The sequence below is a fragment of the Equus przewalskii genome, chromosome 8 (assembly GCF_037783145.1).
Source record: "Equus przewalskii isolate Varuska chromosome 8, EquPr2, whole genome shotgun sequence".
Lineage (NCBI taxonomy): Eukaryota > Metazoa > Chordata > Mammalia > Perissodactyla > Equidae > Equus > Equus przewalskii.
This window is the reverse complement of record NC_091838.1, coordinates 83,837,714-83,954,330: the sequence shown is the minus strand read 5'-3', so window position 1 is coordinate 83,954,330 and position 116,617 is coordinate 83,837,714. Positions and strand designations below refer to the sequence as shown.

The 116,617-nt window shown below is 54.5% G+C and overlaps 8 protein-coding genes and 2 long non-coding RNA genes across 35 annotated transcripts; 6 read left to right on the top strand and 4 right to left on the bottom strand.

Moving 5' to 3' along the window:
* Positions 1-1,143: 1,143 nt before the first annotated feature.
* On the bottom strand, positions 1,144-9,792 carry IQANK1 (IQ motif and ankyrin repeat containing 1). Of its 2 annotated transcripts, XM_070632260.1 has the most exons (4): positions 9,654-9,792; positions 7,620-7,708; positions 3,100-3,261; positions 1,144-2,172 (listed from the first exon to the last, which is right to left on the bottom strand). In XM_070632260.1, exons 1-3 carry the CDS (start codon positions 9,662-9,664, stop codon positions 3,122-3,124), a joined length of 240 nt encoding a protein of 79 aa, XP_070488361.1. In that variant the 5' UTR covers positions 9,665-9,792; the 3' UTR covers positions 1,144-2,172; positions 3,100-3,121. The 2 variants fall into 2 exon arrangements, 1 of the variants encoding a protein (XP_070488361.1); XR_011543563.1 differs by lacking the exon at positions 1,144-2,172 and having other exon boundaries at positions 2,997-3,261; positions 9,645-9,752.
* On the top strand, positions 5,450-19,923 carry FAM83H (family with sequence similarity 83 member H). Of its 4 annotated transcripts, none has more exons than XM_070632224.1 (6): positions 10,000-10,137; positions 12,854-12,925; positions 13,823-14,284; positions 15,143-15,307; positions 15,384-15,508; positions 15,704-19,923. In XM_070632224.1, exons 3-6 carry the CDS (start codon positions 13,838-13,840, stop codon positions 18,507-18,509), a joined length of 3,543 nt encoding a protein of 1,180 aa, XP_070488325.1. In that variant the 5' UTR covers positions 10,000-10,137; positions 12,854-12,925; positions 13,823-13,837; the 3' UTR covers positions 18,510-19,923. The 4 variants fall into 4 exon arrangements, with proteins under 4 accessions (XP_070488323.1, XP_070488325.1, XP_070488324.1 ...); XM_070632225.1 differs by lacking the exon at positions 10,000-10,137 and adding an exon at positions 11,741-11,876; XM_070632222.1 differs by lacking the exons at positions 10,000-10,137; positions 12,854-12,925 and adding an exon at positions 5,450-6,172.
* Positions 19,924-21,990: 2,067 nt separating this feature from the next.
* On the bottom strand, positions 21,991-28,233 carry MAPK15 (mitogen-activated protein kinase 15). 17 transcript variants are annotated; one of them, XR_011543562.1, is made up of 14 exons: positions 28,059-28,216; positions 26,716-26,814; positions 26,428-26,457; positions 26,229-26,319; positions 25,517-25,647; positions 25,250-25,413; positions 24,912-25,051; positions 24,047-24,104; positions 23,520-23,657; positions 23,254-23,359; positions 22,961-23,138; positions 22,716-22,849; positions 22,476-22,630; positions 21,991-22,332 (listed from the first exon to the last, which is right to left on the bottom strand). XR_011543562.1 is itself a non-coding variant. In XM_070632244.1 (14 exons), the coding sequence occupies exons 1-14, from the start codon at positions 28,125-28,127 to the stop codon at positions 22,156-22,158; spliced, it is 1,644 nt and encodes a 547-aa protein (XP_070488345.1). In that variant the 5' UTR covers positions 28,128-28,233; the 3' UTR covers positions 21,991-22,155. The 17 variants fall into 17 exon arrangements, 16 of the variants coding, with proteins under 16 accessions (XP_070488345.1, XP_070488347.1, XP_070488353.1 ...); XM_070632244.1 differs by having other exon boundaries at positions 22,476-22,604; positions 28,059-28,233; XM_070632246.1 differs by having other exon boundaries at positions 22,476-22,598.
* A 14,243-nt stretch (positions 28,234-42,476) lies between these two features.
* CCDC166 (coiled-coil domain containing 166) lies at positions 42,477-44,192 on the top strand. Its single transcript, XM_070632165.1, has 3 exons — positions 42,477-42,567; positions 42,741-43,197; positions 43,298-44,192. The coding sequence occupies exons 2-3, from the start codon at positions 42,757-42,759 to the stop codon at positions 44,051-44,053; spliced, it is 1,197 nt and encodes a 398-aa protein (XP_070488266.1). The 5' UTR covers positions 42,477-42,567; positions 42,741-42,756; the 3' UTR covers positions 44,054-44,192.
* Positions 44,193-45,415: 1,223 nt separating this feature from the next.
* LOC103561580 (uncharacterized) lies at positions 45,416-47,537 on the top strand. Its single transcript, XR_547476.2, has 2 exons — positions 45,416-45,783; positions 46,537-47,537. It is a non-coding gene; the product is annotated as an uncharacterized lncRNA (long non-coding RNA).
* An 8,180-nt stretch (positions 47,538-55,717) lies between these two features.
* Positions 55,718-66,674, bottom strand: ZNF707 (zinc finger protein 707). Of its 3 annotated transcripts, none has more exons than XM_008536263.2 (6): positions 66,579-66,674; positions 61,593-61,680; positions 60,739-60,865; positions 60,197-60,328; positions 59,631-59,759; positions 56,386-59,166 (listed from the first exon to the last, which is right to left on the bottom strand). In XM_008536263.2, the coding sequence occupies exons 2-6, from the start codon at positions 61,605-61,607 to the stop codon at positions 58,337-58,339; spliced, it is 1,233 nt and encodes a 410-aa protein (XP_008534485.2). In that variant the 5' UTR covers positions 61,608-61,680; positions 66,579-66,674; the 3' UTR covers positions 56,386-58,336. The 3 variants fall into 3 exon arrangements, with proteins under 3 accessions (XP_008534487.2, XP_008534485.2, XP_070488265.1); XM_070632164.1 differs by lacking the exon at positions 66,579-66,674 and adding an exon at positions 66,256-66,400; XM_008536265.2 differs by lacking the exon at positions 60,197-60,328 and having other exon boundaries at positions 55,718-59,166.
* Positions 66,179-81,567, top strand: LOC139085296 (uncharacterized). The gene is made up of 2 exons (XR_011543561.1): positions 66,179-66,491; positions 79,921-81,567. It is a non-coding gene; the product is annotated as an uncharacterized lncRNA (long non-coding RNA).
* ZNF623 (zinc finger protein 623) lies at positions 74,845-86,954 on the bottom strand. Its single transcript, XM_008536266.2, has 2 exons — positions 86,826-86,954; positions 74,845-79,047 (listed from the first exon to the last, which is right to left on the bottom strand). Exon 2 carries the CDS (start codon positions 78,948-78,950, stop codon positions 77,460-77,462), a length of 1,491 nt encoding a protein of 496 aa, XP_008534488.1. The 5' UTR covers positions 78,951-79,047; positions 86,826-86,954; the 3' UTR covers positions 74,845-77,459.
* A 4,723-nt stretch (positions 86,955-91,677) lies between these two features.
* Positions 91,678-100,087, top strand: LOC103561583 (zinc finger protein 251-like). Of its 2 annotated transcripts, none has more exons than XM_008536267.2 (4): positions 91,678-92,060; positions 92,474-92,600; positions 93,027-93,140; positions 98,258-100,087. In XM_008536267.2, the coding sequence occupies exons 1-4, from the start codon at positions 92,028-92,030 to the stop codon at positions 99,010-99,012; spliced, it is 1,029 nt and encodes a 342-aa protein (XP_008534489.1). In that variant the 5' UTR covers positions 91,678-92,027; the 3' UTR covers positions 99,013-100,087. The 2 variants fall into 2 exon arrangements, with proteins under 2 accessions (XP_008534489.1, XP_008534490.1); XM_008536268.2 differs by having other exon boundaries at positions 91,680-92,060; positions 93,030-93,140.
* A 10,468-nt stretch (positions 100,088-110,555) lies between these two features.
* GFUS (GDP-L-fucose synthase) lies at positions 110,556-116,386 on the top strand. Of its 3 annotated transcripts, none has more exons than XM_008536270.2 (11): positions 110,556-111,144; positions 112,095-112,251; positions 112,592-112,706; positions 113,917-114,045; positions 114,126-114,199; positions 114,410-114,543; positions 114,673-114,737; positions 115,115-115,181; positions 115,339-115,418; positions 115,630-115,729; positions 116,012-116,386. In XM_008536270.2, exons 2-11 carry the CDS (start codon positions 112,106-112,108, stop codon positions 116,065-116,067), a joined length of 966 nt encoding a protein of 321 aa, XP_008534492.2. In that variant the 5' UTR covers positions 110,556-111,144; positions 112,095-112,105; the 3' UTR covers positions 116,068-116,386. The 3 variants fall into 3 exon arrangements, with proteins under 3 accessions (XP_008534492.2, XP_008534491.2, XP_008534493.2); XM_008536269.2 differs by having other exon boundaries at positions 110,608-111,160; XM_008536271.2 differs by having other exon boundaries at positions 111,115-111,253.
* The last annotated feature ends 231 nt before the right edge of the window (positions 116,387-116,617 follow it).

The window sequence follows — 116,617 nt, the reverse complement described above, 5'->3', positions numbered from 1 at the left end:
GCGGGAGGCTGTGCATGTGTGCGTCAGGGCATATGGGAAAATCTCTGTACCTTCCCCTCAGTTTTGCTGTGAGCCTAAAACTGCTCTAAAATATAAAGCCTTAAACAAAAAGACTTCAGGAAAGCAGGAGTGGTAATCCCCACGACCTCTCCATTACATCCACCTGTCTGGCCTTTGCGGAAAACAAATTAATAGTGGTGGAAGGTGACAAGACTATAGAAATCTTAAACAGTGGCATAACCAATCAGAGCTGCCGTGCTGGAAGGGGTGTCTGCACCGGAGCAGGTCAGCACAGCCTCTGGCACTTTGCTATGTAACTACTGACTTGGCAAGTGCTTTCTTCTCGATACCCACCATGGGGGGATCAGAGCAGCTCACCCTCACACGGCAAAGACAGCGTTACACCTTCCTGTCTTATCTCAGGACAATGGTTCCTCTCTGGCTTTCTGTCATAATGTTGGGCACAGGGACTGTGGTTGGCAGAAAATGACCCCGAAAGATGTCCATGTCCTGTTCCCTGGAACCTGTGAATATGTTGTTACCTGGCAAAAGGGAAGTAAGACCGAGATGGAAGGGGCCGGCCCTGTGGCCGAGTGGTTAAGTTTGTGCGCTCTGCTTTGGCAGCCCAGGGTTTCCCAGATTCAGATCCTGGGTGCAGACATGGCACCGCTCATTAGGCCATGTTGAGGTGGCGTCCCACATGCCACAACTACAAGGACCCACAACTAAAATATACAACTATGTATGGGGGGATTTGGGGAGAAAAAAGAGGGGGAAAAAAAAAGACTGAGATGGAAGTAGAGTTGCTAATGAGCTGACCTTGAAATGGGGAGATCATCCTGGGTGATCTGGGTAGGTCCAATGTAATCACAAGGGTCCTTCAGAGCGGAAGAGGGAGGCAGGAGACTCAGAGAGAGCTGTGAATTTGGAAGCAGGTCAGAGAGATGCTGACTTTGAAGATGGAGGAAGGGGCCATGAGCCAAGGAATGTGGGTGGCCTCTAGAAGCTGGAAAAGGCCAAGGAAACAGATGCTCCTCTAGAGCTTCCAGAAGGATCGCAGGCTTGCTGAGTCCTTGACGTAAGCCACTGAGGCCTGTGTCCTCCTGCTAACCTACGTTACTGCGAGAGAATAAATTTGCATTGTTTTAAGACACTAAATGTGTATTAATTGTTCCGGCAGCTACAGGAAACTAATACAGGAATCTAGACCATCTTGACATCTCCCTGATCCGGGGAGTTCCAGAAGTTGGAAGAGAAAACCATCCTGATGAAGTTTTAGGGTTCACAGATCTGGGATATGCTAGGACATCCGAAGGCAAGAGATAAATTGTTGAGCCTTGTGCCTCCTTCCATCAGCAAACAGGCCCAGTGCTCGGCCGGTCTCAGGACTGGAGAGCAGCACATCCGGTCCTTGGGACTACCACTCCACCCCGCTTCCTGAGAGGCCCTGAAGGCTAATGGCTCCAGCAGGGCCCAGACGTTCTGGCTGAGGCGGGCACCGTCATGCTGCCGGGACCCCATGATCAGCAGGTCTGGGGTGCTGAAGATCCTTGCAGGCAGGAAGGATGCTGTGTGGAGCCTCTGCGCAGAGCCGCAGCAGACCCTGGGTTACAGAGCAAGGCCGTACCTTCTGTGGCAGAACACTCTTCTTGGTTTGGAGAAGAGCTCCTGGCGTGTGATCGGGCTCTGTGGAGACGGGGAGTCCAACTCGGGCACCAGAGAACATGCAGCCTGAGCTACTCACCAGGGGCGGGGGCCTCACCCGGGACTCAGGGCCTCGGTGGACAGAGCAGCAATCCACCAGCCCATAGAAATGGGACACACAGAGGCACGAGTACATTCCCTGGCCCAACCATGTCACATTCTCCTCTATTATCGTCTTGATGCCAATTCTCAACCCACACCCATGGGTTCCTGGGAGGGGAGCCGATGGAGGAGGGAAGGACTCGGCCTTGCAGTACAGACAGCCATGTCCACATGGTGGCACTGACTCAAACTGACCACTGCCACATGACAGCTCTTCTCTCCGGAGGTCCTGAAGGACAGCAGTGGAGGGAGATCCCCCAGGGGCACCTGGTAATTCACTTCCTAGGGATGGGAAGAATGGCCTGCAGTGTGCCGATAAACTGACTCCAGGATATTGGAGAAAGGCTTGGCTGGTGCATCAGGAGCCTGAAATGAACAAGACTGGAACAATGGTGACAGGCAGGCTGGGAAAGGACACGCGAGGACCTGCGGTGGGGGCAGGCTCAGGACCATCAAGCACATGGGGCCAGCTCTGCGTCTCACAGAGACATCCAGAGAGTCCACTGCAGAGGAGGCATTGGACACCCAGGTAGACATCACAACTGCCCTATGGACGTTGGCCAGCCTCTCTCCTCAGCCACTCAGTGCTTATGCACAGGCCTGTGAACAGAGTGGCTGTGGTACACGTCCTCAACCTCCGGGTGCCCAGCCCCGAGCAGAGCAGTCCTATTTGACACCTTCCATTGTGAAGTGGACACTGTTTATTCTGGCTGAAATCGAGGTTCCTGCCGGGTTGGCTGCTCATGCCTGCTCATTGGCCTGTGCCGCCATCTGCACAGAACTGCGGACCCCGTGTGCACAGGCCTGGCCTCTGGGCTGGGGACCCACCTCATACAGAAAGAGGTGATGCAGCAGGGCCCAGCTCGTCTTAGTCCACGTCCCACAGAGCAGCTGGCCTTAGAGAAGACGGGACTGGCCTGCTGAAGCCTCCGGACTCCTACCTGGTAAGGTCAGGTGCTGCTCTGGAGAATTCCGTGGGAGCCCACTTCACACAACGGGGGAAGAAGGGGGGCAGACACCCCCCCCCCCCCGCTCCCTGACAATGAGAGCACCTCCAGTGACAGAAGGGACATCCTAGCCAGGCTTTTTCTGGGTCTGACATTGCCTGTGTCCTCTGCTTTCTCTCATTTCTGCCGCTTTCCAAGGCAGATCTCCAGCTACTGGATATCCTTCCAATACTTTCCATCTGCTTAAATTGCATAAAATTTGTTTTTATTGTGCATAATCCAAAACCCTGATAATACATTGGGCATATAGGACTTGTATAAAATCGATAGTCAAGACTTTACAAACCTTCTGTGACCCACCCCTGTCCTCAGGGCTCCTTATCCTGGCCCTTGGGGGGCGCAGGTACAAAGGTGGTAGTGGGAGTATCTCCTGGGGGTAAGGCCAGCACCACCACGCAGGATAAAGTGTGCATGCGAGACTCGAGACTGCTGCTCCGTGGAGAATAGACTAGAAGCAAAATGGGAGGTGAGAGGTGGGTACAGTCAGGAGGCAAGAAGTCGTGGGACCAGGGCAGAAGGGAGGGGGAGAGAGAGAAGCAGAGAGCTGAATGTGGGGGTGGGACTTGGGCTCAGGGTGAGCGGGAGCAGTCGCAGCGTCGTCAGGGCACTGGAGGAGAAGGGGATGAGGGGTTCCCATTTCTAGGCGCTCTTGAATTTGAGGACCCCCAGAAGAGGGCTGGGTTGCAGCTGAATATGGGTTTGGGGTGCAGGAGAAAGGTTTGGGTAAAGATACAATTCTGGAGACCAGTGCCGAGACCACAATGGAGGCTGCGCACCCTGAGAGGGCAAGGAAGGAGCCCAAGAGCCACGGGGGGACACTGAGGCGATGACACGCCCTCCTGTCCCCGGGACGCCCGCGGGGTAACCCCGCCTGCCCGTCCCGAGGTTGGTTCCTGCCACAGGAGGGCGACAGCATGCAGAGCGGAGACACGGTGGACCCGGCGGGAGGAGGGCGGCCCCCAACTACCGCGGCGAGCTAGAGGCCTGAGGGAGAGGGACTCCGGAGAGGCCGTGGCCCTGGAGGCGGGCACGGTGCCGCCCCGTCCACTGGGAAAATGCAGGGCGGGGGCGCTGCGAGCAGGGAGGGCCGGCTCGCTCCGCCCGCTCCCAGGAGGACACGCTGCTCCGTGCGTGCTGCAGGCCCGCTCCGCGAGCACACGCGCGCAGCCACGCACACGCACGTGCTCTCGTGCATGCACACGCGCATCCACGCCCTTCGCCTGCTGGCCGGTCCTCCTCTGCGGCAGGCGGCTCTCTCCTGCCTTCCCTGGGGCAGGGGGCACTCAGCGCGGTTGGGGCGTGGACCCCCCATCAGCCTCAGGAGGCGTTCACAGGCCACCAGAGGGGCTTCTGCGTCCCGGCTGTTCGGGAGCGCCCCCGCGGGGAAGCTGTAACGAGCAGTCGGCCGGCCGGTCCTCTACAGCGGACGCAGCCTCCCCACGGGGCGCCGCAGGGGGCGCCGGTGAGCGGTCGCGGCAGGACCGCCCTGCGCCGGCTCCGGAGCTCCGCGCTGGGAAGCCCAGGCGCCTGAAGCTCTGGTCGCAGCGCAGCCTGCCCGCCGGACCCCAGCCCTAACACTGCCCTCACCCGGCGCCCCTTCCTCGCCACGGCCGGTCTCCCTCTCTGTGTGTCCACCCGCGATGCCCAGGTGGTGACCGGCTGTCTACCTCCCTCTGTGGCCTGTGGGGCAAGAGCTGAGCGGGAGGAGGTGCGCTGGCAGGGCTGGGCCAGGCAAACCAGTCGGGCCAGTGTGGCAGAGCTGGCTGGGACGGGGCCCTGGGCGTGGGTGTGAGTCAGCGGCCCCAGGCTGGGGAAACGCTGGGGAGGAGCCCCCTCCCCCTGGAGCCTCCCTCCCAACAGGAAGCCCAGGGGACGCCGGCACTCAGGCTCGGCAGCATCCCCTCCCAGGGATCCCTGAGAGCCCAAAGGCTGGCCCGGCCGGGGCTCCTCACACCTCCATTTCTGTGGGCAGGGCAGCCGGCCCCCCAACCAGGACAGGCTGACCACTTCCTTGCCCAGTCTCTCCCACCAGCTCCAAGCGCAGCCTGGCCCCAGCAGGAGGCCACGCGGCTGGGACGAGTGCGTCCACCCTCTCCACAGAGCACCACGCAAGCTCCGGCCCCTGCGCGGCTCCTCTGAGCGCACCAGCTGGGGGGCTGGGGTCTCCCATGTTAGTTGGGTTGGGACCGTCTGTGACCAGTGAGTCTTGTCAGGATGGTCCGTGCGGCTGGGGATGCAGCTCCTGGCCCTGTGGGCTGGAGTTCGAGTTCCCCGAGCCCAGGGTGGGACGGGGGTGCCGGGGTTGGAAGGGGGTGGGGGCACCAGTGCCCGCCCAGGGCAGGACCAGACTCGTGCTACTCGCAGCCGGCAGTCTGGCTGCCGGAGCACCTCCTCCGGCTTCTCTCAGTCTCCCTCCCAGTCTGGCCAGCGAGGCCTGTGGCCGTAAAGTCCCGCGCCCTGTGTCAGCACGTTAGTCAGCCCTCGCGCCTGGGTGAGCCACCGCGCCGCCGAGTCCCTATAAACTTCCTGGCTTGGCCCGGCCCGCCGAGGGGGGCCCGTGAGGTCCAAAGGCAGAGCCGAGGCCCGGAGCGGCAGCGCCACGGGCACCAGCCAAGGGGCAGGGCAGGCACGAGGGGGCCGCAGGAGCAGAGGGCCCACTGTGGCCTCCCAGGGATGCCCTCTGAGCCCGCCTGACCGAGGCCAGCCAGCTGATGAGCCAGGGCCCCTGGGGAGCAGACACCTGGTGAAAGAGGCGCCGGATCAGGGCCATGTCTGGGAAGCGAAGTCGAGCTCGAAAACCCCGAGCCAGGAGGGCAGGCAGGGCACAGCAGGCCACGGGGCGGCAGGGCCCTGAGGCTGAGCCCCCGCCCCCCGCCGCAGGGGGCCTTCAGGATGAGGTGGGGGTGGCTCCTTCGGAGCACGTGACCAGCAGCAAGCCAGCTCCCCAGGGACACCCCAAGGTGACAAGGCCAGAGCAGCCACAGGCGGCCAAGAGGCCAGTGCAGGCTGCCGCTCTGGGGTCCGAGATGGTGCTAGTCCCCGCTTCGGACATGGAAGGCTGCGGTGCAGGGGACCTCATGCCAGGCCTGGGCCCAGAACTGCTGAGGCTCCATGAAGTCCAGCTGTGCCTGGCCCAGGAGCAGCTGCTGCTGGAGGACCGGCGGCGGCAGGTCCAGCTGCAGATGCAGCTGTGGCAGGAGGAGCAGCTGTGGCAGGAGCAGCTGTGGCAAGAGGAGCAGCTGTGGCTGCAGCAGCTGCAGGAGGAGCAGGCCTGGGTGCGCGTGGAGGGGCTGGAGCTGGCCATGGCCCTGGAGCAACTCCGGAGCGAGGGTCTTGAGGTGCTGCAGACCCAAGGCCAGGTAAGCCCGGGGCGACATGGACGGGGGCAGTCTCTGGACAATCTGTGGGGCTGTGGTGGCTATGTGAGCAACCTACTGGTACCTGCAGAGGACCAGAAGCCTGGCAGACTGCGCGCTGTGGCCAGGCTGGCTGCAGGACATCTGTGGGACCATTTTCACATTTGCAAAGTGAGGCTGGTGCCCACCATACAGGGCACTGCAAAGACCATGCGACAGCCGGCCGTCTCAGGCTGGCCCAATGCTTGGCAGGTAGAGGGTGCCCAAGGAGGGAGCTTGTTCAGGGAAACTGAGGCAGAGGTTTTCCTGTAGAGGACCCAGGCATCCTGGCCAGGTGGGCCAGGGCAGGCCGCTGCGGGAGCTGTCCAGGCAGTGTTTGGGGTGTACGGGATGAGGGCTGGGGCGAAGACCTAGGTGGACAGTCAGCAGGTACAGAACTGAAGAACAGTCCCCCCACACACAGAGTCCGCCAGCTTCCTGGCCGGCGTCCCGGTCCACCTGCCCCGCCCCCTGTTTACTGCAGTGTGTGTTCCCAGGGCTTGAGACTGCGGAAGCAGCACGCGGCACCTGAGCCCATCATCCTCATTCCAGGAGAGCTGCCGCCTCAGACGCGGCTGGGGCTATTTTGGGGAACTCAGGTCTGACCCCGGCTTGGCATGGAAGAGCAGGCACCACCATCTCTCCAGATCCTCTGATCTGGGAGCCCTTGGAGGTCTGGAGGCTGGGGCAGGCCCACTGCAAGCAGAGGGGCCATATGTGGGAACAGGGTGCACTGCCCTCTTAGCAAGCAGCCCCAGTGCAGGCCTGGGAGCTGGAGGGACCCAGAGCCACGGCCTGGAAGGTGTTGGCAGCTTAGCAGAGAACTTGGATGAGCGCCATGACAGAGAAGAAGTGGGACTCAGAGAAGAGGAGTGACAACAGGTGGAGGAGGGCATGGGAGGAGGTGCCCTTCCTGACCCACAGCAGGACTCGGCCGAGGGCAAGCTGTCACCATTCAGCCTGGAAGTGACTATGGAGAGGGTGGCCTGAGGGAGGAGCAGTGGCAGGGAGAAGCTTGGGATGGCCCAGGTGGAACAGAGGGTCAGAATGGACCACATACTTAACCTGAGAATCCCCAACGTGGCTTTAAGCCCTGCTCTGTCTCAGAACCGGTACTCAGTTCACTCAGGTTCTTCCTGTCTCCATGTGTCCTAAAGTTGTGCTCCTCTGAACACTGCCCCCAGCCCTGACCCCAGGCCGGAGGCACAAGACTCAGGGTCAGGGTCTGGAATGGACGTCTGGTCTCTGAATCCTCAGTCTACACACCCATCCCCAACCCAGAGATGCCCTGAAGGCCGCTGGCAAAGGGAAGGGTCTTCTCAGAGGGAGTGTCCCTGAGTGGCTGTGAAAAGGGTCTCACAGGTCAGTGTTGGAGCGGGGCACCATGGAGCTCGGGGGCACATTCACTCACCAGCCGCAGCTCTCGGCTTGGCTCCAGGGAGGGACGTCTGCCACTTTCCTGTTGCAGCTTTGGGCCTCCACTTCTTACTGCTCATTCTCCTGGGGGGAGGGGAGGAAAGGTCGGGGGGGTGCACTCAGAGTGGCAGAGGCAGCGGGGGACAGCACTGCACACTGCCTTGGGCCTGCGTGGACAGAGGGTCGGCAGGTGCCGAACTGGGGAACTCAGGATCACGAGCACCCCCCACACACAGCTGCCCTCCACATTCCTAGCCCCCTGCACGCCCCTGGTTATTGGCATGTGTGCCCAGAATGCTCAGCAAGAACATCTGGCCACAGCTTGTCCCCTCCGCCCCTCCGTCCTCTGGTCCCAGGCCTTGACCACAACCCCCAAGGTCGGGTGTCAGGTACCCACCTCCCTGCTCTAAACCATGGGCAGCCAGCTGGACAAGCTTTGTCCTCGGGCACAAACCTGAGCCCAGCCTGCTATGCTGCAGCCTCTGTGCCTCACACGACCCCCAGCCCCCCCGAGGCATCAACCCCTCCGTGCCCCCAACCCTCTCTTGTCCTGGCCTCGGAAGCAACACCCCTCTCTCTGGTCCAGGTGGCTGATCCCAAAGTTCATTTCCCCTGGGAGGCCTCCCCTGCCTAGGCTGGGTCAGGGTCCCCACCCCTCCCCCCACCCCACTGCACAGGTAATGCATGGCAGCACCCTTACCCAGGCACTGGTCTGACCCCACACCCATGTTCCCATGTGGGCACCGGTGGGGTATTGCTGAGTGTTTGGGGAAGGAACTAATGAAACTGGAAGTGACCCTGAAAATCGAGAAAATAGGATCACATGGCAAGAAGGACAAGGAGGGTGACTGGAGACGGGCAGAAGGAGGGTGACTGGAGACGGGCAGAAAGAGGGTTCAGGCATTGCGACAGGGAAGGGAGTACTGAGGGGAGCAGCAGGGGTGGGGGACATAGCTTGGACAGACAGTTGAGCACAGGGCAGGGCCTAAGTGGGGAGAGGGGCCCTGAGGGAGGGCCTGATGGGGAACTGGGGTTCTGAGCAGTGATCTGAGGTGTTTGGGGGGACACTGAGGCCATGGAGGCACCTGGGGCAGCGAAGGGTTTCTGTGGGGGGAGGGGTCGACGTGTGTGTGCAGGGAGCACATCAGTGTGGGTGGCTCGGTGTGCATGCTGGGTCCCCTCTCATGTGAGAGTTGGTACTTTTGGGGTCCTCAGTGTGTAGAGGACTCTGTGTTCGTGTAGGGTCCCATGTGTGTGCGGGAGCCTGTGGGGGAGGGTCCCTGTGCTTGCAGTCAGTATGGGGGGGGGGGGGTTCAGTGAATGTGGAGTCCTCTGCTTGTGTGTGGGGTCAGTGCTCGAGGGATCCCTGTGTGCATGCGGGCTCTCCTGTATGTGTGATGCTGGTGTGTGCCTGGGTGATCAGCATGTGTGGGACCTGGTGTGCATGTAGGGTCCCATATGTGTGTGGGGCTTCCATGTGTGTGGGGGTCCCTGTGTGCCTATGGAGTCCCATCTATGTGGGCGGAGGGTTGGTGTGTGCAGGGTCCTCTATATGTGTGGGCACTGTTGTGTGTGGGGTCAGTGTGTCTGGCATCCCTTGTGTGTGCGGGTCCCCATGTGCCTGTGGAGTCCCCTGTCCATGCAGGGTGGGTGTGTGCAGAGTACCCTGTATGTGCAGGTACCCTACACATGTGGGAGTGGGTGTGTCTATGGGGTCCAATGTGGTGGGATTCAGGCGATGGGGGTTGTTCTGGGAGGGGACTGGTGTGTGTGTGGGGTCCACAGGTGTGGCCAGGTCCCCTGTGTGCGTGGCTCCCCTATGCTTGTGGGCATCGGTGTGTATGTGGTCGCTGCGGGGATCTGTGTCCGCGGGGTCCGTGTGCCCGTGGGGTCCCAGGTGCTCATGTGTGCGAGCGGGGTCCTCTGTGCGGGGGTCGGGTGGGGGTGTCCGGGGGTCGTGGGGGTCCCCTGTGCTGGCGGAGGCCCCGCCCGGGCCTCGGCGCCGCCCCGGCAGCCTCACCTGCCTCACCTGCCCCCCATCTCACCGGCGAGGCCAGAAGCCCCGCCCCTCGCGTCGGGCAGGCCCGTTTCCTAGCGACGGAGCCGGAACTTCCGAGTCACCTCGACTTCCGGGGCGAGGGTCAGGGGTCAGGCTCGGGGCCCTCGAGCCCTCGGTGGACCGCCGGGCGCCGGGGGTCGCGGGGCCGTGGGGGCCGGGGCCCGCGGGGTCCCGGGGGCGGCGGGCCGGGGTCGGGGCGCGCGGCCGGCGGCGGCGGGGCGCGGGCGCGGCGGAATGCGGGCGCGGCGGGGTGGGGCCGCCCCGCCCCCAGGTGCTGCCCGGGCAGGCCGGCGCGGGCGCGGGCGCGGCGGGCGGGGCGGGGGCGGGCGCGTGAATCAGGCCGCGGCGGGCGGGCCGCGGCGGGGAGTGGCCGCCGGACCGACCGGACCGCGAGGCCGCTGGGCGGCGGTCGGCTCCTGCTGCCCTTGTCCCGAGACCCCGCGCACCTGGCCAGGTAGGGCCCCCTCCCGCGGCTCGGGCGGGGCGGGGCGCGCCGGAGGGGAGGCCGCGCGGGGCCGGCGGGTGGGGCGGGGTCGGCGCCGGCGCCCCCCGGCGCGGCTTCCCCTGGGCGGCCCTCCCGCCGCACCTGGGCCGGGGCTGCGGGACCCGGGGCGGGGCGGGGGGGTGCGAGCGCGGCCGCGTGCGCGGGGCCGTGTCTGGCCGGACCGCGGGGGCCGGTGTGGACGCGAGCGCCCTCGCACGACGCCGGTCCGGGAGGAGCTGGGTGGGAAGGGGTCCGGGGCGAGCCTGCCCGGGCCTTTCGGACTCGCTCCCGCCCTCGCGGCCTACTTGGAGACTGAAGAAGGTGCTGAGCCCGGCCGGGACCCTTCCCTGGGGGCTCCCCGCCCAGGCCGCCGTGGGTGGGGTGGCCGGCGCTCGCTCTGGTTCTCTGCGGGGAAGCCGAAGGCCCGTTCCCTCGCGCCCAAGACGCCTGGACTGGGGTGGGTGGATGGGTACCCCGGCCCAGGCGGCCGCTAACTTTCTGGGGTTCACTAACCCCTTAGGCCCTGCGATGCGCCCCCGAAAACTACAACTCACCGACTTCCAGTCCGTGAGCCCCTTGCGCCCAAGTCGCCGACACCTCCCCGCTGCCTAACGGCTCCAGTCCTTGCTGCGGGGAGCCCCCTCTGCCCTCGTCGCACTTGTCAGGGTCACGTCGCCCTGTGCAGTAGCCCCAGATCCTTCCTTAGGATCCTCTTTCCAGTCACTTAGAAACCTCACCTTCTGCCTAGTGGGAAGGATCCGTGGGCTGCAAGTCCCTGGTTAGGGAGCCCACCAGAGCCCTGAGGGCCCTGGAGGCTTTGTCTGTCCTGTCGGAGGTCAGAGGTCAGCGGCAGAGGAGCCGATTCCTGCTGAGTCATTGGCCCGGGTGGGATAAGCGCCCCTCCCTCCCTTAGGGCAGGCGGTTGGTAGGTAAATGTGGGGAGGCCCGCTGTCCGGCTTCCCCATTGTGGGCTGGGGAGTGGCCCCTGCCTGGTCCACAGTTCAGGGGTGTGCAGACCGCGAGAGGAAACAGGCAAAGGATAGGGTCATTGAGCTCATGGGTATTGCTTTGTGAGGCCAAGCAGGGCCACCTCGGTGGTCACTCAGGACTGGTGTCCTTCCTCACCAATCCTGTCTGATGAGAAAGCCTCTTGCCCACTATGGGATCACCCCATCCCCCACCGCGTGCCACCTGGACAGTTAGTGTTGATTCCCTCCCCAGTGAAGTCGGTGGGGACTGTCCCTTCTAGAGTGTCTGCCCTGACTTGGGAGGTACCCCCATCAAATGCAGTCAGCAGGGTAGTGCCTCCACGCCCTGCGTGGTCAGACACTGACCCCGTACAGCCAGATACCACAGTGCCCCATCAGATACAGTGTGAGAGACACTTGCCATTGGGGTCAGATATGGTGTGAGACACCCCACACTGTGGTCAGATACGGTGTGAGACACCCCACTCTGAGGTCAGCTACGGTGTGAGACACCCTTCCCTGTGGTCAGATATGGTGTGACACACCTCACACTGTGGTCAGATACCGTGTGAGACCCCAGTACAGATAAGCCCGCACCTCATACCCTCATGTGGTCAGTTTCAATCTGGTGCATGTACCGTGAGGACAATATGGCTACTCTGTGTGTAACTGGAGGCAGTCAGAAGACAGTGCCCCCACAAGAGAAGGTCAGAAGAGTTTTTCTTCAGACAGTTAGACCAGGTAGTACCTCTGCCTCATGTTTCCTGAATGGCACACATGGGTCCCCCACCCCCTAGCTCCACATCACGTTCGCTTAGCCTGTCACCCCCCCAATCCGGCCCTCCCCCCAGGAAGGCAGAAAGGAAAGGTTCCCCAGGTCATCATACACGACAGAGTCCTGACCCCCACCACGTCCTCAGGCAATGCCTCCAGCCGCTAGTGACCCCATCCCGTAGGCATCGCCCAGCTGCGCCTGGGGGGGGTGCACTCTGGGTGGTCTGGCAGAACCACTTTCCCCAGCCAGGACCAACATCCAGGAACCTGCACACTGGGCAGGCCCAGAGTCCCGCCCCGTCCCCACCCCAAGGAGCAGCAGGGGTGGGGTGAGCAGTACCTGGGGCTCTCCTTCCAGGGGAGGAGGGCAGGGATCCAGGTGGTTCAGGGATCGGGTGTAGCTGGGCCCTGGGAGCCAGATAGAGGCCCCCACCTGGCTAGCGACGGCTTTCCCGGGGCCAGGCCCCCACGCAGGCCCTTGGGAGGGAGGTGGGCTGGAGTGGAGCCAGTGGGGCGTGGGTGACGGTGTGAAGCTGGGCGAGTGGTGAGGGTGGAGAGGTACATTCGGAACCCAGGACGAGCCCGAGGGCCACCGCAAAGGGCCCTGACTTCATCCAAATGCAGCGAGGAACAGGGCGGTGACCAGAGACTTGGGAAGATCACCGCTGCCTCACGGGGCTGCGCTTGACGGGGCCGGGACTCCGAGCTCTGGGGAGGAGGGAGGCTGCCGCCAGCTCTACAGGGTGTGAACTACAGCAGCTGGGAGGGCCGTGCCAGGGGTTGCCGCGCAGGGAGGGAGTCTTTTGTTTTTTTTGTGTGAGGAAGACTGGCCCTGAGCTAACATCTGTTGCCAATCTTCCTCTTTTTTGTTTGAGGAAGATCGTTGCTGAGCTAACATCTGTGACCATCTTCCTCTATTTCTTATATGTGGGATGCTGCTGCAGTGTGGCTTGACAAGCAGTGTGTAGGTCTGTGCCCGGGATCCGAACCTGTGGACTCTTGGCCGCTGAAGCAGAGTGCGTGAACTCAACCGCTATGCCACCAGGCCAGGCCCAGGAAGTTTTATCTAATATGGGAAAGTGGCCAGAGAGGTGGAGGGGTGGACAGGGACAAAGGGCAGGGGTCAGGGTTCATATGGCTACAAGGTCAGTGAATGGTTATGGGGCTCAGAGTGTGAGACCCTGTGGGCTGGGTGCTGGTGTGGCCAGGGGCTGTGGGGGGGGGGGGGGTGCCCTAATGCTGCAGTGCCGAGCTCCAGGTAAGCTCACCTGGGCAGGTGCGTATCAGCAACCTTGACAGCTGCATTTTACAGTGGAGGAAACAAGCCAGGGAGGCATGGCAAGCTGGTCCCCCAGCACCAGAGGAGACACAGGCAGTGGACCACCCAGCCTGACCAGGATGCACAGTGCCAGGGGCCCACGAAAATGCGTTCATGTTATAAAATCAGAAGAAAAGTGAATATAATAATAAAGATTCCAGTCTGCATTATATTTTCTTTATGCCAGAAGTCATAAAACATCATTACTGATAGGTTTTTATGGAGGAAGGGGCCCACAAAGCAGCTGTACCTGGGCCACAGAGGCCATAAAGTGACCTGAGTGGGGGTTGTGTGGAGCCAGAACCCACCGTCCCCAGAAGCGGGGACACAAGGCCCTCACTGGGTCCTGGTGAGAGCAGGGGCCCCGCCAGCACAGCCAGGGCACCCAGAGACAAGGCTGGAGTACCTGTGCTGGGCATGCTGCTGCTTTCCTCCTGCTGGGGGCATCCTAGCATCTGGGGTGCTCTGGAAGGCTTCCAGGCACGTGCTGAACTCCGCAGCCCACCCAGGTCACTGACAACCCCTTCTACAGTGTGTGTGCACACATGAGCCCATGCCCCTGCCCCAGTAATGTGTCTCCCTGCCCTTCCCCCAGGCCCCTGGCCCCAACATGGCCCGCCGCTCCCAGAGCTCCTCGCAGGGGGACAACCCACTGGCACCCGGGTACCTGCCACCTCACTACAAGGAGTACTACCGCCTGGCGGTTGATGCACTAGCTGAGGGCGGTCCTGAGGCCTACAACCGCTTCCTGGCATCCGAGGGGGCACCTGCCTTCCTGTGCCCTGAGGAGCTGGAGCACGTGAGCCGCCACCTGCGGCCCCCACAGCATGTTGCCATCGAGCCCCCCGAAGGCAGCCCTCCCAATGTGGACATGGATGGCTCCTCGGGCACCTACTGGCCCGTGAACTCAGACCAGGCAGTGCCTGAGCTCGACCTGGGCTGGCCCTTGACTTTCGGCTTCCAGGGCACTGAGGTCACCACGCTGGTGCAGCCACCGCCACCTGACAGCCCCAGCATCAAGGATGAGGCTCGGAGGATGGTCCGCTCTGCCCAGCAGGTGCCTGTCAGGGGCTCGCAGGCGGTGGGGAGGCAGCCTGAGCTGGACTTTGAAGCATGAGCAGGGCTGTGAGGGTGGAGGAGAAATATGAGCATGCCCAGCTTAGGGGGCGAGGGTGAGGCCAGGGCTAGCCGGCCAGCTGCTCTGGCCTTCGGGCTGCTGTTCGAGCTCGGACAGACTTCTTCCAGGGTCACCAAGAGTTTGGTTATTGCAGGCACAGGTTTGCTTACCGGTGGTCATGGCCAGTGCCCAGAAACTCGGGCTCTGGGATGGTTGGGCCCCTCCTGGCCTGGATTATTGTTAAGAGAGAATTCTCTCTAATCCTGCCCTTGACCCAGCCGAGGGCCTCTTACCCTCCACCAGGCAGTTGGCAAACATCAAAGGGAGCTTGTTAAACCATGGAGATTGAGGCTGCAGGTCCAGACACTGAAGACCCTGCCTCTGCCCTCTGTCCCTGGAGCAGCAACCCCCTCCCAGGGGCAGAACTGGAGCCTGGGGCCCAGCCCTGATCCCTGCCCTGATATCGGTAGGGCAGGGGCTTCACTTGCTTGGTCCTCTAGCCCCCAGCTGAAGGACAGTACTCCCCCAACAGGATGTAGGCTCTGTGCTGCCTTGGGCTCCGTCGTGGGCCCCTCCCACCCACACCCTGGGGCCAGCAGCCCCACACCCCCGGTGACAGACCCCTTCCTCCTGACCCCCATTCCCTGACAGGGCCCCAATCTCCCCTGAGGCAGACCTGTGGCTATTTTGCAGTGTTTGTGGGTGATCCAGAGGCCCTCCCAAGACCGTGGAGGTTTGGCTAGGGAATGGTGGGGACAGTGGAGGGGTCTGCCTCCGTCTCTGACACGACCCCCGCAGGTGGTGGCCGTGGTGATGGACATGTTCACCGATGTGGACCTGCTCAGTGAGGTGCTGGAGGCTGCCGCGCGCCGCGTCCCGGTCTACATCCTCCTGGATGAGATGAACGCGCAGCACTTCCTAGACATGGCCGAGAAGTGCCGCGTCAACCTGCACCACGTGGATGTGAGTGCTTGGGAGGGGGCGTGTAGGGAAGGGGAGACCACCGCTGGGCAGAGACCTAACGCTTTTCTCCCTCCAGTTCCTGCGCGTGCGCACTGTGGCAGGCCCCACCTACTACTGCCGCACCGGGAAGTCTTTCCAGGGCCACGTGAAGGAGAAGTTCCTCCTAGTGGACTGTGCCGTGGTGATGAGTGGGAGCTACAGGTGCGCCCAGCCCCGGTGTCCCGCAACCCCAGCGCCTCCCCACCCCAGGGCCTCCTCTCGAGAAGCCCTCCTCCTGTAGCCTCTGAGCCCTTGCAGACTTGACTCGACACTGCCAAGCACAGGCCCGGCTCTGCGCCCCGCGCTGCTGCTCAGCCCTGCCCCCTCCCTCTGACTCTGGCCCTGCTCCCCCTGCAGCTTCATGTGGTCCTTCGAGAAGATCCACCGCAGCCTGGCGCACGTGTTCCAGGGCGAGCTGGTCTCCAGCTTCGATGAGGAGTTCCGCATCCTCTTCGCACAGTCGGAGCCGCTGGTGCCCTCGGCCGGGGCGCTGGCCCGAATGGACGCCTACGCCCTGGCTCCATACGCTGGGGGCGGGCCCCTCATGGGCGGCCAGGTGGCTGGGATGCCGACCCCTTTCTCCTTCCCCAAACGAGCGCACCTCCTGTTTCCACCGCCTCGGGAAGAGGGCCTGGGCTTCCCCTCCTTCCTCGACCCCGACCGCCACTTCCTGTCGGCCTTCCGCCGGGAGGAGCTGCCGCGGATGCCCGGGGGCGCCCTGGAGCCTCACGCGGGGCTGCGGCCCCTGTCGCGGCGGCTGGACGCCGAGGCCGGGCCAGGCGGGGAGCTCGCGGGCCCGCGGGGCTTCTTCCAGGCGCGGCACCTGGAGATGGACGCCTTCAAGCGGCACAGCTACGCGGCCGCCGACGGCATGGGCGCGGTGGAGAACTTCGCGGCCGCGCGGCAGGTGTCACGACAGACGTTCCTCAGCCACGGTGACGACTTCCGCTTCCAGACCAGCCACTTCCATCGCGACCAGCTCTACCAGCAGCATTACCAGTGGGATCCGCAGCTCGCGCCCGCGCGCCCGCAGGGCCTGTTCGAGAAGCTGCGCGCCGGCCGCCCCGGCTTCGCGGACCCCGACGACTTCGCGCTGGGCGCCGGGCCGCGCTTCCCCGAGCTCGGCGCGGACGGACACCAGCGGCTGGACTACGTGCCGTCCAGCGCTTCGCGCGAGGTGCGCCACGGCTCGGACTCCGCCTTCGGGCCCGGCCCCCGCGGCCTGGACCCCGGCGGGGCCCCACGCCCTAACCTGGGCCAGCGCTTCCCGTGCCAGGCGGCGGCGAGGCTGGGCCCAGAGACCGCGCCCGAGGCGGAGCCGGAGCGCAGGGGCGGGCCCGAGGGGCGGGCTGGGCTGCGGCACTGGCGCCTCGCCTCCTACCTGAGCGGCTCCCACGGCGAGGACGCGGGCGACGAGGGCCTGCCGGCGCCCATGGATGCCGAGGCCTACGAAGACGACGTGCTGGGGGCCGGGGGCCGGGGGGCCGGCGGGGACTTGCTCCCTTCGGCCTTCCGCTTGCCCGCGTCCTTCCCGGCCAAGGGCCCGGTGCCCGGCTCCGGCAGCGGTGGCGGCGACGGCCCAGAGCGCGAGGCTCAGGAGGAGGCAGGCCTGTCCAAGCAGGACGCTTTCCGCTCGCGCCTGACCCCGCTGATCCAGCGCAGCTCGCGGCTGCGCTCCTCTCTCATCTTCAGCGCGACGCAGGCCGAGGGCACGGGCGGGGCCGCGGCAGCCACCACCGAGAAGATGCAGGTGCTGCACAAGGAGCAGGCTGTCAGCGAGATGGTGGGCCCCGGCGGCGAGGCCGTGCGCTCCTCCGCCTCCGCCAAGGTGGCCGAGCTCCTGGAGAAATACAAGAGCCCGTCACGTGATCCTGGCGGCGCTGGAGCCGCAGTCACCGTCGCCAGCCATAGTAAGGCTGTTGTGTCCCAGGCGTGGCGAGAAGAGGTGGCAGCACCAGGCGGCGCGGGAGGCGAGCGCCGCAGCCTGGAGAGCTGCCTGCTTGATCTGCGCGACTCCTTCGCACAGCGGCTGCACCAGGAGGCTGAGCGGCAGCCGGGAGCTGCCACGCTCACAGCCACCCAGCTGCTCGACACGCTGGGCCGGAGTGGCGCCGACCGGCTGCCCTCCCGCATCCTCTCTGCCCAGGGCCGCTCCACTTCTCCGCAAGGGCGCGAAAGCCCCCCGCCGGAGGGGCCCCGGGTGCACCAGGTGCCCCACTCTGAGCCAAAAGGGAGCCCCACTTCAGCCTACCCCGAGCGGAAGGGGAGTCCCACGCCTGGGTTTCCTGCTCGCAGAGGCAGCCCAACCGCAGGATTGACTGAGCAGAAGGGGAGCCCCACCTCGGCCTACCCCGAGCGCAGGGGCAGCCCGGTGCCTCCTGTACCGGAGCGCAGGAGCAGCCCGGTGCCGCCAGAGCGCAGGGGCAGCCTTACCCTTACGTTCTCCGGGGAGTCTCCGAAGGCCGGGGCCGCGGAGGAGGCGACCAGCGGCCCCATGGAGGTCCTGCGAAAGGGCTCCCTGCGCCTCCGGCAGCTGCTGAGCCCCAAGGGTGAGCGCCGCGCCGAGGGTGAGGGCGGCTTCTCAGCACCGCAGGAGAACGGGCAGCCTGAGAGCCCCCGGCGGCCCTCGCTGGGCCGGGGTGACAGCACGGAGGCTGCCACAGGAGAGGAGCGGGGCCCGCGAGCCCGCGTGGCCTCGGCCACAGCCAATGCCTTGTACAGCAGCAACCTGCGGGACGACACGAAAGCCATTCTGGAGCAGATCAGCGCGCACGGCCAGAAGCACCGTGGAGTCCCCGCCCCCGGCCAAGCCCCCGCCCTCAGCGGCCCTGAGCCAGGCCGCCCACCAGCTGCCGCGGGCCTGGCCCCTGACATGTCCGACAAGGACAAATGTTCAGCCATCTTTCGCTCGGACAGCCTGGGGACACAGGGCCGGCTGAGCCGCACACTGCCAGCCAGCGCAGAGGAGCGCGACCGGCTGCTTCGCCGCATGGAGAGCATGCGCAAGGAGAAGCGCGTCTACAGCCGCTTCGAGGTCTTTTGCAAAAAGGAGGAGGCCGGCGGCCTCGGGACAGGGGAGGGCCCGGCAGAGGAGGACACCAGGGACAGCAAGGTGGGCAAGTTTATGCCCAAGATCCTGGGTACGTTCAAAAGCAAGAAGTGAGTCTCCTCGCCCACCAGCCCAGGTCGGGGTGCCTGCGTCACTGCCACCCCTCTCGCAGAGCACCTGGTCCTCATGCCACAGCAGTTAGGGACCCGGCTGCGCACAGCCAGAGCTCGGCTCTACCTGGGCTCACCCAGCGGATGCCCTGCGGATGCTCCTCAGCCACTCTGCCCTGGGGGCTCCAGCCACTCAGCCTCCCTGTCTGTGCCTTACTCCCCTGACTCCGTCTCTTCTCAACACCTCCATCTCTGGGCCGGCTGCCTCTCTCTTCTTACTCCTCTGCCTCCACCATCTCTTTGGGCTTCAGGTCCCCTTTGGGCCTTCATTCACCTCAGGGCCCATCTCCTTGTGCCTGAGCCCCCCATCTTTTGGGGGCCCTATCTTTGTGCCTCAGTCCCCCACCTTTCGGAGGCCCATCTCCTTGTGCTTGAGTCCCCCAACTTTCAGGAGGACCCCATCTCCTTGCGCCTCAGTCCCACATTCTCTCGGGGCCTCGTGTCTCAGGGCTTCTGCATCTCAGGGTTCCCCTTGGCCTCCTGGCTGTGCTGTTCCTTCGCCCTGCTGCCTCTTTGCTGTCTCTTGGCAGCCCTGGCCTCTCTGGGTCTCCCACCTCCTCAGGGCCCATGCTCTCCACCTTTGTCTCAGGTCGCTGGAGGCTCACTTCCTACCCTGCTTGGGCTCCTCCTCGCTGACTCCCTCCTGCCTGCTGGCACCTTTCTCGGTGGCCATCCTTTTGCTGTGGGGAGGCAGGGCTGTTTGCAAGCAGCTTGTGAGGGAGGGGTGGAGCCACACCCAAAGGATGCCCCTCTTGGGAAGCACAATAGGGTGGGCCATTGGTGGGGAGGGAGAGGGTTCAGAGAAGACCTGTGAGGGGCTGCCCTTCCAGGAGAACTGAAGCAGGCCTGGCCGCTCCTCCAGCAAGGCTGCAGCCAGCACCTGGCGGGGAGTGAGAGCCCCAGGGTTTGTAGCACAATAAAACCGGGTCTGGATGGTTGATGTTTGGCCCCAGGCTTACGAAGGGTCCCCACACGCCAGACACACACATATTCACCCCAACAGACATGTTCACAGCCACTGTCCCCAGCCACGCCCCAGAAGGGGCTGATGTGGAGCGCTTGTACTTGAACAGATGAGGACCCAGGACACGGTGCCATGGCGCCTGAGCCCTAGCCCACTGCTCAGGGGCCCTGGCACCCCACAAGGTGGGAGTGGTCCTGCTCTGCAGGTGCCCAGCAGACCCAACTCCACTGTGTTCGGGGTCCTTCCCTTTGTCACCAACCCGCAAAATCTGCCCAAGGTCCTCGCTTACCCTTTTTGTATGTTTTTCACCTCGAGAGTAACTTTGATTTGAAATGACATATTTTGTCACCAAATGCTTAGAAAGTCCCCCAATGTAGGTGCTATCATTGTGAAATTAGTGTTTCTGTTCTTTCTTTTTAAATAGTTTTTGGGTTTTTTTAAGTATAAGAAACTCTAGTCGCTCGGACTGGGAAAGGGTTTAAGAAACAAGGTCACTGAGCGAGGGCAGCAGTTCTGACTCCAAGCAGCTTTGAGAAGGGAGGGTGGCGGGGCTGGGGGACAGCTCACGGTCTGGTTACCAAAGCCACTGCCCAAGTAGGGGTGACAGCAGGGGCTTTTGTTCAGGTGGAAAACCTCATTGGGCAGCTGGATGAGCCGGAGCGTTTCTTGGCCTTGATGCGGTTCCTGACAAGTTCGTTTCCTCGCCACCTGATGCATCACCACCGTTCTGAGCAGACCCTTGCAGGCCTGTTGCTAAGGGAGAGCCCTTGCAGGAAGTGGAGGGTGCTCCTCATGGGGAGGCCAGGGGCTGGGGTCCTCAGAGCCTCCTGTCTGCATCCTCCACATCGTGCTGAGTAAGACACCTCCTCAAATGTGATTCTGCACACTTTGGTGTTAACAATAAAACACGATGCACAAAATATCCCAACACGTTCCCAATATATATAATCCCCCAGTTATATATTGTAAACTTTAGCCTGACAATCATCTCAGATTTCTCTCTGGACACCACCACCCTCCCCACCTGTGCTGCCAACACCTATATCTGTATTTTCTAGCCCAACACAAACTCTTGCCACCTCTCAGCCTCTTCCCATGGCAGGCCTCGCTTCACACCCATATTTAGCTGGCTGCCCCCTGTCTCACCGGCCGCCCAGCTGTCTGTGTAGGCACAGCCCACAGGCACTGTCCTGGGGGCCCCTGATCACCAAGCGCAGCAGACACTTCCTAGCCCCATCTTGGGGCTCCTGTCCACCTGAGTCCTTCCCTGCCCTGGGGGCCAAGGGGCCACTCCCCAGTTGTCCGGGCCTCCCAGCCCTCCCCTCCCAGTGCCCTGCTTCTGTGCACAGGGCCGGGCTTCCTTGTGCACCACCTGCTCCTTTCTGGGCAATGGCAGTCATCCCCACAGCCTCATCTCCCCCTTGTCCATCACCTTGGGGCTCTGCCTCAGGCTGTTGAAACTCAAGAAAGCTGCCTGTTCAGCAGCTGGCTCATCTCCAAGCCCAAACTGTGGCCCTCATCCTTGGCCCCCCCTTTCCTTGGCCTCCTCCCAACCCCTGTCCTCTCTGCCATCGGCCTTCTGAATCTCTCTTGCAGCTGGCTGGTCTGGGTCCACCTCTGCCCAGCTCTGTTTGCCCACACCTCCCCCTCCCCCCACCATTCCCTCAGCTCCCAGCAGCCAGGCCCTCAACACAGCACAGGCCTCTCCCCTTAGGCTGCGAGCTCTCGCGGCTGGGAAGTGGCTGGCCTGTGCTCTGGTCCCTGTCCAGCGTCAGGTGCTGTGCGGGGCACTCAGGGAACCCTGAGACACAGCTTGCTGCCTGCTAGGCCCTTTGGATCTCCTCAGCCCCCAACACCTCTGGACTGGACTCACACCAGGCCCTTTTCCTCGTGGTGACCAGAGAAGGTAGCCTTGAGCCCTACAAGACATCCCCAGGGTGTCCCCCACCCTCCCCCCAGGCCAAACCAGGAACAAGTCACTGTGTTGGTGGGGCACTGGCTGGTGTCACCGACAATGACTACAGTCAGGGTCTGTACCCTGGGGCACTGCCCTTTCATCTCTTCCCCTTTCCCTCTCTGGTTCAGGGTGACAAATGTGGTCATGTGGTGGCTTGCACCCAGGCAATGGGTGCACAGGTGTCTGCTCTGCCAGGACTACCCTGGGGACAGCATGACCCCTGTAACAGGCCCAGGCTGGGATCTGATGTGCTTGGCACCAGACAGGCCCCAGGGCATTTGTGGACAAAGGACAGGAAGCTGGCCCCAAAGCACCCCTCTAGAGGGAAAACACTGGGCACTGGGCAGAGAGGAGCTACAGGGTGACAGCAGAAGGTGATGACGCAGCTTCTCATAGGCTCTGTCCTAGACATGGGATGGGGTCTTCTGAAGGGGGTGGGCTCCAGGAAATGGGTAATGTGGCCTCAGTGGTTGTCCCTCGCTGAGGGTGAAATGTGGGCAGGTAAGCAGGGAACAGACAAGTCTTTATTGGCGGAAGTGATTGGGGCTGGGTGGGAACCTCATCTATCCCCCCATACCCCGCGGGAGGCCTGGACAAGGGGCTAGGCAAAGGGAGGGGGCGATCCGGGTCGCGGCTGAGCTGCGGGGGGTTTGAGGGCGGGAGGGCGGCTCATGCGCGAGGTCCAGGGAACAGGGGCAGACGGCCCAGCGCCGCGCGGCAGACGGTGCCATAGGCTTGTGAGTAGCCCCCGAGCGCGGCCCGAGCGGCCCCCTGGGCCCCCAGCGAGGCCGAGGCGCCGAACATCCTCCGGCCGGGCCGGGGCTCGCGGGAAAGCCCGTGGGGGACCTGCACGCGGTCGGACGGCCGGTCAGGGGCGGCGCAGGCGCAGGGGAGGAAGGGGCAGGGGAGGACCCAACGGGGAGCGAGCCCCGGGTCGGAGGGGAAGGGCTGACGGGAAGGGAGGCGAGGGCCGAAGGGGCCGGGCTCACCCGTGGCGCGGCGGTGGCCTGCACCCCACGGCCCGGGTCGCGGTCACTCCGGATCAGGGCCTGGATGGCCACCTGGGCAGCCGCCTGCGAGGTCAGGGAGGGCGCCGCCCCCCTCACGCCGGGCTTCATCTCGGAAGAGGCGCATCACAGGGTCACTGAGGGACCAGGGTGCTGCCGGCCCTCAGCCCTCGGAAAGGTACAGTTGGAGGGGTCATCCCACGCCCACCCCCAACGACCTACCCACGAGGGTGCCGAGGGGGACGCCGTCGTCGCCCCGGGGGACCTTTCCCCCCTCCCAGGACCTCCTAGGGGCGGAGGCCGGAGCAGGGGCCCGGAGCTCTGCCTGGGAAGGCTCGTGGCTCTGCCGAGGGCTTCTGTGGGGTCGGAAGGTCATCCCCCCGGATCAGGAGTCTGGCTGCAGGCGGCTGGTGTCCCACCCCAAGGGTCCGGGTCGGCTCAGGGTGGCGCCATCAGCGATCACACACCGCGCGCGGGCTCGCAGCCGGGGCCACTCCGAGGCCTGCGTCCAGGGTTCTGCGCGGGCGAGTCCGAGGCCAGCCGGGGGACGGCTCCGGGTTTGGGCGGGGGTGCCTGGGGCCGGGGGGCGTCCCCCAGGCCCTCCTCTCTCGGGACCTGGCTGTTGCCCCTGCGATCCAGGATCATCTGCGGGAGGGGAGGGGCGCGGCTGGGCGTGGGGGTCATTGGGGGTCGCTGAGGCAGGGGGAGGCCTCGAGGATGCGCGGGGATGGGGAATGATGGGGGTCGCCGGCCAGAGCACCTGATAGAGGAGGTTGCGATATTCGGGGGCCGAGAGCTGGACTCCTTCCTGCACCGGGAGCCGCACATCGGCCTCCAGTGTCCACTCACGGGCCGGGCAGTGGAACCTGCGAGAAGCCAGAGAGGAGGGGGCAGGAGAAGCGAGACCCCCGCTGCGGTCAAGCAAGGCTCCTGGGCCTCTCAGACTCAGCGCAGGAGGGGCATCCAACCACCAACCCCGGCGCGGCACGGGGCTGGTCCGCGGGACCCCGCCCCTCCCGCCGCTACCTCTGCACGTAGGGGTGCCGCAGAGCCTGGGCGGCGCTAAGCCGCTTGTCCGGGGCGAACACCAGGAGTCGCCTGAGGAGGTCCAGGGCCTCCGGGGGCGTGTCGGGTGGCAGGAGGGTGTCCAGCGTCTGCCGTGGCCTGCAGCGGCCCGCGTATCCTTCTGTCTCCAGGTCGGGCCTCTCCCGTTACCCCCATCTGTGACCCAGGGCTCGGCTTCCAACCCTCGCCCCGCCCTTTAACTGTCTCTGTGGATCACCCACCCCCCCCAGCCCCGCCCATGCGGGACTCTCAGGCAGCCTGCCTTCCGCTCCCCTCCTCTCCGCACCCCAGAGCAGCGTCCTCGAGCCTCCCGCGCCCCCTCCCTGCCGTAGGCTGAGCTGGGCGGCCGCTGAGGACTCCGCCTTTTTAGTTGCACCAACAGTTGCTGGGTTGAGACCCGCATCCGGAGAGCAGGGCGGGGCTGGCACAGACCTGCCAGCAAGGTCGGGGGAAGAGTGCTGGAGGCCGGCTCCCAAGCACGCACTCACCGCGACCCCAGGCGGGTCAGAACAGAGGCGCTGTAGCTTGAGCCGAGAGCCAGGAGGTCTGCGGAGTGGGCGCCAGAAGGTGATGTGATCAGGAGGGCTGGTGGGTGGGGGCTCAGGGAGCTCTGCAGCCGTCCCTCCCGGCCCGTGGAGTGACTTCTCTGCAGGCTTTGGCTGGCTGGCAGGGCTCCAACCCCAGATATCTGGACGGTGCCCCCATGTGTGCCTATGTGCACCCACATGTGCACCTGCCCTTGCACACTCTTACACCCTCAACACGAGCCCATGCTCACATGCACACACGTCCATGACATCCTGGCACTCCCACCTCTGTGGAGGAGCCCCTTGCCCTCTCCACCCGGGAAAGCAGAGACCTGGGGGGAGAACAGGGCTCCCTCCACCTGGTCCTTCGCCTCTCTCTTGCCCCGCCTCCCTCCCCCAGGGAAAAGGAAGGACCCCTGGCGTCTCCCCTCCCCTCTCTCCCCCTTCCACCTCTTCCCCCCCCCCCCCCCCCCCCCGCCACTCCCCTGGCCCAGCTCCCAGCACAGTGTGTGGAGGGCTAGCACAGCGGGGCTAGCGCTCTTGGCCTGACCTGGCTGGACCCTTCTTGGGCACTGCTTGGCACTCATGCATCCTGGGCCCAGGCCCTGCTGCCTGGCAGACTCTGCCCAGTTGCTCCTCAAAACCCCAGCAGCTCCTTCCTGGGCGCACTGTCCACAGGGCCTGCCCTTTCCCCTCTTCCTGAGGCTTCTGGACTCTCCCCACCCTCCTTCCTACCAGTCCTGACCTGTCAGATGCTGTCCCCACAGCTGTGTGCCCCGACCCTCAGCATCCCTGGTACCCAGTGGACCCATACACACATGCTCACCCTCCTTGGATGGTGGCGGGATGGTCTCCAGGATCAGCTCCAGCTGGTGGAGCGTAGATGTGCCAGGGAACAGGGGCTTCCCCCGAAGCATCTCCCCCAGGATGCAGCCCAGACTCCACATGTCCACCCCAGGGGTATACCTGGGGCAGGAAGGGGTAGAGGGTGGGGGGACCCCAGAGCAGAGGTGGGGGTGGGAGCAGGGACACTCAAGGGGGCTGAGTCTGGGGTGCTGGGAGGGGCTGTGAGGACAATGTGGGGAAGAGGACGGCCTGGGGGCCCTGGCTGGGCAGGGGGCATGCTTCCGGGGAGATGGGGGCAGGAGGGGATGTCACTGTTACCGGCTTGCGGACAGCAGCACCTCCGGAGCCCGGTACCAGCGTGTGGCCACATACTCTGTCAGGGCCTGGCCCTCCGGCCCTTCAGGGAGGCCGCTGAGGGAACGGGCGAGGCCGAAGTCACATAGCTTCGCCAAGCAGCTGGAGTCCAGGAGAACGTTGGATGGCTGGGGGAGAGGAGGGCGGTGAGCGCTGACGGGGCCGGGGCTGGAGGTCGCCTCGGTGGGTGCGTGCAGGGGTCAGGGCCCAGTGAACGGAGCGTGGGCTCACCTTCTGGTCCCGGTGGATGACGTGTCCTGAGTGGATGAACTCGGTGGCCCGCAGGAGCTGGTGGAAGATGTAGCGCTTGTGCACGTCCTTCAGCAGACCGCCCTTGCAGATGACGGCATTCAGGTCAGTGTCTGGGGGGGCACGCAGGTCAGTCTGGGGGGCCCGGGGGCTAGGGGGCCAGGACAGGACTTGCAGGTCAGCCTGGGGGCCTGGCGAGAGTAGCCAGGTCTGTCCCACTTTGAGCCCATGCCAGGGAGGGAGCCTCAGCCCACCCACTGCCCGCAGTCCCTGGGCCCCGCTGGCCACCCTCAGAGCCGTGTCCTGGGCGGGCGCACTGCCGGGCAGTCCCCGCAGGCTTCTGAGGACTGCTCACTGCCTCTGTCAGCACAGCAGTAAAAGTGTGTGGAATTATTTTTAATACTTTATTTCATGTTGACTTTGTTTTACAAAATGAGTAGAAAAAGGAAATACAGCTGCAAGCAGTGGACAAAGCAGGAGCCTTGTAGAGGTGGGGTCAAGGTGGTCACTGCCAGGCCCTGGGGGCTGACACTTGCCAGCTGTTTGTCCTTGGGCACAGGGACACTGCCCAAGATGAGGGCACTGGCCACTGTGGGGACCCCAGCAACAGAGGGACACACAGAGGGAGCCAGGCCACTGGGGACCCTGGGCCAGGACAGAGGCGGGGCTGGGGTCTGAGTGAGGCCTCACTCACCCATAGACTCCAACACCAGGTAGATGTCCCTGTCGTTCTCCGCCCGGATCACGTCCAGGAGGCGGATTATGTTGGGATGGTCCCCAAATTCCTGGGGAGAGAATGTGGGGCTGTGCTCTGGGGGTCGAGGGGCCAAGCTGCCCCCCTTGTCTGGAGAGACTGTACCTGGGGAAGTGGGCGGGTGGCCTTGGCCGCTCACCTGCAGCAACATGATTTCCCGAAACGTCCTCTGGAATGAGACAGAAACACGAGTGTGAGTGAGGAGCAAGAAGGAAGCCGACATGGAAGAGATCCAAAGGAGTGGATGCTCGTCACCCACATACCCACCGGACCACGGGGTCGCAGGGGTGCTGCTCTGAGAAATGCCGGAAGCCTGCTGTGGCTGGGCTTCAAGTTTACGCTAGGGCTCCCCAGTACCAAGGCGGCAGGGGGTCACCTCCACACCCCTGCCCTGGTCCTTCCCCACACCTCTTCCCCGCCCTCTTACCTGGGCATCCGTCTTATCCCTAAAGGCATCAAAGATTTTCTTGATGGCCACAACCTCGCCAGTCCTCCGATCCACCGCCTTCCACACGATGCCATAGGCCTGGGGAGGCGGGTGGTCAGCTTGCTGGGCCCAGCGCCATCGCTTGCCCCCCAGACTACCCCTGCAGACACAAGGCTCCTCCTTCCCGCTGTGGCTCCTGGGAGGGGACGGACGGGGATGTGGTGGGGGCTGTGGCTCTGGGTGAGGCCCCTGCAGCTAAGGCTGCCCAGCCTGCTGCCCAGGAATCCAGCATCTTCTGGAGGAGGTGATGGGAGGCAAGGGGACATGGAGGCAAGGGAGGAGGGTGGGATCTGGAGAGGCCCCAGGAGGAAATGAGGTCACAGATGGGAGCTTCTGGGCAGAAACCGAAGCCTGTCTCTTCTCTGGGATGGCATTTCACCCTTCTGGGCATCCTAACACCCCTCTCTCTCACATACCCCATCCAGCCTGTCCCCAGATTCTGTTGGTTCCACCTCCAGAATTCATCAGAATGGACCACTTCCTACCGTCTCTGCTACCCCACTCTGAGCTGAGCCCCCGCATCTCTTGCCTGGATGGCTACAGTAACCTCTTAACTAATCTCCTTTGCCCACCCCCACTGTCCATCCTCGACAGAGTGGGCAGGGTGAGCCCTGTATAGTGGTACCAACAGCTGTTTCGGCTCCCTGTGTCTTTCACAGTAGAATCCAAAGCCCCACATGATGGGACCCCTCCCTTTAGTCATTCCTATCCAGCCACACCAACTCTGCCATCTCCCCAATAGCCAAGCAGGTCCTTGCCTCAGGGCCTTTGCACTTGCTGTTTGCACTGTCTGGCCCACTCTTTCTCCCCTCCCCCGCTACACACTCACACCCAGATTGTCACACACCTTCACATACACATGCTCATACACAATCCCACATGCTCATACACACAATGCACATGGATGCACACACGGTTCTGGCCCCCACTACATGCTCACCCCATTTACCGCTCAGGCCGTTCCGGCCCGGCCTGGGATCTGTCCCTCCCCCTGGGCGCCTGGAGTGGGTGGGCCTGGCCTCCCCAGAGCGTGCTGTGGGCGCCCGCCTGAGACGGTTGGGGGCCCTGGCTGTCACCCGGCTCTGGGAGGCCGGTGACAAGTCCCTTGGCAGCAGGCACGGTTAGGGCCCTGTTACAGGAGGCCGAGGCGCCGAGGGCCGCGGTGGCCTGCCCAGGGCCGCGGTGGCCTGCCCAGGGCCACGCCCACAGTCCGTGGGGAGGCGGGCGCGAGCCCGGGGTCCCGGTAGGGCGGGAGGGACAGACGCCGGGCCTCGCGCGCTCACCCCCTTCCCGAGCCGCCGCTGGAGCAGGTACCGCTGGGCTACGTGGCGGTCCACCTCGGAGGCGCTCATGCCGGCCCTGGGCGCGCGGGGGCCCGGGACCCCGCGGGGCTGGACCTGTTGACCCCGGTTGCCGTGGGAACCGGCGGCACCTCCCCGCGCCTGCGCCGGCCGGGGTGGGGCGGGGTCTGCAGCCCAAGCGCCGGCCAATCCGGGGCCGCCTGGAGCCCCCCCCAACCCCGCGCAGGCCCGCCCCCTCGGCGCCACCGCAAACCCTCGCCGCGCTCCCGTCTGCGCGTCCTGGTTGCACCGGCCAGGTCCCCCGAGCAGGTGCCCCCTCCGCCCCAAGGAGCCTTCTGAACCCTCTCTGCCAGCTCCGGGCCTTTGCGCGCGCGGTGCCCACGGCCTGGGGTGCTCTTTTCATCCTCTGCCTTACTTCTTCTGGGCTCTGCCAAGGTGGTGCTGATGGTTAGGGGGTCCCTCGCAGACAGCCCCTCCACTCCGGGGCTGTTTGACGGCAGGGGCCGCGCCCTCGCCAGCAGGTGAGGCGCCGCGGGGAGCTCGGGGGGAGTGCCAAGGCGGGGGCTTCCCGGCGAGTGGCCGGAAGAGCAAAGCTGGAGGAGGTGAGTTTGCAGGAGCGGCTGAGAGGGGCCTGCTGTGCGCCAAGGTCACGCGCCAGGCGGCGATCAGAGCCTCCGAGAAAAAGAAAGCGAGGTCAGGAGGCCGGCGGGTGGGGCGGCCAGGAAAGGAAGTGGGAGCACCAGCCAGCCCGTGGACTCTGGGGGAGAGCATCGAGGGGGCAGCTAGGCAAAGCCTCCGAGTGGGAGTGCGCCTGGCACGCTGGAACCACAAGGAGGCCCCCCGGCGGCTGGAGCGCTGGGAGAGGGCAGAGCAGGAGGGTCCTTGTCGTGAATGGAGGAAGCAGGAGAAAGGAGGAAACGGTGGAGGTGTGAAAGGGTGGGTTCTGGCTGCAGTACAGCCCTTAGATTTGCTGTGGGTGGACTGTGGTGTGAAAGAAAGAAGAAAGTCAGATGACCCACAGGTTCACGGTGCAGGCTGTGTGGAAGACCAGGGCTGAGATGGGGAGGCAGTGGATATAGCAGGTTTAGAGAGATTGGGAATTGGGACATTTTTAAGTTTAAGATGCTGATAGTACATCCAAGTGGAAATCCTAGAAAGACATGACTTTGGAGTGCAATGACGAGGTGACATACCCTGGGGGTGTTGGTGTGGGGTGTCATTTAAAGCAGCAGCTGGGCAAGATCACCAGAGAGTGAGTACTGGACCTAGAGAGGGCAAGGCACAGGCCTGGGCCTCCAGCGTTCAGAGTGAGCTCCCAGGCTGTCCAAGGACCAGCAGTTTAAAAATCTTTCAAGCTATTGCAGACCAATAACTTTGTAAAATACAATAAAAATGAGTTGCTAGAAAAAATGTTAAAACCATCGACATATAAAATAAAGCCCCAAATTTGCATTAGAATCGTAGTCATAAAATTACTCTGTCCTGTAGCTGTCAGAGTTCCTTAACTCTTCTCCATTTCTGAGTTACTTCGCTGTAGACCTGCGAGAAGCAGTCTGTGGGATGGGGCTGAGGGCTGAGGAGAGATTGGTGCGGTGGGACAAAGGCCAGGGCAATGTGTGGGGTCTAGCGGCCAAGTGAAGTCAGCATCTGAAATGGAAGGAGAGTGCAAACGAGAGCACGAGATACCCCGGCACCCCTATAGAATGGCTAACGTCAGGAAGACTGGCCACACCGAGTGTCAGCGAGCGTCGGAACGGACTGGAATGTTCCTCTGCTGTTGATGGGGAGGTGAAATGCTACAACCACCTTGGAAAACAATTTAGCACTTTTAAAAGATGCCGAATGTACGTTTATCATGACCCAGGCATTTCCCACCTAGGTGGTTGCCCCAGAGAAGTGAACACACGTGTCCACACAGACGTGCACACAAATGTTCACGGCAGCTTTATCTGTAACAGCCTCAAACTGGAAACGACCCGGCTGTTGTTTCCAACATTTGAAACAGAGGAACAGATAAATAAAATGCGGTGTGACCGCGCAGTGGAATGCTAAAAAGGAAAAGCAAAAAAGGGAAAGAAACTATCGATACACACCACATGGATGAAGCTCAAAATCCTTATGCTGCTAAAGAAGCCAGACTTCTCCTCAAAAGAGTGTGTGTATGATTCCATTTATACAAAATTCTAGAAAATGCCAGCTACAGGTCAGTGAGTGATGGCCTTGAGGGGGACTGAAGAGAGAAATGGGTTGTGAGTGGTACAAGAAAACTTTTGGAGGTGATAGACACATTTAGTTGTGGTGATGGCTTCAGGGTGTATACTTACGTCAAAAGTGTTTAAATCGCACACTTTAAATATGTGTGGTCTTCCGTACTTCAGCTGTATCTCCATATAAAGTGAGAGGGGTGCAGAATACACAAGGGAAAAAGAAACAGTGAAGGAATGAGTGACTTCAACTTCCGCTCATGATGGAGCAGCTGGTGCTGGACACGCCTTCCTTCTGTGAACAGCCGGAAAACTGGACAAGGTATGTGAAACAATTGTCTACAAACCCTGGACAACAAGCAGTGCAGGGCTGTGATCTCGGGAAAACAGAAAGCAACAGGGCCCCTCGACCCCGCTGCCGAGCACCACGGCAGGCAGGAGCACTTTACACGAGTCCACGCAAAGAACTTGGGGGCATGAGCAGAACGAGTCTCAGATTTTACGTGGACAGGGGAGAGCTTCAAGTGCCAAGTAGCTAGGGTGGACACTGGGACCTTCAGGAGAGACCCTGGACAGGTCACACCCCTGTGAAATGACTAAACTAGCCCTAGACAAAGGCTACTCCCACCCACCAGGAGTGCAGAGAACAAGCCTTGACAGGAACAGGAGGGGCAAACATACCTAGCTGCCCGCCAAACCCATCAGCACTCCTCAGAGGGAAGCAACACAACACGACACTCAGGAACGTACAGTTCACAGCAGCCAGCATCCAACAAACATTACTAGACTTACCCAATTAAAAACGTGGGCAAAGGGCTTGGACAGACATTTCTCCCAAGAAGGTATACAGATGGTCAACAGCACATGGAAAGGTGCTCAGCATCATTAGCCATCAGGGAGACGCAATCAAAGACTCATGAGATACCACTTCACACTCACTAGAATGACTGTAGTAATAATCAACAACAAGTCTTGGCAAGGATAGAGACACATCGGAACTCTTGCGCCCTGATGGTGGGAATGCGAAGTGGTGCAGCTGCCGTGGAAGACAGTTTGGCCGTTCTTCAAAAAGTGAAACACAGAATTACCATCTCCAGCAATTTGACTTCTGGATATATACCCAAAAGAATTGAAAACAGATATTCAAACAAATACTTGTACACGAGTGTCCATAGCAGCATTATTCACAAAAGCCAATTGGTGGAAACGACCCAACTGTCCATCAACTGACGGATAAAAAAAAATGTGGTCCATCATACAGTGGAATATAATTCAGCTATGAAAAGGAATGAAGGACTGGTGCATGCTGCAATGCAGACAAGCCTGGGAAACACTGTGCTAAGTGAAAGAGGTCAGATACAAAAGGTCGCGTGTTCTGAGTCCACTTATATGAAATATTCAGAATACGTGGGTCCCTAGAGACAGAAAGCAGATTGGTGGTTTACAGAGGTTGAGGGGAGAGGGGATGCGTAGGGACCGCGTAATGAGTGTAGGTTTTCCTTTTGGGGTGATGAAAATGTTTTATAAGTAGATAGAGGTGACGGTTCCATAACATTGTGAACAAGTGCCACTGAGACGGTTAATTTTATGTTATGTGAATTTCACTTCAGTTTAAAAAAATGTTACAAGCCTTGTGAGAAGGAAGGAAAATATGACCCATATCCAGGAGAAAAATCAGTTGATGGAACTAGATGCATAAGTAGGAGAGAGGATGGAACTGGCAGTCACCTTAAAAACAGATATTATAAATATGCTCATGGATTTACAGAAAAACATGAATATGATGAGGTGAGAATTTTTAGAGCCAAAAAATAAAATATTTGAAATGAAAAACTCATTGGATGGACTTAGATGATCCAAGAGAACTTGAAAACACAGCAATAGGAACTATCCAAATCGAAATGCATGGAGGAAAAAACCTCGCAACCTGCAGGACAGTATCAACAAAAGGGGTGGTTAGAAGGTATGTTTGAGAAAGTAATGGCTGAAATGTTTGCAAATTTGAAGGAAAAATAATACACTCATAGATCCAGGAATTTAAATGAAGCGTAAGTAGGGAAAACACAAAGAAGCCATAACAAGCACATGGTAACTAAATTGCTGAAAAACAGTGATAAAGAAAGAAATACTAAAAGTCACCAAAGAAACTTACATACAGAGGAACAGAAATAAGCAGGACTGCAGAGGTCTTGTCAGAAGAATTTCAAGCCAGAAGACAAAGCAATGATGTCATTAATGTGCCCAAAGAAGGAATAAACCCTGCCAATCTGGAGCGAGAGACCCAGAGAAAACGTCCCTCAAAAACGAAGCAAAATTAAGACGTTTTCAGATAAACAAAGCTTAGAGTATTTATCACCCACAGACCTGCACTACAAAAAAATATTAATGAAAGTTTTTTAAGATGAAGAAAATGATTCTGGATGAAAATTTGCATTGACATAAAGAAATAAAGAGCTGTGGAAATGGCAAGTAGGTAGCTAAATATAAAAGACATTTTTCTCATCTACTAAATTTCATTAAAAGATAGTTGACTGCCTTTGCTGAACCTCGTAGCTCAACAATGGATCAGAAGTCTATCTATCTCTGGGGCCAGCCCCATGGTGTAGTGGTTAAGTTCAGACACTCTGCTTCAGTGGCCCAGGTTTGTGGGTTTGGATCCCGGGTGTGCACCTACACCACTCGTCAGCCATGCTGTGGCAGCAACCCACATATAAAGTGGAGGGAGATTGGCACAGATGTTGGCCCAGGGCTAATCTTCCTCAGCAAAAAAAAAAAGAGGAAGATTGGCAACAGATGTTAGCTCAGGGCTAATCTTCCTCAGAAAAAAAACCCAAAAAACCCACTATCTATCTCAGGTCAAATCATAACCATATGAGATGTCACCTCATACCCAACAGGATGACTACAATCAAAAAATTGGAAAATAAGTGTTGGCAAGGATGTAGAGAAGTTGGAGCCCTTGTACCTTGTACCCTTGTGGAGAAATCGGAACCACGGTTGGTGGGATTGTTAAATGGTGCAACCACCATGGAAACAGTATGGTGGTTCCTCAAAAAAATTAAGATTGGGGCCAGCCTGGTGGCATAGTGGTTAAGTTTGCGTGCTCTGCTTCAGCAGCCCAAGGTTCGTGGGTTTGGATCCCAGGTGTGGACCTACACCCTGCTTGTCAAGCCATACTGTTGTGGCGTCCCACATACAAAGTGGAAGAAGTTTGGCACAGATGTTAGCTCAGGGACAATCTTTCTCAAGCAAAAAGAGGAAGATTAGCAATAGATCTTAGCTCAGGGCCAAACTTCCCCACCAAAAAAAAAAAATTAAAATTAGAATTACTCTATGATTTAGCAATCCCACTCTTCAGTACACATCCACAAGAACTGAAAGCAGGGTCTCAAAGAGATCTTTGCACACCCTTGTTCACAGCAACATTATTCACAATAGCCAAGAGGTGGAGACAACTCCAATGTCCACTGGTGAATGAATGGGTAAACAAAAGGTGGTATGTACATAGAATGGAACATTATTCAGCCTCAAAAAGGAAGGGAATCCTGCCACATGCTACAACATGGATGAACCTTGAGAACGTTATGCCAAGTGAAATAAACCAGTCACAAAAAGCCAAATACTGTAGGATTCCACGTGTATGAAGTATTTAAAGTAGTCAAATTCTTAGAAACAGAAAGTAGAATGGTGGTTACCAGGGACTGTGGGGAGAGGAGAATGAGGAGTTCTTGTTTAATGGGTATCGAGGTTCAGTTTTTAAGATGAAAAAGTTCTGGAGATCTGTGAATATCTGAATATGCTTAACAATATGAATATACCTAACACTACTGAGCCATACACTTCAAAAAAGTTCAGCTGGTAAATTTTGTGTTGTGTGTTTTTTACCACAATTAAAAATAATTTTTAAAGAAGATAGTTGACTGTTTAAATTGGAAATAATAACAATATGTTGTGGGGTCTATAACCTGTAAAAATAAAATGTAATACAGCAATACACAAAGTATGAAGGAATACAATGTAAATATACCCTTATAAGGTTCTTAAATTACACGTGAAGTATTATAATATTATTTGAAGATAGACTTTGATAAGTTAAACATGCAAATCTTTACCTTAAATAAAAGTAAACATACATAAAGAGATAGAGCTATTAAGCCCGTAGTCTAGACAAAATGGAATATTGAAAATTACTCAATCAAAAAGAAGACAGAAAAATAAGGAAAAGGAATAAGAAATAGATGGGATAAATAGAAAACAAATAGCAAGATGGTCAACTTAAACGAACCACATCAAAAATTACATTAAAGGTAAATAGTCTCAATACTCCAATAAAATGACAGAGATTGTGCACCTTTATTTTTTAAAAATCAAAAGCCAAGAATATGCTATGTACAAGTAATGCACTTTAATTATAAAGACATGAGTAGGTTAAAGTTAAAAAGATTATGCTGTGGTCTGAATATTTGTTCCCCCCACCCACCTCAATTTGTATTTTGAAATGCTAACACCCAATGTGATGGTATCAGGAGGTGGGGCCTTTTGGAGGTGCTTGGGTCATGAGGGGAGACCCCTCATGAGCTGGATTAGTGCCCTTATAAAGGCGGTTCTGGAGAAATCCCTAGCCTCTTCTACTACGTGGGGACACAGTGAGCACCAGCTATGAACCAGAAAGAGGGCCCTCACCAGATATGACCATGCTGGCGCCTTCATCTTGGACTTCTCAGCCTCCAGAACCATGAGAAATAAATTTCTGTTTTTTCTAAGCCACCCAGTCTGTGGTGTTTTGTTAGAACAATATGAATAGACTAAGACAGATGGAAAAAGACATATCGTGCAAATACTAATCATAAGAAAGCTTTAGTGGTTATATTTATATCAGACAAAGTGGACTTCAGCACGTGGAATATTACCAGAGAGAAAGCGGGACACTCCCTTATGATAAAACCGTCAAGTCATTAAGTAGTCACTCTAATCCGGAGAGTGTATGTACCTAATAACAAAGTCTCAAAATACATACAGCAAAACCTGACAGAACTGAAAGAAGAAATAATCAAACCAGTTGAAGATTTTAGCACTCCTCTTTCAATAATTTGTAGAACAAGCGAGCAGAAAATAAAGATATGGTAGACCTGAGCAACACTATTGTCCCACTCGACCTAGTCGACATTTAGAAAACAAGCCATCGCCAAGAGCATACACATTCTTTTCAAGTGCGTATGAAATAGTCACCAAATAAACCATATTCTAAGCACTATACAACAAAGATCAGCAAATTTAAAAGGGTTGAGATCACACAAATTATGTTCTCTGATCCCACAGAATTGAATTAGAAGTAAATAACAGAAAGATATTTGGAAAATCCCCCAAAAATTTGGAAATTAAACAACACACTTCTAAATAAACAATGGGCCAAAGAAGAAATCACAAGGAAAATTAATCTGAAAGATAATGAAAACATAACATATGAAAATTTAGGGGCTGGCCCCATGGCTGAGTGGTTAAGTTCGTGCGCTCCGCTTCGGCAGCCCAGGGTTTCACCGGTTTGGATCCCGGGTGTGGACATGGCATTGCTCATCAGGCCATGTTGAGGCGGCGTCCCACACAGCACAACTAGAAGGACCCACAACTAAAATATACAACTGTGTACTGGGGGACTTGGGGAGAAAAAGCAATTAAAACAAAAAAAAGAAGATTGGCAACAGTTGTTAGATCAGGTGCCAATCTTTAAAAAAAAAGAAAATAAAGAAAATTTGTAGGATGCTGCTAAAGCAACACTTAGAGGGAAATTTATAGTTCTAAATGTTTATATTAGGAAAGGGGAAAGGTTTAAGTTTCCACTTTAAAAGTCTAGAAGAAGAGAAAATTAAAGCCAAAGTAGGCAGAAAGAGTGAAATAAGAGTAGGAATCATTGAAATGGAAAGTGGACAAGCAGGAGAGAAAACCAATAAAATTAAAAGCTGGTTCTTTGAATAAATGGAATAAAATCTAGCTAGACTGATTAAAACTCAAAGGGAGAAATTATCAGTGTCAGGAATGAAAGACAGATTCCTACTAAATTCTTCAAACATTAAAAGATAATAAGGATTTATTATTAACAATTTCACATCAATAAATTTGATGACAAATGCAATGGCAAATCTATTGAACAAGTGGGAGTATTCCTCAGATATAATCCATAATAAATATAAATATGAATGGAAGGGCTGGCCCCGTGGCCTAGTGGTTAAGTTCGGAGCGCTCTGCTGTGGCAGCCCAGGTTCAGTTCCTGGGTGCAGACCTACACCACTCTTCATCAAGCCATGCTGTGGTGGCAACCCACATACAAAACAGAGGAAGATTGGCACCAGATGTTAGCTCAGGGCAAATCTTCCTCAAGCAAAAAGAGGATGATTGGCAACAGATGTTAGCTCAGGGTGACTCTTCCTCAGCAAGGAAAAAAAAAAAAGAATGGGAAAGCTATATGCCCACAAGGACAAACAGAAGAGTAGAAAGCACATTGATGGAAATGGAGGGAGGACTGATCACTAGTTGGACAGGCTGAAGGAAATGAGAGTTGGACTCACTCAAGGAGGGTCCAAGGCCAGGAGTGGGGCTGTGAGTGGAGCCCAGGCCAGGAAAGTTGACACACTTGATCTGGAATGGACAGCTGGGCTCCCCCAGCCACGGGCAGGAGGGCCTGCAGGTGGACAGCAGGAGTAAACTGGATCAGGAAGAGCCAGCTCCCAGGAGGGCGTGGAGCAGACCGATGCAGCTGCTGGGGCACGGGACGCCAGCTGGTCCCTAGAGCACCGAGGACGTGTGACAACTGTGGGCCAGCCCCTCTCTTTCCGCCTTCCCTCATGAACTCCAAACCAGAGGAGGTCTTGACCTGCCGTTCTGCCACTGAGAATGTGGCCAAAAGCAGAATTATACGAACATCAGTGAATTTCCGCAAAAAAGAATTCTGAGGAGGGAACTTCATTACGCGTGATAATTAAATCAGTTTTCATTGAACAGCTGATTCATCCGTTCAGCTGTTGTTTTTAAATGTGCTATTATGTGTTTTCTCTTGAGGCCATTATTTCTACCCAGTCCAACTTTCCCTTGTCCAATATCCTTGCAGATATAAATTTTGTCAAGGAGATTTTATTTTCTTATTAATTGGTAGTCAACAATAAATTTTGTTGCATGCAGTTGTAACCTTCAGCTTTGTTTTGAGCGCATTATCGACTTGGGGTGTTTATTATGCACTAGATAAAAAGTGGACCGTGGACCCATGGGAAAATCGTGGGCAGTTTTGGGAGCCTCCTCCAGAAGACCCAGAGTCAGGGAGGAGTGTGCGCGTAGCAGGTCAAACCCCCCAGGATGAAACAGTGTGGCCGGAGCCTCCTGCTCATCCATAGCCAGCGTCCTTGTAACCCGAAGGCCAGTCTCACATGGTCCCTGCCTCCTAGACTGCAGACTGTCACAGGCCATGTGCGTGGGCCCCGCCCCTCCTTGCCCTTCAGTGTTGACGTCTGAGGAGTGATCACAGCCGTGTCCCCATCTGTGTCACAGGGGTAGCCCACTGCCCACCCTCTCTCGTGCATGGCCTCCCCAGCTGCTGGGGTGGACCTTGTGTGCTCCTCCGGCTCCTAGGTCTCAGGTGTCTCTCCTGCTCCCCACATGGACTGTGGACTCAGGTACCCCAGGTCACTCTAGCACCTGCTGGGTCCCTCCCAGGAGGGCACATTTGGGTGGTAGATGTGGTTGTCTCAGATCGTGCGTTCAGACTCAGAGACAAGGGTCCCCGGGAGGCATGCCTCAGGCTGGGCGCCCCTCATGGCTGTCTTGCAGGGGTTCTCTGAGCCGGCCAGTGGAGGTGGGTGCAGGCATCGCCATTGGGGCCTGTGCTGGGCTCTGGACTCTGGACATCCTTCTGTTTATCATCCTTTTCCTCACAAAGAGAGGTAGGTGAGCACCCGGGGAGGGGCATGCAGGCCGACCCGGACCAGACCCCAAGCCCCAGCTGCTCTGGCCTGACCCCTCAGGGAGAACCAGGGAGCCAAGCTCACAGGCCCCGGGCTCCAGCCAGGCCCCTTGAAGCTCATCGAGCTGCCCTGAAGCTGTGACTCCACGGACCCTAGCAGGCCAGAGACCTGGGTCATCGTGGCAGCATCGCCACGGAGCCCTCACTGTGTTCCATACATGTACCCTGGGGCTCCCCTGGACCCAGCCTGTCTTTGCTCCTAGGAAGTGGGTGGCGGTGCAGCCGTGGCCCTCACTGCACTGTGTGTCCAGGGAGGAGAGAGCACTTCCTCCAGGGGCAGCTGTGGCTGTGGGAGCTGACGCAATCATGGCCTGGATCTGGGCCTTCCACCTGGGGCTCACCGTGAGCATGGTGTGGGTCTGGCAACGGTTCCGAGGTGCCTGGCTGTGGAGGGGAGGCCACTTGAGGAAGGGTCCTTGCCTGAATGCCCGGCCGAGAGCCAGCTCAGGTGGCGGAGGGGGCCTGCAGCTGCACATGAGCTGGAATATGGGGAGGGGCCGGCCTTGGGTCCCGCCGAGGGCCCAGAAAACAGCCAGGCCTGGGGTTTCCAGGGCTTGACCGCAGCCAGGCGACACACTGGACAGACAGGCTCTCCTGGGCCTCAGTCACGTTCCTGCCTGTCATCCCCTTTGTGGTGGTGATTGCCATCAGCGCTGTGCTTCTGATCAAGGGACAAGGTCCTGGGGTGGGGCTGGGGCATCCCTCCCACCAGGTCCTCCAGGGTCCCTTCATCTGACCACTGCTCAGCTTCTGGCCACTCCTGTGGGTGTCAAGCTCCTGCCCAGGGCTGAGCTCCAAGGACAGGGTCTCTGGCATCACCTGAGCCCACCCCCAACTCCTCAGGTCCAGTTGGCCTTGGCAGGTGGGAGGGTCGTGGGTACTGGCCACATGCTGGCCTCAGGCTGCCATGGAGTGGGATTCAGTGAAGGTGGCTGGCTCTGCCCCTTGCCCAGGGCACAGGATGGGGAGAGGCCTCCGCAAGAGGCAGTGTACACAGTGGGAAGAGCTCACCAAGGTCCAAGTCACAGCCCCAGTGCTTTCAGGGGCCCTTAACAAGTCACTCCCTGCCTCAGTTTCTCCATCTGTGAAATGGCAGCAGATGCTGCTGGAAGTGCTCACCCCAGGGTTAGGCACACAACTCAAACCCACTGGCTACTCCTGAGGAAGGGAGCTCACGCTAAGTCTCAGGAGCTGAGTAGGGAGAGAGTCCAAGGCAGAAGGCACAGCAAGATAGGGGCAGGGGGGTTGGCCCTGTGGAAATGTGGGGTGGGGGGCCGAGTGGCCCGAGGAGCGGTGTGAGCAGCATCGTGGAACCGGCCCGACAGGACATTCTGACGCAGCCTTCAGGGTCCACCGCAGTCCCCCACCAGAGAGCGCTAGTCAGGGGGGTGGGGGTTGGGGGGCGGCGGGAGGGGGCGGCTAGCCGGGATTCAAGGGTGGGGGAGGGGCAGCCTTGGCGGCAGTTGAGCCCATTTCCTCCGCCCTTCTTTCCAGTAACGTTCCAGTTCAGTGTTCCCGCCAAGGGGTGAGTGACCCCCGGCCCCCACCCTGCCCCCAGACCCTCCTCAGTTGGACTCAGGGGGAAACTTAGTCTTGACCCCTGGAGGGACAAAAGACCGCCACCCCATTCACGGAGGGAGGGAGGAAGGACCCCAAGGGTGGGGAGAAATGTCACAGGTAGCGCCTGGCTTTGAATCTGGGCCCGCGGAGGTGAGTTCCGTCTCTCGTGGGCGGCGGTGGGACCTGGGGACACCAGACACACCCATTCCCCAACAACAGAGAGAAGGCCCCCGGGGCCAGGAGGTGGGTGTGTGGGGGCATCCCAGCCGCCTCCAGGCCAGGCGGCCTCCTCTGCCCGGGGAGACACCACCCACCGCCCCGAGGCCTGTGGCGCGGGCGCCCGGAGGAGGCAGAGGAGACAAGGCGTCTCCTGCCCTAATCGCGCGGCCCCGACTCGGGTGGTGGCGGAGGCGGCCGCGTCCGGCTGGGCGGCGGGGGTCTGGGGGGCGGGGGCGGGGCCGGGGCCGGGGCGGGGTCGGGGCGGGGCTTCCACGCAGCTCCCCGAACGATTCCACCGGGATTGCAGGACTGGGAATTGCAGAAGTGGGAAGCAGCAAGTCTCGAGGGAGCTGGAGACAGAGGAGAACGAAATGCTCACCAGACCCCTGCTGAAAGGAAGCATTTGTGAGCTTTAAAGCGAGACAACTCCCCGAGAAATCCGGGAGGCTGGGACGACTTACAACTCAAAAACCTCTGCCCCTCGAGTGCCTCCCCTCGCAGCAGAAATTAAAAGGCCAAGGTTGATCCAGACACTCCCACGACAGATGCGTGCGGGGCAGGAGCCCGGGAGGGGCCGAGGCGGCCCGGAGTCGCGGGGGGCACCGGGGGGGGGGCGGGGGGGCGCCCAGGGGCCGAGGCTGCGGAGGACCAGACCGGCCGGGGGAGCAGGCTCCGCCTCTCGCCGTCTCAGTTTCACAGTGTGCCAAATGGGGACAGTGGCCCGAGGCGGGCCGCGAGGGTGGCGAGGTGGACAGAGCAGGCGGCTTCGGTGCGGGCAGAGGCCCTGGTATGTAGATACCGGGCCCCGGAGAGGGACTGGAAGAAAACATCCCGAAGGGGCTCGCTGGAGCCCCCCACTGCAGGGTCTCCTGATTCTTCCCGATTCTACTTGGTCTCTTCCCAATTTTCTGTAAAGTCAGGCACCAATTTCATATTAAAAGCCAATATCGGGCTTGCTGGGTGTGGGGCATAGTGGTTAAGTTTGCAGGCTCAGCGCCAGAGGCCCAAGTTGGTGGGTTCGGATCCCAGGTGCCGACCTACACACCACTCATCAAGCCATGCTGTGGCAGCATCCCACACACAATATAGAGGAAGATGGGTACAGATGTCAGCTCAGGGACAATCTTCCTCACCAAAAAAAAAAAAAAAGCTGATATCATTAAAGGCCAACATTAAGATGCTCTTTTAAGAGTTTATGGATCAACATTTCTTTAAAATTTTAGTGTTAAAATAAACGGAGATTTTGCATCGTCTTGAAGCTTGTCATTTTATTTTTATTTATAAAATACATTTTTTCCAAGGAGAAAACTGCCTCGGTTGTGTTCCTAGTTTTACGAGGCTCTGCCACCCCTTTCACGCAGGTGCAGTGAACTCGAGCAAGTCCAGCGATATGAGTGAATCACCGCGGCTCTGAAATCGGCCTCCTGAGAGTTTTCAACACAAGCCTTCCCACCAGAGTGGTTTCCTAAACCGTGCTCCTCACAAAGTTACAAGCCAACAAACCCTGCATCTGTCCATATTACAGCCAATGTAGACAGACCTGGACCAACGGTGACAGGACCAAAAGAGACGTACATGGACGTTCACGTCAAAGGCGGTCTGGACCCGGCTCTTCCCGAGGCAGCTAAGAGAACCCGAGGCCGGGCCGCTGGCTCCTGGCACCTGAATGTGGTGCTCACGTATCTAGCCAAGAGTGAATTCAATGAGGCGATGATGATGTTGCCACAACCTCAACGGCAAGAAGAGCAAGAGCGAAATTCCGGGTGGATCTCCTTCCGCTCCCGCCGTGCTGGCCAGCTGGGAAGGGAAGCTGGCCAGGTGCAGTCCTGTGGGATGAGATGAACAGGCGCCACACGTGTGAGCTGAAGAAACCCCAGAGAGGAACACACTGGACAACGGGTGACATCCGAAGGGACTCGGTCTTCCCAGTAACTCTAACTCCCACGGAGGCCTCCTGAAGGAGCGAAGGGAACCACGAAGTGCTTCGAGGAGAGCCAGGCTCTCCGGAGCGCTGAAATGCTGTGGGGAAGCTCTGACTCGACGAGATGGAGATTTCACAGGGGTGTGCGTGTGTGGGTGGGGTGGGGAGGGGCTTGCTCAAGGCTGGAGGCCAGGACTGGGCGAAGTCTCTACTCTTGAGGGCCAACGGGGATATGAGGCCATCGGTGGACAGGTGGCAAAGGGCCCAAGTATGGCACGTGGAGACTGAGGGCTACTCGGGCTGCTGCTGGGTCTGTTAGGTTAGGAGGCAAGTCCAGCGTCGTCCGACAGGACGACAGGACGTCTGGCAGCAACAGGCTGTCAGGCACTGACTTCCGGAGCAGGAGTTGGGGGAAATGGAGGAGGGGGAGTGGAGTTGTCGCCCAAGCAACGGGGTGGAAGTGGGGGAGGGCGACTAAGTTCTCTCTCCATGGAGACTGCACCGGCTGAACGCCAACATAACTCAAGGTGGGCGCACGCCGACGGACGGCCAAGGTCCAGAAGGAGTCCACGAGTAAAGGTTGGCGACCATCCCCTGACCCCACGTTGACCCCATACCCCTGATTTTGCCTCCCTCAACCTCAGGACCCTGAGACCCGTCCCACCCCGCTAGAATATTCGGGCTAGGGGAGGGGAAGGTTTGCGCTGGAGGAGCGGGCTTGGGCGGTGCCCTCACACGTACCCGTGCCCCAGACCCCGACGCCGACCCATGGCACCCAAAAGGAGGCGCGGGCCGAGCACAGGGCGCCGGCCAGGCGCGGCGAAAGAGGGCGCCGAGGCGCCACTGTCGGAGCGCGCGCAGTATCTGCAGCGCGAGTACAAGCTGCTCTCGGAGCAGCTGGACGCCTGCGAGCAGCGCGTGGACCAGGTGCTGCGGGAGAACGCCTTCCTGGACCGCGAGGCGCAGCGCCTGCGCGAGGAGAACCGGCTCTACGCCAGCTACGTGAGCGCGCGCGCGCAGCGCTGCGCCAAAGCCATCGTCCGGCTGGACGAGCAGAATCGCGTGGACCTGACGCAGGTCCACTGGGAGCGGGGCGAGCTGGCGTCGCACTACCACGGGCGCGAGGACGGGGTGCGCGCGCAGCTGCTGGAGATGGAGGCGCGCGCGGCGCAGATGGCGCGGCAGGTGCAGGAGCTGCAGCCCTACAAGGCCAGTGCGCGCGCGCCCACGGGCCGGCCGGGCGGGCTCCAGGAACCGGGCGGGGTGGGCGCGCGCCGCGCCCGGGCCCTGACCCGCGCCCCCGCCGCAGGAGCTGCAGCTGGAGCAGCTGGCCCGGATCCGGGCGCTGGAGCGCGAACTGCTGCACATGCGCGTGGAGCACACGCAGCTGCTCCACCGCGTGAAGCGGCGCTTCACCGAGGACAAGGCGGCCTTCGAGCGCGAGGCTCGCCAGCGCGTGCAGTCCCTGGCGCGGCGCGCGGAGCGGGAGGCGGCGCGCGCGCTCCTCGCGCACACGCAGGCCATCAAGGCGGACAACGCGCGCCTGCGACAGGAGCTGCTGCGGCTGCTCCAGCGGGCCCAGCTGCTGCATGACACGCGGCGCCAGCTGCTGGAGCAGCGTGAGAAGCTGCGGCGCGAGCACGAGGACACGCGGGACCTGGCGCGGGTGCATGGCTGGCTGCGCCGGGGCCCCGGGGGCCCGCCGCTGTGGCAACCTTTGCCCGTCGCCTCGCGCCCCGCGTCCTTCGCCTCCCCGACAGGCCCGTCGCGCGCAGCCTCCCGGTCCCCGTCAAACGCAGCCTCCCGGGTCCCGTCGCTGCTCTCGTCGCGCATGGCTTCCGGGGTCCCGTCGTTGATCTCGTCGCGTGTGGGCTCCAGGGTCCCGTCGCTGCCCCTTTCGAAGGCGAGCTCCCGGGTCCCGTCCTTAACTCTGTCCCGCCTGGCTTCCCGGGTCTCTTCGCGGTCCTCGTTGCGTGCGGCCTCACAGAACATCCTCCTCTCTGCGAGGCCTGTGCTTGGAGTGGGCTCTTCCTATCCCCGCGTCGAAGGACACCATGAACACTGACCCTGCAGCAGAAGCCGCCGCGGGAGAGCCTGCACCTGCCGGGAGGGAGGCCCGGGGCCGGGGGAGACGAGCGCGCAGGACGCGTGTTTGGAGAGTGCCGCTGTTAATAAAGGTGCGACACCCCCGCTCGCCGCTCTGGCGCCGCCTGCTTCGCCGCGTCTGCGTTTGCTGCAAGGGAGCTGGGTCGCCCTTCGCCCCGTGCCTGCCTGGCTTCAGCACCCTTCACTCCGCGGCTGCCCGCGGGCCGCTCGGGTGTCCTGCCCGCGGGGGTGACAGTCTGGCGGCAGGGACGGACACCGCGGGCACGGACAGCCGGCGTGACGGCGGGAACGGAGTCCGGCGGGCCGGGCAGGAGCCGGGCAGCTGCGCGCTGTGGCCGGAGGGCCGGCGCCATGCGAGCTGCGGTCACAAGGCCTTCGGGAGGGACGTGGCTTTACTCCCAGCGCCGCGGGGAGCCACGGGAGATTTCGTCTGACCTCTTGGGGTTTTTCGGTAATTTTTAAATTTTAATGTAATATCCAACTTAGAGAAAAATTGGAAGAATACTACAGGGAAGTCCCATGTGCACTGGTCCAGACTCACCAGCAGCTTGCCTTCTGTCCCTTTGGGGCGGGGGATGTCCATGCATTTTTCTCCGTGAACCATTTCAGAGTAGGTTGCAGACATCGTGCCCCTTTGAAGACCTCTAAATCCTTTAGTGTTTCCCGAGCATAATTACCGCAGTACTATGATCCAAATCAGGAGATTTAGCATGGGGAAAAGAGCATTAGCTAATCCATAGCTCATATTAAAACGTCAGTTGTCCCAACAGTGTCCTTTGTGGCCACGCCCTCTGCCAAGGTCACGCATCGTATTTACTTGTCAGTCCCAAAGTGCACAGGCCGGTTATTAGGACGTCCTTCAGTGTGTTTTTTTGTTTTGTTGGGGCTTTTGTGGGGGGGGGGGGAGGGTGAGGAAGATTGGCCCTGAACTGACATTTGTGCCAGTCTTCCTCCATTTTGTATGTGGGACGCCACCACAGCACGGCTTGACCAACGGTGTGTAGGTCCGCGCCCGGGATCCGAACCTCGGAACTGGGCCGCCAAAGCGGAGCACGCGAACTTAACCACTACGCCACCAGGCCGGCCCCCTCAGCGTGGTTTGTATTCATCGAGGGCTGTGCTGGGGAGGAGGTCGAGCGGCTTCGGAGAGGCCAGGCCCCACGCACCCTCGATGCTGGCCGAGGAGCACGGACCTCGCCCCGAGCGCGGAGGGAAGGTTGTAAAAGACGCTTGCTCTCTGGACCCCAGCGCAGAGTTGGAAGTCCGACCAACGAGACGGCCGCCGCTAGAGCGGCCGGCGCACTTCCGGTCGGGGTCACGCGAGTTCCGGCCGGCCGGGGCCGGGTACCGGAAGCGCGGGAGCGGGCGGGGGCCCAGTGGCGCTGCCGGGCGCCGGGTTCTCAAGAGGCCGCGACCCTGGCAGCCCACCTGGGACGCCCTGGAGGGAGGCGTTCAGGCCACAGGTTTAAGACGGAGCTCCTGTGGGCCAGGGCAGCGCGTGAGGCGGGTGACGCACAGACGGCGTGGGTGAAGCCCCGCCCCCCACCCCTCCGTGTGAGTGCTCGGCGCACGCGCGCCCCCTGGCCCGGAGCTCCGGGCGGAAGTCTCGGCGCCCCTGGTTGGCGGCGCTCCTCGGCCCCTGGCAGCAGCAAACGCAAGTCGTTTTGGGCGAGTTCGCTTGAAGCCCAGGTCGGGGAGCGTTCCCACAACCACTTCCCTTTAAAAGGAGCTAGGGCTCCTTGGAGATTTGGGGCAACGGTGCGGAGCAGTCTCGGCCGTCCTGTGGACGGGGTGACAGCGGGGCGACGTGCCGGGGTGTCGGGAGCGGAGCCGGGGCCGCAGGGCGGGGGTGCAGCCGCACGCGGGGCTGCAGACGGGGCGGCGGGTTTGCGAGGGGCTGCGCCGGCGCCTGGCCTCTCGGAGACGCGCGCGCTGCCGAGACGACAGCGCCCCGCCGTCGAGGCGCCTTCGCAGCCGCCCGCGCGGGCCCGGCCCCAAGTCCTGCCGGACCTCCTGCGCGCTCCGCCTTTGCGCACCCTCCCCGCCTGACCCTCCGCGCCCCTGCTGGGTTCTACCTGACTCGGTCTCTAGAATTACGCTTCTCACAGCCCCGGTAAATACCTGCTGCGTGAACTGCAGTGAATTTCTCTGCGGGCAACACCCGAGAGCCAGGTTGCTCCCAGACGGGGCCGGTCAGAAGGACCGGGCAGCAGAAGCGAAGGGCTCCCACTCGCCGCCAAGGCAGCTAGTTCAGCATCAAAAAGAATACTGACTGTACTGAATAGAAACGTCAAATGCATAAAGTGCATGAGTTTAAAATACGACAAAACCCCACCCTACCGGTCATCTTGAAGGTTGCCGGTACGATACTCATTATGCTAAAAACTGGCAAATGAAGAATCACGTGTTCATCCCGCCTTTCCCGTGTGAACTGTATTTCAGGATAAACGAATTGTTGGTGAAGGGAAGTTATGTACGGAATTCCACCTAATAACTGCAGAAGAAATATAGCGACGTCATGGTTGCTGAAGCCTGTAGGTGGCAGACTGATGAGGACAATGCACGGACCGGCTCACTCTCCGCATCCGTGAATGGCCCCAACTTTGCCGAAAGGAAGCCACTCAGGGCCTCCTGGTCTGAAGCAGCAGAATCTGCACGGTGCAACCTGCAAAGAACGCTCGATCAGAAGCAAAGCTCTGACCTAATCAAGCTTTGGGACCTGACTATCAATGTATATAAGATAGAGGGGACAGAGGAAGATGTTAAAAGACAGTAGGGATGCAGTCATCCAGATCCTCTTTAGGGCAAATGACTCAGGTTTTTTCCGAAAAATAAATGACAAGGGAAAAAAAAGAGGGAGGGGTAATTATCAATTAACAGAGACTTAAGACATAGGTCCTCTAAATGCAGCATGTGCACCTTGTTCAAACCCTCATTCTAATTTGTAATGTTAAGTCAAGATAGGAAGAGTTTCCTGGTAATTATGAAGCTAATAGACTGCAGCACGCCCCACTTCCTCTTCCCAGGCACTGCTCCTATCCGCTGACACTCCAGTCTCTCTCTTCTGCCCAGACCCTCCTGTCCCCAAGACCCTCCAGCCCACCACTTTCCATGAAATCCTTCCTGGAGAGACATCAGGGTAGGCACTTGTCAGTTTATCCTTGTAGTTCTGCCCCTGTTACTTTATGTGTTTGAAAGCAAGTATTAGTTGCGTATAAGTTTAGAACTACTAGCTGTTCTCCGTGAATTGAACCTTTCATCAGTCTGCAGTGTTCTTCTTTACCTCTGCCCACAGCCGGTCTGACATTAACGTGGCTGCTCCAACTTTCTTTTGGTTTGTTTTGCACACACCTTTCTTTGGGTGTCAATTTTATATTTCAGGTGTGTCCCTAGAAACAGTATAAATGGTTCTTATATTTCGAATACAGTCTGACTTGAATACACTCTTCTCTTTTTGTGGTCACCTGAGAAATGTTAACACGCACATTTAAGCTCATAATTTATGAAGATAATATCTTTACCCTCCTCCCAACCCTCAAAATGCTTTAAATTTTGATCACATCTTCCTGGCTGAGAACCTATTGATAACAAGATTACCCACAAATTAGACATTGTTACTTTCCTTGTGAAAGTTCATCCACCTGCATACTTACCATTTGGGACATATTTGTATGTTGTTATGCTTTGACAGAAAGCTGACTTTCCAAATCCTGCAGGTTTAGTTCTGGTAGTCCCTTATTCCTTGCTCAGCTTTCTGGCTTCTCCCTCTCAACGAGCCACTCAAACTCAGCCCTGGTTGACCTGTCTGGTTGCCACCCTGACAGCTCCTATGGGGATGGAGGAGAGCATGACCCCACAGGGCCCTGATGCTGGATCACCCAGCCCAGGGGACATAAAGCAGTGGAGGGGACAGGATGGCCCTCAGGGGGCACCTCCAGTCCGGGCCCCCTCAGACTGTGACCCCCATCCTCTTCTGTCCCATCAAAACCCACCCACTGCTCTGTGGCTCCTGTGCCAAGTCACCACTGCACACTCAGTGGGGGCCGCGGGGGCTTTCCTGTCACCACCTGGAGCCCCTCCCTAGGATCTTGAGGGCAGTCCGGAGAGCAGGGACCAGAGCAAGCCCATCCGCAGCGATGCTTGGTCCCCTCCCAAAAAAGAGCCGCTGACTGTTCAGCTTCCAGTCACCTCGGCAGAGGCAGGAGGGACACTGGTTGCCAGGGGACGGTGGGTAGGTCCCTTGGAGGGTGTAGTGAGGGTTACAGTGAGGGCACCGTCTCCGGAGGGTTCAGGCTGGGCTGGGCCAGGGTGTGTGCCAATAGCGGCAATAGCCAGAGAGCAGAGGAGTGGGCAGCCGTAAGGTCGGGCAGGGCACAGGGTGAGTGGGAGCAGCATCCCAACCTGCGGAGGAAAGTCACGTGATGAGAAGGGAGCCTGCCTTGGCCTGGACGCCAGGGCATTGTACCTCTGCACAAGGCCTGCCGGAGAAGAGGGGCAGCTGGCTGCTGGAACAAGCAAAGGGCTCTCACCATCAGGTCTCTCTTTGTGACTAAAAATCCAAGAATTCCAAAAAAAGTAAACACTTACCTGTTAGAATGGCTAAAGTCCAAAATGCTGACAACACCAAGTGCTGCCGAGGATGTGGAGCAACAGAACTCTCATCTGTTGCTGGTGGGAATGCAAAATAGTGCAGCCACTTTGGAAGACAGTTTGGTGGGTTTTTACAAAATTAAAATATTCTTACAATATGATCCAGCAGTCATGCTCCCTGGTGTTTATCCAAAGGAGCTGAAGACTTGTGTCCACACAGAAGCCTGCCCACGGAGGTTCACGGCAGCTTTGTTCACAATCGCCCAAAAGCAACCAAGACGCTGTTCAGTGGGTGATGGACAGATAAACGTGGTCCATCCAGACAACAGGATATCATTCAGTGCCAAAAATAAATGAGCTATGAAGCCGTGAAAAGACACAGAGGAACCTTAAATGCATGTTACTAAGTGAAAGAAGCCAATCTGAAAAGGCTACATAGTCTGTGATTCCAACTCTATGACATTCTGGAAAAGGCAAAACTATGAAGACAGTAAAAAGATCAGGGGCTGCCAGGGGTACTTGGGTGGGGGGGGATGAATAGACCGGCACAGGGGATTTTTAGGGCTGTGAAACTGCTCTGTACGATACGATAATGGTGGATACGTGTCTATACGTTTGTCCAGACCCACAGAACGTGCAACACCAAGAGCGAACCCTGATGTAAACTATGGGCTTTATTAATAATGGATCCATATTGGCTCATCAGTTGTAGCAAATGAACTGCACTAATGCAAGATATTAATAACAGGAGAAACTGGGGGGTCAGGAGTACATGGCAACTCTCTGCACTTTCTGATCAATTTTTCAGTAAGCCTAAAACTACTCTAAAAATATAAAGTCTCTTAACTTTTTTTTAAAAAGTAAAAACATTAAAGTAGTGGAAGCCTTTTATATTCCTGAGGAGTGGAAAGCATTTTTTAACAAGAAAGAAAACCCCAAGGCATAAAAGAAAAGATTACTATAAGAAGATAGAAAATTAATGTAAAGAACTCTAAGGTAAGGGCCGGCCCCATGGTGTCGTGGTTTGGGTGCGGGGCACTCCACTTCGGCAACCTGGGTTCACAGGTTTGGATCCTGGGCACCAACCTACTCCACTCATCAGCCATGGTGTGGCAGCGACCCACATAGAAAGTGGAGGAAGACTGGCACAGATGTTAGCTCAGGGCTAATCTTCCTCAAGCAAAAAAAACCAAAAAGCAAAAGAGGAAGATTGGCAACAGATATTAGCTCAGGACTAAGCTACCTCAGGAAAAAAAAAACTAAGGTAAAATACACCATAAATTAGAAGGCAAACAACAATCTTGGCAAAAATATTTACAACAGATAAAAGAGACAAAGGACAACTCTCTTTATAATGAGCTATAAAGAAAAGAAAAAGAGCCAACAACCCACCAGCAAAAGCAGGCAGAGGCCTTGGAGACCAGAGAACACAGTGCTGATGCACAGGCGACAAGACAGTGCCCCGGGCCTGGGGAGATGCCGAGTAAAGCAGTGCCGCATGAGGGAGGCCCCCACCCAGGGTGGGAAGGGCTCCGTCACGCTGAGCCTGAGGCGGGCCGTCTGCCTCTCTTAAATTCGAAGCAGGCAGACTGTGACCAGCGGCTCTCCAGGAATCCTTTCTGCGTATATGCTGTGGGTTGAACTGTGTCCCCAGAAAGATCTGTACGAATCCTAACCTCCAGATCCGACCGTGTTTGGAAATAGGGTTGCTGCAGATGTAATTAGCTGAGATGAGGTCACAATGGAGTGGGGCCCCTAATCCAATAGGACGGGTGTCTTTGTAAGAAGACAGAGACACATGGGGTGAATGCCATGTGACCACAGAGGCAGAGACTGGAGTGATGTGGCCACGAGCCAAGGGACGCCAAGGATGGCCGGCGCCACCAGCAGCAGGAAGAGGCAGGAAGGATCCTCCCTCCAGGTTTCAGAGGCAGCGCAGCCCCGCCCACACCTTGATCTTGACTTCTAGCCTCAGAACCGGGACAGTAAATTTCTGGTGTTTTCAGCCGCCCGGTCTGTGCCCCAGGAGACGGATGCGACCCACATGCGCACACAGACGCGGGAGACCGTTCACCGCAGCACGATACTCACGGGAAGCGTCCTTCAGCAGGACACAGCGTGAAGCTCTGTGAGGCTGCCACCCGAGGAGGACACGGAGCGTCCATGGTAGACTGACGAGAGCAGGTGCAGGACGATGTGGGGAGTACGGCTCCGTTATTGCGAGGAAAACAAACCAAAGTCATGGGCTTACTGACACGGCACAGGACAAGCAGCTGGGGACATGCCACCGTGAACAGACTATCCCCGGGGAGTGGGGCTGGGTGAGGGGGTCTTTGACTTTCCGCTGTCTCCCAGAGAGGTATGCTTTCTCAAGGATGAGGCTTCTATTGAACCGATAACTTGGAATAAATTTCACTAGAATAACATGCACTTGGCTCTCTTGTCTAGGCAAAACTTGCCTAATTTACTGGTCAGGAGATCCAGAACCCCACTCCACCCTCCCCACGGGGCACACAGTCAGACCACAGAGGCCTCGTGGTGAGGGGATTTCAATGGGTCATGAAGGACAAGGACGACGCACAGCAGCTTGGGTTTTCTGGGTCCCAAATGGGAAGACTGGGATGCCATGCTTTGCAGGCCAGGAACCAGAGAGGCCAACTGTGCTGCAGCCCTGACAGCTGGCTTTTCTGTTTGAATGCAAGTGCCTGGCCTCAGCTTTGACTGCTGGCGCCCACTTCAAAGAGGGCATTCAGTCCAATGACGGCTGTCTGGAAAAAACACGTCGTCAGCCACTCGACTAGATAAAGAGCCACTGCTCCCCCCAGGCCCCCCAGGCTCCTTTGTTTCACAGATCCTGGTTGGTTTCTATAACTCACTTTTGGGGCCTCTTGTTTTTTCTCTTCCCAAGCTTTAAATTCCCACTCTTATGTTTTAAATTCACCAATAAAGAGTGAGCCCACGAAGCCCTAGGCCCCCACCCTCCACCCCAAGAAAAGCAGAACCCCAGGCCCATGCGCTCACTCTCTGTACAATACTGTAATGATGGTGTCAATGCAAATAACCAACAGCCACTCTATAGATAAGAGAGGGACGGTGAGGTCTACCTGAGCCAAGCTGAGGACTAGCCCAGGGAAGGCAGTCTCCACAAAGGAAGAAAGCGTTCTGGAGAAGCATGGTTTTCAGTACAGTTTTATACCTTTTTAGAACGAAGAACATACAGCAAACACACCAGGGATACACATTCATCAAAGGTTCAAAGAGATACGCAATTATAGGTTAGCAGGTCAACATGACCCTGCTGTCCGGGAAAGGAGACATCTCCAGGAGCACTGATACTCCGTGCAGGCACAGCAGTGAGCAGCCTATCCTCAAAGCATTCTTTACTTTGAGACAGTGTTTAATGCATCCTCCTCTTAGTTTTTTGTGCGTGTGAGGAAGATTGTTGCTGAGCTAACACCTGTGCCAGTCTTCCTCTATTTTATGTGGGATGCTGCCACAGCGTGGCTTGACAAGCAGTGCTAGGTCCGTGCCTGGGATCCAAACCTGTGAACCCCAGGCAACCAAAGTGGAGTGTGCAAACTTAACCACTACGCCACCAAGTCAGCCCCTAATGCATCCTTATCTTTAATGGTTAAAGCAGACGGACAATGTATGTCTGACAGGCCTTAAGTCAAGCTTCTTTAGTTCAGGCCAAACCAGGTTTAAACCAGAACAGTACCCCACATACCTCAATATGTGAAAATTCATTATCATTGGATACATTGCGACCTCGCTGTGTGGCCCCAGGCGGGCTGTGTAATTTCCAGGTGCTGTAGGTCATAAACCTTTATTTTGCCAAAGTTTCTTTATGGTTACTACTGAAGGGCATCTTGTAGTCATAACAGGAACCAGAAGGGCCGGCCCAGCCACAACAGTGGTTATTGATAGGCTGAGACCAGCACCAAACACCAACTCTGAGACGGAAACGCAGGCTGCGGGCGTGCTGAGGAGAGGATGTGTGCACAGGGAGGAGTGAGGGCCCAGGCCGACCCACAGGGCGCTCTGAAGCTGGTGCCTTTACACGCTCTGGAGCTGTTACACGTCTCCATCGACCTGTCATTGGAGGCAGTCATCAGGAAGGGGGGCCAACTTGGGCCAAACAACTCACTTTGGCCAAGGGCCCTTCCTGGAGGGCTGACCCATGAGGGCTGTGGCAGCAGCACTCTCAGCAGCTGGGGGACCGTCCCTTTAGTCCTGAAGGGGCATTCAAATGGCATGTCACTGCATCTGCTACAAACGCCAAAGGGTTGAGTTTTATTTGCAGGACTGGAGGGAAAAGTGAATCAGGAAATAGCAGGACTGGATTCATGTTGTACAGAAGGACCTGGTGCCTTTACTGGAGCCAGAGCTGCCTGAGGAATAAGGTGGGAGCTGCCAGGCAGCCTCATTCAGAAGGCACCACGGGAGACGACAGGACGCCTCTACAGAATACTGTCCTAGCTCCCTTAGGTGTCTCTCCTCCCCAAATGGTAAGGCATTGGAGAAAGCCGCCCCCTCTCTCAAGCCTGTTCCCAAGTGACCTCCAGGAGTCTGGAGGAGCCTCACAGAGTAGCCTGAGGAGCCCACCACTTAGGAGGGACTCGGGGGGGCCTGATGGCGGCACAGGACCACTCACTGCCCGCTTCTGCCTCCCATGCGGTCTCAGAAGCAGCGCTGCCCCGGGGCTGTCCTACAGTGGACGTCACTGAACTTTACCCACCCGCTGACTTCCCTGATTCCTCTTTTAAAAAGAACCTCCCTCTCCTCTTGCTCCTTTGTAGGGAATTTTGTCGTACCCAAATTTTCCACATGGTCCTTGAGTTGCAGAAGCCCCTTCGGGTTGTGACAGACACACTGGACACCAGCTCTGGGGAGGCGGGCCCACGCGGTGCTCAGCCACTGCTCAGGCATGCATGCTGGCTCTCTGCCACCAGGGGCGGGCAGCCAGACGGGAAACTGGATGGCGCATCAGAGACAGTGGGGGGCACCCGCGAGCTGACCACCTTGTCTTCCCCTCTCTGCGGTAGGTAAAGATAGCCCCCGGCCACCACAAGGGGGCCTGCAAGTCAGGAGCTGCGAGCCGATCAGAAAGCTCTTCCAAAGAGGCCATCAAGAAACCCAGCTTAGTGGCAGCACCAGGAGCACAGTGAGCACGTCCTGAGGCTGTCTTACCGAGGCCTCGCCTTTCTTGGGGCTTGACTGTTGAGCTCTGCTTGGACTGTGGAGACAGGACATTCCTGCAGTTGCAGTCCCGCACTGCACAACGACACAGGCTGTCTTTCCTGAAAAGTGTGCGTGTGCGCAGGGGCTGTGCGGAGAGGGTGAGCGAACTCGAAGCGGTCAGCTGTGAGATGCCCGGGCCCCCTCAGAGTTCCCTCTGTGCCTCCTTGCCCCCCGGCTCCACAACCCACCATCCAGCTGTGGACAGTGATGGGCCAGGTGGAAAGGAGGTTTCCTAAAGTTAAGTCCGGTATGGTTCCGACATTAGGCTCATACTGAGGAATCCTCTTTTTTCATACTTTTGCTCAAAACCTGCACGTTTCTTATTCCCCAAAACATTTCATTTGGTGGGCCATGACTTCGATCCCAGGAGACCACAGACGCAAGCATTACAAGGTGGATTATCAAGGGCAAGGCTGCATGGGAGAAGCCGCTGCCTCCTACCCGGGCCCTGCACTGCCAACTCCATGCGCACGCGCCCTCAGTGGAGGGTCTCAAGGGTTTGGGACATCTGCAGACTCCACGAAGACCCAGAACATCAGGTATGTAGTGTTTATGATGCATCCTTCCCAGCATGACCCCAAACATCTGTATTTACCAAGCATTATGCTTCCCCAAAGATGACCAGATGGTCTGGCTGCGGCTTCAGAACACACTGGGGCTGTTCGGGGTGCTCGGCCTGCTGGGAATGTGCTCTCCCTGAGCGCCAGGCTCTCCTCTCCCTGGACACACAAACTCCCTGGTCTTGGGCAAGGCTGCAGGGGCCACTGTGTGGTTCTCATGTTCCTGGGGTTCTCACTGCTCCAGGGCACACGTGTGCTGGGTGTAGACATGCAGGCTGGACAAGAGCGTCCCCTGGGGACAGAGAGTGGAAGGCCAGGTCACAGGCATGATTCTTACAAATCAGCCCCAGTGGGACACCATCCTGCCCCAAAGTGGACTCACGTGTCCTCTGTCCCAGGGAAACGCAGGCAAAAGTGGCAGCTACTCCCCTGGCTGATGGTGGAGCTCCACTGCCACCAGGCTCGCCTGCCCTGAGAAGGCTGGTACTTCTCACCTGCTGTGAGACTCCGTCCTCCTGGGGACGTGGTGACAGCAAGAGCTGAGGGGCAGGCCCTGTTGTGCCCTCACGAGCTCCACTACCACGACTCTCCATCTGCATCTTGTCTGAAGGCAGCTTTCTCAGGAAGCGACATGCAAATGCACACAGGAGCCACAGCCTGGCCAGCCAGTACTGTGTCTGCCAATTACTGCTCCCTTGAAGGACTCTCCAGCCAGAGCCTGGGAAGCTGGGCACCAAGAAACTACAGACTGGGACGTCCACCACAGCCGTGGTCTAAGCAGCCGGCAGCAGTGAGCGAGGGGCAGCTGGAGGCCTGACGCTCCCACTCTTCAACTGCCCCTCAGCCCAAGGTGGCCGCTGGGATCAGTCGACAATTGTCGTCAGATGGAATTTAGTTAGTTACATAATTATTCATTGTTCATATTTAACTCCACACAATTGCATCATGAAGGATTAAAACCCAGAAACAGGGGAGACAGTCACCTGGCCAGCGGGCTCCTGCAGGACAAAGTTCGAGTCTTTAGAAGTGCTACCCAGAGCGGTGACTGCTCACACCCCCAAGGCAGGCCATTCAGACCTGCACACAAACACCATCTGAAGGCCTTCACAACTCCACACATTGGGGGAAACCCACCAGGCACTTCCCTGCCCAACAGCTCTGAACTGGAAGAAAAATACAGGCACTAGTACAAATGTTTGGATTCCATAAATAAGAGAAAAGTCACTCAAATGTTCCATTGGGTAGACTTCCATTTATTCTAGAGGCCCTGCACCCCACACCCCCATGTCCTCACTGGCCAGGAGAAGGCTGGTCTACAGACCAGGACTGACCCAGAGAAGCTCCTGCTATGACCTGGATTGTGTCCCCACAATTCCCACATGGAAGCCCTAACCCCTAATGGATGGTATTTGGAGGGGGCCTTTGGGAGGTGGTTAGGGTTAGATGAGGTCGTGAGGGTGGGCCCCGTGATGGTATTAGTGCCCTTATAAGAAGAGACGGCAGAGCTCTCTCTCTGTCCACTATGTGAAGACACAGCGAGAAGGAGGCCATCTACAAGCCTGGAAGAGAGTCCTCACCAGGAACCCACCATGCTGACCGCATCTTGGACTTCTGGGCTCCAGAACTGAGAAAATCAATTTCCAATATTTAAGACCCCTAGTCTGTGGTGTTTTGTTATGGCAGCCCAAGCCAACTGAGACGGCTTCGTAACTTAAGACTTAATGGCTGTTTTCAACCATCTTCAGTAAGTGTTAATGAACTTAAAATATAATATCCTGTAAAACAAAAAAAAATACAGAAAAATTTCAAGCATACCCATCACCTAGCTTCAACAACTCATTCTGCTAATATTGCTTTGTCTTCCTTATTAGAATTTTAAAGCAAATCCCACATCACATCATTTCACCCATGAATGTCAGAATGTGTCTTTAATAAGGACTTATAAAAACAGAACCACCATGACATTATCACAACAAAATCCTTAATACCACTACCATCCAGTCCATGCTCAGATTTCCACAACAGTCTCTGACGTGCCTTCTTCAGCTGGTTTGCGCAGATCAGGATCAGACATCCTCAGAGCACTGGTCCCTGGCGGCCCCCTCTTCCCCAGCCTGACTCACTGAGAGGTCACTGCCTGGCAGCATCTCCCTGTCTGATCTGGCTCAGTGCTTCCTCTTGGTGGTTTGAACCTGCCCTTCACCCCCCATTTCCTGTATACTCACTTCTAATTCTATCATTCCATCCACATTTGTTAGCTGGAATTCTTAAAAAACAAAAGAAAATCAGAATCTTTCATCAACTATTTGGCTAACCTGAAACGGTGTTCATACCAGCAAGGGGGCAAGTGTCCTGCCCTGACCAGCTCTGAGTGGGAGCCGCTGCCCTCGGGAGCTGCACTTGGCAGTTATACTTCCGTGCTGGTCAAGCGGAGACGCCTGAAGTTTAGAACAAAGAGGTGCCTCTTCCTCCTAAAACTCCCTCTCGCGAACACGGCTGTCCCTTACTGCTCTAAGACCGGACTTCACTCACTGATTCAAGGTGCGGGACCTAAGTCTCTCCTGAAGGTGCCGTGGGGGGACTTGCGTGGCAGTGGTCACCTTGGTGAGCAGTCAACCACTCCGACCTAATCAGCTCCTGGACACCACCCACCAGCACAAAGGCACCTGCAGTTGCTGTGGTGACCATAAAGCCACAACATGGTAGTGGCTGTGGGGGTCCTACTTAGCAAAGAAAGATCCTAAAAGCAGAGGGCCTGGGGCTGAGCAAAGCCATCACAGGCCGGGAGCCATGTCGGTGACACATCCACATGCGTACTCAGGTCTGGTGAGACCCCTCCAGGCCTCATGGGCCACACGGGAACCCTCTGCCGGCTTCCTCACCACACGTCCCTGCAGCCGACACAGGCTCTGACGGACAGTCACCACCAGAGTACCAGAAGCTCCCAGTGCCTGACCTCACCGGGCGGAGGGACTCAGCTGTGCTCTTGGGAGCAAAGGGCTGAGTCTGGAGCGAAAGGACCGTGCAGACCCACATGGCTTCTTCGACAGATCTGCGAGCATCTGATCACATAACTCTGGGAGAAAAGCCCTCCAAACTGCACGTGCTCACAAACATTAACAAACACACACAGCAAGATGCCATGATGTTTTACCAAAGACCTAGTATCTACAAGTTAATCTAGGCTGGAGAGAGGGGCCACAGCAACGGGGCTGCCAGGGCAGGGTTCTTAGACACTTGTGAGGACACACGGGCCCAAGCAGGTACCAGATGGATGCCGTGTCCTCACGCAGAGGACTTGCTAACCACAACTCTGGTTCTGAGTTCCGGGTGACCACTGAAGGTCTGGAATCCTCTGACGAGCTCACGACATTACAAAGGTGCCCCTTTCTAAGTTGCACCTACAAAGACTGCAGGAGGGGCTGTACTTCTGTGTAAAACCCACAGCTGCCTTAAGATGCAGAAATGGGATGCAAGTTGAAAAAGACAAACAGACCAGACAAGGAAGGGAGTGAAAAAGAGGTAGGAAGGGAAGAAAGTTAAGGTCACAGGGAGAGCCCTTGGCCCTGGGGAGGGGCAGGGGCCTGGCACCTGGAACCTGGCGCTGCACCTGCTTGGCCTCCTCCTGCTACCATGACCATGGGAGCACCCGGGCTCTTGCCACAGTGTGCCCCTCAGACCCACTTCTCCTGGAGGGCGGTGTTCCCAGTGATGCCACTCGGGAGAGCCAGGAGCTCTGACTGCACCTTTCCTGCAGGTCTGGGATCAAGGTGGCTTCTTCCCGCCTCGTTAAGTCAGGACCCACCGCCTCCCGCGGCGCCTGCAGACCCAGACACGCGCCGTGGGCGCTCCTACACTTCCCCTCTCCTGTGGGTCCTCTGATGCCGCGTGAAGAAGCCCAGGTGGCGGAAGCCCTTCCCGCAGCGGTCGCATTCGTAGGCCCTCCTGGTCAGGTGCAGCCTCTGGTGGATGCTGAAGCCCTTGGGCCACCGGAAGGCCTTGCCGCACTGGGCACACGTGTAGGGCTTCTCCCCGCTGTGGATCCTCCGGTGGTGGGTGAGGTTCTCCTTGGTGCGGAAGGCCTTCCCACAGTCTGTGCAGCAGAAAGGCCTCTCCCCGCTGTGTAGCAGCTGATGCCGGAGAAGGTTCGACTTCTGCTTGAAGGCCTTCCCACAGTCCCCGCACGGGTAGGGTTTGTGCTCAGTGTGGACCTTGCGATGCTGGGCGAGGCGGTCTTTCAGGCTGAAGGCCTGTCCACACACCTCACAGCTGAAGGGCTTCTCATTTGTGTGGTTTCTCTGGTGTCTCAACAGGTTTGAGACCCACCTGAAGGTCTGGCCACATTCAAAACACGCGAAGGACTTGGCTCCCGTGTGGACCGTCTGGTGAGCAGTGAGCCGGCTGTGACAGCTCAGGACTTTCCCACACGTGTCACAGATAAATGGCTGCTCCTGAGCGGGACACTCCTGCTGCTCTTGGAGGCCTGGCGGCTGCCCGCAACACACCCCACACCCGCCGCACTGCAGAGCCGCCATGCAGGGAAGCTGCACGTCGTCCGAGCTCAGAAGGAAGCTCTTCCCGAAACCAGCGCCAGCCTCGGCTCTCTTGGACTCGTGGATTTCCTCATGGGTTGCCGACAGCCGATTATGCTGTCTCTTCTGGTAAAGGGACTTCCCTGCTCCTGGGGAGGAACACAGGCGCTTACACAGGGCTGGCAGCCCTGAAGACGGGCCAGCAAAACAGAAGAAAAGCTACAAAATGTGTCCTATCAGCTCATTTCAATCTAATTAAGGATTCACTCCAAGTAAGTGGCACAGGTGTGGTAAGGAAACACACAGACAAGCCAGAAGTGTCAACAGTGGGAATGAAAGTGAACTGAAATGCTCACCCGAGGCAGGTGAGAGTTAGGTACACTCCTGCATCATCGGCATGATGGAAGACTCTAAACTTCAAGTTGGCTTACACGGCCCAAGAGTACAGGTACATACTTGTCTTCGCATAGGAAGAAAGACACCAATCAGGGTAGAAAGAACGCCCTAAGCTTGCCTCCGTCCATTCAACAAGGCCCTGGTGGGGTGGGGGGTGACGCCAGGGACAGGCATGTAGAAGCTGGGGAGCTCTGCAGAGTTGTTCTGAACCACTCACCCTCCAGGATGTAAGCTCCTCTCCAGCCAGGGACCTGAGACCCTCTCCGTCCTGGGGCTCCACACAACCCAGTGTCTTCCCAGCTTGTCTCATTTTCACACATCTGCTTGATCTCACTTCTGAGAGAATCTGAAATCAACAAGAGAAGCCCACCACTGCGCCCACCACCTCATTGATGGAGGGAGGCACCGTTACCATCTGGTTTTACAAAGGCATAAACAGCACACAAAGCACCTGCCCAGGCCACCGGGAAGACCCTCAGAGAAGCGGGTCAGGCTCCTGACTTCATCCTGTGAGCACATGTGGCCGCCAGGCCTCAAATAGCTACACCCAGGGTCTCCACAGGACAGTGCCCGGCCCTCTCAGGCCAGACCCAAACTGAGGCTGCACCTGCCGCCTGCCCGCCTCACACATCCCCAGGGCGTGCTTGGCACTCCTTGGGGCAGCTCTCAGTGCAGGAGTGTGGCTGACACCCCGTGGGTTTCCACAGTCTCATTAGGAAGCAGCTCGGCACCCACAGTCCCACTGGGAGAGGAAAACGGACAGACACTGCATGTTGAGCTCACCCGGGAGCTGGGAGGTGGGAAAATGGGGAGCCCTCCACGCTTCCTGAAACTTGGCTCTCTCCTGCTCCTCAACCCATGGCTCATCCCACTGTTCCAGGTGAGAGATGAGGTCTGGTCTGGGGCCGCAAAATCCTTCTCAAAGGAGAGAAAAGGTGCTGTTTTATTTGTAGAGAGGACAAAGCGAGGGTGCAGGGGCTCAGGCCAGTCCTCAGGGATCCTCCAGAGAAGCTGCCCCAAAACAGAGACAACAGAGAGAAAGGGAGTCAGGGCAGCAAATGGGCTCTCCTTCCCCCCTCCCTGCTGCTGGCAAAGGCCCAGAGAAGGTTCCAGCAGTGCCAAGTCCAACAGTGGATGGACCTGAGGAAGAGGGGGCTGCCTCCAAGAGCACAAAGAAATGCCCTTGGCCAGACTTGGTGCAGAACAGCCCCTCTATGGGACATAGGACAAAGGCTCCCACTCCCAAACCCCCGTAGCCTGGACTCCAGGCCCCAGCACCATCGAGGGAGCAGGGAGGCTCTAGAGACTGAAAGCACAGTCCTTACCCAGTGCGGCCAAGTTCCCAAAATTATCCAGCATCACGTCCCGGTAGAGGGCCCTCTGGCTGGGGTCCAGACACTGCCACTCCTCCCTTGAGAAGTGTATGGCCACCTCCTCGAAGGTCACCGGCTCCTGCAACAGACAGCTCCCCCCCAGGAGCAAGAAGTCACACCTGGCTGCTCTTGAGGCTGGCAGGACAGCAGGAAATAAAGAGAAGCTAAAACCCACAGGTCTGGGCTGGAAGAAAAAGTGTGTGTGCGCAGAGGCTGGAAGCTTAGGCATGAGGGAAGGCACATGTTAGGGACTAAATGTCTGTGTCCCCCAAATTTGTACGTAGAAGCCCTAACCCCAGTACGGCTGTTTGAAGACAGGGCCTGTAAGGCAGTAATTAAGGTTAAAAGCGGTCACGAGGGTGGGGCCTGATCCGATAGGATCAGTGTCTTCATAAAAAAAGACACCAGAGAGCTTGCACACCCACTCTCCCCCTCTCTCAGGCGGCCGTCTGCACACCAGGAAGTGGGTCCTCACCAGAACCCGACCATGCCGGCACCCTGGTCTGGGACTTTCAGCCTCCAGAACAGTGAGAAGTACTCAAATGCTTGTGGTAGTGAGTTATGGCAGCTCTAGCAGACAAGATAGCACCTAAGAGAAGGACACGTATTTTCAACTTTTCTGTAACATCTACTGAGGTCTTACTGTAAATGAATCACATTTTCTTTTTGTTCCTCAGTCCATAAGAGGGAACGACCAATCAGGCAGGGAGCCACAGACCTCTGGAGCCACCACCGTGGACCCCTCGCCACGGTGGGCTGGAGGCTGGGGCTCGGGCACCTGCAGGGCTGGGGAAGGCTGCGCTCACCTGGGACACATCCATGGGAACAGCAGTGGCCTGCAGGGAGACGTGTGGGCCCTCGCTGGGGAAAGGCAGGTGCCGAAGAGCAGCCAATCTGGGGAGACAGAGAGTGAGTGAGAGCTGCAGCCTGGAAGCCCCCACCTGACTCAGGAGCTGCACCTACTCAGGGGGCCGAGGGGGATTCAGGAAAAACCAGTGACACAAGGGCACACATGCTGGCAGGGGATGCTGCTAGCAGGGGATGCTCCATAATAGAAGGGGAACTGGGGGCGCGGAGCGGGCCAGCACCACTGTAGGGAAATCACTAGCTGCGATGTGCTACCTCACACACAAGGACCATGACATTCCAGAAGGCAAGCCACAGTCTCTCACCAAATGATAGCTGAGAGCAGCCATTTATGGCTGAAAGCCAACAGCTTTTTTGCAGACATGTCACTGGAGAATTTGGGGCTAAAACCCCACTTGAGGCAGCCTGGGTTCCCCCCCAGGAGACAGGACCAGGACAGCCCATGCCCATGGCACTGCACACACAAACGTCCTCGGGCATCTTCCCACAAACAAGGCCACCTCACAGCCTTCCCCCAAACGCAGCTATGGTGCAGCTCTTTATTCTTCCTTATTCTCCATCAGAGCTTCATCATTCTTCACCTAGTTTGGGGAATAAGCCACAAGCTCCCAAACCGAGCAGCAGGCTCTGCTCAGATCAAGCATCTTCCCCCAGGTCTGTTCAGAACCACCCTCCTGGAAGCCCAAAGACTCCTGCCACAGTGGGCTCCTGTGTCCTGCCTGGGTGAAACATGGAGCCCCAAGATGCAGGAGAGGCCAGTTCTAAAGATGCCCCGAGAAAAGACAGACCAGCTGGAGGAAGATGCCTAGTTGCCCATATTAGGAATGAAAGAAAGAGGCCTCGCTACAGATCCCTTAGACATTAGAAGTATCATAAAGGGCCGTTACAAGCAACTTCATGCCAACAAACTCAGTAACTGAGATGAAAGAGACAAATTCCCTTAAAAGCACACTATGAAACTGACAAAAAAAAAAAAAACCCTCCCACAGGGAAAACACCAGACCCAGCTGATTCACTGATGAACGGCACCAAACCCTTAAGGAAGACTAGCACCAATCTTAGAAGCCTTTACAGGAACTGAGAAAGAATACATTCCAGCTTGTCTCACGAGGCCAGCAAAGCCTTCATACCAAAACCTGATAAAGACACTATAAGACAAGAAAAGTGCAGTCCAACCTCACTCATAAGCAGACACAGAAATTCCTAACAAAATATTAGGAAGTCCAATACAGTGATCTATAAAAAGAACTATAGTCTCCAACAAAACTCCAAATGGAGTTTATCTGAAGAATACAAAGTTGGTTTGATCATCATTCACTGGAGTTAATGACTCCAGGGCTGGAAGGCACCAGATCAGAGCACAACTTCCCAGAAGGATGCCTTTGCCCAGCTCAGCTCGGGCCTCTGTGGCAACCTCTCTTCACACCCATCTGCCTCACTCGCCACACCCACCTCCGGCCCAGCCACTCCAGCTGAGAGTTCTGCCGGAAGTTCATGGGGTTCATCCTTTGACATTCACTGGTAGTTACAGCTAACTGCTAGATGTTTTCCTGAGTATGTTTGTCAGGTTGAGATTTTCCTCATCTTTTCCTTTCAAGGGCATGGCATCACTTTCAGTCACAATGACTTCCTCAACTTTTCCTGTCACTTGAAAATGAAGCAACACAATTACCCACATTAACAGAATAAAGGAGAAAAACTACCATAAGAAAACTATATGATTATCTCAGTAGATGTAGAAAAGGCATTTGTTAAAATTCATCATCCAATCCCGAGAAAAACAAGGAACAGAACAGAAGCTCCTCACCCGGATAAGCCTGGGCTGACATCACAGCTAAAGGTCAAAACCCAGCTCCCCCTCTGGGCTCAGGAACAAGGCACGGCTGTCCGCTCTCACTGCCTCTCCTCAGCCTGGCGGTTCAGGCCAGTGCAAAGAAGGAGAAAGAAACAGAGCCATAAAGATTAGAAACAAAGAAGTGGAACTGTCATTATCCAAGGATGACATGAGAGTGCTTGTAGGAAAATCCTAAGGAATCCTCAAGCAAATAAAAACTAGAGCTAATGAGTGAAGTAAGGTCAGAGGATATAAAAACCAACTATATTTCTACCAGCAATGAATACTGGGAAAGTGAAATAAAAATTACAATGTAATAATTGCAAAAACAACAAAAAGTCAAATGCCTAGTGGGGCATAACAAGAAATCCTCAGTTCCTGGTACAAATCTCCTCAAACCCTTGGAATTTCATTCATAAGGAGCGCCCCCCCCCCTTTTTTTTCTTTTGTTGAGGAAGATTAGCCTTGAGCTAACATCCGCCAATCCTCCTCTTTTTTGCTGAGGAAGACTGGCCCTGAGCTAACATCCATGCCCATCTTCCTCTACTTTATATGTGGGACGCCTGCCACAGCATGGCTAGTCAAGTGGTGCCATGTCTGCACCCGGGATCCGAACTGGCAAACCCCGGGCCGCTGAAGCAGACCGTGTGCACTTACCCACTGGGCCATGGGGCCGGCCCCAGGAGCCCTTTTTTAACTTATGTTAATGAGGTGACTTGGAAAGCTCCTAAGTTGGGGGGGGAGGCCTGGTTGCCGGGGAATCAAACACTGTGAGGAGAGGGTTGGAACTTTCCCCTCAACCCCTGGGGAAGGGACAGGGGCTGGAGGTTGGACCAATCACCAAGGGCCAACGATTTCATCAATCATGCTTGCGTAATGGAACCTCCATAATAACCCAACGGAGGGGTTCGGAGAGTGTCCAGGTTGGTGACCACGTGGAGATTCGGGGAGAGTGGCTGCTGGGAGAGGGCATGGAGGCTCCGCACCCTTCCCATACGTGCCCTGTGCATCTCTTCCCTCTGGCTGGTCCAGAGTTTCATCCTTTCATGACAAACCAGTGATCTAAGTAAAGTAAGCAAAATGTTCCTGTGAGTTCTGTGAGCCGCTCCAGCAAGTTAATCAAACCCAAGGAGGGGGCGAGGGACCCTCCGATCGGTAGCCAGTTGGTCAGAAGCACAAGAGAGGACCTGGACCTGCAAGTGGCATTTGAAGTGTGCGTGCGCGCATTGGGGGGCAGTTCTGCACAACTCAACCCTTAACCTATGGGGTCTGACACTATCTCCAGGTAGCTAGTCTCACAATTTAGTTAACTGCTTGGCGGTGTGGGAAAAAAAACACACATTGGACCTAGAAATACATTTAACAAAAAATGTGCAAGTCCTCCACTCTCAAAATTACAAAACAAAGCTGAGCAAACTTGAAGACAGAAGCAAACTGAGAGAAAGCCCATGTTTATGGGGATTAAGCTTTCAATTCTCCCTAAGGGATCCAGAACTTCAACGGCACTCCAGGCAAAATTCCCAGCAGGTGTCTTTTCTTTTTTGTAGAAATGGACAGGCTGACTATAAAACGTACATGGAAAAGCAAAGCACCTCAAATAATCCACCTTGAAGAACAAAGGGGGAAGACTTACACTACCTGATTCTAAGACTAAGGTTCAGCTACAGTAATTAAGACGGCGTAGTGTTGGCATAAAGACAGACATACAGATCAACGGAGCATGACAGTTTGGAAACAGACCCACACATACAGTTAAGTGTTTACGACAAAGGCACCAATGTAATTCAAAAACACCAAAGTTTTTTTTTTCAATTAATGGTGCCATAACAATAGAAAAAATTACACTTGTACAGTTAACACCCCCTGCCCCACCCATACCCAAAAAGAATTCAAGATGGATCAGGGATGCAATGTAAAAGCTGAAGCTATAAAACGTCCAGAAGAAAAACTCGGAGAATATCTTCATACCCTTGGGGCAGGCAAAGATTTCTTTCATGGAACCCTAAAAGCACTAACCTTAAAAAAAAACTGATACATTGGACTTATCAATTTATTGTGCTTATCAAAAGACAGTTAAGAAATGACAAGGCAAGCCACAGACTCGGAGGAAACATTCCGAGTACACGTATCTGACAAAGGACTCCTATCCAGAAGTCCTCCAAGTCCATAATAAAAAGAAAAATACAGTTTAAAATGGGCACAATATTTGAACAGACACTTCACCAAAAGACGCCCGGTGGTCTAGACACACATGAAAGGTGCGCCGGGCGCATGCGCCATGAGAAGCGTTCAGGTGGAGACCCAGCTCCTCCAGGCACGGATGAGCACCAGGGCGACGAAATCGGAACGGTTCCCTGAACTGAGCACCCACCACGCGCTGCGAACGGGCTGGACGCGGCCTAGGGAAGCAAAGGGGGCGGGAGGGACCCGTGAAGCAGGCAGGGGCGGCGAACCGAGGGGTCCCGGGCCGCAGCTCGCGGGACAGGCAGGAAGGGAGACTACCGGCATGAGTTACGTCTTCGAAGGACCCGTCCGGTGGACACACCAGAAGGCAGCAAGGGGAAGACAGTGAGACGACCTCCGGGAGCCGAGGGCGGAGGCGGAGGGCGGGGGTGGGGGCGCGGAGGGGGAGTCTGAGCCGCGGGAAGGAGTGAACTACGACGGAGTTTGCAGCGCGGCGCCGGGGGCGCCGGGGCGGGGCGGGGCGGGGCGGGGAGACTCGCCCTCCGCGGGATGGCGGGGGAGGCGCGCTGACGGCGTGTGGACACCTGGCTGGCCGTGACCCTAAGCCGGCAGCGGGACGCGGTGTCCGGATCCCACCGCAGTGGTCCAGCCGGCGTCGCAGACGCGGAGGTCGGCTATGAGGTGACCGTGGCCGGGTCCCGGGGGGCCCAGCACAGCGCACGCGGGCGCGCCCCTAACGAGCCGAGGACGCACGGCCGCGGAGAGGAGGCCGCGCGGGGACGGGCGGAGAGCGGAGCCGAGGCGCACCGCTGACTGGCAGGTGGGCCCCGCCGTCCGATCCCCGAGGGCGCGGGCCGGGGAGGGGGCGCGGCGAGGGGGCGGGACACGAACCGGCGCCGGGACTCACCCGCTGCCCCGCGCCGCGGCTCCCGGCTCGCTCCAGCTTTCTCAAACTTCCCCAGCGGAAGTGCTCCTTCCGCCACCGGAAGCGGCGCTCCCGCCCAGCCCGGAAGCCCGTCTCAGTGGTGCGCGCAGGCGGCTCCCAGGGGTCCAAGGGGCGAGCCAGCCGGCCCCACTCAGCCTCCGTCTCCCACCTCCGCCCCCAGCTGAGGGGCGCGCTCTGAGCGCGCGGGGAGGTCTGTGGGTTTTTATTTCTACTGTGGTAAAGCACACATGACATAAAATTTATTATCTTAGCCATTAAGTGTGCAGTGGTGTTAAGTACATTCACATTGTGCTTTTGAGCTCCAAGCTTCATCTTGCAAACCAGCAACTCAGCACCCATTAAACAACCGCTTCTGTCCGCTCTTCGCCCCAGCCCTTGACAACCATCTGCCTCTATGAATTTGATTAAGTACATCGGATAAGTGGAGACGTACCGTATTTGTCTCTTTGTGGCTGGCTTATTTCACTTAGCATGATGTCCTCAAGGTTCATCTACGTGGTAGTGTGTGACAGGATTTCTTCCTTTAAGGGTGCATAAGAGCTCTATTGTGTGGATAGATCGTACTTTCTTTATCCATTCATCCCCTGATGGACGCTGGGGGTGCTTTTTTTGGCTATTGTGAATATGCTGCTACGACCATGGGTGTACAAGATCCTGCTTTCAGTTCTTTTGGGCGTCCACCCAGAAGCGGAATTGCTGGGTCAGATGGTACAGTCGTGTGCCGCGGAATGACGTTTTGGTCAATGACAAACCGCATATACAGTGGTGGTCCCATAAGATTATCATGGAGCTGGAAAATTCCATCGCCTAGTGACGAGGTAGCCATCGTAATGTCCAGCGAAGCGGTGTTTGTGGTGACGCTGGTGTAAGCCAACCTTCAGGTCCTTCGGGAGGTGTTCCAGAAGGCGTTGCTATCATAGACGATAGCTCCATGTGTGTCCCTGCCCCTCAGGTCCTGCCGTGGGAGGATGTGGAGATGGAAGATGGTGATATTGATGATCCTGACCCTGTGTAGGCCTAGGCTAATGTGTTCGTCTCTTAGGTTTTAACAAAAAAATTTTAAAAGTAAAAAAAAAACAAAAATTTTTTTAAATAGAAAAAGCTTATAGAATAAGGATATAAAGGAAATATTTTTGTACAGCTGTGCAATGTGTTTGTGTTTTCAACTGTTATTACAAAAGTCAAAAAGTTTGAAAAATTAAAAAGTTTATAAAGAAGTTAGCATAAGCTAAGTTTATTATTGAATAAAAATTTTAAAATAAATTGAGTGTAGCCTAAGTATACAGTCTTTATAAAGTCTGCAGTACTGATGTCCTGGGCCTTCACATTCACTCACTGCTGGCTCACTGACTCGCCCAGAGCTGCTTCCAGTCCTGCAGGCTCCGTTCATGGTGAGCGCCCTATACAGGTGTACCATTTTTTATCTTTTTTTGGGAGGGCTGGAGAAGAGTCACCCTGAGCTAACATCTCTTGCCAATCTTCCTTTTTTTTTTTTTCCTTCCCAAAGCCCCAATGCATAGTTGTATATTCTAGTTGTAAGTCCTTCTAGTTCTTCAATGTGAGCTGCTGCCACAGCATGGCCAATGACAGACGAGTGGTGTGGTTCCACGCCCAAGAACTGAACCCAGGCCGCCAAAGTGGTGAGAATGCCGAAATTTAACCACTAGGCCATCAGGGCTGGCTCCATTTTTCATCTTTTATACTGTATTTTACCGTACCTTTTCTATGCTTAGGTACAGATATACTACCCCTGTTACAGTTGCCCACAGTATTCAGTGCAGTAACATCCTGTCCAGGCTTGTAGTCTAGGAGCAATGGGCCATAGCATCCAGGTTTGTGTAAGTACACTCTGGCATTTTTTCATGACAAAATCACCTAACGACGCATTTCTCAGAATGTATCCCCATCATGAAGTGACCTATGACTATAATTCTATTTTAACGTATCAAGGAACCACCAGACTGTTTTCCATAGGGGCTGTACCACTTTACATTTCAACCAGCAGTACACCAGGGTTCCAATTCTCCACATTCTCACCAACACTTGTTATTTTCTGTTTTGATAATTGCCATCCTAATGGGTATGAGGAGGTCTCTCACTGTAGTTTTCATTTGCATTTCCCTAGTGATTAATGATGTCAGGCATCTTTTCATATCTTTATTGGCCATTCATATATCTTCTCTGGAGAAATGTCTATTCAAGCCTGTTGCCCATTTTTGAATGGAGATTTTCTTGTTGATTTTTAGAAGTTATTTATATATTTTGGGTATTAATGTTTTATCAGATATGTGATATGCAAATATTTTATCCATTCTATGGGTTACCGTTTTACTCTGTTGGTAGTGTCCTTTGATACACAATTTTTAACTTTGATGAAGTCTCATATATCTATTTTTGCTTTTGTTGCTTGTGCTTTTGGTATCATATCCAAGAAATCATTGCCAAATCTAATATCATGAAGCTTTCCCCCTATGTTTTCTCCAGGGAGTTTTATAGTTTTACCTCTTAGGTTTAGGTCTTTGATCCATTTTGAGTTAATTTTTGTATATGGTGTTAGGTTAGGCCCCCACTTCATTCTTTTGCCTGTGGATAGCCAGTTTTCCCAGCACTGTCTGTTGAAAAGACTGTCTCTTCTCCATTGAATTGTCTTGGCACCATCATCAAAAATCATCTGACCATAAATGCAAGGGTTTATTTCTGGTTTCTCTATTCTATTCCATTGGTCTGTATGTCTGACTTTATGCCAGTACCAGGAGATTTTATACCCATGGAAGCCAGAGACACCTGGCCCCAAGAGATTGAGTCCATACATACTCTTTGATTCTATTTATTTAATTCTTGAAATGACAAAATTATAGAAATGGAGAAAACAGATTAATGGGTGCCAGCTGAGAAGGAGGGGTTGGGTGCAGAAGAGAAGCAGATGTGCCTATAAAAGGGTAACATGAGAGATCTTGGTGGAAAGGTGATGTTCTGTATCTGGATGGTATCAGTGTCAATCTCCTGGTTGTGATGTACTACAGTATTCAAGATGCTACCATCGGGGGAGATGGAGTAAACAGAACGCAGGACTCTCCACATTACATCTTACAAGTGCAAGTGAATCTACAAGTATCTCAAAAAGTTTAATTAAAAATGAAAGCGTGAACTCAACAACAAAAAATCAAACAACTCTATCAAAAAATGGGCAGGGGATATGAACAGACATTTCTCCAAAGAAGATATATGGATGGCCAACAGGTACATGAAAAGATGCTCATCATCGCTGATCATCAGGGAAATGCAAATCAAAACTACACTAAGATATCACCTTACGCCTGTTAAAATGGCTATAATCACTAAGACTAAAAATAACAAATGTTAGCGAGGGTGTGGAGAAAAGGGAACCCTCATACGCTGCCGGAATGCAAACTGGTGCAGCCACTATGGAAAACAGTATGGAAATTTCTCAAAAATTAAAAATGGAAATACCACATGACCCAGCCATCTCACTACTGGGTAAGTATCCAAAGAACTTGACGTCAGGAATTCCAAGAGACTCATGCACCCCTATGTTCATTGCAGCATTATTCACAACAGCCAAGACGTGGAAGCAACCTAAGTGCCCACCAACTGATGACTGGATAAAGAAGATATGGTATATATGTATACAATGGAATACTACTCAGCCATAAAAAAGGATAAAATTGTCCCATTCACAGCAACATGGATGGACCTTGAGGGTATTACGTTAAGTGAAATAAGCCAGATAGAGAAAGACAAACTCTGTATGACTCCACTCATATGTGGAAGATAAACACGTGGACAAGGACAACAGGTTAGTGGTTACTGGGGGAGAGGGGTCTGAGGGATGGGCACAAAGAGTGAAGTGGTGCACCTACAATATGACCGATAAGCAATAATGTACAACTGAAATTTCACAAGGTTGTAAACTATCATAACCTCAAAAATAATAATAAAAAAAAGAGTGTGCCTTTGGAGGCTGCCCAGACTACTGCAGGGGGGCCCATCTTGGGCCTGTGAAAGCTCCTCAGGTGATGTTGAACCATAGCCAGGGCTGATACCAGTGCTCCTGGGGCCTCGACCTGGTTCCCTCCGCACAGGGCACACTGCAGCTATCCCAGTACTTGCCAAAGATCAGGGAGCCAGGGAGACTGAGCCACCTGTGTGAACCCCTTCTCAAGACCAAGTGGGAGACAGGGATGCCCAGGAGGTAGTGTGCCATCCATGAACAGCTAGGAAGGTATGAGGACCCCACGCAGAAGGTCCAGCAGACCCAGTTGATGGATAAAGACCCTGCCCAGAAGGGTACATGCTTGGGCACAAAACTTTGACTCCTTCCCTTGGCAAGGGGACATCCCAGCAGTCCAGTGCAGCAGGAGAGCTCTTAGCCTGAGTCCGGGTTGGATGTCCCTGCACCTGGGGTCTGTGAATGCCCTGCCCCACACCCCTCTCACCTCACCTCGGACTGTGCTTTGATCTGGCCTCCTCAGCAACTCAGCCCACAGCACACACCCTCCAGGTACGGCACTCCCCACACCACGGTGCAGGACAACACTCACCACATGCAACACTCAGCCCCGCCCACCACCACTCAGAGACTGTAATGGAAAAGATTCCAAATTTGATGAAAATCATAAACCCACAAATCCAAAGTCAATAAACAAGCAGGATAAAAACAAACAAAACCATAGCAAGGTACATCACAACCAAATGGCTGAAAGCCAGTGATAAAATCTTAAAAGCACCTAGAGGGAAAAAAGGCACATTATATACAGGAGAACAAAGACAGGAAGGACTACCAAGTTTTCATCAGAAATGGAGCAAGCCAGATGAAAATGGGATGACATCTTCAAGGTGATGAAAGAAAAAAAACCTGTCAATATAAAATTCTATATCCAGCAAAAGTATCCTTCAAAAAATGAAGGCAATATAAAGATAATTTCAGAAGACAAAAGCTGAGAGAACTTGTCCTTGGCAGACTTGCAATAAAATAAATGATAAAGGACATTGTTCAGGTTGCAGGATACAAGATATAAACTTGGACCAGTAATAGTAAATGTGTACGTAAATATCAAAGTCTCTTTCTGGGGCTGGCCCCGTGGCCGAGTGGTTAAGTTCATGCGCTCCGCTGCAGGCAGCCCAGTGTTTCATTGGTTCGAATCCTGGGCACGGACATGGCACTGCTCGTCGGGCCATGCTGGGGTGGCGTCCCACATGCCACAACTGGAAGGACCCACAACAAAAAATATACAACTATGTACTGGGGGGCTTTGGGGAGAAAAAAGGAAAATAATAAAATCTTTAAAGAAAAAAAAGTCTCCTCTTCTAATGTTTAAATTTCATTACAAGATAATTGTTGAAAGTAAAAGTAACAATTATTCTGTGGCAGTTAGAACATATTTAGCAGTAAAATGTATGACAACAGTAGGACAAAGGAGCTGCAGGGAAGTGAAAGAATATTGTTGAAAATTTCTTACACTGTATATGTGAAAATACACTGAGAGTTAAAGACTTACAATATAAAACTGAGAGCAACAAACAAACAGGTGCAGCAAATAAGAAAACGGGAAATAAGATGGAATGCTAAAAACTACTTGACCCCCAAAAAGGCCAGAAAATGGGAACAAAGCACACGTGGGACAGACAGAAAGCAAACAGCAGGATGGGTGATTTCAAGTCAGCCACATCACTATTAAATGTAAACAGACGAAGCTCACCTGTTAAAGGCTGTTTATCATACTTGATCAAAAAGCCAGCCCAATTATAAGCTGTCTACAAGAAATACACACGAAATATACGGACACAGATTAAAAGAAAAAGAAAAATTGTACCATGGAAACACTAATTATAAACCTATAATGGCTATGTTAATATCAGACAAGATAGATTTCAAGTTTTTAAAAAACACCAGAGTTAGATACTTTTAAATGACAAAAAGGTCATCAAGAAAACATAACAAATCTAAATGATTACGCACCCAAACACAGAGCTGCAAAATACATAAATAAAAGTTGACAAAACCGAAGAAGGAACAGACAAATCCACTAAATTTACTGCTAAATATGTTCTAACTGGCACACAATTGTAACTGGTGAATTCAGCACTTTTCTCTCAGTAATAGAAAAGTAGAAAGAAAATCAGTAAAGATAGAGAAAACTTGAACAAGCCTATCAAACTGGACCTAATTGACATTTATAAAACACTAACACCCAAACAACAGCAGAATGCATATGCTTTTCAAGAGCATGTGTCATTCACCAAGGCAAAACATAATCTGGGCCATAAAACCTCAAATTTAAAAGAATTGATAATATACAGAGTATGTTCTCTGACTATAATGGAATTAAATTAGAGATCAGTAATAAAAATGTATCTGAAAAATGCCCCAAGTGCTTGGCATTTAAACAACAAACTTCTACATAAGTCATGGTCAAAGAAATCGCAAAAGAAATCAGAAAATATTTCTTACTGAATGATAATGAAAACACAACATGTCAAAACTTATGGAATGCAGCTAAAGCAGTGTTTAGAGAAAAATTGTTGGCTTTAAATGTTTATATCAGAAAAGAAGAAAGGTCTAAAATTAATGACCTAAGCTTCCACTTTAATAAGCTAGAAAAGGGAAGGAGAAATTAGCTCAAAGTAGAAGGAAAGAAAGAAAATGATTCTATTTCAATGAAATGGAAAACAATAGAGAAAATCAAGGAAAACAAAAGCTGCTCCTTTGAATGACAGATGACAACGGTAATTCTCTAGCTACATTGATCACAAAGACAGAAGGAAGACACAATCACCAATACCAGGAAGAAAAGAGGGAACATTATTTAAAATATAATTAAAATAGGATGCAAAATAGAAAGAACAACTTTATGCCAATAACTCAAAATATTAGATGAAATAAGTAATTCCTTGAAAGACGCAAGTTACCAAAATTGGCACAAGAAAAAATAGAAAAATCTGAGTAGTGTCATATCTATTACAGAAATTGAATTTTCAATTTTCCCACAAAGAAATTCCCAGTGTTTCATTGGTGAAATATATCAAACATTTAAGGATTAAATAATAAATACTATATTACTAACATTAATAATTAATTATATTACTTCTATTATTATTACAAAACTTCAAAAATAGATGTGGGTAGAATAAATCACTACTCTTTGAAAACATTACCCTGATGATAAAACGGCGTCTCACCACTTCTAATAGAAAGTGTACAAGATGCCCTAGTCAGTGCAATAAAACAAGAAAAAGGATCAAAGTCTATATAAAGTGGAAAGGAAGAAGAAAAATTCTTTATTTGCAGATGACATGATTATCTACATAGAAAATGCTAATGAATCTAGAAAAAAACTACTGGAACTAATAAGTGAATTCATGTAGGTTGCAAGATACAAGGTCAATATACAAAAACAAAATGTATTTCTACACACTAGCAATAACAATTGAAAAATAGCTTTTAAAAAACCTAGACAGAATTCAAAAAGCATAAACTATAAAAATTTTTGGTAAATTAGACTTACTAAAGATTAAAAAGAATCTGATCTTCAAGACACCATTAAGAAAAGGAAAGGGCAAGCCAAAGAGTAAAAGAAAGTATTCATAATAAATATATATTTGAAAAAGACTGCCATCTAGAACATAGAAAAGACTCTTACAAGTCAATAAGACGACAAACCACCCAACTTAAAAATGGGCAAAAGGGGGGCCGGCCTGGTGGCGTAGTGGAGCCATGCTTTAGTAGCCTGCAGTTTGCAGGTTCAGATCCTGGGCATGGACCTAGCACCGCCTGTCAGGCCACGCTGTGGCGGCATCCCACATAATATAGAGAAAGATTGGCACAGATGTTGGTTCAGCAGCAATCTTCCTGAAGCAAAAAGAGGAGGACTGGCAACAGATGTTAGCTCAGGGCCAATCTTCCTCACTCACTCACACACACACACACACAAAATGTACAAAAGGTGTGAACAGGCACATCACAAAAGATGATACAGAAGGGCAACATGCACATGAAAAGATGCTCAATGTTGTCATTCAGCAGGCACACACAAATCAGAAGCAGAGACATCATGAGACGTCACCAGAATGGATTCAATTTCAGAAGAGTGACAATACCAAGGGTGGCAAGGATGTGGAGCAATACAAGCTTGACACACTGTTATAACCCAGCAATTAAATTCTTAGGTATTTACCCAAGAGAAATAAAGACACATATCCAAATAAACACGCTTACACAAATGCTCATAGCAGTTTTATTCACAAGAGCCAAAACTGGGAACCCAAATTTCCATCAACAGATGAATGAGTAACAAATGATGGCTTATCCACACAATGGAACACTACTCAGCAAAGAGATACTGAAACACATAACCACTTGGTTGAGTCTTTAAAACATACCAAAGAGAAAGCCAGACACACAAGAGAACATACTGCATGAATCCATTTATACGAAGACCCAGAACAAGCAAAACTCATCTACACGGACAGAAAACGGTTACTTGGGGCTGAGGTGGAACTAATGGGGAAAGGGCAAAAGGGAACATTTTTGAGCAATAGAAATGTTATTTTTATTGTGATGGTGGTTACACTCGTGTATGGATTTGTCGAAACTGTGTACACTTAAGATAGGTGTTTTTCTGTATGGAAATTGGACCTGAACAAAGCTGATTAAAATGGCCTGGTAATATCTGCTTCTGTACCATTTGAAACGTCTCTGGTAATGGTGAGTTTTCCAGAAGATGGAGTACTGTATGCTCTTTCTAAATTATTTACCCCCTCAAGGCTTCTACAGTTGCTGGAATTTGTTAAAAACTCAAAATATGCCCTCATGGGCAAAAAATTGTTCTGCTTGCAAACTGGTTCTTTTGGTTAACGTTCAAAGAAATTCAGAGGCAACAAGACTTTTGCTAGACAGAGATCCCCTGTGTAATAAACCTGCCCGCTTTTGAACAGCCCTGTCAGAGGAATCGGTCATGCCTCCCTGCTTCTGCATGGCTTCCCTCCCCCAGATCGTTCTTTCTTCTCTTCTCTAGCTGACACATCTACTTTTCTCTGAAGACCAGTTCAAACGTCAACTCTTCTGTGAAGCCTCCCCAGACCCTCCATGACAAATCAGTCACCTCCTCACCTATGCTCCTATACACCTGGGAACATACTTCTGTTTCAACACTTCGCTCAGTGCACCATGATCTTTCTGTTTTTCAGACTTTGAACAACTTCAGGATGGATGATGTCTTACTCATCTCTGTTTTCCCACTATTTAGCACTGGTCCTTATAGGCATCAATACATTTTCAAATAAATGACAAAATGAGCCAGAGAGCTGAAAAGTTGAGTTCAATCATGGACTGCTAAGACAAGAAAAGTTGTGTAGTGCACTGGGGGTGTGTGCCCCTTGAGTTAGAAAGATACAGAGACAACTAAGTGTAGACAGTGCTCCCCAAAAGCAAGTGGACAGTCATGGGTGAGCTCTAATGGCAATAAATATGAGGGGCATTAGTTTTATACTGGCTATTGCCTGCAACTTCTGAGTTAATTATAAGCAGAAGACAGAAACAGGGCTGAGACAAGATATTTCCAGTAAACCAGTAGATTGTACTGATTACACAAAACAAAAGTACAAACACTTAAAAAATAGCAATATAGAAAGGACAGAGCAAGAGAGGTGCCAATTACACACAGGTTTGAGGTGTGCTTTTTATTGCACTGCGCCAGACGCCAGGGACACATAAATCAACCAGATATGATCGTTGTCCTTAAGGAATTAACAGTCTAACAATGAGAGAGTACATAAAAACATAATTTATCAAAGTTTAAGGGCTGTAACAGGCGAGCACCAAGCAGCAGCAGCACAGAGAGGTAGCTGGCTGAGGCTGACGTGATGCCGGAGATGGGTCCTGACTAGCAACGAGCAGTTCACCAGGTGAGGACAGCATTCATGGAGGACAAGGCAGGCGAAGGCAGAGCTGGGAAGGGGGGACGTCCGGCAGTTAGTGCCGCCATAGGGCCAACCATGCAGCAGGGAGCTATGCCATGGCGGATGAGGCTCCAAGAAGCAAGAGGCCTTCGGATGCAGGAGATCCCAAGGACAACAGGGAACCAATTTGTGGTTTAAAATAAGAGAGTATCTTTCTCCAACTTGTCTTTTTGATAGATCCAAATTTGCTACACAATATTCTTTTAAGTAGTAAGACTAGATACAGGCATACTTTATTCTATTGCACTTTGCTTTATTGCCCCACATAGATATTGTGTTTTTTACAAGACCCTCCGCCAACTAAAAGATTACAGCTCGCTGAAGGCTCAGATGACGGTTAGCATTGTTTAGCAATAAAGTATTTTTTAATTAAGGTATGTACATTTCTTTTAGACATAATGCACACCTAACAGACTATAGTATAGTGTAAACATAACTTTTATATGCACTGGGAAACCCAAAACTTCGTGTGACTCGCTTTATTGCAATATTCACTTTATTGCAGTGGTCTGGAACTGAACCCACAATGTCTCCGAGGTACGCCTGTACATAGTTCTGCTTTAAAAGGGACTTAACTCAGGGGCGAATTGTAGTTGTGCAATAAAATACAGAAACCCTCTCTTGAGACCTAGCTCCCCCTGCTCCTTGTTCCAGGTCAAAGTCAGTTGTCCAGGTACGCGGCTCTCCTGAGGACATGTGTCCCTAGCCAAGGACAGCAGTCCAGCACTGCTGCAAAGTTGTAGGTGGTAGCCCACTCCTAAAGCAGCCCCATCTGTGACTGGGAAATGCTGACGTGTTGAAAGCCACATGAATTAGGACTCATGCCACTCACTTCCAAACATCACTCATTGAGTCAGAGAATAATTATAAGTTATTGGTATGTTCCCCCTGACCTACAGAATTCTCACCCAAATATATGGGGGTCTTACTCAAGGGAAGTCCCTCTTGGTGAATACCTTGATTATTTTTAAAGTTTGGAGTTGAGTTGAAATCTTTCCCATACTCACTACATTCATAGAGTTTCTCTTCAGTATGAATTTTCTGGTGTTGAAGGAAGTTTGACCTCTGAATAAAGCCTTTCCCACAATAACTACATACATAGGGCTTTTCTCCAGTATGAATAATCTGATGTAGAAGCAGCTTGGAGCTCTGAATGAAAGCTTTCCCACAGTCCTTACATTCAAAGGGCCTGTCCCCAGTGTGGATTTTCTGATGTTCTGTGAGATGGGCTTTCTGCAGAAAGGCTTTCCCACACTCCTTACATTCATACACCCTCTCACCAGTGTGGATTTTCTGGTGTCGAATAAGGTATGAACTCAAAAAGAAAGCTTTCCCACATTCATTACATTCATAGAGTTTCTCTCCAGTGTGAATTCTCTGGTGCTGAGTAAAGTTTGACGTCTGGCTGAAACGCTTCCCACACTCATTGCATACATAAGGCCTTTCTCCAGTATGGATCCTCTGATGCTGAATAAGCTTTGAACTCCGAATAAAGGCTTTCCCACATTCATTGCATTCAAAAGGCCTCTCTCCAGTGTGAATTCTCTGATGTTCGATGAGGTCTGAGCGATGACGGAAGGCCTTCCCACATTCCTTACATTCATACTGTTTCACTTCTGTGTGGATCTGGTAATGTCGAATAAGGCTTGAGCTCCTGATAAAGGATTTTCCACACTCATTACATTCGTATGGTCTTTCTCCCGTGTGAATTCTCTGATGTCGAATAAGTAATGAGCTCTGACTGAAGCCTTTCCCACATTCTTTGCATTCAAAAGGTCTCTCCCGGGTGTGAACTCGCTGGTGCCGAATCAGGTCTGAGCTGTGACAGAACGCTTTCCCGCACTGAGCACACTTGAACGGCTTTTCTCCTGCGTGTATGCTCTCATGCTCAGTAAGATCTGCATAGTGAACAAAATCTTTCCCACACACGTTACACACATAGAGTCTTTCTCCGGTGTGAACTCTCTGATGCTCAGCCAGGTGGGAGCTCTGGCTGAAGCCTCTCCCACACTGATCACATTTGTAAAGTTTATCCCCAGTATGAGAAAGCTGATGTCCAACTAGGTCTGAATTAAATGGGAAGCTTTTGCTGCAAGTCTCACACGGGTGGGCCTCCCCTTCTACGAGCTCCCTCTCAAGGATGAGGAGGTTTGAGCTCAGGACTGGGCTGCCTCCTGACTTAGTGCCCACCTGGGCTGCCTCTCCAGTTTGGATCTTCCAATGGGTAACTGTCACCTGCTTGAAACCTCTCTCCTGAGAGGGGGTTCTCTGCAGGCTCTGCCCTTCCAGGTTTCCCAACAGCCCCCCTAATCTGAGTTCAGGGCACCGCCCAGACTCAGGGGTGGGGGGCTCCATCACTGTGAGCGTTTCTGACACTGTCTCCTGTAGATTTCCATCCTCAGAAATTCAGGCTCCACGGTTACCTTCTTGTCACCAATTCCTACGTCAGAATCTGAAATAAAAGAGAATAACATCATCTTTCCCTTTCATTAACAGACAAGAATCTGCCGGAGCAGATGGGGGATAAAACACATGTGCAAGGAGTGGGAGAGAGGAAACTGTTTCCTCTGCCCACACTCTGGACCCAGCATGCTGCCACTACAGTGCTCGCCTCACCCCAGACCAGCCTCTCCCACTTGGGAAGGCTTCTTTGGGGCACCATGTCTAACATCCAACTCCAGGGGACAGATCAGCCGGGTGGCAGATGGATAGAAATATGGCTTGGACTCCAAAAATCAAGACATATTTCCAAAGAAACAGAAATTTATCAATCTTGCCACCTCTTCTTTGTCCCTCATTCCTTCATGTCCTCCCTGCTGTCCTTGCCCAGATGAGAGCCCATGGTCTGCGGGATTACATTCATTTCAGGTTGTACGTTATAATCATTCTCTTGCATATTAATCCTAACGCCCCTGTCCTTTTCTCCCTCTATCATACTTGCATGGGAAAACCCCAGCTCAGGTTGAATTCAACTTGCTTCCTGATCTGTGTCGGCATCCAAGCCGACTGAGCTCTCTACAGTTATAATCCCTGGCTAACAGGGCCCTGAGAGCTGCCAGCAGTTTATACACTTCCCTAGCTCTCCTTTAAGACCATCTCCTGCTTTTTCCTCTTCTCGAATGTCCAACAATACCCCTCCCTCTCAGTGATGACCTTGCTTATTACTTCAATAAGAAAATCGAGAACATTCACTTTCTCCCCCATTTACCAACTACCTGTGTCTGTACCCACACCATGCTCTCCCTCATTACATGGGTTAAACTGTCCTTGATCCAACTAAACACCTCCACTTGTGCACTAAAACCCACCCCTCTCGTCTACTCAGGGACACCAAGTCTGCCTTGCAGGAGTCTACAGCTGGAGTGTTCACAGCAGCACTACTCACAAGCACCAAAATATCCATCAACAGAGGAACAGATAAATTGAGGACTGCTCCTACCAGGGAATAATATATAGCAATGAAAAGGAACCGCCACACGCAAGCACAGGTGAATCTCACAGATGTAATGTTGAGCAAAAGAAGCCAAGCACAAAGGAGTTCATGTCGTAGGATTCCATTTACATGAAGTTCAAAGACAGACACAACCAATCCTTGGTGGGAGAACTGAGACAGTGATGATCTTTAGGGAGAAGACAAAGACTGGTGGGGGGACAGGGGCTTTGGAGTCCCAGTGACCTACTTGGTGGTCTGCGTTCCACAGGTGTGTTACCTTGGAAAAGCTTGTTCAGGCAGTGGTTACTGACCCTTACACAATTACTGCGGTGCTGTGACCAGCTCCCTTCTTCAGAGCGATGCCCTCCCTCCAGCTTTGGAATTCTCACACTGGGAACTGCCTTCACGCAGGAATCTGCCTCACCCGAGGTCACGCCCTCTCCCAGGGAAGGCCCACTCTGTTATTCATGGCTGCAAACAGTTTACCACAAACTTAGCAGCAGAAAACAGCCCCATCTGTCATCTCGCAGTGCTGTAGCCTGAAAGGATGGGGACCCCTGTTCAGGGCCACTCAAGGTGTCAACCAGCTCTGGGAAAACCTGTTTCCAAACTCACTCAGACTGCCGGCAGGATTCAGTTCCCTGCTGTAGCCAGAAGCTGCTCTCAGCCCCTAAGAGCCACCTACATCTCCCAGCAGGAACGGCTCTTAGAAGTTCTGACTTCTCTTCTGCAACCAGCTGCAGAAAACCCTGCTTTCCAAGGGCTCAAGTGAGAATCTCCCCACCTGGTCAGCTGACTTAGGACCTTAATCACATCCACAAAATCCCTCCACGGCAGCTGGGAGGAGGTGCGTACTTTAGGGGCAGGGGTCTTGGAGGACCATCTCAGAGCCCTGCCTACCAGACCCCAGCCAGCACCCAGCAGATCAGGGAAACCGAGTGCCCTTGCCTCCATCTGGGGCAACTCTGAAGTGTCATCCCAGCCCCCGAGCTCCAGTGGGGTCAGCCGCGGCCTCAGTTTCGACTCCACCACCCAATCCTACCTTCCTTACAGGTGTGTCACATAAGAGCTCTCCTCAGCTGAGTCCTCTTCCAGGGAGCTCCATCCAAGATGACCCCATATGATCGCTTCCCGCCCCAAATCTGCACCGGTGGGAAGCAGACTGACTGCTGTGCAGCCCTGTGAGGGACACCCTCCAAAACTCATTTCCACCGCGGCCGCCAAGGAACAGGATGTGCCTCCGAGGGCAGAGCCAGGGGCGAGGGGAGCCACCTAGGGAGCAGGAGAGCGGAGTGACCAGGCAACAGGTGCTCCGCCACCACCGCAGAGCACGCTTTCAGCACACCTCTTTTACGCGAGCTATAAATTGCAGAAAGTGCACGCATCTTGATGAACTGATCATGGACACCTGTGGAACCACCGCCCAGGTCAGCGCGGAACATTGCTGTTGCCTGAAAGGCCCCCACTCCAAGAGTAACCATCTCTATTACTATAGAGGAGTCCTCTTCCTGAATTTCATTTAATTGAAATCATACACTATGTTCTCTTTTGTGTCTGCTTTCTATTCAACATGTACCCATTTTTTATTGATAAAATTCACATACCATACAACTTACCAATTTAACCTACACAATTCAGTGTTTCTAGAATATTCCTAAGGTTGTAGAACGATCACCACTATCTAATTAACTCCAGAACATTTTCATCACCCCAAAAAGATGCTTCTGCTTACACTCACTGTTACGTCTCTGAAAGTCGCCTGTGAGTTATGTTCCAGCAGCTCCTTTCGCTGACGTGCAGCGTTCCACTGTATGAACACATCGCACTTCATCTGTCCACTCTTCCAGTGAGGAACAGCTGAGTGGTTTGTAGTTGGGGTTCTTATGGATAAACCCGCTATAAGCACTCCTGTCCTTGTCTTCCGGCAGACAGAGGTCCTTGTCTCCGCTGGGTCCCGGGTCCTAGCACTGTTTCACTTTAGTGGCCACCAGTTCAGGACACCTTTGCAAATTCCACTGGGAACCACCGTGGACCAGTGACCGCTGTGGGTCTGGGCTTCCTCCCCTGCCTGAGTGGGCGCATCTGCAGTCACCCTGCTCTCTCGCTGGGTGTTGCAGACAGTATACAGGAGGCTGGGACTTGTCGCAGTCTACAGTGTGACTGCACTGTGTGAAGCTGCACTGGCGCCTGGTAAAGAGAGCCACATGCCACCCAGAGGGCCTGGCTCTGGGCTAGAGGCAGTGAGTATGGCCTGGTGTGGGACAAAGAGTGGCGGGGGGGTGAACTGTGGCCAAGACTGAAGACTGCCCAGGGTCCCTGCTTCTTTGAGTGACAGAAACCCCACTGGAAATTGTAGTGGGCACACAACCACCCAGCAACTAACTACATTTCCTAGAGTCCCCTGAAGTTAGGTGTGACCCGGTGACAGATCCAGCCAATGAGACAGGAACAGAAGGGAGGTGTGCATGCTGCCTGTCTCCACATGCCCTCTCCCACCCCATGGCGACGTGCCCGTGAGGCAGAGCAGCCAGGCTCCCAGAGGGCCTCTGGGGCAGAGCCGCCCACCTGCCTGTGAGATGGAACACAAGAAACCAAGTTTCTTGTTGGAAACACTATTTCTGAGTCTGTTACAGCAACTTGAACCCGTGCTCAAATAACGCTAATAGACAACCTGACTATTCAGATGCCATGCTCCCTGTGATAAGAAAGAAATGCAATCTGCCAACCAGTAACTGACAGTAAGAATGAGAAGCTGAACACAAGTCCAGGTGAGGCATTTCTATCCACAGAAGACTTGCTTTCTAATTAGTCAGCAACAGAGCTCCCTGCAGCAGTGGCCCACTTGGTGGGGCTCTGTGACACAGCATCTACCACCACTGCCTGGTGGCAGTCACTGAGAGTGTTTTCCTAAGTGAAAGGCCCACTAACTTGGCTTAAAAAATCTTTCTCCTGCTTATAAAAATTACTTTTAACTAGTTATTTTTTCAAGGTATAGAGGTAAATTATGCTAGTTGAGAAAACTTAAAGAAAAATAAAATTACCCTTAACCCCACCACTCAGATTACCACGGTTAACAATTTTCCTTTGGTCTTTTTTCTGCACCAATATTCTATGAAATCAGGACCGAGTAATCTTATATCCTGTTTTACCTTACTTTTATATCTTTTGAATTCCTAGTGATTAAAAACATAAGGTACACACTGTAGACAGTGAAAATCCCCGGCACTTCAACAGATAACCACTGCTTGCTATTTAGTTCATACACATTCATCTAGTCCTTTGCTTAAACAAACACAGTTATACGTTTACTGTGGACACACACGATTTTCAAAACCAACAGTGGAATCACACTGTACCTATCCATCTGCCACCTTTCCCCATTTTCAATATACCCTGGCGTTCCCCAAGGTCATCCACACAGACGCGCCGGCGCTGTGCATGGTGTCTCCATCCCAGGTGCTGAGTCCTACAGCAGGCCAGGCGCTGGGGGGAGCGTTTGTCCCTACACCTCTGGAGTCATGAGGAGGGATGTTCCCTGAAGTATCCTGCCACCTGCCTGCCCTTTTCTCCTCCTCAGAGGTGGAATGAGTTAGCAGAATGAGAGGTGTGGGAGATTAACGATTGCAGCGCCCAATATCTTCCACAGGGGCGCATTCTGCCCTGCTCCTCCCAGCTGGAGTAGGGGGGACGGGGACCCACAGGCGGCCTGAGGAGAGGCTGCAGAAATCCAGTGCTGCTGGTGAGCCGGCAGAGAAGTCTAACTGGCATTCAGCCTGAGGAGCCCAATGTCGCTCCACCCTCGCCTTGGACCAGTAGCAGAGTGACATTTTGTGCTTCGTGTGCCTCACTGGTTGAGAACTCTGGAGGGGAGGAGAGGTACTATTCATTAGGGGCCCCCAAACCCCAACCGGGCACAGTGCTAACAACCAGCTGCCACTGTCTCATGCACTCCTCCAAACCTTACGAAGCCACTGTTACCTCTGTCTTACAGACGAGGAAACGGAAAGAGAAAGTCAATTACCCAAGGCCGCTGAACCACTAAGTGGCGGAGTTAAGGTTCAAATCCAGGCCTGTCTCCAGGCCCCTCTCCCCAGTGTCAAAGATCCTCCCAAGTGTGATCGGTCATGTTCACAGGATGCTTCGCTTAGGTCAGCTGGGATCAGTACAGAAAAGTAGGTTTATATTTTAAGCCTCTTTATTTTTAATTAAAAGGGGGGGTAGGATGTTGGGTTTTTGTTTGTTTTGGAAGTCAGTGAATCTTCTGATTTTTATGTTTAAAATGACTGCTATATGACCTGAAAACAAGCTTTCATCTGTCTATAATATAGCTTTAAAAACATGTGCAGGCCTTCTAATGATTTTCATGTTTTTTACCTTTAAAGCTTTTTTAAAATACATTTTATTATTTATTTATTTTTGTGTCTGTGTGTGAGGAAGACTGTTGCCAAGCTAACATCTGTGCCAATCTTCCTCTACTTTATGTGGGATGCTCCCCACAGCCTGGCTTGCCAAGCAGCGCTAGGTCTGTGCCCAGGATGTGAACCTGTGAACCCTGGCCCGCTGAAGCAGAGCGTGTGAACTTAACCACTATGCCACCAGGCCGGCCCCTAGAGGAAGTTTTTAAGATCAAATATACCTTGCTTTGAACAAACATTTATCTGAAAATCAGCAATCTTTCAGTTTCTGCTTAGCTCCTTTATATTCTGTAGATTCAAGCAAAATTAAATTAATACTCTTTATTTTAAAAAACCTGAACGAACAAAATGAACTAAAAATACACCAGACTTCTGGTTCCATAACATGCTGGGCTATCATGTCCCATCCTTCTGTTATAACACACAACTTGATGGATAAAAGGTAACATGCAACTATCTAAATAAACAGTTGATGTTGAGAGAGAAGGGACAATCCTTGGTGCTGGAAAGGAGGCGGGAGCTTAATCTGGGAGTGGGAACCTGTGAGCAGCCCAGAGTGGCTCTGAGGTGGCGAGGGGGCAGTGCCAGACGCAGGCACTAGAAGCTGTTTTCACATCTACACTGGTAAGGGGGTACCGTGGCCTTTATGCTCGAAGGTTAGCCTGACTCACTGTCTGCTGCTTACGGCCCAAAGAGAGGAAGCAGGAAGGTTTGCCAAGGTTCCCCCTTGGCAATAACAAGGAAGAGCAAACGGCGACCCTGAGTGAGACAGAGACTAGAGCTCGCTGAGCATCTGCATCTCTGTGCCTGCCCTGGAGCTGCCACTCTCCTCACCCGGTACTCCTACCACTGTAGCAATGAAGGGCCCTGCGCGCCCGGTGGTGCTTGCCTTGTCTTCTTACATCCTCCTCACAACCATCCTTGAGGTTCAAGGAGGTGACCTGCTGAACACCAAATCAGCTGCTAGCTGCCATCTCCACCCCCCCCACCCCCGCCATCCCATGGCCATTTGGTTTCTGCTCCCACAGGTCTGCCCAAGGACGCTGACGATCTTCTCCTTTCCTGACAAGTCCAGTGTCCTTCCCCAGTCATCTTCCATGACTCGAGGCAGCACTGGACATGCCTGACAGCTCCTTGAACTGCTTCAGTGGCACTGCCCTCTGCCTGGTCAGTTGCTTCCCTGACCACCCCTTCCATCTCTGGCTCACAAATGTTGTCTTGGCCTTCTCAGCTCTGCCCTCTCTCCCTATCATCCTCAAGACCTTTCCAGGAGAGTCAGGAGTCCACTACTATCATTCCAGGAGAGGCTGGGCCCATGTGTGCATGCTTGTGAAAAGACAGAGCAAGCCCTCCGTCAATTCTTCTCTGTATCGCCCATAAGAGGGTGCTGTGGTTACTGCTAGTATTAAGATACCGTTACAATGTTACATCTATACTAGGGACAAAAGTCCCACCTCTGTTAGACTGGCATCTCTCAGATCCTAGGTGGGCAAAAAAACCCACTTATTTCTATCATTCATTGATTCATCCATGAATTGACCTCATGGAACAGATGTGCTGTGGGAGGGTACCGCAGGGCGATTGTGAGCATGAGCTCTAAAGACAACTGCCTGAGTTCAGAGCCTGCCTCAGCTAACATTCCTGGGAAACCTCAGGCCCTGAGGATCCCGCCACCGTGATGGAGCCAGTGTGAGGGGTAAAATGCTGTCCCTGACATCGGTAGAGACGGCCACTAGGACTGATAAAGACTTCTAGGAAAAGGCAGCCTTGACGAAAGAGCTAGAACAGCACAGCCAAACCACCTCTCCCGACCTGGGAATTCTCCTTCAGGCCCAAGGGTTGGAGGAAATTCTGCTGCTCACATTTCCCCCTCCACCTCTACTCCCAGCAGGGCAGAAGGTGCCTGCTCTGCATTTCCTCCAACACAAAGCGGCGCAAGGCCCGGCCCCCTTCCCAGCATCACTTGGAGAGCTCCCTCGGGATCCGGGGGAAGGAGGCAAGCTCAGAGCAAAACAGCAGCACTACTCGCACCGGGACCCCGCCCAGGCCACCTCGGAGGGGCTGGCAGGCTTAGAACTGCGACAGACGCTTCCGCTGGAGGCTCCGAGGCCTGCTGCGTGAGCCCTGGGACGAGGGGAAGGAAACTAGGGAGCGAGACCGGGTATCCACATGACGTTCCTCGGGCAGAGGAGCTGCGGGCCACCGCACGACTGCAGCCCCGCGGGGGCAGCCGCGACAGCTGCGGGACAGGGGCTCCCCGAGGCCGGGGCTCCGGGACAGCTGTGCGGGGCGGGCCGCCTTCACAGCCAGCTCGGCGCCAAGACACTCGCCCACCCGACGACCTGGCCCACACTCGCCCGCGGCCCGGAACGCGCCACTCACCCGGCGCCCAGGGACGACAGGAACACGGCCGCCCGTCCCGCACACCAGCGGACAAAGCACGCACGGCGTCCCGCATGCCCCAGCCGGAAGTCGGCCTGAGGCTCCGCCCGAGGGACTTCCGGTGCCGCTCTAGGCGCGCCGGGGCCGGCCGGCCTCTCGGTGGTGAGGACTTCCGGCCAGGCGCGGATTCTCCTGCCGAGACGTGGGGCCACGGCGGACATCCCTGAGCGCGGCCTGTCTCCCAGGTGGAGATGGTGGCGACGTTGAATACCCGGCGGAGGCCCGTACCGACCGAGGCCACGCCGTCCCTTGGAGGTTTACCGAGAGGGCCGAGCCTTCCAGGGGCCGCGCCGAGCGGGGATGCTCGGAGACAGTGAGAGCCAGCGTTTATGGAGTGCTTCTCACAAGGTCTCCCAGTTAATGCTCGCTGCACCCCACGAGCAGGATCCTTGAACATCTTCCTTCTACGGACGAGGGACTGGAGCCGGAGAAGTCACGTCACTCGTGGGAGGTCACACAGTTGTGCGTGACCGGGCCGACCACCTCTAAGGCCACGCTCTTGCCCTGGCTGTGTGGTTGGTCCTTCGGGTGCAGAAGTAGCCTCTGGGGACAGTCACGGGAGATCCCGCCCATTCCCCCCACCAACCTCTGGGTAGAAGAGCAGGTGTCCAATTACCAAAACCAAATAGGTGATTGAGCTGCTGGGAGAATTCGGAAAGCCTCACCGTATCCACGTATCCACGGGGGCGGGGCGGGTTGGTGAGGGACTACTAAAACTACAGCTGGTGGCGCAGCGGGCACGCCTGGCCTGCGTGGGGCGGGGGGGGGGGGGGGTGCTGCGTTCCTGGTCCCCACCTGCCGGGGCTGCAGAGGACCCTGTGGAGGACTCAGGAGCCGTAGAGGAGAAACGAGCAAAATGGAAGGAGCCTGGGAGTCTGCGTGAGCAGGGAGAAAAGCCCCCCACGGATCCACAGGAACCGCCGAAAACCGGCTGGCACGGCAGCTGGTGCTGCTGACGTGCTAATACGGCGTCTACGGACGATACATGGCATCATTCTGTGCGTGCATCTTAATCATTCACACAGCAGGCATGCCCATCATCTCACTGTGCAGTTGGCTAGTTTCGCTCATCATTGTTTTAAAATCACCCCCCTCTTAACACACAGATCTAGTCTGGTCCACCCACTCACGGGGTGCATAGTCCTGTATGTCTACATCCGCTGTGTATTTACCCCTCCTTATTAACGGACACCATTTATTTCCCGCTTTACTCTGTTGTAAATAATGCAGGATAGCACATCCTTTTCCAGTATCCCATGTCGTGAGCAAGGATTTCTCTGGGGGGTATACCTAGAAATGGGATTAAATGGGAATCGATGTGCAGATTTTAATTTTAGGTACTGCCACATTGTTTTTGAGAGTGGCTATCATAATTTATACTCCCTCTAGTCGTGTGACAGTACCTGTTCCCCTACTTCTTCACTAACGACATTATCTGACTTTGAAATTTGCAGATCTAAGGGGTGAAAAACAGTATCCTGGTTTTTGTTAGCAATTTTGCTGAGATATAATTTAGAAACAATTAGATGCAGTTTTGTTTTTGTTTTGTTTGGGTTTTTTTGTTTTTCTTTGTGAGGACGATTCGCCCTGGGCTGACATCTGTTGCCAGTCACCCTCATTTTGCATGAGAAAGGTTGTCGCCGAGCTAACATCTGTGCCAGTCTTCCTCCACTTTATGTGGGATGCCACCACAGCATGGCTTGAGGAGCAGTGCTAGGTCCACGCCTGGGATCTGAACCCACAAACCCTGAGCCACCAAAGCTAAGTGCGTGAACTTAACCACAATGCCACTGGGCCAGACCCTAGATGCAATTATTTTTAATAAATAAATATATTTGGGGGCCAGCCCCGTGGCCGAGTGGTTAAGTCCACGAGCTCTGCTTCGGGGGCCCAGGGTTCAGATCCTGGGCATGGACATGGCACTGCTCATTAGGCCATGTTGAGGCGGCATCCCACATGCCACAACTGGAAGGACCCACAACTAAAATATACAACTGTGTACTGGGGGGATTTGGGGAGAAAAAAGCAGGGGGGAAAAAAGAAGATTGGCAACGATTGTTAGCTCAGGTGCCAATCTTTTAAAAATAAATAAATAAATATATTTGATAAATAGAATTTTGCCAAATGACTCCTCCTATGTGACTTCCACAATCCAGACGGAGAACATCTCCATCCCCCCAAAGTGTTCTCCTGGACCCCTCCATCAGCCCCCACCCCTCCTGGGTGTTTCAGTGAGCAAATCTGATAGCCAGTCAGGCCAGGCCTCTGGGTTTATTAGACATTCAAACTTCTTCTGTAACTCCATCTCCTAAAATGACCTTGCCCATTTTCCACTGGGCTGGTTATCTTTTTCCTTGTGATTCAGTAGAGTTTGTTTTCTATTCTGGGTACAAATTATTTGCGTATTACATATGCTGCAAATCCCCTACCGTGCTCTCTCCACAGAGTCACATGCGTCCTTCACTAATCCTGGTGTGGACAGATCTGTCTGCCTTTTCCTTTGTCACGTGTATTCTCTGCTTCTGTCTCTGTCTTAGGATCCTAACAGTGTTGTCTTTTCTTTGAGAGGTTTTAAATTTTTACTTTTAATGCTTAGGCCTTCCAATCATCTAGAATTTATTTCTGAATATGATGAGATGTTGGAATCTAATTTAATTCTTTTCCATATGGAGAGCCAGTATTCCTGATAAGATGAATTAGCAATCTGCCCTTTCACACACTGCCTTGTCATCGAAATAGGGTCTTGAGAATAATCGTTTTGAAAAGAAATCAGTCTTGCAGCCATAGTAAGTGGGAAGTACATGTCTTGTAAACTATGAAGCAATGGTGATTTAAGCTTCAGGATATATAGAAAATTACACCTGATAGGTGTTGTCAGCACGTGAGGGCTGCAAAGAGACCCCCACTGATCCCCATTTAAGACCTAGAAATAGGATGGAGTTAAAGCTAAGGGGTCAGAGCAGAGCTGAGCCTCTCCCAGCCTTCAGCACAGGCCTGGGGCTGCATCTGAGAAGTGGAGCCATTTAGAGGGACCCTGGGACCCGGACAGAGGAGAGGGAGACAGAGCCCACCCTACTCCACAGGGGCAGTGGGGGCTGTCCTGGCTGAGGCCTCCAGAGTGTGCCACTGCCACCAGTATGAGCATCCAAAACTGCATATGCTTCATCTCAAGCCCACCGAAAAGCTTCCTGGGTTGCATGGCTTCCCTTACAGGCCTGTCTACTGGGAAGGACTCTGCTGAAGGTGCCCAAGTGAGTGTCACTGTAGAGGGCCACCCGCCATTACCCACCTGGCTGCTGGTGAGCCCTCGGGGAGAGACGCTGTCTGCTGCTTGAGTCCGGCTGCAGAGAGCCTGTTGCCATGGGAACTTGCAAATACCACCCAGGGAGGGGGCCAGCCATCCTGCCTCAGAGAACCACCCTCTGCTTTGCAGCCGGCTGTCCACCCCTCCTCGAGTTGCACAGTGGACCCCAAGTCCACCTCTGGGTTGTGATGACTATAACAGCCCAGCCCAAGCGAGGTTTTTGAAGTGAAACAATCTAACTGCAGTTGGGGAAGGGCAGTGTTCACAAGCACCTGCTCTGTCTGGTCAGGGGGTGAGATGTGGGAGCACGCAAGGATTCACAAAGGGCCATTACAGTCAGCAGTGCCAAAGAGGGGCACTTAAAGATGTAATAGTCTGACTGCGTTGTTAGACGTTTCAGTGCTGACAGATTTTCTCACCTCTCCCTCTTCTCTTGGCCCCACATCTGGGCAAGCTGATAAGAAAGCCAAGGAGCTCCCTTCAAGTCCCTGCCTGCAAGTGGGAACCCTCATCCCGGCCCCACCCTCTAACCACAATCAAAATTTCAGACCAATCTGCTTTCCTTGCTTTCTCAAGCCGTTTTTGGAGGCCTGCCTTGCTGCCCCAGAAAAGCTTCCTAATGAAGTAGTAAATCATTTCAAACCCTCTTGGTGTGTGTGTGCGGGGTCACAAATCCAAATCAGAACCAAATTTTGGGTGGGGGTCTATCCTGATCCTGCAGTGTGATCACAAAAGAAAGCCAGGAAAAGGGATCGTCCTTACTGTTACAAACTGCCGCTTCCTTATGCTGCATCAGTTGCACGCCAAGGATTTGAGAAGTACTTCATCGTCTTTCCTCTCACCTGAGCGGCATGTCTGCTGCTCAAGTCCCCCTTGTAACTGGAAGCAGTATGTTTCCGACACCAGCGGGGCACAGCCACAAACCTTCCTGACATCTGGACCAGTAGCCTCTCTCTTTTTCCCGTCCCCTCCCCTCCTCTTCCGTCCACTTTCCTTTTTCTAAGACAGAGCTCTGCCAGCGCCAAGCCCTGATTCTGAGGGACAGAGGCGCGCGCGTGGGCGTGTGTGTGTGACTCGCAGGCCCTCTGAGGTCAGGGTCCAGGGCAGGGACCCTCTTCAGGGGCCCAGGGCGGCACTGGCCAGGCGGTGGAGGGGATGCGGCCTGTCCTAGGAACAGGAGTGTCCGGGACAGGGTTCCTAAGCCTGCCTTCAATAGTATCTCCAGGAGAACTTGCTAAATTGACTCCCAAGTCCAGCCAGACCGGCGGAACCACAAGCCCCACGCCAAAGGCCCACAGTCTGCGCCTTCAGCAAGCATCCCAGGTGAGCCAGGGCAGGTAACTCAGGGAGGCGGGGCTGAGCGCAGGCGCGGGAGGCGTGGTCGAGGCCGGCGCGGGGTGGGGGCTCCTGCGGAGCAGCCCAAGCGGAGGAGGAAGGGGCGGGGCCTGCGGGGACAAAGAGGGGAGGAGCCCGGGGCCCCGCCCACCGCGCGCGGGCAGGGTCGTCCGGGCTCGGGGGCGCGCTCGGTCCGCGGGGACGCGGCTCCCCGACAGCAGCGGGTCCTCCTGTATCTCCCGCTGGACCCGGGAGCCCGGCGCTGCAGCTGCGCCCCAGGTAGGCCGGGCCAGGCAGTGGCTTCTCTAGCTCCCCTGCTGGACGGTGCGTTGAGCCGCGCACCCGGGGCTCACGTTCGCGCAGAGCGTCAGGCCCGTGGGAGCCCCATCGCTGGAAGGGCCCGGGCTGGGTCTGGAGCCCCCGGGCCGGCCGCCCCCACCCTGCCCGCTCGCCGCTCCGCAGCCCGCCGCCGCTGCCCTCGCCCGGGGGGACCGGGAGCCGGCATGGCGCGCAGCCTCCCGGCCGCCTGGCCCCAGGTGAGCGCGTCTGCCCCCGGGAACTGGGGCTCCTTGCCTCCCAGAGGGTCTTTCCTCGGAGCCCGCTGCACCCGGGCCCTTGAGTCCCAGGTCCTCTCCAGGACGAGGGGCTCAGGGGGCCTCCCTTGTCCCCACCTTCTCTTCCCCGGAGGGTTCCCTGAGGCTGGGGAGGGACATTAATCAAAGAAGACAGTGGGGAGCAGGTTGGGGGGATGGAGGGAGGTGAGAAATGATGTCAGCTGGACAGGATGGGTAGGGAGTGCTGGTGCCCCTTATCATTAGGTCCCCCAGTGCCCCACAACCCATATTCCCCAGTACCTGCTGACCTGCCATCTGTCCCCTCCCCCTTGTGTGCCGATACCCTGCCCACCCCTGACATGGTGACCCCGTGTGCAGCATGAGTGTTGTTTCAGGGCCTGCTGACCTTCTGGGACGTGGCTGTGCACTTCACTCAGGAAGAAGGGGCACGTCTGGATCCCGAGCAGAAGGCCCTGTACAGGGACGTGATGCTGGAAACTTACAGGAACCTGGCCTCGCTGGGTGAGGGGTCTCAGACCCAGGCCTTCCGCCCTCCTCACCCCCAGTCCCCATTCAGAGTTCTGGTGGGACCCGGAGGGGCCAGACTGGCTGTGGCTCAGGGACCAGAGCCAGGCTATTCTGTGCCCAGGCCCAGGTGACAGATGGGGTCTCTGGGCCCATGCCCAGGGCAGGGCCTCTCCTAGGGCTCTGGGGCCTCTGTGAGTAGAGCATCCCCTTCTCTCATGGCTGCAGACCTTGCTTGAGCCCACTGTCCTTGCCCTGAGCCTACACCCCTGCCCTGCTCCCCACCCCCACAGGGTCCTGGGGAGACTCCCTGTTTCTGAGCCTTCACCTGGGGCCCCCGAGCCCTCAGTCCCAGGGCTACCTCCGAGGAGAGGAAGCCGAGGGTGTCCCAGCATCTCAGTCCACACACTTCCTCTCGGCCAGGAGTTCCAGGATCCAAACCAGATCTGATCTCCCGGCTGGAGCAAGGAAAGGAGCCCTGGGGCTTGGACCTGCTGGGGGCCAACGAAGGAGAGATCCTGGAAGACCCCAGCATGGGTGAGTGAGGGGAGCCAGGGGCCTCAGTTGTTCAGTATATACAGCCAGCCAGCGTGAGCGTCGTGAACAGCTGGATGGAAGGACAGTCACACAGAGTCATAAAGGGCACTCTTGTTGGCTTGTCCCTTGGTGTCGGTACCTGGGCACACGGACATGCATCAGATTGGAAACAGGCGGCCAGGTAGCAGGTGAGGAGTAAAGGCCGCCACTGTTGCCTTCGCCACCATTGCAGTAGATGCAGAGAACTTGCCAGGAGCCCAGCACTTGCTAGGTGCTTTACGAACGGTGCCTCACTTTCTCTCCCAGCAACCCCAGCAACACCTGATGGGACGAGCATCAGTTAGAACCCTCACCTTCAAGGGACAGAAAATCCAAGCCAAACTGGCCAAAGCCAGGGGGACTCTTGGCTCAAGTCACGAAAGTTGGGGGTGGGGTTGCGCAGGGGCAAGAGCCAAAATACTTAGTGGTCCAGCCCAGACATCCAGCCTCCCGGAATGGCTGCTGGCCGTGCATGGTGGTGGCCCACTGGCTGGTCATCACCCAATCACCTCCCCTTAAAGGAAAGCTCTTCCTGTTTCTCTGCTTCTCACAGCACTTCCCAAATGCGTGGGAGGGTTTTCCCCAAACCAGCCAATTCCCCAACTCTCTGAACACCAACCTGGTGTCCTAGAAGTAACTCAACTCTAACACTGACTACCCGGAGTTAGTGCAGACCCCGCAGACGGAGCTCAGTCCCACCAAGTGCCCCCACTTACAGTGCCAATCGCAAGTCCAGGTTGGCACCTGTGCTTCTAAGCGACCAGCCGTAAATTGGAGGTTCCCACATCCCCCTCCTTGCATTCAGTTAACTTGCTAGAACAGTGCACAGAACTCAGGGAAACACTTTACTTACCAGGTTACCGGTATATTATAAAGAATACAACTCGGGAACAGCCAGCTGGAAGAGATGTGCAGGGCGAGGTGTAGGGTTTCTACGAGGCTCCAGCACATAGGCGAGACTGATTAAATCACTGGGCCTTGGCGATTGAACTCAATTGCCAGCCCTTCTCCCCTCCCTGAAGGTCTGGGGGTGGGACTGAAAGTCTTTTCGGGTTTGCACGCCATACAGGCTCTGTTGCGGAGCCAAAGGATCTAGTAACAGGAAGCAAAAATTCTGCAAGAGGGTCATAGGGCGTGATGGCTCCTGGACGCTTGTACACCTGCTGTTGGTTCGATGTCTATGCCCTCCAGGGAGGGCCCCAGCTGGCTTCTGGGCTGAACCCGTGCAATGTTCCATCAGGCTGGCTGCTTCTGCTGATGCATATATTATAGGACCAGCGGATCCGGGGGACCTGCACCCATGGTTTCACCTCCTTTGCCACAAAATGGGTCCCTTGGTCTAAAACTATGACCTGTGGCTCCCACATCAAGAAGCTAGGGCTGGGGGCTGGCCTGGTGGTGTAGTGGTTACATTTGCGTAGTGGTTAAGTTTGCCCGGTCTGCTTCAGGGACCTGGGGTTCACCGGTTCGGATCCTGAGCATGGACCTACACACTGCTCGTCAGGCCATGCTGTGGCGGCATCCCACATAAAACAGAGGAAAACTAGCACAGATGTTGGCTCAGGGACAGTCTTCCTCAAGCAAAAAGAGGAAGATTGGCAACAGATGTTAGCTCAGGGACAGTCTTCCTCACCAAAAAAACAAAGAACTAGAGGTGGGCCCTAGAGGTGGGGTGCTGGCCAAGGTGCCCCGGGCAAACCTGGATCTGGAGTAGACGTCAGTGTTGGTGGGGCCCAGCCACTGCCCCCTGCAGGGTGGAAGGTGATTAACTTGCCCACAGCGCTGGTCAGTCCCCTTGCAGGTTTCAGACTGAGGAATTGGTCTTTGCTACTAACAGGTCATGCACTCGGCAGGAACAGGAGCTAGATGAGCCTGGGTGAGAGCTCTGGCCCCTCCCGCACTAAGGCTCCTCTGCCCGTGGGCTCACTGGTCAAGCTCTGGTGACTGAGGACAGAGGCTGGCTGATGTCCGAAGGACAAGCCATCCTGTCCCCCGGTCTCTGAGTGCCTCCCCTGCAGCAGACCTGCACGCCGTCCATCAAACACCTCTCCCCAGGTGTGACCTTGCCCGGTCGACCTCTTTCTCGCCACAGAGCTGACGGCAGGTGCGCTGCCCTGAGCTCCACCCCTCCCCCTCTGCCCGCATTTGAAGCCCACCCAGGCAGGAAGCAGGCCCTCAAACACCAGTCACTGGGGTCCCGGGGAGGCCCAGGGACAAGCTGAGGCAGAGGTGCTGGTGTCAGAGTTGACCGACATGGGGACCCTGGCCCTCGCTCCTGTGAGTTACTGTGTCTTCTGGACCTGCCAGGCCTGTTCGGGTGGATCTGACGATACTTGGCTGCTGATGGCAGCTCTAACCACACAGCCAGTTGCTGTCCCTTGTCCAGTCTCTGCAAAGCCCAGCAGCACATCAGACACCACTTTTGAAAGGGCAAGTGTGTCCTGCTGCAGCAGGCGCACCTAGCCCAGAATCTACAGGCTCGACACCTGCAGCTGGCTGGGGACTCCACGCAGGGCCCAGCAGGTCCTCAGCACCTTGCAGCCGGGGCCTGTGGCACAGCCCTTGCATCTTCTGGGCCCTGCTTGACACTGGCAGCCCGTGGGTCACGTGAACGGGGTGGGAGCGGTTTCCCCAAGGGTGGCATATGCTGTCTCAACCCCAAGAGGCCCACCAGGCTGAGCTGCCTTCCTGGCAGAGGAGGGCGGGGGCCACATTTGCCCTCTACTGAAGAGCTCATCTCCTGGCAGTGCCCACCTCTGGCCCCCTGCACTTCCCCCATGTGGCAGGCCCCTGACCCTTTCTAGGGGTTCACTCACCCTCTGCCACGCAGGCATCTCTAGAGGGTTGGGAGCCCTCGCCACTTCCAGTTTGCTCACCAGATCCGATTGGCATGAGGTCATCAGCACAGTGACCACTGGGCTGCTGTGGATGTCACAGCTGTCCAAGTCTCTGTGGACCCCATTGTGACGGAGCCGACACAGCCCTGGGGCAGGACCATGAACATGTGCTGGGGTCGGTCCCGTGACATATGCCAGCCGCTTTGATCCTCTTTGAAGGGAGCTGAGAGGAACACATCTGCCACATTGAGAGCCCCTCCTAGGTGCCTGAGGTGCTGTTGCTGTGTCCGTTCTAGGCGCCGTGTCCAGCCCAGCGGCTGTGGCTGAGCCGACACTTGCTCAAGCTTCCAGTGGTTCCTCAGCACCAGGCATGAGCCATCGGGTGGTTCAGGTGCCAGGCAGGTGGACCGAATGGGGCTGCGGTTGGACCACCGTCCCTGCCTCCTTCAAGCCTCTGAGGCGGCCACGTGGGCACAGCACTGCTGCTGGTTGACAGCCTTGCCCAGGGCTGGGGGCAGTTTCCCGGCTTCCACTTGGCCCTTCCTGACATAACGGCTCTCACGGCACCAGCCAGGAGGCCAAGAGAGGGCTCTCCCCTGCTAAGTGCACCTATCCCAATTAGACCCTCGGGGATGGGCGGCCACACGGGGGTCCGTGACGTGCTCCTTCACCCCTTGTGTCACCTGGCTTCCATATGCCCCCACTCCACTGGCACTTCCGGGCCCTTTTATCAGTGTTGGCTCAGACCCTGTACCCAGCAGCCTTCTGGGTGAGGGTGTGCGTCTTTCCCTGGTGTTCAGCCCTTTGGAGAAGGATTGAGAATATATCTATTGTAGATATATATAATATAGATAGCTATAAGTTGCAGGGCTGTTCTTCTCAAGGGGACCCAGCCTCCCCTTCGGTCCACAGCCCTAGGTCTGTGAACTGCCCAGATCTGGGTGAGAGATTGGGCTCTCCATCGTGTCTGCTGATCTTGGCCCTCCGCTCCCCATCACTTGGCTTTTCTTGTTCCACACGTCGAGCAGCAGCCGGGTTAGCTGCCCATTGTCTTTCTCAAGGAAGCCCACAGTCGATTGTCCATCGCCAAGTGTCCCCACGCCAAGTCCCAAGGTCCTGCTCTCCTCTCCAGGCCTTGATCTGAGCCGAGGCAGCGATGGCCCAGCCTGCGCCTGCAGGGCCCCTGGTGCTAGGCCTCGCTTGTGGCCTGGGCCCCACAGTCAGCACAGGGACGTCCACGGCGGGGAGCTGAGGGCTCAGGGGAGCTGTGAAGGCCTCTGGCTCTGACAGCCTCCTCTGGAGGTGGCTGGCTGCCCTGAGCCTGTCGCTTTACCCAGTGCTGTCCAGGACATTTACAAAGGTCAGGCGACCCTGTGGCCCTCCTGAAGACCACTGCCCTGCACAGCTAGAGGGCAAAAACGCCCACATAACCTGGCGCTCCCCTCCTGCCTGCCCTCTCTCACTGGCCCCTGCGAAGTTCCTAGCCTCCTGGTGCTGCAGCCCCAGCCCCCTCACCTCATCCCTGTGCTGGAGGCCTGTGGCCGTCTGGGCAGTGGAGCCCCATCCCAGAAACTCTTCCTGGGGTTCAGCCAGGCCACTTCCAGTACCACTCGCCTTAGTTTGGGTCCCCTGGGCACAGAGCCTGAGAGTTTGGGGTACTGATGGTGTATCTGGAAGGCAGCAATTTCAGAAGTGGGAGGAGAGAAAAGTCACTATGAGAGTTGTTGCTGTGAGCATGTGGAGTGTGATAGCTCCAGGAGCACTGAGAGGTGTGCAGAAGGCATCTGGAATTGTCCATCAGAGAGAGGGAGGTGGGGTTTCCTCCATTCCCGGCCCAGGCGGTACCTGTAGTGCAGTGCGGCTGGCAGCCCAGGGCTCTGGAGAAGGCCCAGGGACTCCCCCAGAGGCTGCTGGCAGTGGGCAGCAGTTGGAGCTCAGCAGAGCTGTCCACTGCAGCTGGGGCAGAAATCCTAGGTGGGCAGGGCACTGAGGTAGGGTGCTAGCAGCATCTGCCACAGCCTTCAACTAGAGAAAGATGGAGAGACGGTGCAGCCTCACAAAGTTGGGACATACAGAGGAAGCCCTTGGGGGAAGGCGAGCACAGCCAATGAACTAGGGTCACCTGTGGGATGACCTGTGGGAGGTGTGGCAGACGGTCTGATGCTTGATCTGTGAGGCGGGTCAGGGCGCACGTGGACTTTCCAGCACGGGGGACACATAGGCCCTTTCTTTTTGTTTCAGATTCCAGCCAGGGGTCTCCATGTAAGCAGGTGACTGCAAGAGTGAGCATGTCTCAAGCTGCGCAGCCTCCAGGAGAAGCATCTGGAAGCTTCTCAGGGGTGGCGCCTCCAACACCGGTCTGCAGAGAAGCCCTTGGACACGAGGGCCGGTTAGGGAGCCTTGAGAACTTCCTTCTCCAGGAGAGACAGTTACACAGGACACACTGGACAATCTCCAAAGGAGAAGGTGCCCAGAAATGCAGTAGATGGGGACCCAAGATTTTCCTTAGTCCACCCCTTGGGACCCACGAGAGAAGCACTAAAGGGGAGAGAGCGCACACGTGCGAAACGTGCGACAAGAGCTTCAGGTACCTCTCGCGCCTGCTGAGGCACCGGGCCACCCACAGCGGCGAGAAGCCGCACGCGTGCGCGGAGTGCGGGCGCGCCTTCAGCCAGCGCTCCCACCTGGCGCAGCACCGCAGCGCGCACGCGGGCGAGAAGCCGCACGCATGCGGGGAGTGCGGCCGCGCCTTCACGCGCCTCTCCACGCTGCACCGCCACCAGCGGGTCCACAGCGGCGAGAAGCCCTTCGGGTGCGAGCGGTGCGGGAAGACCTTCAATTACAGCACCCTCCTCGCCCAGCACCGGCGGATCCACACCCGAGAGAGGCCGTTCCAGTGCGCGACATGCGGCAAGAGTTTCATCTGGAAGTCAAGCTTTAGAAACCATCAGAAATCCCACCTGTGCAGCGGTGCCGCTTGGACCTCTGCGAGTTAAGCTTTGGAAGCTGCCGCTGGAGGGGAGAAGGCTTGCGACTCGCTCCAGCCCTCCATAGAAATGAAGGGCTCTTCCTCCGTGGAGGGACCCCAGAAGGATGTCCCCGGGCAAGTGGAAGCAGCGCCACAGCGCGCCCAGCGTCGGGGACCGGATTGTTGCTCCACCCACGATCAACGTGTGCATTTCAGGTCCCTCCCGTAACAGGAGGGCCGCCCAGGCTCCCTGCTCCCCGCCGGCGCCGCCCTGAAGTCTGCTCCGTTCGGCCTCGCTGTAGCAGCAAACTGGACAAATGGATGCTTTGAAGGTTACTATTTTGAAGTGCATCCGGATTTTATTTTTCAAATGCAGGTCTTTGTTGCAACATAGATGGGTTCTAAACGCCTTTGGAACCCAGACAGGCTGCAGAGCGTCTGGATAATCTTTCATCACACAACACACCTGAGCACCTGGCGAAGGGAGTCCGAAGGTCAGGAAATTCTAGCCATCATTTGGTTCTGGCTTTTTATTCTCGGATGCTGATTTGTTGCAGCAGATGTGGTGGTTCCTTCCTCGGCCAGCTCAGCCCCTAGCGCTGTCAGGCACTGAAGGCTTTGCTCACTCAGCCTCACTTTCCTGTGCGCTGACTTTCTCCTTAAGTCAGGCAGTATGAAACGTGGAGTGTGCATTTCATTTTTGTGCTTTTTTCAGCCAGTTCCAGAGAGAATGAGTTTGCATAGTACAAAAGTTTTCTATACAATGATGACGTTAAAGACTATTAAAACACATGGTAGAAATATGAGACGAGGTTATAAAATAGACCAGTGGTCGTGAAACACACGGAGTGATATGAAAGTGAGCTGGAAAACGCTGCCCAAGCATCGAGGAGCAGGGCAAGGCTCTTCCTTTGTGTCCGTGCTCACCAATTAAACCTGGCATTCCTGGAAGGATCATGCTTGCACCTAAAGGCTGAGCGTCACCACGTATAGTGAAACTCGAAGTGTGTTCAGCCATTTTCTCATGGACAGTTTAAATAAAGAAGCACTACAAGATCATTCTAGGAAATATACAAATATACAATAAAGTATATGACGTGTTATGTTGAGTCATCTCATTTTGCCTCTTTAGGAATCCTTATGCCACTAGGTAAACTGACGATGAAAAGGGGGCGGTGGGATTTTGGTGTTGGCCAGTGTTTTACCCAAATTATCTAGAGTCAAAGCTTTAACAGAAGAAATCTCTCCTGAACTAAAGGAATATCTGATCTCAATACTGTGCACTAAGAAAATAATAGAGAGCAGCACGACTACTGAAATTACTTCAAAGGTTAAATACAATAAAAACATCCAGAAAAAAGTAGTAGATCACTCACAAAAGAAAAAATAAGTTTGCCTCAGACTTGAACAAGCACCGTGGCCCCTTCCATAATTATTTCCTTAATGTGTCGTAGTCGTATTTTTTGTTACAGCCATATTTTATTCCTTTCTCTTTCCTACTAGGATGTGATAGCAATAGGTAAATTCAACATTAAGTTCATAAGATGCAAAATATGTGATAGACTCTTGCCAGAAATAAAGGAGGAGACATGGCTCAGAAACACTAGATGTGAGATGGGATGCAATAAATGAAGCAGACGTTGGATTATCTCCCTTTGGGGACAGGGAGAGAGCACTTTCAGATGTATGCAATAATTGCATTATGTTGGAAAGGGTTGAGAAAAGTTTCCAATTGCTTTACGGAAAGAGGTACCTATGTGGATATTGGGTAGTCAAGGGGTGGACTGTAATGAATCTCTCTTGTTTTAGCCTATCCCACATCCATCCCCTCCCCTTTTCTTTTTGCAAAATTTCCTCAGTTTTGGTTTGCAGCACTTCCTAGGGTCGGTTGTACACAGTCGTGGTGGTACCATCCATCTGGATACACCACCCTCCCTTCCCACCTGGTCAACATGTGACTGAAGCTAAGGCAGTCAGAGCCTCCTCTCCAGCCTTGCCCCTGAAGGTGAATGTAAAATCCGGTGATGCCCTAAGCCTTCTTTTCTTCTCAGACCATGTATTCGGCGACAGTGATGTGGCACCTCACCTTGCTCCTTCCTCTCTCCAGCTACCTACTAGAAATCTTCATTTAAATGTCCTAGAGACAGTTCAGTTTCAACATGGCATGACTGACCTCATTTTTGCCTTCCCTCTCCCTTCCAAAAACAGCAACTGTTAATCCTCCTGTGGATTCTCTTTCCATTTGTAGATCCACCATCCACCCAATATCTATATTCTGGTCTCCTCCTCAACTCCTCCCTCCCCTCACCTCCCACATCCCACTGCCACCACATGCTGCTCTTTCTTCCTTAGAAATGGCTCTCAAGTCTCTCACCTCTCTGCAATTGATTTTTGTTTTTGCTGTTGTTTGTTTGCTTTTCTTTTACTGAGTTGAAATTCATATAACGTGAAATTAACCATGTTAAAGTGTACAATTCAGTGGTATTTAGTACATTCACAAAGTTGTGCAACCGTCACGACCATCTAGTTCCAAAACATTTTCATCACCTCACAAGAGACCTGTGCCCATTAAGCAGCCATTCCCTGTTCCCCCGACTCCATCACTAGCAGCTGGCAACCACTAATCTGCTCTCTCTCTGTAGATTTACCTATTCTAGATATTTCATATAAATGGAATCATACACTTGGCAACCTTCTGTGTCTGGATGTTTTCACTTAATGTAATGTCTTCAAAGTTCATTCATGTTGTAACATGTGTCAGTACTTCATTCCTTTTTATTGCTGAATAATATTCCACTGTATGCATAGACCACATCTTGTTTATCCATTCATCCACTGACAAGCACTTGGGCTGTTTCCACCTTTTGGCTATTATGAATAGTGCTACTATAAACATTTGTGTACAAGTTTCAGTGTGAACATGTGGTTTATTTCTCTTGAGCATATGCCTAGGAGTGCAATCGCTGGGTCATATGGTAATTCTACATTTAACTTTTTGAGAAATACCAAACTGTGTTCCACAGTGGGTGTGCCATTTAACATTCTCACCAGCAATGTGCGCGGGTTCCTATTTTTTCTCATCCTTGTCAACACTTATTTTTATTATTATTGTTATTTATTATTTTATTATTGTTGTTACTGTTATTATTGTAGTTATTATTATTAATACCATTGCAATGAGTGTGAAGTGGTGTCTCACTGTGGTTTTGATTTGCATCTCTCTAACGACTAGTGATGTCGAACATCTTTTCATGTGCTTGTTGGCCATATATATGTATATATCTGGAGAAACATCTGTTCAAGTCTTTGCCCAATTTTAATTGGGCTGTTTGTCTTTTTGTTGTTGGTTTGGAAGAGTTCTTTATATGTTCTGGGTACTAGACCCTTATCAGATATATGATTTGCAAGTATTCCCTCCCATTCTGTAGGTTGGCTTTTCACTTTCTTGATAGTGTCCTTTGATGCATAAATTTTTAAAATGTGATAAAGCTCAATTTGTCTATTTTTTCTTTTGTTGCTTGTGCTTTTGATATCATATCTAAGAATCCATTACAAAATTTAAGATCAGGAAGATTTACCCCTGTTGTCTTCTGAGAGTTTTAAAGTTTTAGCTCTTACACTTAGGTCTTTGATTCATTTTGAGTTAATTTTTGTATGTAGTGTAGTGTCCAACTTCATTCTTTGCATGTGGCTATCCAGTTGTCCCAGAACAATTTGTTGAAGAGACTATTCTTTCCCTTTGAATGGCCTTGGCAACTTTTCCAAAAATCAATTGACTATAGATGTATGGGTTTATTTCTGGACTCTCAGTTCTATTCCATTTGTCTCTATGTCTATTCTTATGCCGGTACCACATTGCTTTGGTTACTGTAGCTTTGTAGTGTACTTCGAAATTCAGGAAGTGTGAATCCTCCAACTTTGGTCTTCTTTTTCAAGATTATATTGTCTATTCTGGGCCCCTTGCAATTCCATACGAATTGGAGGATTGGCTTTTCCGGTTCCACAGAAAATAAAATTAAAAAAGGCTGCTGTGATTTCGGCAGGGATTGTATCGGCTCTGTAGATCACTTTGGGTAGTACTGCCAACCTAACAATGTTAAGTCTTCCAACCCATGAACGTAGGATGGCTTTCCACTGACGTAGATCTTCTTTAATTTCTTTCAGCAATGTTTTGCAATTTTCAGTATGCAAATATTGCACCTCCTTGGCTAAATTAATTCCTAAGTGTTTTATTCTTTTTGACACTAGAGTGAATCATTGTTTTTTAAATTTCCTTTTCAGATTGTTTATTGCTAGTATACAGAAATACAACTGATTTCTGTGTGTTGATATCGTATGCTGAAACTTTGCTGAATTCGTTGTATAGCTCTAGCAGTTTTTTGTGGATTCTTTAGGGTTTTCTCTATATATAAGATCATGTCATCTGTGAATAGTGATAGTTTTACTTCTTTCTTTCCAATTTGGATGACTTTTATTTCTTTTCCTTGCCTAGTTACTCTGGCTATAAGTTCAGGTACCACGTTGAATAAAAATGGCAAAAGTGGACGTTCTTGTCTAATTTCTGAACTTAGAAGGAAAGCTTTCACTGTTTCATCACTGAGTATGATGTTGGCTGTGGGTTTTTCATAAATACCCTTTATCAAGTTGAGGAAATTCCCTTCTATTCCTAGTTAATTGAATGTTCTTATCATGAAAGGGTTTTAGATTATGTCAAATGATTTATCTGCATCTGCTGAGATGATCATGTATTTTTTCTTCATTCTATTAATGTAGCGTATTACATTGATTTTTGCATATTGAACCATCCTTACATTGCAGGAATAAATCCCATTTAGTCATGGTGTATAATCCTTCTACTATGCTGCTAGATTCAGTTTACAATTGTCTTTATTCCAGCTCTTACACTTCCCTTTGTGAACGCTCCACTCACCATATAGTGCCCTAGATAGAAACTCAGGTGTATCAGTCAGGGTTCTCTAGAAAAACAGAATCAAGATAGATAGATAGATATCAGAGACAAATACAAATATGTACGTCTATCTACCTAGATAGATACGTATAGATATAGACCTTCATTTCAAGGAATTCACCTATGTGATTGTGGGGCTGGCAAGTGAAATGGGTAGGGGAGGCGGGCAGCTGGACCTCACAGGTAAGAGCTGATGCTACAATCCTCAGGTAGAATGTCTTCTTCGTTAGGAAACCTCAGTTTTGTTCTTAAGGCCTTTCAACTGACTGGATGAGACTCACATTATTGAGGAAAGTCTCCTTTTCTTAAAGTCAACTAACTGATTGAAGATGTTAACATTAAAAATAGCATCACAGTGGGGCTGGCCCCATGGCCAAGTGGTTAAGTTCAGGCGCTCTGCTTTAGTGGCCCAGGGTTTCACTGCTTTGGATCCTGGGTGTGAACGTGGCGCCGTTCATTAAGCCATGCTGAGGTGGCATCCCACATGGCACAACCAGAGGCACTCACAACTAGGATATACAACTACGTACTTGGGGGCTTTGGGGAGAAGAAGAAGAAGAAGACGGAGGAGGAGGAGGGGGAGGAAAAAGAAGATTGGCAACAGATGTTAGCTCAGGTGCCAATCTCGAAAAAAAAAAAAAAAAAGCTTCACAGCAACACCTAGATTAGTGTTTGACTGAATCACTGCGTGCTACGACCTGGCCAAGTTGACACATAGCACCAACCACCACACCAGGTATCATTCCTGACTTCCTCTGCTCAATTTGCATAGCCCATGAATCATGAGTCCTGTTATTCTACCATCTCAGTGTTGCTTCAGTAGGTAAACTTTTGAGTCCTTGTTATCTGCACTACTACAATGGCCCCCTAAGTGGTCTTCTGCTTTTAATGATCTCCTGAGGGCCAGCTGTGGTGGCCTAGTGGTTAAGTTCAGCACACTCCACTTCAGCAGCCTGATTTGGTTCCCGGGTGCAGACCTACACTGCTCATCTGTCAGTGGCCATCCTGTGGAAGCAGCTCACATACAAAAATAGGAAGATTGGCAATGGATGTTAGCTCAAGGCAAATCTCCCTCAGCAAAAAAATGATAATAATACCAATTTGAAATGTACTGTCTCTTTAATGTATCTACTAAAATATTTTTTATGCTGTCCCACCATAATCCCAAATATGGTAACAGAGTTGTAATTGGATGTCACAAATCCACAATTTTTGCCCTGGGAAAGCAATGAGGGGTTGTAACTCCTCCATTTTTAGAATGGTCATTGGATATGCTGTCAGATGCTTGATCTCAAGTAGGCGGTGCCCTATCTCTCACCCAATCCCAAACACAAACACTATATGTGTGGCCAAGAGCTGAGAGAGAGAGAGAGAGAGAGACAGCCCTCTCACCTTTAGGTATAGGGAAGAGGCTCTGGGGGGATGTTTGAATATTGCTTGGCATTGCATTTCATGGGAGAAAGAGACAGTGAAAGCCTTCAGCCAGGCCATGCCTCCTGGAACAGTGCTTCTAAAAATGTAACGTGTATATAAAATGCCACACACTTTGCTGAGCAAGGTGCTTGATGTGTGAAATGGATGTCTCGAGCTCCCCAAGGCCCGATCCAGAGGAGTGGTGCCCCTGACATGGGCAGGTCCCAAAGCAGCTTCATGTATTGATTTTCCATCTTTGCTGTTACATTTACCAGCATTCTTCTTTTGCAGTTCACAGAATCAATCTTGAACTAGCTTATGCAAAAATGGAGGAGTTATTGCAAAGATATGAGGGTAACTGTCAGGATGATAGAGGTAGCCGAACGGAGCTGGCAAGGGCGGGGGTAGGGCAGGTGACAGGGAGGATTTCATCCCACCTCCCCCACCCTCCATTTGTGTGTGCTCGAGGTGGCTTTGTTCTCTGCAAGGAGTAAGAGAAACCTCACCTAAACTGGAGTCGGGAAAGCCTGTAGGGGGCGCTCTCATGCCCCATCACACATCGTCAATTACAGCGAACAGGAAGAGACTCACTTGCATCTTGGGCAAAAAGTAAAACTACTTTACTGTGAAGGAAGATTTCTCTCATTGCCCAGCAACAGTTCAGCCAATGAGAAACGTGGAAGCTCAGCCAATGAGAAACACTTTAGCTCAGCCAATGAGAAATGCTTCAGCTCAGCCAATGAGAAACGCTTCAGCTCAGCCAATGAGAAACGCTTCAGCTCAGCCAATGAGAAATGCTTCAGCTCAGCCAATGAGAAACGCTTCAGCTCAGCCAATGGGAAACGCTTCAGCTCAGCCAATGAGAAACACTGCAGCTCAGCCAATGAGAAGCCATTGCTGCCCTGAACTGTTACTCTCACTGTATGGACTTTCCTTTAGAATAGCCCCGCCCTCTCCCCCTTTTTCTCTTATAGAGAAAACCTCTTCCCTGGTTTGTTTTCTGGATTTGCCTATGGTTTGCTATAGGATGTACCTCCTGAATTGTAGTTCTTTTTGGCTATTCCCAAATAAACACGGTTTGCGAGTAAAACAGCTGGCGGATACACTTTTTAAGTTGACAGTTCTCTCCTGCTGCAGCTGCACCTTCTCCCTGGTGGGACTACAATGGCTGCAGGCAGCCGTGCACCATGGCCTGAGAGGAAAAGGCTCCTGTCGACTATCTCCATTGTGACAAGTTCTGGAACAGATGTTCACTGGGCTGATTTGAGTCCTGTGCTGACCTTTGGCCCATCATGGGTCCAGGGGGTTGGGAAGCAATGGCCAGTTCCACCTGGGTCCTCTGCAAGGAGGAAGCTGTGATGACAAGCGGATGAAGGGCCACAGCTGGAAGCCCAGTCTGTCAGGCACAGGCATTCTTTCTGTTTGACAAAGTGGAACATGGATCATCTCTCAAAACCAGAAGCCAGAAGACGACAGTCCAGGGTAGCCCCGGGACCTGGGACAAGCCTCTCTCCTGCATCTGTTCTCTGGCTTGCTTCCTGGTGCTCACGGGTGGCATCATGTCCTCAAAATAATCAGGTCGTTGACAGAAGGAGACTTTCTCTTCGTTTGCCTCTGCATGACAGAGGAAGTGGAGGCATATGTGGCATTTACAATGTTGTAAAGAGAACCCCTGCAAAGCTGACAAAGGGACCTAGACCTTCTAACCCCTGAGGAGACAAAGTGCCCAATCGCAAGTGCACCGCCAGAGGAAAGGACAGACGAGAAAGCATTACAAGCAGAAGTAAGACTAAGGGAATATACAACATCAGTATGCGGGAAGAGAAAGCTCACTTCACAAACGAAAAGGACTCTCCGGTTAATTTTAAAAACCAAGTATAGCTGGTGGGAATGTATAATGGTGTAGCCACTCTGGAAAAAGCAGTCTGGCTTAAAAAGACTTTTTGGTGGGTTTTCAATGTGGGCTAACATTCCATCCTTTTGGGTTCTGATTTTCGAGATGAAATTTGTGTTTTTGAGGTCCAAGCCCTCTCCTTCTGTCCCTCCTGCCTCCCACCCCAATAGTTCACAAATGTTGAGGGGGTGATTTTCATCTTGCTTTAAGTCAGAAGTCACAAATGACTTTCTTTTTTTAATTAAGGAAAAGACCTCCCACTTTTTGGCTATTGTAAATATTGCTGTTATGAACAGATATCTGAGTCCCTGCTTTCAATTCTTTGGGGTCTACACCCAGAAGCAGGATTTCTGGGTCTTATGGTAATAGCAGCCACAGCCCATTACATCCCCACCAGCAGTGCACAGTGGCTCTGGGTGTCTCCACAACTTTGTCAACACTTGTTATTTTCTGTTTTTTTGATAGAAGCCATCCTAATGGGTGTGAGGTATAAATGCCTGATTTTTAAAAGAAATATAAACTGGTGCATTTATGTGTTTTGCTGTTACTTGATAGTCCTTTGCTCTGCACCCTCTCAGTCCTTGAAACAGACGCCACCCTAAATAAAAGACAAGAGAGAGTGAGCCAGCCGTGCTCACATCCATGGCTGGACATAAGGTGCATAGACAAAACCCAGCAACTGTTATAAGGACATTTCATTAGATTGTGCCTGGGGCCAATTCGTGTTGAACAACTAACATTTATTATTGATATTGATGAACTTCCAAAAATGAAAACAAAAAAGTGGAAATTAATGAGTATTTCACTGATTTTACTCTTGGTAATATAATACAGTGAAAAACTTTTTTTTAAAAAACCTTAAATTTTATGCACTGATTTAGAAGATTGTTGAAGGTAAGTCCATGAAAATGGAGCTAAAATGGTTGCTCGAGAAAAAGATGAACAAGCCAGAATTTAGGCTTGTTCTAGAAATACATCTAGAAAAACTAGATGTATTATCTGTGTCATTTATGAAGCATCATTTTCATTTGTCCCTAAGAGATGTGGCCTCAGTTGCAATGAGATTGATGACGTTGCTTAAAACAACTCAAAATTACATATGATATTTTTTGATTTAGCCCAAAGATGGAACATCTGATGAAATATGGGCCAGTTTTGACCTTGAACCTCTCCTTGCCTTGGCCACAGTATGGAAACAGTGACTAAATGCTGTTAAAAGATTAAATTTAATGTAGACAGGGTTTGAGAAGCTCTAAAAGAGAGAAGGGAAGCAACAGAAGGTGCTCAAATGAAGAACCAATTGTCTTTCCTGAAAATAAGATCCATCTTGAATTTGCACTCTTCAGTTATTGGGTATGAACTGTTACTGGTCATTAATGACGTTTGTAAAAGCTTATCCAAACCCCACATAGAGCTAAGATTGACAATTCCATTTCAAAAGGATTTAAAAATATATTTCTTTAATTTTAGAGAAAATCTTAAGAAACTGCACACGAAATACACAAGAGTAATATTCCAATGAAACATGCAAAATTGAAACAAGGAGAAACAAAAATGTTTGTATGACTACTAAGGAGGAAACTTTCACAAAAATAATCCTCAAAGTAATTTTAATATAAATTATTTTCTGGCTGTTGTAGATTAAGGCGTAATGCCAATTAAAGAGAGTTGTAAATGAATTGTGTCATTCTGCTTTTTTTGGTTTTCTTTGTAACATTCCAGCATGAAAAATGTGAAAGAACTTAAGACATACTATATTGCAGTAAGAGATGGTGAATGGCGCTCTGTAAGAGTGATGATTTTAAATTGAAATTAAAATATTTGCTAATATTTTCTGCAATACTGATAAATTATAAAATGCAATGTGGGGAGGTAATATATAAAAATCCATGGTTTGCTTCTGAATCTGAGTACTGCTTTATGGATTTTATTGACAATTGCAGTTGCCACTGCCTCAGCAAAGTAGTTTCTCCAAACTGAACCAAATTAAAAAACAAAACAATGAAAAAGTACAATGAAAAGTACAAAAAAAATGAAAAAGTACTTAAGAAAGATTGTCTAATTTGGCATTACAGTCAGTAGAATACAAATTATGTGAGACATTTTGATTATAACAACATAATTAGTAATTTTTCTGAAATGAAGACAAGAAAACTAAATTGTTTGAGATGAATATATAACAATTTGGGAATTATGGGGTCTTTATTTTATTAACTAACCCTGCCTGCCTGTCACCACAGCACCTGGAAGCGAGTAGTCATAACTACATTCAGTAATCTGATAGTTTGCTGATTTCCATTCATATAAAACCATAGCCTTAGGGATATTTTTGAGTTTTATAATTATGAAATGTACTTTCATAATAACATGTCGTCAGGTAGGAGGGCAGAGCCCATTTTATTTACCAGTTTGTTGGCTTGGTCGATTGCTTTCAAATACTTACATTTAGATAGAAGGCACGCGGGCCCCTGTGAACTCTCACCAAGGGAAGGGGCAGTCCTGTCGCCAGCCTCCCCAGTAGGAGGAGGACAGCGCTCTGAGCAGCCAGCAGAGAGGCCCTGCCTTTCTCCTCAAAGCTGCAAGGTGCCCCAGCGAGGGCAGGGCAGGCCTCGCCGTGGGGGGATGGCACCGCCACTCACAGAAGGGCCCAAGGGAGGCAGTTTGAGATGCAGCTTGAGACGTGATGGCAGGACATCTGGTCAAACAAACTCCCAGACAGAAGATGGTCAAGGTCCCAGGGATGAGGAGGAGAGGCCCCGACAGACCGCAGGACAGAGACCGACCCAGAACCTGAGGGAGCTACCGACTGACCGGCTCCTGTCGCTCTGCCATCGCCTGCCGTGTGAGTCTGGAGAGCTATCTCAGGCCTTCGAGCCTCAGTTTCCTCATCTGTACAAGGGGTTGACAATGGCCCACTCTCGGCTGTGGCTGTGCGGACCGAGTACGCACGCGTATACCTTCACAATCTAGGGGCTCATAAAGTTGTATCAGAGGGGATGGAGGGGAGTCAAGAGGGCGAACAGCCCCAGAAGGGAGACTTGCTGGCCAATGCCTCCTTCCTGCTTACCCCCAGCCCCCTCAGAGTGCCAGTCCCTTCTCTGGGCTCAGACCGAATGGACGCCCCCAGGCCCTCTCCGGGGTCCCCATCCTGACTTCTTGGCGGCGCCCCTGGCTCCATTCCCCCAAGGGCAGCTTCTGAGCCGGTGCTCCCCTGCTGGAAGCCCCCTCCGCGGTCCGCTGATTACAAAGGCGGCCCCAACTCCCCGCTGCCTCTGTGGCCACGCCCTTTGCAGCTGCGCCCCCGTCCCGGTGCCGTCTACGCCCCACCCGAGTCGGGCCTGGTGACTGCCTCGGCCAGTGGGCCGCGGGGAGGAGACCGTGTAGGGAGGCCGAGAGGCCTTTCCCTCCTGGACACGGCGCCCCGTCACCCCCGGGCCTGCGGGCGGCAGCGCGGGAGCCCACCGAGCCCGCTGTCCCGCCGGCTCAGCCGAGTGCCCGCCGTGGGCGGGGAGCTCCCGCTCTGCCTTCCCGAGGTTAGGCGGTCTCAGGGATGGCGGCCTCCCCAGCTCTCCATCCTTCCACCCTCCCCAGCAGGAGCTCATGCCCTGCGCCTCGTTTGGGTTAAGGAGGTCGTGGTCCGAGGACCCTGAGACCACAGTTCCTAGATCGGCCTCCGGGACCCGCCCAGCGGGCATAGAGCTGGCGAGAACTACATTTCCCAGGATGCTGCGCGGCCCCGGACTCTACTGCCCAGCAGTGCCCGGGAAGCCTCGCGAGGACTCCATTTCCCAGAGTGCTGCGGGAGGGGCCGCCCCCTCTACCTGGCCCCAAGCGTGGCTGGAGGCTCCGCCAGTGCCGGAAGTGGCTCTCCGGACCTCGGGCAGGTGGGACCGGGCAAGGGTGAGAGGGCGCGGGGCACCAAGGGGACCCCACGGCGGCGCGATGTGGCGACCCGTGCCTGGGCACTGGGTGCTCGGTGACAGCCAGAGAGCCGTGAGGCGTGCGGGGATCCTGGGGGCGTGGGAAGGGACCAGCCGCAGTGGGGTCTCCCCACGGGGCTGCTGCTGGGCTGTCCCCGCGATCGGGAGCAGCAGATGTCTGGGCAGGGCCCCCTCCCGACGGGGCTGGCCTTGGGGCCCTGCGGGAGAGGCGGCAGAGCTGTCCTGTAGCTGCCGGATCAGATTTCCAGCCCCCAGGATAGGGTCCTCGGGGGCGAGGGAGTGCTGCCCCAAGGCCTGTCCAGTTCTGAGCCCGAAGCGCGACCTGCCCAGTAGGACCAGGCTCGCAAAGACTCTCGGGGACCAGCCGGCCGCGGGTGGGCACCCGGCTGCAAACACAGGCGTCGGTCCTTTCTCCTCTGTAGCATATGGGCTTTGGCTGGAAGCAGCCCTAACGATCTGAGCCAGGAGCCCCCAGCCCCAAGGTTATCTGTCTCCCCTCTTGTCAGCCAAAGGGGAGCTGAAAGTACCCTTTCTTGGCCTGGTGGGGGTTGTGGATTGGGTCTGCAGGGCAGAGTTGCAATCAAGCTCACTGGGATGGGTGGTAGCCCCAAGGACCCTGTGGAGCTTTAGGCCAAGTGCTCCCTAGGGAATGTGGCTGGGAGGAGGAGATGTCTCAGGTCAGCTGGATCTCTCTGGTCCCCAGGAGGCCATCTCCCCTCCCTGGAGGCCTCATCCTGTACCACTTGCCCCAGGGAGCCTGGGGCCAGGCCTTGGACAGTTGTTGTGGGGCCCAGTGCTAAGCGCAGTGACCCCAGGCAGTGACGTCTCAGGGGAATTGGTTTCTGATGGATGGGGACATGATGGCCTCAGCCTCACACCATTTGGCCCTACAGGTGCAGCCAACATGGGTGAGCCCCAGGGGTCCATGCGGATCTTAGTGACAGGGAGCTCTGGGCTGGTGGGCAGAGCCATCCAGAAGGTGGTAGCAGATGGGGCCAGGCTGCCTGGAGAGGACTGGGTGTTCGTCTCCTCCAAGGACGCTGATCTCACGTGAGTGGGCCCATCCCCTGTGCACCCCTGCCAATGCCCTCTCCAGACTGAGAGCTTTGGGTAGGCCTGTCCCCTGAACCTAGTGGCTGCATGCCTGGGCCCTCCCTGCCAGGTGACCAGCCTGGCCTGGGTGTGCACAGCTCTGCTCCTGGGCAAACATCCTCCCGTGTCTTCCTGGAAGCACACACCCTCCTCAGACCAGTGCCTGAATTGGCCACTTTCCCTTTTGGCTGTCCCTTCTGCCACCAGCCCTGCTCAGCTCCTGCCCCCGGTGCCCCAACCCCAGGGTCCTAGTTCCCTCAGGCCTCCAAAGAGCCCCTGACGGCTTGGCTCCCCCTAGGGATGCTGCACAGACCCGAGCCCTATTTGAAAAAGTCCGGCCCACGCATGTCATCCATCTTGCTGCAATGGTGGGGGGCCTGTTCCGGAATATCAAATACAATTTAGACTTCTGGGTAAGTCGGGGGGCCCCAACAAGCACTGGGAGCCAGGAGCCAGGGTTCTAGGAACTTCCTGGCCACCTTCACCAGCTTATGTTCGAGCCCAGGAAGTCCCTGAGGGTCAGGGCTTGGCACAGCCTGGCGAGGGCAGCCCCTGAGGGGCCCCCAGTGACCCACACTTGGTCTGTGGGCAGGGAAGCATGTTGGTGGGCCTGGGGCATTTAGCCCAATAGGAAAAGCCACGGAGCTGACCAGTAGGTTGGAGAAGCTGAGAGAATCCAGTGTTCACTGTGTGACCTGGGGCTGGTTCCTGCCCCTTGAGCCCTCTGGGTCTCCAGAACCATCTGCTTCTAGGACCTGTGCTAGTCCAGCTGCACATTGAGCCAGGTCCACCGTGCACTCCAGGGTGCAGAGGTGTGAACTGGGTTCTAGGGGGATGGGGGAAATGGAGTGAGGGGCTCGAGGAGAGTAGGGCTCTGCCCGTAGCCTTGCCCCTGCTGGGCTGTACCCCAGAGGATTGGCCCCAGCATCTCTGTGCAACTGGCCTTGGTGTGGTTTGGCCCTGCATAGGGCACTGGGTGGCAGAGGCTCAGACCAGGTTCTGCCCAGGGTCCCCTGTTACCTCAGGGCCGTTCTTGTCCCAGTTGCAGCCTTCCTAGCAGGCTGCCCAGCCACCACCTCTCCCCTCCCCAGAGCAGTCCAAATGCCCTGGCCATCTCATGTCCAATTTCCAGAAGGGGAAGGGCCCGGGTAGGGGTGGGGCTGGCCAAGGCTTCACTGCTACTGGGCAGTAGAGCCAGGGTGAGCTCCTCGGGGTGGGCAGCGGAGGGCCCCTCCTCCCCACCCTTGCTCCAGGGCCAGATTTGGCCCGGAGTGCACTACCTGCCCTGCCCTCAGCAGCCCCTGTAGGTGGACCTAGCCCTGGCTGACAGGTGTGGTCCTCTCCTCCAGGGCCCTCCCCCAGCCTCCGGGAAGGCAGGCCGGGACCCTCCTACAGCCCTGGGGAGGGGACTGCCTGCTGAGGAGTTAACAGGCCAGGAGCGGGCACTGGTTTCTGGAAAGCCTGTGCTGGGCGGCTCCGCCTTGTCCCGGGGAGCAGTTAGGAGGAGCCGGCTCAGTACCGCCCGCTTCGGACGGGCCGGGGTGTGTCCGGGCTTTTTTCCCTGGAAGCAAGTAGGGGCTGGGGTCCTTCCTGGAGGGGCCTGAACCTGCCCCGCCCCCGCAGAGGAAAAACGTGCACATCAACGACAACGTCCTGCACTCGGCTTTTGAGGTGGGCGCGCGAAAGGTGGTCTCCTGCCTGTCCACCTGCATCTTCCCTGACAAGACCACCTATCCTATCGACGAGACTATGGTGAGGGGCGGGGCGGGGCGAGGCGGGGCCTGGCCGGGGCAGGGGCGGGCCCGGAAGCAGCGCTTCCTCTGCTCCCGCAGATCCACAATGGGCCTCCGCACAGCAGCAATTTTGGCTACTCCTATGCCAAGAGGATGATCGACGTGCAGAACAGGTCTTCGCGCGGGCCCAGCTGAGGCCAGCCAGGAATGCGGGAGGAGCGCCCGAGCCCCTCGGGGGCGGGGAGTGGGGCCCAGTGGGTACCCCAGCAGGCTTCTTCTCCCTTCCTTGTTGGCCTCTTTTTTCCACCTGTCAGAGGCCGGGGTGGGGTAGGGTGGGCTCAGTGGTCCAGGGCAGGCCCGGAGGAGATGCTGCGCCTCTGCAGGGCCTACTTCCAGCAGCATGGCTGCACCTTCACTGCTGTCATCCCCACCAACGTCTTTGGGCCCCATGACAACTTCAACATCGAGGACGGCCACGTGCTGCCCGGCCTCATCCACAAGGTGCACCTGGCCAAGAGTGAGTGCCCGCCACCCAGCACCCTCAGCCAGGTCACCCACCTGATGGGGTCCCTGGGAGGTAGCTGGGAGGAGGGGGTGGCGGCTGGCACAGCCCCCTCTGACCCCCGCCCCCTCCCTGAATCTGCAGGCAGTGGCTCAGCCCTGACGGTGTGGGGTACGGGGAAGCCGCGGAGACAGTTCATCTACTCACTGGTTCGTGCAGGACGGTGCACAGTTGTCCCCCAGAACGTCTCCCTGGGCCTGGCATGCTGTCTGTGAAGAAGCATGAGGGATCCTGGGAGGGGGTGAGGGTCCAGGCCGAGCCCCTGGAGGAGCAGTCACTGGTCCTCGCTGAGTCCCTGTAGGCTCCTGGCCCCCCGGGAGTCTCTGAGTGCAGCTCTGAGCTCAGCAGGAGGAAGGACTCCGTCTGGTGAGGCTCAGCTGGCCAAGGACTGCCCAAAGGGAGGGACCCCTGTCCCCAGTTGGTCCTGGGCTGTGCCCCTACTGAGCAGGGGCACTTGGAAGAGGTGACTTGTGCCCCTATTTGGCCTGTAATTTGTAGCCTTTGACCCTGCCTGTCTGACCTCTAGGACCTGGCCCGGCTCTTCATCTGGGTCCTTCGAGAGTACAATGAGGTGGAACCCATCATCCTCTCAGGTGGGCACCCTGTGGCCCTGACCCCCACCACAGCAGGGCAGGACCTATGTCTGTCCTGAGAGTGGCTGAGGGCAGAGCGGGAACATCTCTTGGGCTGGGCGGCATGCGGCTAGGCGGAGGAGGCCTGACCTGGCCGTGGGGCCCTCATTCCCCACAGTGGGCGAGGAGGATGAGGTCTCCATCCAGGAGGCAGCCGAGGCTGTGGTGGAGGCCATGGACTTCCATGGTGACGTCACTGTATCCTTTGGCTCCCAGTGGCACCATGGGCCTTCCTGCACAGGGACTGCGGGTCTGACGCACCCGGTGGCACTCACCCTGGCAGCTGGTGGGGCGGGGGGCGATATCTGCTGCTCTCTCCCTGAGGCTCCCCTGGGAAAGGCAGAGGAGGTTCAAGGGCAGGCTGGGGGAGCAGCTGCCCCTTCCGCTATGGCCTTGACCGGGCACCCAGTTTGATACAACCAAGTCAGACGGGCAGTTTAAGAAGACAGCCAGTAATGGCAAGCTGCGGGCCTACCTGCCTGACTTCCGGTTCACACCCTTCAAGCAGGGTGAGCCCCCTGTCCCTCCCAGGGCCTCCCACCCCTATTCCTCAGGATCTCTTGGCCCCTCCTTGGCTTTGGGCCACCACTGCCCCTCCCTAGGCCTCAGCTTCTCTACTGCCAGCTGGCAGTGGACGCCCTGCAGGTTTGGTCTCCACACCCTCATCAGGGAGGCAGGACACGGGGTGACTGCCCTGTGTCCCTTGGGCCCTCACCCTCCCCACCTCCGATGGAGGTCAGTGCAGCCCCAGCCTTTACCTGCCACCACCCCTCACCTGCCCACGTCTGCAGCTGTGAAGGAGACCTGTGCCTGGTTCACCGACAACTACGAGCAGGCCCGGAAATGAAGCACAGTGGCGGGAGCAGCGCCGGCTTACCCCCCAAGGCCCCAGGGGCCCCTCAGCTAGCAGAGCCCAGTAGCAACTATGCTCAGACCCTGCCAGAGTCGAGGGCGCTGCCCAGCAGCCTGGCCCACGTTCCACCCCCTCTACCAGGGTGGCTCCAGGCAGCTGTCCAGCAGGGCCACCAGTCATGTCTGTCCTCAGGGAAACCAAGGCCTGACCAGGCCAGACACCTCATTACCCAGTGCCAGTCCCTGGGTCCTGATGTGTCCCCTTCTGATCCCGCTCTCCTACTCCTTGGGAGCCAATAAAGTGCATTTTCACAGGCCTGGCCCCGGCAGCTCTGTGCCAGCGGTCCCCCACATGCAGGCACTGCCACCCTGAGCCTGGCCAACCCCAGGGCCCACCATCCCCCTGCTGACTGCTCAGCCCCCAAGAGCTGCTAGGACAGAATGGCCAACTGTCCCTGGGGTGGAAGGGCCATGTGTAGGCCTGAGGTCCCCTGGGCTTCACCGCTCAGCCCCAGGACTTTGAGGAAACATGCTGAGACTGGATT

Bases quoted from the DNA above. Each gene is read 5' to 3' on its own strand.
- IQANK1 (XM_070632260.1), bottom strand. The intron at 3,262-7,619 runs GTGAGTGAATGT...TTTTGCTTCTAG, and splicing joins CAAGCCGAGAGCTGCGGCTG to TCTATTCTCCACGGAGCAGC.
- CCDC166 (XM_070632165.1), top strand. From the start codon at position 42,757: ATGGCACCCAAAAGGAGGCGCGGGCCGAGCACAGGGCGCCGGCCAGGC. The intron at 43,198-43,297 runs GCCAGTGCGCGC...CCCCCGCCGCAG, and splicing joins AGGAGCTGCAGCCCTACAAG to GAGCTGCAGCTGGAGCAGCT.
- ZNF623 (XM_008536266.2), bottom strand. From the start codon at position 78,950: ATGGAGCCCCCCACCCCTGAGTCTGGGCGGTGCCCTGAACTCAGATTA.
- MAPK15 (XM_070632245.1), bottom strand. From the start codon at position 28,127: ATGAGCGCCTCCGAGGTGGACCGCCACGTAGCCCAGCGGTACCTGCTC. The intron at 26,458-26,715 runs GTAAGAGGGCGG...GTCTCATTCCAG, and splicing joins GGGATAAGACGGATGCCCAG to AGGACGTTTCGGGAAATCAT. The intron at 23,360-23,519 runs GTAGCGGCGGGA...GGCTTCTCGCAG, and splicing joins CGGCACCCCTACGTGCAGAG to GTTCCACTGCCCGGCCCGTG.
- GFUS (XM_008536270.2), top strand. From the start codon at position 112,106: ATGGGTGAGCCCCAGGGGTCCATGCGGATCTTAGTGACAGGGAGCTCT. The intron at 114,046-114,125 runs GTGAGGGGCGGG...CTGCTCCCGCAG, and splicing joins ATCCTATCGACGAGACTATG to ATCCACAATGGGCCTCCGCA. The intron at 114,738-115,114 runs GTTCGTGCAGGA...TCTGACCTCTAG, and splicing joins GACAGTTCATCTACTCACTG to GACCTGGCCCGGCTCTTCAT.
- FAM83H (XM_070632222.1), top strand. From the start codon at position 5,582: ATGTCTGGGAAGCGAAGTCGAGCTCGAAAACCCCGAGCCAGGAGGGCA. The intron at 14,285-15,142 runs GTGCCTGTCAGG...CGACCCCCGCAG, and splicing joins TGGTCCGCTCTGCCCAGCAG to GTGGTGGCCGTGGTGATGGA. The intron at 15,509-15,703 runs GTGCGCCCAGCC...CTCCCCCTGCAG, and splicing joins GTGATGAGTGGGAGCTACAG to CTTCATGTGGTCCTTCGAGA.
- LOC103561583 (XM_008536267.2), top strand. From the start codon at position 92,028: ATGGCGCGCAGCCTCCCGGCCGCCTGGCCCCAG. The intron at 92,061-92,473 runs GTGAGCGCGTCT...GTGTTGTTTCAG, and splicing joins TCCCGGCCGCCTGGCCCCAG to GGCCTGCTGACCTTCTGGGA. The intron at 92,601-93,026 runs GTGAGGGGTCTC...CCTCTCGGCCAG, and splicing joins CAGGAACCTGGCCTCGCTGG to GAGTTCCAGGATCCAAACCA.
- ZNF707 (XM_008536263.2), bottom strand. The intron at 60,329-60,738 runs GTAAGGACTGTG...TCCTTTGAGAAG, and splicing joins TGGGAACTTGGCCGCACTGG to GATTTTGCGGCCCCAGACCA. The intron at 59,167-59,630 runs GTGAGTGGTTCA...GTTCCTCCCCAG, and splicing joins AGGAGCTTACATCCTGGAGG to GAGCAGGGAAGTCCCTTTAC.